The following is a 144,179-nucleotide window of genomic DNA, read 5'->3' as shown; positions in this document are numbered from 1 at the left end:
TTAGGACTAAGTGCATCATCCTGTCCTTCATCACTGTTGATCTCATAGTCCTTAGAATTAGGACTAAGAGGACACAGTGACACTCCATTCTTTTGAAATTCATCATCACGCTTTTCATAGCTATTGCTCTCATAGTCCGCAGAATTAGGACTAAGTGGACACCGTGGCACTCCAATCTTTTGAAATTCATCATCCCACTCTTCATCACTACTACTCTCATAGCCCTTAGAATTAGGACTAATTGGAGACCATGAAACTCCATACTTTTGAAAATCAACATCATGCTTTTCATCACTACTGCTCTCATAGTCCTTAGAATTAGGACTAAGTGGACACTTTGACACTCCATTCTTTTGAAATTCGTTATCACGCTCTTCATCACTGCTGCTCTCATAGTCCTCAGAATTAGGACTAAGTGGACACCGTGACACTCCATTCTTTTGAAATTTGCCATCATGCTCTTCAAAACTGCTGCTCTCATAGTCCTCAGAATTAGGACTAAGTGGACACCATGACACTCCATTCTTTTGAACTTCACCATCATGTTCTTCAAAACTGTTGCTCTCATAGTCCTCAGAATTAGGACTAAGTGGACACCGTGACACTCCATTTTTTGAACTTCACCATCATGCTCTTCAAAATTGTTGCTCTCATAGTCCTCAGAATTAGGACTAAGTGGACATTGTGGCACTCCGTTCTTTTGAACTTCACCATCATGCTCTTCATCACTGTAGCTTTCATAGTCCTTAGAAGTAGGACTAAGTGGAATCTGTGACTCTTTATTTATTTGAAATTCTCCATCCCCTCTTTCATCAATGCTGCTCTCATAGTCCTTAGAATCAAGACTAAGTGGGAGAATTGACTTTCTATTCATAGTGGAAGAATTCCCGCTATATTCATCAATATGAATAGGGTTGTTACGCGATGGTGTATAAATCAAAACTTCACTATCAGAACAATCCATCCATTTCAAATAGAAGATGTTGAATGATACAAATGGAGAGTCTCCTAAAGATCTTATGTAGCTTAAAGAATAAAATTTTCCCTCCAAAAAGTTTCGCGAAAATATTTCCCTCCAAAAAGTCTGTTAAATTTATTTACCTTCATTATTTTGTTCTACAATTTATTGAAAAATGTAAACTAATTTTTTTTATGAAATAAATCATTAGAATTAAAAGGGCGGGGGCGGGGACGGAGGGAGGGTGGGGCGAGGAGCGCCCAAGCGGGGGGAGGTGGGGAGGGGCACCCGGGGGGAGGTGGGGGGCGGGCGTCGGGGAGGGGGGCGGCCTGGGGGAGTTGGGAGGGCGCCCGGGCGGAGGTTGGGACGGCGGGTGGGGCGCAGGTAGTGGGAGGGCGCGCCCAGGCGGCTTGGGAGGGGGCGCCCGCCCGGGGGTTGGGAGGGTTTGGGCACGGGGGGTGGGTGAGGGAGCGGGGATTGAGAGGGCGCCCGCCCTGGGAGGGGGTGGTGGGTGGAGGCGCCCTGGCGGGGGCGAGGGTGGAGAGGGGGTTGGGGCGAGGGGGTTGGTTGGGGCGCTCGCCCGGGGTGAGGGGGTGGGTTTGTGGAAAGTTTGGGGCACGGGAGGTGGAAGGGCGTCCGGACGGGGGGTGCGAGGCATGGGTGCCCGTGGTGGCGGGGGGGTTGGTTTGGGGTGCTCGGGGGGGTGTTTGGTGTGGTCGGGTGCCTGGGCAAGGGGTTGAGAGGGCACGCCCGGGGGGCAGCGGGGGGGTTGGGGCGCGAGGGAGGGGGGCCGCCGGTGGGTGGCTTGGGTGGCCGGGGGAGGGCGCCCCGGAGGGGGGACGCTGGTGGGTGGGTGGAGTGGAGTGTGGCAAGTGCCCAGGGGGGTTGGGCGGAGAGGAGGAGGGCGCTCGTGGGTGTAGTGGAGTGTGGCAAGCACCCGGGGGTTGGGCGGAGAGAGGGAGGGCGCTCGTGGGTGAGGGGGAACGACGGTGGCGACGCCTGGGGCGGGCGGATGGTGTAAAGGGCCGGTGGTTGTGGTGGGGCGCCATTACATATATATTTTTTTGTACTTCTTAAAAAAAATAGATATTTCATATAATATATATATATATATATATAGATATAATTTTGGAATGTTTTATTCGTGATTTACTTATTTTACACTAAAATGTTAATGCATGCCCTTTTAGAATGTGAGGGGCGGTGGGTGGGGCGATTGTTGATCATACAAATAAAAAATTTATGATATATTTTTGTTGTTAATTTAAGTTAATATGTTTTTATTCTTTACTAATTTATGTGTTTCTATTTTTCAGGAAAATGGCATCAAAGAAAATTTCAGTGAATCTTTCTAGACCAAAGACTCTTAAAGGTGCATCTTCAAGAAACATTGGTGAATGAACTCCACCTGAGCTCATGACTACAAATCTTTCAAGTGCCTCAAGTGATAAGAAGATGATTTCAGACTGGAAGAATTCGAAAGAGGTGAAATTTCCATCAAGAATCTGGTATGTGAAAGAAAGAGAAAGCACAAATGTGAATATATATCTATATATCGATATACCGAATGATAATGGAATTTTTGAGGTGATGGGAAGAGTCGTAGATATGTGTTCGGTACCGGACACTGAAGTTGTTTACATACTTACAAAAGCTCCCAAGTCACATGAAAGGGTTAAATACCAACTATTATATTCATTGTATGACATGAGAGAGGTATTTACAAATTTGTGTAATCAAATCGTAAATGAGATGACACAAAACATCATAAGTATTGTTATTTATATTTGTATTTTGCGTTCTTGAAAGTGTCTCGCTATATTTTTTAAATTTGTTTTTTATTGACATATGATATTTTGTTTGGCAGAATTTCGTTGAAAGTTGTTCAATTAGGTTGGGAGACATCCATTTCATAGAGCATGATATCATGAAAGTTGTCAACAGTTTTTACTCAGTGTCAGAAGAAGATATGGAAAATAAGCAAAATGTAGTAATTGATAATGCTACAAAACTACATCCAAAGAATCAGAAAAAAAGGCCTCTGGTGGATAAATCTAGCAAGGGTAAACAAGTTACTTTTGAGAATGATGAAGTTGAAATTGACAATGAAGCATATGTTTCCATTACTGAAGATGACATTGGAACTGAGAAGAGCCATAAAAAACCAAAAGTAACAATGCCCAAGAATAACTCTATTGGGAATGTTATGACCAAGAAAAGTAAAGTTGAAGATTTTGAAGCAGTCATTACCAGCAGTCAAGAACCTAGAGAAACTTCAAAAGAAAGCAGAGAAATCATTGTTGATTTAGAGAATGGCATTATCAAAACAAAACAAAATGTCATTTGAGAGAATTTGACAAAGAGAAACTTAATTGATGGTGGTCGCACATTTCAGCTTAATGTCGGCAAACCTATAAAGCAAGTGAAGGACAATGTCAATATCACGTTAGAAAGCCACATCATCTGCGTGTTCACAACTTGAAGACATTGATGAGGTACAATCCATATGCTCGTGTGGTTAGTTATGTGCTTCTTATTGATCCACTTCATGTTCCCAACAAAGAAGCATTTGATAAGTCAAAATGTTTTGAATACAATTATTATGTGCTTGGGGGGAACCATTCTGTAGAAGCTCAAAGACAATTGATGGAGGAATATCCTAATAACCCACATTTTGAAACAATGAAATGTATCATTTACGCTGGTTTATCAGATACAGAAGCAAAGTTAGTGGCATGGGATCATAATTCAGATAATGAATATAGGATGTCTATGACTTTCATCCAAATGGTTACATTTATTCATAGTGAATTTGAAGAAAAATGTGGTGGGGATAGAATAAATGTTACTACAGATTTCCAAAATGAAATTTGTATGGAAATAGGATATCAAATTGAAGAGAAAATCAATTCAAAAGGTGGAAAAGGCAACAGACATAATGATTTATTCAGAGGTGTTGATAACATTTTCCAATTGGCATTTAGAACTGGAGATGTTTGGAGGTTGATTGATGAGATTTTTAGCATGTGGGAAGACATTGCCATTAAAAACGAGAAGGTCAAAAAGTCTAAGACATTGATATGTGGCAACAGTAAATTAGCTCCTGAAATGAAGCATCTTCCAAACGATATGACTATCACACCTTGGAGGACGATGCAAGGAGTGAAAGATGAAAAATTTGTCAAAACAATATTATCTCGTGTGAGGTCAGGGGAATTATCATTGGAGGAAATGTCTGAAGAATTTAAAAACTAAGTTTGTTGAAATATTTTTATTTATTTCTAGATTATAATTATATTTTAAATAAAACATGTTGTTCTTGGTAGTATTTGTTATACATATCATTATATTAACTTTTTGTTACTTTATCTATGCAGTCAGAAAGTTTATATGAAAATTCAAGAACAAATGGTTAGATTGTTGGATGAAGATAGTTGGGATGATGCTGTACGCAACTATCCAGATTCAAGTTCTACATCAACATTAAAAGATTTTTATCTTGCATTTAAAAAGGTATCTTGATTTATACATTCATGTTTATTCACCTGTGTACTATTTTTAATTTATAACTTACACATATATTTGTTTATTTTATAAAAGATGAGGAAGGATGATAATGGAGCGCCAGATAGTTTCAAAACCTTTATTGAAAAAATAAAGATCGCAACACTGAGGAAGCAACGTATTAAGAATGTTCAACTTGATCCAACTCTTAATCATTTCATTTGGAATGGGCTAGACACTATTCAATATCAAGTCATACAAGGCGACTGTGAAGACATTGCTAAACTCATACCTAAAAGGGATTATGCCCTAGTCATTGCAGATATTCCCCATGGTTTCAATATTCCAAACATTGACTATGATAGTGACCCTTATATTTATCAAGCTCTTAGTAAAGTGGTTGCAAGATTTGTAGAAGTCACGTCATCACCATTATGGAGATTTGTGACATTTCATTTAGACACACAATTGGTAATGATATTTTCAAGCTTCAAGGGGAAAACAAATTCAAGGATGCAGCTTACATGGTAAGACGTTTAAAATGTGTATTTGATTAATGTTGAAAAATTTATTTATGTACAAGTTAATTGAACTTTTACTATTTCATGTTACATGAAAAAGTCAAATCTTCTTAACAATGAAGATCAACAATTTATAAATGATTGGTAGTTCATTCATATTGATAGTTGGGCAAAAGATGATAGCGATATGTCTATGATTTTTAATCGGGTAGACGGAAAGAGTCATAGCCAAATACTAACTTATGATGTTGTTGTGAGAAAACTAACATATGAAGACAAAGAAGCAAAAGGAGAGATAGTTAACATTTATTAAAAACCACAATTATTGATTAACGATTTTATAGACATTTATTCAAATAAAGGAGATTGGGTTCTGGATTTATTTTCTGGCTCAGGTAAGTTTTATTATATGGAATTGAATTTCAATATGTTATTTTTTAATTAATATGTCATTGTACTAATTTAGTTCATTATTTCTTTTGTGCTTGATAATTAGGTACAACACTAGCATGTTGCCTTCAAAAAGGAAGAAATTGCATTGCAATTGAAAAAGATCTAGTACAGTGCAATTTCATTTAGCAAAGAATTAATGCTCTTCAATTTCTTCCAGATGCAATGCAAGAAATTGGGTTGAAGAAAGGGAACTTTAGTGAATCACGTGTGGCAAAAAAAGCAAAGGAACCCCAACCACCATTACATGGAATGTTTGGAAAGACATACATTGGGAGATTCGCAGACATCAAAGACCCATTAGAAGAGGAAAATGAGCAAAATGAAACAGAAAATATTGTGGAAGAAAACAATGATGAAACTCTAGAGGACGAAGAGTTTGGTTACGTGACATTGTTGATTAAATTTAAGTTATGCTTGTAAATCAAGCTTTGCAATGTTTGGACTTTGACATTTTATGAGAAGAATAAACACTTAATTAGGGTTGTTATATGTTCAATATTTGTAATATGTGTTTTTTGCATTGATTTTTAAGTTAATCATTATTTTTTGAAAAAAAAAAAGTGATTATTATTATTTTTTTGACATGAAATTCATAAAAAAAGCTATTATTTAACCATTTTTAGTTCAAATTATCGTATAAAAATTGTGATTTTGACATGTCAATTCTAGCAAAAAATGATCAAAACGTGTAGTTTTTTAGTTATATTTATGTTAAAAATGGTTATTTTTATGTCCATTGTTAAAAAATATTGTTTTTTAGAAACAATTATTTCATGTGGATTTAAAAATTAATTAAGGATGTATAAATATGTTGAATATCGAAAATTCTAAATATCGACCTTCTAATGTAAAAATGCAAAACAATAAAAACTTCACGAAAAAAAAAAAAAAAAATTTAAAATAAAAAACAAGAAAATATGAAGAAAACGACCACTTCAAAAATGATCAAATTTACAAAATAATTATTTACATTTTATACATTAAAAAATTTAAAGCCAAAAAACAGGGCTTTTAAAAAAAGGGTGTGATGCAGAATACTTACTTTTTTAAATCAACATGAAAATCACTACCATTCTAAAACATGATGTATATATAAAAAATTAAAGTGCCAAAAACTATGCTCTAAAAAAAACATGTGCATTCTGCATCACCCCTTTTCAAAATCAGGTCACTTTTTTGTTATCTCTATGAAACGGGTAATAGTATCAGTTCTCGTTTCAAAGTGTACATTGTTATAATGATGATCTCAAAGAAAAGTGCAGTAATAATCTAAAAGAAGATGGAGATATGGTGCAGCAGTTACGGTATCATTATTGTGATGAATATCTCAGTGAAGGTGCATGAATGATGAATTCAGTGAAGCAACAATGTTGATGATGATCTAAACAACAAGAAGAGGATTGGTGACTTGGTCTTGGAGTGGCTTAGTATATCAAGGGTTATGGTCTTGGTGTTCGTCAATTGAATCGCCATAAGAAGAATTTTGTGTGGGTTTTCTTCTCCAAGAGGGAGAGTTTTTGGCCCTCGAAGAATACCAACATCTTGTGTTCCTATCTCCTTATTTTTGTTAGCAATTTGATGAAATAAACACACTCTCTAATAATAAGAAGAAGATCAAGCTAAGATAAATTGTAACAGTGCTTCAAACATTGTTATCAAGTCTAGAAGAATCTTACTAATCCTATTTGCCCAAGATTCTTCAACAACCCAAACATGAAACCCATGCTTTAATAAGTCACAATAATAATAATAAAGTTATTTTCTTTATTTTTTTGATAAGTACATTACAAGATGACTCAAATACATTTAATGAAGACCGAACCTAGTTACATTTTCCAACACTCCCTCTTAACTAGGGAGGTATTCATCATATACAAGTACAAGGAGGATCTCAACTATATGAATCATGAATCATTTTTAGGCACCGCAATGCCATGGACTAGATTCTTTACCAGGGAAATCTATCCATTGGTCTCTCAATGGTTTAGGCACCACAATTCCACATACTAGATTCATGACTAGGGAAATCTATCCATTAGTCTCTCAACAATTTAGGCACCGCAATGCCACGGACTAGATTTTTTACTAGGGAAATTTATCTGGGTGGGAATAAGATGGACTCAAGCCTTCAACCTCTCTAGGTATCATCAGGCTTACTTCCTAACCATCAACCCAAAGATCTAGGTGTGTATAAAAAAATAGAGCTCTATAATCAACACCACATTTTCCAACTGTAGGACCTAGACATCAACACAAAGTGCCAACCAAATGTCCTCCCAGGCAATACTTCACTCACAAAGCCTCAGTACTCCTAGATCCAGCAGATCAAGCATAACCAATCTCTCCCAATCAAACTGATTGGTAACAGACATGTATCAACACCTTCAAGAGATTCACCTGTACAAACACAACCCCAATCAATAATATGATTTCATATGTACACAATTAAATACAAACCTTCGGGGTCTTGATGTTGCTTCTCAACTTTTCATAGTAGGACTATCAACTGAATCTCTGACATAATATTCCTCAATCGTACACTTTTCTTTCCTACTTCTCATGCAACAATGTATCCTCAAAAATTCATTCTTCAATCAAAACCAAGTTATGCCCTCCCTCTTAACTAGGGAGCATATCTTTATCCAGACTCCCTCTTAATATTAGGGAGATCTCTTCTAATCAAGCTTCCTAAGGGAGATCAACTAATACTTTTTGTCATCGGAGAATCTTTCGTGGCTTCCAACCATTTCATCAAATTTATTATCATCCTCATCATGCTTACCACATCAACAAACATCTTCACCATATTGAAGATTGTGTACTTGCAAAACTTAGATAGAAAGTACAACCAAATCTATAGAACCATGAAGTTAGCCATATCAGAATCACAAAATAATTTTAACTTTATACATATCAGATACCCAAACTTAATTACAAACAAGAGACATATACTCTTCAACATCTTGCTAGGGACTTTGTCATAAACCCTAGGCTACTTCATAACAACTTTGATTCCATCTAGGGTTTCAATGTTTCTTTCAAAGGTGCGACATACCCTGTTACAACATATAGCAAACCCTAGAAACAATTCAAACAAATATAGATCTACAAGGAATCTAACAACTTTTAGAATTCATATGTTAGACTTTCCAATAGGGATTCATACAAATCTTAGATTTCATACAAAAGAATCAATCAAAGTCATTCACATCTTGGTGATTAACATGACCAACTTCCACTAGGGTTAGTTTCAAACCCTAGATTTTCAATCAAACATCAATCCAAACTAAAACTCAGATTTCAACAATCTTTTTTTTTCCCAAAGAAAAAACGTGATTTTATTAATGAAAACGAAATTACATGTTGTAGATGCTTGTGAGCATTCCATCATCTAGTCCAAGACTGATGATCATAAGTTCATACAAAAAAGTCAACTAATAGATGAAGAGAAAGGGTTAACATTTTCTCCATTTCTTCTTTTCTACCTAATGCCATTCTCCTTGAGTTGGCATGGATGATACAATAGCTAGCTAATTTTCTTATTCTATTCTTATAATTTCCTTCTCTGAGTCAAAATTATCTTAGACATGGTGACATTTGTATCCTTCAGAGTCCTTTGCTTCAGGTATTCTCACTTGTTGTGTCTTAGGGACCTGTAATTTTGTCGCTTCACGAGAGGCTTCCCCTTTCCTTATTTTTCTTGTGTATTATGGTTTTCCACATTGGAAATGTCATCCTTCTATACTTCATCGTCTTCCTCTACTGACAAATTTGGGGGAAATTTCCATCCTTTAGGTTGCTTTCTTGGTTTTTTCTTCCTTCGTAGCTCTTTCTTGGCATCAGGGCACATGTTTTGTAGATGTCCTGTTTGTCAACATATTCGGCATCTCAAGGCTGTATTTTCAAAATCTAGGAACTAAGTCTAGCTCTGCTTGTTGTGTGATAAGTGGATGCGATCTGATAGGCCTTTATTGAGCTCCACCGCCACACATATTTAGGAAAATGTATAGATTCATTTTTCAATTCTTTGTGTGTTTTCCTTTATGAATCATCCTAAAAGGTTCTGAATGCCTTCTAGAGCTTGGTGTTGAAAAAAATGAAGGGGGAGGTTATGTAGCCTAACCCAAATTGTCATTATTGATACAATCATGGTGTTTGCATCAAAATTTGGGAACCATAGGGTAATGAAAAGTATCGTCGATCCCCAAAACCATGGACCTTCCTGAAGGACAAAGTTTCAATCCTCCAATGATGCAAACTTTACTATGAAGAAACCCTCGTAACAGAGGTGTATTTCAGAGTTGGTTGTCCAATTTGAGAAGATCCAGTGGAAAAGGTCCATTGGTTTTGGCCAGAAACTGTTAAATATGTAAATGATGGCTTGTGCTTCATAAGTTGTGTAGAGATCGTTTTTTTCCAAAAGATCTATAATCAGTTCAGGAACATGATTCAGTTGCTCCACTATATAGGAAATCGGGATATTGTGTGTTTGTTATGGATTTGTTGTAGTTGTTGGTTTCCATTGGAGAATGTCTTTGAAGGAGAGACTGTCATTTATATGTTCTTGATTCGGTTTTGTACCTTTTGGTAAGATAGAGCCAACAACACCTCATGCTCCCTTTGATTTAATTGATCCAGCTGCTTCGCTTCTCAATCTCAAATTTAGGATGATGGTAGTCGTGGAATGAACATTGTATTCATGTAGACTCTGATCATCCTGCATAGATCTGCCACCACAAATCAGGTTTTGTTGATGTGATGGATATCCCATATTTTGCATGATATTCTTCTTCATTTAAGAAACCTTATCAGATTCCTGCACCCTAACTAATGATGATTTACCATGAGGGGTCTTTAAAAAATATTGGAAAACATTTTGTTCTTCTTGATCCAGGGGGTCATGCATTTCGAGCTCCAGTTCAGTGTCATATGATAATTTTTTTGCCTGTGGCGAAGACTGAAACAAGGGCACAATCTTCGACTACAAGTTCCTTGATACTAATACTTTGATATCTATTATGTATGATAGTAGATCCAAAGAAAATGGATCCAAAAACCTCAGTTTCGTTCTCGATCCATCTTGACTGATCTGACATGGGAGATTCAAGATTTATTGTATACACTGCCTTAGTGATGGAGATCGATGTGCTGATTTTAGCCCATCGATTGAGTTCTTTTGGATTTTCTTTTGTGACAAGAGACGGAGGTGAAGAGGGCTTCAGATCTATACCTTCCAAACTCTTATGTGAATCCAGATTTGGCTTGTACCTACATATTATTGGACAGGTATTTCGTCCTTCCCTTAGGGTATGGGCGATTTGGGGCCCAACATCAATAATTTATGCACCCCCAACATTTTGTTCAGAACTCCCAAAGCGTTTTATCACCGATGCAGAGATCCATCCACATAAATCGTTGTAGGAAAGTTCGTGGGAGAGTAGTTGCGTTCCTACTTAAGTAGATCTGGCCCAAAACAACAAATCAAAAAAAGACAAAGACTCTCGTCTCTCTCGCAGTTGGTAAGGGATTTATAAATGGTTTTCAAATATGATCAAAGAGTGACCCCAAATAATTCTATCCCATCCGGCACAGAACAGTGAATCAGGATCTGTCCTCCAACGTTGTGGTTGAGAGATGCAGCCCTAGATTTGGTCGATGAGTCGAGAATCTCCTCAACTGTAGGGAGCATAGAAACCCTAGCGCACTCCATCATTATTTGGATGCAAGTACTATATATGAATCAGATTTCAACAATATTACACAAATCTCAAATTATCATATTGTCATCATTCATTGTAGATTTTCACTTCTACTAAGGTTTAACTCCAAAACCCTAGAATTTCACAAATATTATCATCCTAGAAAGACAAATTTTTACTAGGGCTTAGTTTCATACCCTCAGATTCATGACTATTGACAAATAGTTCAACTCATACATCTAGGAATTCATCGTCATGCATAGGCATTTCATATCATGTGTTAGTCAAACCCAACTTCACAAATATCAATGAGAGTTAGACATACAACAAACATGATTAGACTAGCGTTTGATCAGACAAACACACATTCCAAGGAAATTATTTCTAAGACATTATAAGGGTCTTGCTTACACATTCCACCAAACCCTAATGAGTTAGGGTTTCAATGTAGAAACATAGCAAACCCAACATTATCAATATTTCAAAGGTTTGGGATTTTAGAATTTATCACTCAATCCTAACAAGTTAGGTCTTCCTGATCATACTAAAATCCCAAACATGACATTATCAACAAAAAATTCAAATATAATTTCTCAATGACCCTAAGTAGTTTATGGTTTCAGGAATTCACATTGGCATACCCTTAGGTTAGGGTTTTACAGAGAACCTATCTAGGATTCTACAAAATTAGTTAAGAATATGAGTGGAGTGGGTAGATTTATCAAGTGATGAATCACCCAAAACAAGAATCAATATGATTCAATATAGCTAGAGACAACAATGTTAGTAATGGATAATAAATAAACAAAAGAAATCAATGTTTTAAAGCATTCCTTTTTTCTTTGACTAACCTTGTCTTGGGTGGCTTTCTTCCATACAACTTGAGGATATAAATGTCTTCCCAATCAAGATAATAGAGGGAGAATGGTGATTAGTATTTAATATAATCAAAACAAAATGAGTAAATGAAACCAAAAACTGAAAGGAAAAGAGATACTTATCTTTGGGAGTTGCTGGGGGATCCCTCCAAAGCTTGAGGGATACCTATAAACTTATAAAATAAAAGAATTTATTTTTTCCAAAAACATGTTAATATCAATAAATTCTAAACATCATAAATACAAAATAGAATATCTAAGACTAAAAGCAAAGGACTTAACAGTGCAATTCCCTTATATCATATTCTTGGGTTTTTCTTTCTTTGGGTCTCCTTCTTCAACAATGTTAGCATGATCTCTATCTCTCTTCTTACTCTTTGGATTGTCGGGACAATCACTACTATAGTGACCCTTCTTATGACATTGATAGCATTATACCTTGGACATGTCTACTTTTTTCCTTGGTCCTTTCGATTTCTTTCCTTTGCGTTGGGAAATGTAGGCATTTGATACTCCTTTAGGATGGAAAATTATTGAGATACTTAATTCTTCTTGACTACAGACAGTCCATAGTTCTTCAAAAGTGGGAGCTTCCTTCCAATTGTTAAGACTTGTAACAAATGCACCTTAAGTAGGTGGACATCCTAATAGAGTAGTGATTGCGAGTTCTTTGTTTGGAACAATTTCATCAATGGCCAAAAGATCATCTTTGGTTCTTGTTATCTTCATAAAGAAGGAAGCCACAATATCTTCTTTATTCCTTTTTGTGGTCCTTAGTTCATTCTTCAAGATTCCCACTTGACCAATGTTCTTAATAGTGAATAACTTTGACAAGGCTTCATACATTTCCTGAGCATGATTGATGTTGGCTATAAATGGGACATGGTTGTCCTTTATTCCTTCAACCATTAGAGTCATGGCCACCAATTATAATTCTCTAAATTTTACTTTGTCGACATCACTAGAGTCATTTGTAGGCTTTTTTACTTTTCCTTTGACCAAGTCTATAACCTTGTTCTTTTCAAGGTTGAGGTCAATCCTCTTCTTCCACAACATGTAGTTTGAGGTTCCTTCAAGTTTGTCTCTCCCTTGATTGTGTTAGATATCTCCCTTGAATTAGTATGCTTCTTCCTTGGAATAACCCTTTTGAATGGTTACTTGATCAAGTGCTTGAGACTTCCTTTTTCTTCTTTCTTCACCAAAGCTCTGATACCATGTTAGAAAATCAAAAGGCATAAATATTTTCTGATTCTTGATAATTACTTTTGATGTTCTTGATTTGTTATTGTGTTTCTTTAAATCTTCTTTCTTTTAGTTCATCAACCAATTACCAATGCAATAGCACATAAAACAATGGACACTAGATGTAGGCTCACAACTAGGGAAAAACCCCTCTCTAGGGGAAAACCCTGTTAGTAATTCTTCCTTCAATAGTTTTATGGAGATATTCCAAGACTCTTGACCTTGACACAAACTTTCCTCCACACCAAGTCAGCCTTCTTCCTTACTTGTAGATGATCCTTCTTGACCTAGCAGTAGCAACAACAATAATGCCAACACTTTCTTTGACCCAACAACTTTGATCTTTCCTTAGAGACTTTGATCTTCATTGAAAGACTTATATCTTTACTTAGAACCTTCGATCTTGACCCAATACAACTTCTTGAGATGACAGCATCACATGGGAACTGGCTACGACATCAACATGAAAATTGGTTATGGCATCAACATGGCATCATACATCAACTGAATACGACATCAATAAGAAAACTTCGATCTTTCAAACTAGGGCACGAGAGAGAGAGATAGTTTCACCAAAGATTCGATTTTCCTTTTCTCCTTATCCTCTACCAAACTCGCACTTCCTTTCTCCTTCTTCTTCTATTTCACACTTCTTTTGGCTTCAAGAGAGATCAACTTGCTTGTGAGTGTAAGTGCTTCAAATGGAATTCAAATGCCTTCATTTATAGTCCTTTGGAGAGGTCGAATAGCCTCCTTTGAGGCCGACTTGATCATATTAAGGTCGACTTAGTGTGGAGACAATAAAATTCATATTTGACTCAATAATTAACCTTTTTACAGGATTCAAAAGCCCAAGAAGGGTCTCTTTAAAAGTGAAATGACTCTATTGGCTCAGAATAAATCCTATAAGTCCTCAATGGGGAATTTGACCTAAAAAAGGGTGACCCAAGCATGAAACCCATGCTTTAATAAGTCACAGTAATAATAATAATAAAAGTTATTTTCTTTATTTTTTTGACAAGTCCATTACAAGATGACTCAAATACATTTAATGAAGACCAAACCTAGTTACATTTTCCAACACATATGTTATTATGAAGGGAAAACCTAGTTACATATTTCAACAATAGTAGCCTTACTTACCCTTTCTTAAAAGTGACTACTTCCCAAGTTATACTTCCTTAAGTTTTTTCTTCAATATATTATTCACAAGGCCTTTGATTTTATCTTTGTTATTTAAATTTCTTGAAGTTATGACAAATGATGCCTAAAAGAGTGCTTCTCGGCACCTACAATTTCTTCATCCTTCTAGCCCAGGTTTGCGGTCTAATCACAATGTTTATGACTTATAAAGATGCCCAAAAATATGTTCTTGAGTTCAGTACTACTTCTAGAAGGTTCGGTCTTCTTCAAGTTAGCTAGTAGTATACTAGGACTTTTATATGATTTTAAGATACTTCCTTCCTCCTAGTAGATGAAAAATCGTTCAATGGATCTTTAAAAGTCAAATGATGGGACTCCTATTTTCTTTATGATCTTTGAATATTCTTCTTGAATCCTTATGAGAGAAATTGACCTTCAAGTTGCCTTTTTCCTTTTTCTACTTCACCTTAGCTCTGAAACAATGTTGGAAAATCATAAAGGCCGAAAGATGTTCTTATCTTGATAATTACTTGTGATTTCTTAGCAATATTAATAACTTCTTTTATGTCTTCTTTTATCTTGTTATCATCAAGTAACTACCAAAACATAAATTCATCAAAATCAAAACAAGAAGGATATAGGATATAGGCTCTCAGCGAAGGAAAAACCCCTCTCCTAGGGGAAAACCCAAAAATTCTCTTCTCTTCCTTTATAACCAAATCAAATGAGACAATCAAGACCCTTGATCAAGACAAAGACCTCCTCTAATCCACAAAATCAACCTCCCAAGATAGTCCTTCCAATTAGCGTCTTCAATACTACATCAACCAAAAATTTCAACCCTACTACTTCAGAATTTTGGCCTTACTATAGACCTATAATTTTGACCCCTTCCTACAACTTAGAGACTTGCACATGTGGGAGAACAAGAGAGAAATTAGGCTCTTTTAGCTTGACAACTGTTTCTTCTTCATTTTCTTTAGTTTCTATCCTTTCTAGCCTCTTCACACCTTTTTTCCCATTTCAAATTGTAGATCAAACGTCTTGTTGGATGGATACTCAAATAGGTCAAGTTGCACTTCTATATATAGTCCTTGTATGTCGTCGAATTCCCTTAATGAGGTCAACTTGTCTTTTCTTGAGGTCGACTTGGTGGAGGCACAAAATACATTTTTGACTCAATTACAAATTTCTTTCTTGATATAAAAATCCCAAGAAGGGTATATTACATAATGATAAGGACTATGACATATTACATAAACCCTAGAAGCACTCAATGGGTGCTTTGACCTAGAATAAATGAAGCATGAAACCCATGCTTATAAATAACTTTTTTTTTACAATAATTTTCTTTTTTCTTTCTTTTGACAAATACATAAAAATTTTATCATGTCATGAGCTAATTAATAATTATGAAGAACGATACTAGTTACATTTATCAACATATGCAAAGTCATATTGCAAAATAGGATTATACACAAATTGTAAGAATAATTTGATGTGTGTGAGAATAAGAAATGAAATTCATTGTTGTCTCCTACATTGTCTCGTGCAAATTTTTCAGTTTCCTCACTATATGTGTTATTACTTAAATTTTGTTAATGATAGCATACAAGTGGCTATGCACTCTATGGATGGAAATTGGATTCTTGTAGTGGTTATGTACATGATTATATGGACACATACATCAATGTTCCTGGAAGAAAGAAGAATTAATCTTAGTTTCCAACATTACGGATCAAGATCTAAAGCTTGAATTTGTTAAGTGACAGTGTGGTGTGAAGGATATAAATGATCATTAAAAATTCATATAAAGAGTCAAAGTAGGAGCACCATACAAGCTTGATGTTACAAGGATCATCAAGCATTGGCATTAACAACTATGGCAATTAAAGAGGCATGGCATAAAGGTGTGGTCATATAAATCATAATGAATCTCTGATGTTGCTTCAAAAGAAAGAAATGGTGGAGAGTCTTCCAAATTTAAAAAATGTTCATGTTGAATGTGAAGGATGTGAGTTAGGAAAACAACATAGGGAAGAATTTCCTACAAGTATAGGAAAGAGGAAAAGAGGAATTCTTGAGCCAGTACATACTAATGTGTGTGGTCGTATTCAAACCAAGTCACCTGGTGGAGTTGTTTATTTTATTATTTTCATTGATGATAAAATTAGATTCACGTAGCTTTATTTTATCATAAGGAAAAGTAATATGTTTGAATATTTTAAAGAATTTAAGAATATGGTTAAAACGAAGACAATAAGGTACATTAGATCCTTAGGTTGGATCAAGGAGGAGAATACACAATAGGGACATTCATCAAATATTGCAACCACAATGAGATTCAATAATAATATACAATATCACATACCTAGCAAAATGGAGTGGCTGAGAAAAATACAGCTTTGGTTGAATTTGCTCAAACCATGATTAAAGGTAAAATATTTCTAATAATTTTTGGGCTAAAGTAATAAGTATTGCTATGTATCTAAAAAATGAAGCCCTACAAAAATTTTAGAACACAACTCCTTATGAAACATATTATGACTATAAACTAGTAGTTAGTTACTTGAAAAATTTTGGGAGCAACGCATTCTCCCACATTCCAAAAGAAAATAGAAGAAAGATTAATGCCAAGGAAATCAAATGCATCTTTATTGTTTATTTTACTAATCATAAAGCTTATAAAATGTATGATCCCATCACTTATATTTCATGAATGAACGGACAAGGTCCAGAAAGAGGGAGAACATGATGTATGGAAATTGTCGAAAGACAACAAAGCAAAAGAGGTTGAAGATCAATAGGTTGATGTTGATGATGAAAGTAGCATAGAAGCTACAAGTACCCAAAGCACACTAAGAAAGAGTGATGCAACACCAAGAATAAAAGAAACTCCACAAAGTAGGGAGACAATAAAGAGATTGACAAGGGAAGTTCAAACGTCTTTAAGGTATAAATATTATGCATTAATTACTCAAGTTATGAATTTAAAGGAACTTTTAAATTTTTAGCAAGCTAATTTCCATAAATAATGGGTGAATCGCATTAAAGAAAAAGATTATACTATCATGTGAAATGAAACAAGCAAATTGAGAATTGCATGAGAATCAAGTCCCTATAGGTTCAAAATGGTTTTTCAAAACTAAGTTTAATGTTGATGGAAGTATAGGTCAGTAGAAAGCTAGATTGGTAGCAAATGTCTATTCACAAAAAGAAGGAATAGACTATGAGGACGCTTTAGCACTTATAGCTAAAATGGCACCAATAGGTTGATGATTGCATTTGCTTCGAAGTACAATTGGAATCTACATTAAATAGATGTTAAATCAACACATTCAAATGGAGAATTAAAATAAGTTTATTTTGTTCAACCAAAAGGTTTAATTGTAGGACAAGAACATCTTGTTTACAAGTTAAAGAAAGAATCATATGGACTCAAACAAGCACCCAGTGTTGGTATGTAAAGATTGATACTCTCTTCTTTCAACAAAGTTTTATTGAAAGTAAAAGGGATTTTGATCCATATATCAAGAAGGATGGAGATTGACATATTTCTTTATATGTTGATGATCTTATCAAATAGGAAATGCTATTGATTTGATTCAAGAGATCATATCACATTTGTCACAAAAAATTTAGATGAATGATCTTGGTTAGTTGCATGATTGTTTAGGCATTGAGGTATAGAGAGATGATGGTAAAACTTTGATCACACAAATTAAATATACACAGGGGTTAATCAAGAGATTCAATATGAGTGAATGTAAATCAATGTCTACTCTATAATGGAATGTTAAGCTCAACAATGTTTATTCAACAAAAGAAACAAATGGTACTATGTTTCAATAATTGATGGGAAGTTTGAATTATTTAACTACAACCATATCATATATTGTGTTGAAAAATGTGTAAATAGGTTCGGTCTTCATTAGTATGAAATGTATTCTTGTATATAGAAAATGAAAATGAAATTATTATTATTATTGGAGCATGGGTTTCATGCTCAAGTTCTTTTATTTTATAGGTCAAGCACCCATTGAGTGCTTCTCAGGTTTGTCCTAGGTATAAGAATCGTTGTCATATAGGGAAGACCCTATGGGCACATTGTAAATTGTAAAAGAAAATTTACTTTGTCTTGAAAATGTCAAAATACCTCCAAGATCAAGTCGTCCTACATGAGTTGTTAAGTCGACCTAAGTGAAGAGACATGTCCAGCCTTGAAGGAAGCCTCTATATAAGAAGAACCCGTCCTCCATTTGGATCATTCACTCACTCATCTCTCATACGAAGAAGGAAGCAACAAAAGGACAAAGAAGGAAGTGCATAGAAGAAGTTGAAGTGTTTGGGTCTCTCTACTTTCTTTTGGGAATGCGAACTTAAGGGTTTCTACACTTGGCAAGTCTAGAAGTTCGATTTTGGAAGCAGGAAGAGCGGGAAGGCAAGTGAAGGCCTCTTAGGGTTTCTTGCTAACCCTAAGACTCAAATCAAGGCAAGCGAGGTCAAAGGAAGAGCAGCAAGAGGGAGATCAAGTCTCCTAGTGAAGCAACGACAATTGTTGGGGCAGAATTTCATATTCACTGGGGAGGTCGAAGATATCGCAACAAAAAGTTGAGGAAGACTTGATCTTGGAGGGTACTTGTCGGAGTCTAGGTCATGGTATTTTTCAATTGAAAGATCTAAAAGATAAGAAGAGATTTTACAAGTTTTCCCCTCAAGAGGAGGGGTTTTGGCCCTGGCTTGGAGCCTACATACTGTGTCATTGTTCTTATTGTTTTGGTAGTTGTTTGATGTTTTTCATATTGAACTAATAAAGATCAAAGATAATAAATTAAAAGCTAACACAAGTAGATATCAAGTTAAGAGAATTAACATATACATTTCCCTATTGAATTCTCAACGTATTGCATATTCAATTAATATACTTCGTCAGTTCACAGCTAGGCCACATGATAAGCAATTGAAAGCAACCAAGAGAGTTCTTCGATATTTGGACACTGAATATTTTGGTATTAAATATACTAATTATTTGAACATTGAGTTGATTGGTTATTCAAATTCCACTCGATAGGTGATCCAAATGATAGAAATTCCACCATTGATTATACATCCAATATAGGATCTGAAATTGTGTGATGAAGCCACAAGAACCAATCAAGTGTTTTTGTCTATGGGAAAGGCTAAGTTTGAAATATGTAGATACAAGTTAGGGGTTGTAGAGAGTTCATTTCTTGGTGAAGGGGCAGTGGCAAAGTTAATTAGAGAACTGTGTGAATGTTCCAATGCATTCTCTTATAGAATCATATTTCCAATGAGCATAGCTAAGAGTGAGTCATTTATCCAAGTTGTAATCCGTTGTAAGAGTTATATGCCTTAACTATCCCATTGTTTATAATTCGGATACTATTTTGTATTTGATGCATGAACAATTCTAATAATTTGTCTTAGACAATTTTTCATTTGTGGTGTTCTTGTTCTTGTTTTTTTCTTTTTCCTTTTTTTGGTGTGCATGTATGTGTGTGTAAGAGAGAGTGTGAGGAAAGCCTCATGGGAAACCCTTTTGAAGCTTCTTTGCATTGCAAATGGCATCCCCAATAAACTAATTAGCATAGGTTGGAATGAGTAACCTTGGGGGATTTGAATCAAATAGATACTAACACATAACTAGCCAATTATCCAACAACATTGGCAATAACTAGTTGAACTAACCCCTTAGACCATATATCAATGAAAACTTCACAAGGAAATCCAAAGGATGCTTCCATACATTTGTGGATGGAATCCCTAGTAATCTCATCAACATAGGCTAGTGCACCTCAATTAGGAGGATTTGAACCAAGCAGCCATTGGAAAAAAACAAGCCAAACAACTAGTTCAACTAACCCTTGAGCATACCAAATGGGACACACACACAGACACAAAGGATTATTTGTACAAGTGAAAAATCACCACATCAAAGAATTTAGGTTGTATGCCAAAATTATGTGTTCGATTGTCAACATTAGGCACTACCATTAAATAGATATACTTGTTTCAATCTAGTTTTAAATGCATCTTAAATCATGCCAAATGTTGTGGATTTTAATTAAGGTTAGATCAGATGAGAACAAATGAGAAATAACCATAATGAAGAAATCATGTTTTATGTTAAAGTTATGCAGTGTTGTTAAAGAAACATTATATACATTTCCATTTAGTTTTAAATGCATATTAAATAACACCAATTGAGGGTTGAGCATAAATGGTGTACATTTACTAGGAGATATAACATATGATAACAAGTGAAAATAGCCATAGTAAAGATTTCATATTGCGTGTCAAAATTAAATATTCAAATATCAAAATTATGCACTCCCATAAAGACACATACATACCCCTTTCAAACTAGTTTTAAACACATATTTAATCATCCCAAAATGAGGTTTTCAACATTACATTTACTGAGGGGTGTTTTAGATAAAAATAATTAAAAAATAATCATTTTAAAAGATTCCTTGTTGCATGTCAATGTTAGGTGTTCAAATGTCAAAATCTTGCACCATCATTAAATATACCCATATATCCCTTTCAATGTAGTTTGAAATACATCAGGAAGGATTCCAAACAAGATTTGAGCATAAAATGGTGTACATTTTCCATGAGTGGTCTAGATGAGAATAGGTGAAAAAAAGGCATTGAAGATTTTAAGTCAATGTCACAATTAGGAGTTCAAATGTTAAAATTATTCGCCCACATTAAAGACATCAATATACATTTCAATCGAGTTTGAAATACACATGAAACACATCTTGAAACACATAAAGAAGCAAACTAAATGGAGGTTTGGGCATAAAAGGGTATATGTTACTAAGGGGTGTTCCACACAAAAACAAGTGAAAAATTAGTTATTGAAGATTTCATATTTGCATGTCAAAATTAGTTATTCAAATATCAAAATTATGCACTTCCATTTAAAACACGGATATCTCTTTCAATCTAGTTTAAAACACATTAAATCATGTCAACCGAAGGTTTTTAAATAAATGTATGTTTTTTTTATTGAGGGGTGTTCTGGATGATAACAAGTGAGAAATAGAGATAATTTCAAACCTCCAATTTTAGGTGTTGAGGACATTGTTCTAGGAAGACTTCTAAACTAAAATTGCACTTTTATTCCAAAATGCATGAATTTTGAATATAATTATCTTCAAAATAAATGATAATGTGATCATATTTATTATATGGTGCTTTAATGACAACTTAGAGTTTTTTCAATAATGATGGTTTATATTCAAAACTCAGAATATCTTTCCAAAATATAGTGTTCAATCCTGAAAAAAAAAAAATTAAAAAAAAAAAAAAAAACATGTTCACACTAACTTGTACTTCTTACAATTAAAGGGAGTTTCAGCAATAAACAAACGAAAAATAAATGGTATAAGATTATTATATACTAGTTCACATAACCCTCACTATCTCAGTAGTATGTAATATGTATTTTGGGTTTTAAAAATTCTGATATATAACAACAGTGAATTGTACAAACAAAATGCAAGGCTTCTTTTAATTCTAGTTCAATACTAAGTTGTTGAAATATGATGCGGAAATATTTAGTCCCAACTTAAGCATATTGTAAACCGCACAAGATAATGTATTATTATAAATCAAGCATTACTAGTTGTTGAGGACATTATCACCATAGTAGCAAGTTTTGGTTATACTAATCTTTGTTATATGTAAATTTGGTTGTACAAAACTCAACAAAATTTTATACAACATAACAAATTTTTAATATAGTCTTAATACAGTACAATCAATTTGCTTTTTGATATCTTCAATAATATACACCATGCCTTTGATACCCCTCCACTCATAATTCACAAGTAAAAGTCATATATATATATATATATATATAACCCTTCAAAAAAAACCTATAGATATTAATTTTCTCCAAATTTTCAATGAAGATAGTTTATTTTCAAATTTAATGCTTATTTATAAAGTTGAGATTCTTCTAAATTTTGAAAAGCCATAATAAATCTTTTTTCATGTATTTTTTTCCATACCAAATTTGTGTACGTAGAGTCTTGCTATTATAATTATAACAATTAAAAAATGCAATCTAGAGTCTAGTAACTAAAGATAAAACATGTATTCTTCTACTAGAATTTACATTGTATATTTCCATTGAAACAAGGACTGTGATTGACAAGGAAACCCATTTACAATAGCCAGTTAATAAAATTCCCCATAGGCGCATCTTCCATGCTTTTAAACAACAGGTATAGTAATCTTTGTGGAACACTAGTCATATAAAACAAGCATTGAATACAGCCAGCAAAAATTAACACCATATAAAACAAAATGGTTATAAAATTTGAATAATAAATTCATTATTTTTCTATAAAATTTCGCGATCTTGAACATTAACAGCATTTGGGTCTCAAACCATTTTTTCAAAAAATCATTTTGCAAGTAAAGAAAAACATCACAAGGAAGTGTTTCCAAGATGCCTGGTGACCGTAGAAAGTACCACACTCTGAAAGAGCTTAACCCGGAAGTAGAGAATGGTCCAAGCATATATTAAACCTAATACATCAAAAATTGGTTTACAACAAAAACCCGGAAGTAGAGAATGGTCTAAGCATATATTAAACCTAATACATCAAAAATTGGTTTACAACAAAAGGGGAGCGGGATTGTGGCAAAGAAGTATAGAAATACTAATGGCAAGCGTAAGGATAAAAAGCAAATCAAATTAAAACAGAGAACAAGAAAATGCAAATGTGGAAAAGACCAGAAGGTTTCAGTATTCCAAAATTGCTAACAACTTTGTAGTGCTAATCTTTGTTTAGTGCAATAAGTGCACTGTATTCCTATTAAAAAAAATACTCGCTCAAATGATCAAAGTGAAACATGGGTGTGTTAAAGATGCAAAATATTAGCAGCACGTGTTTTATATTGGTGATAATAACATCATCTAACCAACTTCCTCATAAGATACTGTGAAAAAGACGAGTACATTTTTCTTACCTCACCGTTAACATGGACATGTCATTCTCAGGCACACTAAAATTCTGCAAATATAATGAGCATGTAAAAGCTACAAACCGAACTTCGACAGATGCACAGTTGCAATACCCCCTACATTCTAATGAATCCTGTCATGCAACAGAGGGATGGGTATTATTATCAATGGTAAGTCAAAGTTGATCACAGAAAAAGACTTTCTCTGCAATAATGGCAGGGTCCAAATAAAAGACTTCGGATTTGCAGATGTGTGCATTTCAACAAACAGTAAACAAACTACATAGTTTATCGACAAGCTACAGCATCTCAAAATGCGGCAGCCAACACTTTGTTTTGGGTTTGAGAGGGGCGAGGCTACTGTTTCATAATCTATTAAAGAAAATCACTTCCGTAAAGATTCATGCTGAATCTAAAAATTAATAATAATGAATATCTATGTTTCTCTAAGTCATCCCAAATCATCCAAAAACCAGGCACATACCAACACATATAAATGCAAGTAAATTCCCATTGACAAAAGGGCCTTAAAGTTTTCACGATTACCATGATACTATGCAGATACACTTTGATCCCGTAAAGAGAATCCAAAAATCACACTTTTTCATTTTCACTGTCCATCTCAGCCTGGCCTGAAATTTTAGTCTTACAAACTGGACAAATGAATCCAACGGAATCAGCCTGTTGATCCTGATCAATGCCATCATGACTGAATTCCGTGTTGCACCAAATGCATACACTACACTGAGAGGAATTATTTTCTCTTTCAGACAAAAATGGATCCCATCCAAATTGCTCTGGTGGTACCTCTACCTGGTGCAATTCATCTCCATCTAAGCCTAATTCGATTGGTGCATCCACAGCACAGTTTGCATCTTGACCAGTTCCAAAAGAAAACTTGGGTGATGACATGTACATCTGGATCTTTCCAAAGTCTGAGATACCATCTAATTTCTCATTTCCTGTAGTGAATTTTGCCTGATCCTAAAACCAGGAAAACATAGGTTAGAAATGAAATAAATAGTGACAAAATTTCAACTCGGAAGAGATGTGTCGGAGAGAAAATTATACCTTTTCCGAATCTGAATCTAAGCTACCAAGCAATCCTCCAATATTTGGAGCAGCCAAGCTATCTTCTCCAGAGGCTGCACCCAATAATTCGAGAAATGAATTTGAAACGCCTTCTTGCGCTACAGGGGCATTGGTCTCCAAAATCTCACTGGTATGTTCCATTTTCACATGCACTTCTGGATTGACATCAGAAGTTTCCTTATCATCAAAGTCTCCTTCCGCTTCAGTACCAGTTTGTTCCAAGGGAACTTGTGGTTTTTTTGTATTTTTCCTTGCATGTACACCAATATGACCAGTATAGCGATTCCTCTCAGAAAAGGCTTTGTGACAAATTTGACATTCATATTTCCCATTTTTCATAATCGCACTGTACTCTATTGCTTTATCAGCAACTTTTTTCTTCTTTTTAACCTGGTGAATGCTTTTCCCATTGTTCATATTTGCACCATTCTCAATTGCTTTATCATCAAGTACTTTTTCTTTTTTCACATGGTGAATGGTCAAATGAGCCATGAAAGTACTCCTATTACTAAATATTACATTGCACTTTTTACAATTCATTGGAGTATTCTGACTGTTTAGATTGTTACGTTTTTTAGTCTTGCCAACTATATCCACTGCCTCCAAAGATCTGTCCCCTTCCCATGTTTTCTGTTTCCCAGTCCCAGGCACAGCAGAACTGAACTCCATAGACTGTTGTTCTGTATCTTTTCCCATGTTTGACAAGCCCGTTAAGATTGTGTCTCCCCCATCTTGATTCATCAACTGATCCACCCCAACTGTATTCTCTTTGGGCTGAATGCATAAGTAAACACTTAGGAAATCATGTTTAGATTGGTTAACCAGGCATATTAAGTATGATGGAAGCAGTGGACAGAATATAAAATCACAAGTCTATGATCAAAGAGATAGATGACACTAGGTACTTACCGTGCCGGCTAGCACAATTTGATGACCATTATCTGAATCTGTATGACAGGGAGTTTCTGGAGCAGCTACCTCCCCAGTAGCAGAAAGATGAGAATTTGAAAGGAAATATGCAGAAACTTCTCGACATGAAGCAAATTGCAGCCCATCAGGACTAAATTCATGATAAAACCCAAGAAAAGTCACCCAGTCAAAAATAGAGAAGTGAGGAATGAAGAAGATAACTGAAAACAGTAAACATCAATGATGCTAAGATAAATGTAACGTTATTGAATGTCTAATGTAATAAAATTTATTGAATGTATAATGTAATAAAATTTATTGAATGTCTAATGTAATAAAATTTACCTGCTAAACAAGATAAAGACCAAGTTTTGTCGCTTCAATTGCAATATACAAGACCATGTACAAACTTCCTCTTTTAAACAACGTAGAATGCAATATAGGCACACTAACTCTTACCTTTTACGGAAGAGAAGTCAATAAAAGTCCTAGCTAGAAGGCTACATGACACAAACTTTTTTAAACAGCGACGTAGAATGCAATATAGCCACTCTAACTAACTCTTAGATTTTACAGAAGAGAAGTCGATAAAAGTCTTAGCTTGAAGGCTACATGACACAGACAATAATGCAGAAATTTTAGTTAGAGGCATCATGATTAAGCAAATATTTGGACCAAAGTACCAAATTCAGTGAAAATCCAAAAACATTTGAATAATTCAAACTTTCCATTTTATCTTGAAGGCTACATGACGCAGACAATAATGCAGAAATTTTAGTTGGAGGCATCATGACTAAGCAAATATTTGGACTGCGTACCAAATTCAGTGAAAATCCAAAAACATTTGAATAATTCAAACTTTCCATTTCATGCAGAAATTTTAGTTGGAGGCATCATGACTAAGCAAATATTTGGACTGAGTACCAAATTCAGTGAAAATCCAAAAACATTTGAATAATTCAAACTTTCCATTTCTTCGCATACGACCATGTTTTTTAAGGGATTCCTGAAACCTTTATACACACATATGGTCAATGACAGTGTCATACAGCCCAAGTAAAATTAACCTCAACCTATACATAAGTTGGATATCCTACAAAAAAAATTGCAATACAATCCGATTGAACACATAGTCAAGGAGGAATCCAGGCAGAGACCAATTCTTTTTCACTATTTGAAAAGGAAAGAGGCTTCTAAGAAGCTCCATATACTTAAAATCTAGGCTAGTAATATCACCGGTGAACAGGATAAAATAAAAGTCATTTTTCTCAGTGTTCCACGGGTACTTATCCGGATCCCCAAGGGTTGTGGCCTGCTCCCCACGTTTCCCATGCTCCTGGCATGGGGGGATGCCTAATGAAATGTTTCCCCGCATCTCCTTTTTAGGGAAACTCATAGAAACACAGCGGAAAATGTTTCCATGTTGTGGGGCACAGGTTTCCCCAAAAGGGATGCTAGTGGGTGTCCCCCCTGAATTTTTCCTAAAAAACAATAATTTGAGTGGGAAAGTCTAACATCCAACCCTAGGGCCCTACTAATACTATGTAATTAATGGTAATATTAGATTCTTAAAAGTAAAAGTGACATATAATATGTCACTTTTACTTCAATTTTTAACATTTCCATTAATTGTTTTAGGATGTTTGAAAGTGGTTCCAACCTCCTTGGATTGCATATAGAGAAAGTAGAATTTTAGATCCCACTCAAAATCCAGCAGACTTAACAGATTTCAGGATTAGGGAGATTTCAATGTTTCCATGGGATCCTATCATGTATGAGGGCATGGAAGCGGCATTTAATCAAAGAGCACCAAGCCCTCTATGTACCTGAATGTTGGTGGCATTGATTGTTGAACTCCTTTGTCATGACCCTAGTCAAAATCAATGTTATCAGAACAGAACTGATGATTGAACTGAAAATCCTTGCGGACCAGAAGTCGGCGGAACCAGACCAGAAAAGGGAAAAAACTGGAGAAAAAAAACCGGTTTACCAAAAACACATAAAATATTCATATTTAAAAAAAAACATATATATTCATTGCATCCATATGAATCCAAATCATTTATAAACAAATATGCAAAAGTTTTAATTTACGTAGCATGCAAGGGTACACAACCGAAATAGCACCGAGTGCAATTCATCTCTGAACTGAAAATACATCAACAAATAGGCTCTAGATGGCCTCTAGCATCCAAAAAAAACATGCTACAACACATGTCTACATATCATCAAAAGCATTGCCTATATTGTGGTGTTCATCATCAATATAATCATTTAGGCATTAAAATAAGATAGAAGAAACGTAACATGTCATGTCAAGATTTTGTTTGAGTGATGAGTACATTTTTAGTAGAGCCATGATAGAGGAGTTCAACAACCAATGTTGCTAACATCAAAGTACATAGAGGGCTTGGTGCTCTTTATTAAATACTAGTTTCATAACCTTGTACATGACAAAGTCCAATGGAAACGTTTCAATACCCCCCAATCCTGAAAAACTGTTAAGTCTGCTTGATTTTGAGTGAAATCTAAAATTCTACTTTCTCCATATGAAATCCAACGAGGTTGGAACCTCTCAAAGATCCTGAGTCATTTCATGGTAATGTTAAAAATTTAAGTAAAAGGATGAAAATGAAAGATAAAGGAGAATGTACCTTTTACTTTAAGAATTTAAAGTTACCATGAATTGCATAGAAATACTAGGGCCATAGGCTTGAATATTAGGCTAGTCTAGGGGAGACTTAAAAAATGGGTCAACCAACTGAAAAAATCAAAAAATCAAAAAAAGGCATTTTTTTTATGCTGGCATGCATAGGAACAAGCACATGAAACCAGTCCTGAACCAGCCAGTTCAGTCCCAAACCGTCCAGTTCCATTGCAAAATTGGTCGGTTTGGTATTTTGGGCCAAGAACGGCCAAACTGACTAGTTCCACTAGTTCCGGTCTGATTCTGATAACACTGGTCAAAATCTCGATTTGACATGTTAAGCCTTTTCTATCTTATTTCAATGCTTAGAGGGTGATATTGATGACGAGGATCCCAATATAGGCAATGATTTTGATGACATGTAGGCATTTGTTGTAGCATAATTTTGCTTTTACCATTGATGCCATATAACCTCTTTGTTGATGTACTTTTGTTCAAAGATGGATTGCACTCGACCCTATTTTGGTTATACGCACCATTACTTTCTCTCTCTCTCTCTCTCTCTATATATATATAAGAAACTTTGCATATTTGTGTATAATGGTTTGGACTCAAATGGATGCACATGAATTATTATGTATTATTTTCAAAACTTGAATATTTATGTGGTTTTTGATCCGACCTTTTTCCAGTTCTGATAACATTGGTTCATTGTCCATTGTTCATTTTTAGTTTTGAGTCTTGACTCTAGATACTAATGACCTTGGACCAAGTCTTTGACTCGTCACTCATTACTATTTTTCAGTTTGAGTAATTTCAATTTACTATTCCAGTCTTCAGACTTTAGTATCTACTATTTTGCTTAGTACTAATCAGATTCTATAATAATGAATGATGAATTTAAATCAATGTATACAATATTTTACTATTTCTATTTCATTGAATTATTTATGATGTATGAATCAATGTATTTCATTATTGAATTTGAATTTGAATCATGTTTAATATATATATATATATATAGCCCCGAGGGTTAGCTCAATTGGTCGAGTACCCATCACATAAGCACTTCGCTATGAGAGGTCATAGGGTCAATTCTCCTCGACACCCTTAGGGTTAGGCTCCTAAATGAGCCGACGGAACTGATCCCTTCGGGTGGATCTACTGACCGTTTTTGTGGACGTAACGGTCACCGATCTCTGGAGTCCGTGAACCACATCCAAATATATATAGACACACCCCAATGTCCCCTTGAAATTTCCCTACAATATGAGAGTGCTCCCACAAGTCCCCCCTGTGCCATCCCGGAAACTTGGTGGAACATTGCATGATTTTCTAGCACATTTCCAAAGTATGTTTTTCTTCCAACAAGTATGATGTTGACCACCTTGCAGTTAAGCATTCCATCAATTGCATTATAAAATTCCTCAAGGTCAAATATGCATTATAAAATTAGGTTATGCGTTTTAAGTGCTCATCTTCAAGGTCAAATTTGAGTGATCTTGATTCTTGATGGCGAGAAATTACTACATATGCATTTTGTTGATAACTTTCCTCACTTGAAAATTATCTCTCTGATTCCATCAAAAGTACATTTTATTGCCACAACACCTTCTCTACAGTTGTAAGGGCCCACTGGGAGCAAGGCACTTATCCTTGGGCAACAAGACTTGCCTGTCTGACTTATTGGAAATGGAATTTCATTCCAGTAGGATATGTTGTGCATTATTTTGGCTTTGATATGTCTATTAAAACCCTTGGGACTAGATTATGTGCAAGATTGTGAGCTTAAATGGGTTAAGTGCCAAGTTTGGTTCTGAAAGGGAAATATGATGAAGTCTACTTAAGTACATGAATAGGCTGAAAAAGAACTAAGCTCGTTTTAAGGCCAAGAATCCAAGAAGTAGGCCATGTCATGTGTCTTGACCCTCTAGTGATCAAAGTTGACTTGGTCTTGAAAGAGACAAATTAGTTGTCTTGGAGAGAGAAAGGACATTTAATGTAAGGCCACCTAATAATTGTAAAGACGGAAATTGATTATAATAGTCAACATTTAATGTAAAGTCATAGTCAGTTAGTGATTTATTCTTTATTCTCTCTCCAATACATAACTAATTTCACTTTCAACATAGTCAACTTTGATCACTCAATACATATCACATACTTTAGCCTCCATGGTTACTCTGAAAGAATTTCCACCACGTTTGGGGGTGCTTAACGATATTTCCAGCATATGATGTACGATGAGCCCCTGGATGGTCCACGATTGATTTGCACATTTACTTAGTGGTTACTTGACCTGAGTGACAACATTCCTTAGGGTGATTGAGATCTTCAAACAGCATGGTGACACTCTACATGTTGACCACATGGAGGAGGTTGCTTGCTTGGAGAACACTTGTCCTTGGAAAAGGAAAAGTTAGCAATTAGGAACAAGACATTGGGCCCCAAAACACCCTGGGGTAGCTTGGATGCTTACATGGATGCCTGGGTTGCAACAATGTTCATAACTTCATGCATGTGGAGTGGATCCAATGGAGTACATCATGTTATGAGGTTTTTTGGAGTAGTTGGGGGTTTGAAGGAATGTTGGACACACCTCCTGGAGCACCCTTGCATTTGGAACCCTGCTTGTGGACATCACCTTGGAGCTTGACATGTGTACCTTTGGAGCGTAGCACTTCACATATGTAAGCTTATATATGGCTTTGTAGGTTACTTGTAAGGGCATAAGCCTATGTATCTATTGTTGGCCCCCCTTACCTATCATATCTATATATATATATATATATATATATATATATATAGAGAGAGAGAGAGAGAGTCCTTGCATTATCATCATCATTGTACCAATATCTTTGTACTTGTCTTCTTGAAGTGTGATGCTTAGATTCACGAGGAAATTCTGGGAGATATGAGGGGGAAACTCTAGGAGCTTGCTCTTGTAAGATACTAGCAGTTACTCTTGTGAAGGCATTAGAGATGATGATTGCATTCATTCATTCTCGCTTTAGAGATATGATCGAGAAGGGTGAACTAGTCTTCCTCTCTTGTGTTGCGTCTTTAGTACTTTCACTCTCTTGACATGAAGTCACTAAGGTTTCTTGGAGCATTTTGAATACTATAGGGTTTCATCTTTTGGAAACTTAGAGATTAGGGTTTTGAGATGAACTCCTGGGTCGTGATTGTTGAAGAGAAGAAGAAGAGAAGATATTTTGCCTTACAGTACATGTTTGTGTGATGTTAACTAGTTGGAGGCTAAAGCTCCTTGGTGTGATGTAGGCTTTTCATTGTTTTCCCTAGCTACAGTTTTGGAGAGCTACAACATTACACTAGCCTTGGGATGAGTCTATGTACATGAATTTCACCTTGATGCATAATGATGAAGTTTTCAGCCGTTCAATATTTGTGTCATTGTAGACTTGATTTCAACCATCCATTTCTTCATGGTTTTGTATTTTCCTGCACTTATATATACGTCTTGTTGATTTGAAATAAGTTGGGGCTGGAATTGTCAAGTGATTAAACATTTATATTGAAGATAGGGCAAATTTGTCGTTGTATTTACAACTTTCATAGGTAATTTAGATCTATTATACGCATGATAAGATTTCCCTAGAGGTAGAAACTTATTGGAACACTTCGGTATCTTATCTCTTGAATTCCCTAGTAGATTGGGGTTGTTAAAAGTTGACATATTGTCCATTGTTGTTGCTATTTTGTTTGTATTTGATGACAACTCTAAGGCTGAAAATCAGTGTTCCACAGGGACTCCCCCCCCCCCAAAGGGGTCTAGTTTCCTAGCTCCCTCGCGGTCCAGGGACTTGAGGATGAGAAGGGGTTGTTTCCCCATGCTCCCAAAAAATAGGGTATGCAGGGGGACGTGCCAGGGGGTCGTTTCCTTGTGCGGAAGGGTTGTTTCCGAAAAGGGGGTCGTGGGGGGTCGGGGGGGAGGTCGTGGGGGGTCGAGGGGGCACGTGGGGAGTCGAGGGGCCCGATTTTTTTAAATAAACTTTTGTTTATAATTAAAATTTAACATTAGTTTTAATACTTTAGGGTTTAAATTTGTTTTTTATAAATTTAATTAATTATTCGCCTTGGCCCCTCACTCCATTCGCAAGACGTTCCTAGTTCCTCTGCAGCAGAGAGGAATTGGTCCACATGTAGCTTCATCCACTCTATCAACTTTCAAGAGGAACAAGCTTACCTCTAAAAGAGCGGAGAAGTTAGTTGTTGTGCACAGTACCCAACGTCTTGAGCATAGGAAGACACCTGAGTATTTGAAGGGACCAGCAACACGATGGGATGTTGATCCAGAGGATGATGCACAAGTAGATATGGAGGAGAGACTTGATGAGAGACAAATGCGGTTGGTTGGTGTGCCACTGAGCATGTTTGAGAAAGCTAGCGATTCAGATTCAGATGGTGATATGGTTGATCCTGATTTATTCATGCAGCAGCTGGATGCAGAGACTAGCAAGGCATTACCTTGAGGCTTGAGAAAAATTATGCTCGTTTATCTTTTGATATGTTGATGTTCTTATGTTATTCTGACTCTATAAAATTTTGACTCTTGATGTATCAAACTTGACTTTTATAATTTTATGTCAATATTCACTGTTCAGTATTCAATGTTCATAGTAGGAAGTGGAACGTCAATATGGTTTAAACTTTAATCATAATGTATGATGTATGATTATAAATTAGAATTTTAAATTTATATGATATTAGATAATGATATTCATGTCAATGATCATGCTTTGCAGTGTTTCAATTCAAACCCAATTGTCATAGTAGACTCAATTTATAAATTATATTTTATATTTATAAGTTTTTAAGACGCTGACGTCCCCCCACGTTTCCTAAAAATTGGTGGGGAGCTTTTGCATAGGCCGCTCCCGCGTATCCTCGCTCCCTCGCCCCCTCGTCCCAGAACCTTGGTGGAACATTGCTGAAAATTCACAAGGTTAAGATCCAAGAAACCTTTAAGAAAGAGGTGAGATTTTTGTTTTGCATTATAAGCCATATATAGCGCAAATTTCTAGAATACATAGCCAACTTCTTGGATGCTTAGCCTTTGAACAAGCAAACCTAGTCCTTTTCTCATGATCGGCTAGTGGTTTGTTCTTAATTCTTTCTCCAAGGGACAACTAATTTGTCTCTTTCCAGAGTAAACTTTCATCACGCAAGACATAACACATACTTAGCCAACTTCTCGGACTCTTGGCCTTTGAACCAGCAAACTTGTCTTTTCTGGCCCATCCATATAATTAGCCAACTTTGTCTTCATATCCTTTTCGTAACCAGACTTAGCACTTGATCCATTTCAGATCACAAATCACATACTTATCCAACTTCTTGTATTCTTGACCTTTGAACCAGCAAACTTAATTCTGATCCAGCACATCCACATACTTGGTTCTTCTTATCCTTGTTTCTTGGCACTTGATCCATTTGAGATTAGATGGAAAGCGCACTTCAATGTTAGGCCACTCAAGACATTCCTCTCATAGATAAATCAACCCTGTGAATAGAATCCCAACAACAAGTCATGTCTTTACGCCTCTTTCTTTTATTGTCATCAATTGGGTACCACCAACTCAAAATCTCCCTTTGACATTTTCTTTGGGTAAAGCATGGCAAGATCAAAGGCCTATTGTTGAAATCTTAGGATTTATGCACTTTGCCTAGAAAGGATGAATGCCTTAGCCTAATAAATACATGTTCTGAGGGACTAACTAGCTGCTAAATGGGTTGTTTGAAGAAGATTCATTTGTTTGGTAAATACCTACTAGCTAAAATCCTCTGGAGCATTCTTACAGAAGGAGGATTGCACATGCAAATTATTGAACAAAAATAAACATGTCCAATGTCTTTGTTGGATTGGTTTAGTTGTCAAGGGAAAAGCGTAAATATTGTGATTGGCAATGACTTGGCTTGGAAAGGTGGAAATTACAAGAAGGTTAGGATTGGTGCTAGCTATGTGATGGGTTGTGGAGAAGGGATAGGATTGCTAGACGAAATGATTGTTTTTCTCCAAGATAGGGGTATCTATACTCCCAATCAAGTGGTCTCCATTTGACTAGCATTAAGAAATAAAGCTTTGACATGGGAGGTTTCATAGAGGAGGAACAAACAAGGCTCTGTGATTTATTTGATTTGTAGAAAGGAAAATAAAATTATTTCACGCCTACTAATTAATTGCCCACATGCTCAACAAATCTAGAAAGAGTCTGAATAGATTACGTGCATTATAAAAGTGTGGAACAGTGAGACAGTGGAGGAATGTATGAGGAAATAATTCAACAAGAAAGAACTAAAAGAATATAAAGAGCACTTCCTTGCTTAGAAATATGGGGAATTAGGGGTTGCACGAGTGAGGGTGATCCTCATTGATCCTAGAGGAATAATGGAACTCTCTTATGCTTGGGGATTAGGACCACTCTTTGATGACTAGGCAAAAGCTCATTCATTATTCCAAGGGCTAAAGTTAGTAGCAGAAAAGAGTATTCATCACCTAATAATTGTAGAAGACTTCAGCATAATTATTAGGTATATGATCAAGAAAGGCTCAATAGACCACAAATTAGATTCAATTCTTGCTAAGAGCACACCATGAAGCCTTAAAAGTTTTTAGAAATCACATACTTTCATGTCCTCTGGAGCAATAATAAACAAGCTAATGCAATGGCCAATAGGCCAACAAATTTCAAAATGGAGGTGCTGGTGGGCAAGGAATTGCAGCAAGAATGCTAAACTCCCTCAACTGCCTATTTTAATTATCAAGCCAGGGTTCATGCAAATTTTTGAGGTGCTGTCCACTGTATATGCAAGACACACCTATTTACTTTCATGTGCACTATCTAATGCTTCATGAACTTATCTACTGTTGAGGCTTATGGTATCCTGGGTCTCACTTTAAATACTTCAATGAGGGTAAACACCATTAAGTAATGAAAGCAGTCTATGATTGAAATTTAAAGGCTGAAAAGTAAGCTAAGTACTGAATGCTGAAACCAACTGATTACAAGAAATCAAACTACCTAAAGAAAACTAGAAACAAGCATTATTGTATAGAGTATTATATAAGAGAATTAGAGTAATTAAACTTTTTGCAGAAAAGAGAGTAAATTGCTGAATTAAGTCTAAGTTAGTTTGTAGAAGGAATTAAGGCTCTTACCCTATTATGAAATACCAGAGCCCAATAACATCATTGTATTGCCAAGAAAACATCAATCGCTGAGAGAAAATGCAATGGTAAAATAAAATTGTGTTGTTCTATAGTAACTGTAGCAATCCTATGGAAAAACACCTATAAGACCACATAATTTATGGGAAAGCCCTCCCATTTAGAATATAAAGGCCATTGAGAATTTGACGCCCCTTAATTCAAAGACTTCTATTCTTGGCACGTAACATGGTAACTACTCAAAGATAGCCAATATCCCAATATTTTTAGAGAGAACAAGATTCTATAAAGGTATATTGAGATGATGTTCAAACCTTTTCTTTAGATTTGTTAATTCTATGTAATTCTATTCTTAGATCTGATGATTCAAGTTAATCCCATAGTAAACTCAAGATATGAGGGGTCATGCAAACTTCAAAGCAAGGCTATGAAAATCACATCAATTGCAATATAGAGATAAAATTGTTATGGTGAATGCACTACCAACTTTAAATAATACTATATTGGTGAACTTGGTTCATGGACATGGTGTCCAAATTGACTCTCAACCTGCAGCAATAGAAGAGAAACAAGAAGATGGAAAATTACTACCCTATTGGAAGACATATGATGACAAAGTAGAGGCTGGGGTAAAAAACTCTATTCCACGAGATCTAGGAGAAGAAACTATTCTCAGTGACAGACCTTAGAAGTGGTGAGGATAGAGAATTAAGAAATGGAAGTCCTTGGAAGCCAAGAAGGGGACATCTAAGCAATGTTGCACAGGAACCCATCCCCACCACTAGTAGACACACCACGGTGTTTCCCCATTCCCAAAATTTGTTCCAATGTAACCTCTAAAAGGATGAAGGACAGGACATCCAAAGACATAATTGACCACATTCAATGGAGCCAAAAATAAAGATCCTATCGAGCACCATAACATTTGTGAAATATTTGGATTGTCAATAAGTAGGATGATGCAGCCTTTTCGGTAAAGAATTTTCTAGCAACTATGTAGAACATTGCATAGTAATGCTACCAAGAACTAACCAACTCCCCCTCCCACCCCCCAGGGGTATATTCATTGTCAAGATTGTCAAGAATAGAACATGTCGAGAAAAAAATGCCAAAGAAGCTACTAAGACAACACCGAGCTCTTGGATGAAATTCCCAACCCCAAGCATGAATGACAATACAGTTTTCGTCAGTACAAGTTGAAACTTAAACTCTTAACTAAGAAGATGGAATTTTTTCGATGGAATTGTTACCCAAATATGCAAAAAAGATGAAGGTGGTTCCCCCAACTTCATATGAGGAGAAAATTCTGGGATGTCCCCCACAATATAGTGTTGAACCTTTTGTGATTCAAAATTTGAGACACTGTTGCAACTTTAATGTGGAACATGATAGAACCAAAAACGAGAGGTATAGTGTGTTAGATGAGAACGAGAAAGCCACATATAATGTTTATAAATGTAAATTGGCATATTTGTAATATGGATGACCACAATACCTATAAATAAAAGAGAAATGGAAAAGAAAGAAGGTAATGTTTGTTAAAGAGAGAGAGACCACGAAGATAGCAAGGTCAAGTGGTGTCATCCTAAACACAACAAGAATCCACCTTGGGGGCAGGGAATTGTATCTAATAACCAAGAGGAGGCATATGCTCTTCTCCAAGGCATATTTATTGCTCTCAGCTCTGATTTAAAATACTTTGTGATAATCAGAGAATCAAGGATAATAATCAAATCCTTGATTCATCAATCTTTTCCAAAGGATTTCCAGTTGGCCTCTACATTTCCAGAATCAACAAGGCTCCTCAAAAGTTGGCCAAAATCTCATTCTTCCACATCCAGAGAGAACATAACAGTCTGGCTGATGACCTAGCTAACAAAGCTTCAAGTTTTTCCCAAGGCACTTTGAAAAAAAATGGGATTTATTAACATGTGCCTATCCCCTTAGCTTATGCACCCCTTTGCTATGATTAGAGTTAGATGTCATTTAATGGAGCAGGTGAAGAGCATTGAACAAAGTCAAGTGTCATCTGTGCCAAAGCAAGATACAAGGAGAGTGCACATGGGGCTATGTACGAGGGTATTTATTGTAGTTTTGATTGTTATACCCTTTACATCTATTTCCAACATGAGAGGTGGGATTATTACAATCCTTCACCGGGTGAGGATGAGGGCCATCTATGGAGTCCCAGGTTCTGTAAAGTGCTGCCTTCTGTGGTATTTACTGCTGGAAGAAGATAGTTTCGCTGCTCATGAGAGTCTCAGTTTCATGCTTGTTGGGATTTAGCACAATTTTCATGTTCTCATAAGCTCTTATTTATCTTAGACTCCACCTTCATGGTTTAGCAGGAAAGATTTTATTTGCCACGACACTTTCAATTTTATTTGTTTGGTATAGGGTTGTGCGTTGGATTGTTGGCCATAGTTTCTTGCATGGGGAGGGGCTTGGAAATTTAATCTGGAATTTAATTTTCAGCCACCTGTCCAGTTCAATGGCTCTGTTATTCCACTTCCTTCTCAGGGTTTCAGTGTTCTATATTGGTGTGCCCTGTCAAGCCTTCCATGCTGACTAGCCCTAGTGAGTGGTATTTTGGTGTGCCCTTGAACTTGAATTTCTCCCTATGAAGAATTACTTGGTTTCTTAATTTCTCCCTCTGTTTTTTTGGAATTTCTGGCTCTCTTTAGCCTAAACAGCCATGCTTTGGTTCTCTGTGGATAACAGATACCTCATGGAAACTTGCAGGGTCTTGAGGAAGCATGAAGAAACACTGTGGAGCAATGGAATATCAGGTCCTTCTCAGTTATCGTTCATGATGAAGGGAAAATGGTCACAAGCTCAGAATGCCAAAATTATGGATATCTTGAAAGAGCATGGGAAAAAAGTCATAAAGCTGGTGGCTGAATGCAGCAGGTTGAACCAGCAGGTCTCCAATCACTCAGATGAGCAATCTAAAGAGGAGAAGGTTGGGCAGAAGTCCAAGGATCCAATGGAAGTCAACTAATCAGTCCATCTAGAAGAGGCAGACAGTCAAGCAACCTTTTGATTATGCTTTTAAAGTCATTTAATTTGAATATTTTCTATAGGCAGTATGCCTACACTATCTGTGTTTGTGTAGCAGCAGTAAAACTGAAAAAGACATTTTGTCTATAGTATGTTAGTTTTGTAGCATTGAACAGGTGTTCTAGTTTCGACTTTGCTCAAAAAGGCTAAGAAACACATGAACTACAAATCCCAATAAAAGTTTCAGGCGAAAACACCTAGAGATGGCTCAATTAAATTAATTAATCAATAATTAAATATTTCTAAAGTCTAACTTAGAAAAATTGATTAATTAACAACAATTAATTGAGAAAGCTGAAAATTCGCTAGAAACTCACATGGATCGAGTTAGAGATGATCTTTGTTAGTTTTTGTAGCATTTTTGTGGAGAGGTTAGATTACAGGAGATCTCCAAAGCCCAGAAATCATTTCTGGAAATTCTGCCTAGAAATGACTTAATTAGATTATTAACCAATTTTTAAATATTTTTGTCTAAACTTAGGGAATATGTTTAATTAATCAGTGTTAATTAAGGCAGGGCGTGAATGATCTAGAAACTCACACGGATCGATCCAGAGATGATCCTAGCCATTGATTAAGTTTTAATCTTGGTCGTTAGTACTCCAACAGACGATTATAAGAGGAGATCGAAGTGATGATGGAGAAGACACTTGAGAGGTTCAATTTCTAAGCAGATTGATTTCTAGAGTAGCAATAATCAGTTGTCAGAGAGAGAGCTAGAGAGCGAAGCAATGAGAGAGGGGCAGAGACAGTGAAGCCGAAGGAAGGATTCCAAATCTGGTGAGTGCATTTGCAGAGAGGTAGAAGAACCACAGAGAAGCTGACGATGGGGCAGCGTAGTAGACTCTAGAGGCAAAGTCAATTTGCTGAGAGAGATTGACGTTTTCAGTTCCAGAGGCCAAGAAGGAGTCCTAGAGTGTTGAAGAAGCATCTTTCCAGTCAGGAGAAGGCAAATCGACTTCATTAAAGTCCAGTCCAAGGCTAGATGTCTAGCTAGCTATGCAGAAGCTCAGAGGGCCGAAATTCTGAGGGCAAGTTGTGTGGGGAGATTGCCTGTGGGGTGAGGAAAATTTCCTCACTAGATTTTTGCCAATGTTTTCTCTGTAGGATTGCCAGTATTTGGCATCCAGATTGTACTCAGATTATTTCACTATTTCTTAATAATAAAACCTTCAGCTGCTGCACCGGTTTTCCCAAGTCAGGTTTTTCCGGGAACTTTTGTCCAAAAATAACTATGTTATTTTTATATGTGTGAGATAGCATTTCATCCAGCGTTTATTCTTGCGCGGTTTTATTTGTGTAGATTGCAGTGTGATTTATTCAATATTTGTTGTAGCAAACAGTAAATAAATTTCTGAATTCAGGGTTTTGTGATCCATATTACATTAAGAAGAGTCTTTTCAGTAGAAATCACATAGGAGAACATTTTGCCGATGTGTTTTGAACCAGCTAGTGTGGTTCATTATCAGGACTAGATGAAGATGCAGAACATGGAACAGGGTTAAATAGAGGGTGATGTAGATACCAAAAAATCATATAACGGCTAGTTTATGAAAATTAATATTTTAATAATGATTATTAAGATCAAATAATATTCCTATAACGGCTAGTTTAAGAATAATAATATTATAATTTATAATAATAATTAAGATAACAACAACAATAATAATAATAATAATAAGACCGAAAAACATAAACAATAATAAGAAACAAACAATCCAAGTCAACCAAATACGGAGAACGGAGTCAAAAATAAATAAATAGATAAATAAAATAAAATAAATAAATAGGAGTCGAGACGTGATTAATGAGTCAAGATCCTATAACTAAAATAATAATTAAATGAGATTAAAATTAAAACAAACAAATCAAAAGGGAGGGTAAAATTATTATTATTCTTAAACAGCTAGTATATGAAAAATAATATTTTAGTAATGATTATTAAGATCAAATAATACTCCTATAACGGCTAATTTAAGAATATTAATTTTATAATTTAAAATAATTATTAATAAAAAATTGCCCTCCCTTTTGATTGCTTTGTTTTAATTTTAGTCTCATTTAATTATTACTTTTGTAAATAAATTGTTAAATTAAATTAACAATTAGGAGAATAATTTCCAGTTGCTGCAATAGGATTTCAGTTTGGAATTTTCAAAATCTTAGTTGTTGATGGAGATGTAATCATGGTTGTTGGTGATCCAACGATTGATTATAAGAGAAACTCAATGGGTAGATGGAGAACACACTTGGAAGGTCGAGTTCCTTGGCAGATTGAGCTATCTAGCTGCAACCTGCAGCAACAGAGTAGAGAAGAAGAGTTCGAGCCAAAAGGGACACAAAGAAAAATAGGGAGTAGAGACAGTGATTCTGGAGGAGTTTCCAGTTCTGGAGAGGCAGCAACAAAGAGGCCAAGTTATTCCACTAGAGGCTACACAGGCAGCTTCAGTGTAACAGCTTAATTTGGCTGAGTTGGAGCTCGATTTAGTTGTCAGAGGCTAGGAACATTTTCCAAATGGTCGGAGGATCACTCCCTGTTGCAACAACAGGGAGAAAGACTTTATCAAAGGCAGATTTAGGATGTGCATGTGAGGGTTTGTGCAAGCATTGCACAGGGGCTTGCGTAAGGGTTCTTGAGGGCCAATTTTCTTGATGCAGTTTGTGCCGAGATTGCTCATGGAGAGAGAAAATTCTCTAATAATTTTGGCCAAATTATTTGCTGATGATTGCCAGTTTTGGGCATTCAGATTGTACTCAAATTATCATTGTTGCATAATAATAATAAAACCCTCATCTGCTACACAGTTTTTCCCATATTGGATTTTTCCAAGCACATTTATCCAAAAATAATAGTGTCATTTTTATTGTGTGTGCCGCTCTATTTTTCTCATATTCAGTATTTTATTTTCCGCAATGTTTTTTTGGTGAAAAATGCAATTGTGATTTTATTCGTTATTTTCCATAACAAATAAACTGCACTTAATATTAATTTGTTAGAAGCAGTGTTGCGGGGGAGCACCCCCCCCCCCTTCGAACCCGCTCCCGAAGCGCGCTCCGGGTGGGAGCGGCTCGAGAGCGCGCTCTCGTAAAAAAATTTACGCTCCCTGGTCTGTTAGGGAGCGACTCAGGGAGCGATCGCTCCCGCGCTCCCGGAGCGTTTTTTAATGCCCGGGAGCGATCGGGGAGCGATCGCTCCCTGATCGCTCCCGGGCATTAAAAAACACTCCGGGAGCAATTTCAGCCGGGCCGGAAGCGGTTCGGCGGAAAAAAAATCCGCCGGACCCGAAATTTCAAAAAAAATTAGAATTTTTTTTTTATTTTATAAGCCCAATGGGCCAAAAAAATTTCATTTCAACTTCATTGAGCAAGAGATTGAGAGCTGGAGCAAGAGCAAAGGAGCAAGGAGTAAGAGCTGAGGAGCAAGGAGCCAGAGCTGAGGAGCAAGGAGCAAGTGCCAAGGAGCGAGGAGCAAGCCTGCAGAGGTAAGTAACTTAATCATTTAGTTAGTTTAGCTGGTTAGGTAGTTAATTTGGTTAGTTTAATTTAGTTGTTTGAGTTTAAAGATCATGTATTTAAATTAAATTAATAAATTAAATGAATTAATCCCAATAAACTAAATTAATTTGCAGATTCAAGACTCAAACCCTACAAACATCAAACACCATGGACCTGGGGATATTTATTGGCATTTTCCTCTTCCTGGTCCCTTTTATGGTTATTATGGTGGTGGAGAGTAGGAAACGGAGGGGGCCTGAAACTGAAGAGGTGGATGAAGAAGCCGGAGGAAGTCAAATGGGTGAAAACCCCAGTGAGGAGGAGGTGGAGTAGGGTGAACATGACCCTCAAAAAACTAAACAAGACCAAACTCCATTGTGGAAATATGTTCACAGGGCTGAAACAGGGAGAGCGGGTGGAACCACTAAATTTCATTGCCCCCATTGCAACACTGATTACACAGGCTCATACACCCGTGCTAGAAGACACCTCTGCGGGAAAAGGCCATGGGATGGAGAGAAACAAATAGGAATCAAAACTTGTGCAGCGGTGTCAACAGCAGATAGAGCCAAATACATAAAGGAAGAGGAGGACGCCCAATACAGAACAAAAAGATCAAGGGGTTTCTTTGAACCAATCTCACCATCACAAAGAACTCCTTCAGCATCCTCCCAAGGCAGTGGATATGGACATGGAGGCACAGGGTCATCATCTTTAAGGCGTAGAACCATATCAGATTTCCTTGATGAGGGGTGTAGGAATGATGTGGATTCGAAAGTTTACAGGTTCCTCTATGCATGTGGGATATCATTCAATGTTCTACGCTCACCTTATTGGCACGAAATGGTTTCTGCCATAAATGATGCCCCTAAAGGATACAAGAGCCCTGGGTATGACAAGGCAAGAACTGTTGGCCTTGATCATGAAAAAGCAAAAATATCACATTCTTTGAATAAAATGACAAGTTCTTGGACTGACAATGGGGTGTCCATTGTATCTGATGGATGGACAAATGTAAAAGGCAAGCCATTGATAAGTGTTCTTGCTATGTCTGTTAGTGGTCCCATCTTTCTAGCTGCACATGATTACTCAGACAAGTTCAAGACCGCTATCAACATTGCAGAAGCATTGCTTGAAACAATTGAGCGTATTGGCCCATACAATGTCATCCAAGTCATCACTGATAATGCTCCTAATTGTAAGGCAGCGGGAGCAATTATTGAGGATAAATACCCGAACATATTTTGGTCTGGATGTTTGGTTCACACATTGAACCTTCTGTTGCATGATATTGTCAAAAACAAAAATGAACAATACCAATGGATTGGTGATTTGTACAAGAAAGGAAAAAAAATGATAAAATTTATTACAAATCATAGCAATACCCATGGCCTTTTCCGCAGTCACTCGAGATTGGAGTTGTTGAAGATTGCGAGGACTAGATTTGGTAGCTATTACCTCACCTTCAGGCGCCTTTTGAAGGTAAGAGAGGCATTAGCTAGCATGGTATCAAGTCCACATTGGCAGGTGTTAAAGGAAAGGGCTACAAATGTAGCTGACATGGCAGGTTTTGAAACGGTGGAGGAGGCCGCTCTTGATGGGCAGTTTTGGACAACTGTGAGGCAGGTATTGGATTTCACCAAGCCAATTTATAACATGATTCGGTTTGCAGATACAGACAAACCAGTGATTGGCGAGGTGTATGAGCAAATGGATACCATGTTGGGGGAAATAAAAGACATTGTTCATAATAGAGATCCCAACTTGTACAAACTGATTCATGATTGTGTGTGTGAACGGTGGAATAGGCTTAACCTTCCACTACATTGCTTGGTGTATATCCTTACGCCAAAATACTACTCAGAATCTTGGTTGGGCAAACCTGCAGCAGGGGGTGGTGTTAGGACCAAACCCCATTTAGATCAAGAGGTAACTAGAGGATATCTGGAAGCATTAGAAAAGTTGGTGCCTGACAGGGAGGAATGTGCAGCTGTGCGCCTTGAAATAGGCAGATACTTCAGTGGCAGTGGTTTGTATGGTAACTTCCATGCAATGGACGACAAAGATAAATTTGATTCTCTCACATGGTGGGAAACATATGGTGGCCACGAACTTTTGCCAAAATTGGCAAAAAAAGTTCTTTCACAGGTTGTAAATTCTTCTTCTGCAGAGAGGTGTTGGAGCACCTACAGTTATATACATAATGTGAAAAGAAACAGACTCAACGAAAACCGAGCAGAAAGCTTGGTTTATGTGCACTACAACTTGAGGTTGTTGAGCCAATACTGTGATCGGGCTAATGAAGATCCCACATATAAAATTTGGGACAATCACCCTGAGGACGACAATTTGGAGGATGGCATTGTACATATTGAAGAACTAGAAGAGGAGCTTGTACGGGATGAAAATGAAGCAGCTGCAGCAGCCATGCCACCTCCACCTCCACCATCCAGTAGCAGTGCTCGGGGCCCGAGTCTTGTTCCATTGTTGTCGCCACCTCCATCGACATCCTCGCGTGGAGGCTCTAGTTCTGGTCGTCGGTCTGTGCGGGAGACTCCTAGAAGACCACCACGACCTGCTTATACTCCTGGAGACTCTCGTGGCAAGGGCCACTTGTAGATTTACAGTTTACTTGTCTTTTTTAGTTTCTATTAGACTTTAGTTTTCATAACTGTTGAGTTTTGAGTCCTTGACTCTTGACTCTTGACTCTTTCATATCATTATGACATTATGATATTTTTTGTAAACATTATATCACTGTGACAATGAAAATTTGAAGTTTGAAGTTGGGCCTTGGCAATTATAACTCATTGGTAATGATTGTGAATTATGAATATGATGCTTTGTGAAAGACTAAAGTTGTTTCATTTCCTCTCATTATTCATGTTTCATTTTATAAATTTTTAACATTTCATATCATGTTAACAGTTAGAAGTTAGGACTTAGAAATATCTTCGATATTACTTGTAATGGTTAAACTTGGCTTACAAGTACAACTTTGGTGATCAATGATGATAAATGTTATTGAATTTTCAATTCTGAAAGCTTGAAGTTGAAACTTTAATATTGAATTTGATGAATCATGATTTATAAGACTCAATATGTTGCAGTTGTAATATGTATTTTACTAACTTGTGGACATGGTTGATGACGATTATAATTTCTAGATGATTGATGTGATATGGTTCAATGATCAATTTATGTTTTTTTATGTTTTTTATGTCTATTTCATCATTCTACATGTTTTTGTTGACATATATGTATCAAAAATTAAAAAATATAAAAAATATATATATTTTTAAAAAATCGCTCCCGGATTCACTCCCAAACCGGGAGCTTCTGAAAATGGTCGCTCCTGCTCCCGCTTCCGCTCCCGCTCCCCGCTCCCGCTCCCGCTCCCAAGTAACATTGGTTAGAAGAATAATTTCCAATTGCTGCAATAGAAATTGAAAATTTCACATGGTATCAAGGCAGTGTTGAACACATATCAAAATCTTAGAAGCGAAGAGGAATTTTGTGCAAGTTCAGAGGGAGTTTACAGCATAATTTATGGGTTTGCGTAGAGGGCCAGCTAGGCGGTTTGAATTACTGGGCAAAGAGTACGATTTCTAGTTGCAGGAGTAGGAAAGGTTCAAACAAGCTCAATAGCAGTTTCAGCGGGCAGTGGTATTGCCAGGAAGTAGTTCCAGTGAGCAGATCAGTTAGTTCGTTGAGTAGATCTAAGCGCAGTTGATTTGCAACACTGTTTGCGGTAACAGATCAACCCTGTGTGGAAGAGAAAAGTACACACAGGGGAATTTCACAGAGGGTTTCCAGATTCAGTTTTTTGGAGGAAATCTTTGATTTCTAGTTGCAAGTGGCAGTAGCAGCTAGTAGAACTGCGCATTCCAAGAGGGAGCATGAGTAGTAGAGTAAGAAACCAAGCAGGAAAGGGAGGAGATTCCTATTTATTTTCCTAGTTGTGAGTTTTAGAGAAAATGGCCTCAGCGGGACTTCAAGATTAGGATAGGCTAGATGGAGCCTCAAATTATTGTATCTAGAAAGCCAAAATGTCTTTCCTGCTAGATGAGCATGGTCTGAAGACGTACGCAGAGAGAGTTGTAGCCTTACTGACAAACCTGCAATAGCTGGAGAACTACAATAAGGAGATGGCCAAGGCAAAGTGGTTGATCCTTGATGGCGTTCGGGATCATATAGTCTCACACTTAGCGACCAAGAATACAGCCAAATAAATGTGGGATGCAATTGCTACGCTTTGCTAGAATCCTTCTAAGAACAGGAAGATGATTTTGAAAGAGAATTTGAGGCTCACCAGGATGCATAAGGTTGAAGGAGTCACTCCTTATCTTACCAGTATTCAAAATGTACGAGACGAACATGTAGCAGTTGGAGAAGGCACCTCTAGAGAGTGAGTTGGTGCGAATAGCTCTCAATCGTTTCACCCCGAAGTGGGCCACTTTTATCCAAGGCATCATTGGACGAGACAACCTACCAGGTTGGGATCGATTGTGGGCAAACTTTATGCAAGAGGAGATGAGACTTGCCCTAGTTGAGAGCAACATCAGCAGCAACATTGGCAAAGGATTGAAGGGTGTGAAGGAAGAGGAGAATGTAGCTCTTGCATCAAGGGGGAAGGCTAAGAAAGGTCTCAGTCAGGAACAAGGCTCACAGGGAGGAGAAAATAAGAAGGATTTGTCGAAGATCAAACACTTCAGGTGTGGTGAGTTTGGTCACTACAGTACCCAGTGTCTGAAGAGGAAGAAGGACAATAACGAGAAGCAGGAGCAGGCAGTAGCTTAGGCGGAGATAGATAATTTGTCTTCCATGTTGGAGGATGAATTTGCACTATATGCAGCTATACTTCCAGGAGAGAGGTGGGGAGACATTGAGCTATAGACCCTAGAGATGTAGAGATTTGGGCAGGAGCCAAGGAAGACTACATCGGACAGGTGTTTCTTCTTGGATCATTACCCTTGATACAGGGGCCCACGGTATTCAGTAGTAGATGGATCAGGGTTCAGGATGGCGCAATCAGATCTTGAGGGACAATTGCAATACTAGTTGCAATTAGATGTTGAGGGGCACAGACAATTATTCAGTGGACAGTGCAAAGGCTAGTAGTAGTCAGAGACTCAGGGGACAAATACAGAGCCAATACAAAGACACAGTTGATTCATAATATATTTCTCAAATGCAGTAGTTACATCAACAACAGCGTGAGATCAGTGGCAACACAAAGCAGTGTTGGCAGCAGTACAAGTTATATAGTGTAGTGTCAATAGTTGCACAAATGTAAGGTGATTCAGCTCACATTGGTAGATGAATCAGAATTGCACAGTGGTTGATTGGCAGTGGTAGGTTGTCACAGTTGTCAAACATCAGCAACGTGTATGGGGAGATGTTATGAGCCAAAGAGAGATAACACCTTCCCCGCTAAGAGGGAGTGTTAGTTTTGTAGCATCAGATAGTTGTTCTAGTCTTGACTTTGGTCAAAGAGGCCAAGAAACACATGAACTCCAAAACCCATTTCAGGAGAAAACACTTAGAATTGGCTCAATTAAGTTAATTAATCAATAATTACATATTTCTGAAGTCTAACTTAGGAAAAGTGATTAATTAACAACAATTAATTGAGAAAGGTGAGAATTCTCTAAAAACTCACACAGATCGAATTAGAGATGATCTTAGTCGTTGATGGGGATCTAATCATGGTCATTGGTGATCCAGCGAGAGATTATAAGAGCAACTTGATGGATAGATAGAGAACACACTTGGAAGGTCGAGTTCCTTGGCAAATCCAACCATCCAAATTGCAGCAATAGAGCAAAAAAGAAGAGTTCGAGCCAGAAGGGACACAAAGGCAGAGACGGAAGCAAAGATAGTGATTTTGGAGGAGTTTCCAATTCCTGAGAGGCAGCAACAAAGAGGCCAAGTTATCCGATTAGAAGTTGCGCAGGGAGCGCAGGCAGCTTCGTTGTAGTAGTTCGATTTGGTTGAGCAAGGGGTCGATTCAGTTGTTGGAGCCTAGGAAAAGTTTCCGAAGGGTCGAAGGATCACTTCCAATAGCAGCAGCAGGCAAAATAACTTAATCAGCGGTAGAATCAGGCTGTGCGTGTGAGGGTCTGCGCAAGGGTTCTTGAGGGTCAGTTTTGCTGAAGTACATTGTGTCGGGATTGCTCATGGAGAGAAAGAGAAAAATATCTTTAATAATTTTGGCGAGATTATTTGCAAAGGATTGTCAGTTTTGAGCATCCAGATTGTACTCAAATTTTCACTGTTGCATAATAATAATAAAACCCTCATCTGTTGCACCAGTTTTCCCACATTGGATTTTTTCGAGGACATTTGTCCAAAAATAACAGTGTCATTTTTATTGTGTGTGTGCTCTATATTTCTCAGTTCCAGTATTTTATTTTCCGCAACTTTTTTTTGGTGAAAATTGCAGTTGTGATTTTATTCATTATTTGTCATAGCAAATAAACTACACTTAATATGAATCAGTTAAAAGAATAATTTCCAATTGTTGCAATAGAGATTGAAAATTTCACATAGTAGAAGCTCGGGGAATTATGTATGTTGTGCTGACAGGAATATTTTGCTTAAACATGTCAACTCTCTATGTAAATCACTTCCATTCCTGGCCACCTTTAATATAAAATTTCTCAATCCTAGTTTGAAAAAATAAAAAGGAGGGCAAGACCCAAAAATCTAGAAATAAGGCAACAACAAAGGATGTAACAATAGGAATGGTTGCAAAGGAAACCGATAGGACCCCTTAAACTATGAGCACAAACATCCAATGGTGTAATGCTTCACATGTAATAATATGGATGCATTATGGTAGGGACTGCACCTAAGTTGCATGGTACAGAGAAATGGAAACACGTTGGAAACCTAACACCTCAAAAACTTTAGGAAACACGATATCTATCTATATATAGTGCTATTTCAAAAAATTACAATGAAACTCTGGAAGAAAGCATTTAAGTTTTAAGTTCTAACATTATGATTTAGAATACTTCCCAATGGGGTGGATATCCGATAAATAAAGCAAAGGGGGAGGTGAGGATGGTCACCCCGCAATCACCTCGAGCAGTCGATGAGGAAGGCATGGTGGCCACCCTCCCTCATTATGGTTTACGTGGGAGTCACATATCTCATTACTTAGCCATGATGCAGCTTGTTGTGAGATTAATGAAGGCCAAAGAGCCTAGAGAGAAGGTTATGGGCGATCAAAATTTGTGGGTCGTGATGATTTCAAATGGATATAGCATTTTGTTGGTTCTGGAAACAATCATCTCCATCAACCTTTACTACTCTGTCTTTGTGTTTCTAGCTCGATGACTAACTCTTCTCACCATCCTTTCATCTCTTTCACCTCGCCTCACTAAGCTTTCTGCCTTTTCACTAGTGGAAGGACCAAGCCCTCCTAGCATAGCCTCCCCCATTTAACCCTTGAATTTTTTCATGGTCCCTTAAAAATATTTGCACGAGGCTTTCATATCAAGTGAAGCTCGACGCTTGGCTAGTAAGTAGCTCAACCCCTCCTAACATCAAGCACCAAATGGAAGCTAGTCTCACTTCTTTAGAACGAAGGAAAATTCAAGAAATTGTTAATTTTCCATGAAATTTTGCAATTGATCAGATGAATAATATGAAACTAAGGCAACTACAAGCTGAAACCAAAATTTCTTTCACCAAGACAAAATTTCTTAACACTTACGAGCATCAGAATTAAACATAGAGATAAAAACACAGTCACACAATTGCACAGTTATTTTCTTGGGAAAACCCTATTCTTTGATGCGGCCTTTTATTGACTAAGCAATTGAATCAATTACAAGGCAAAATGTTCAACTAAGAAAACACTTAATCTCTGTTATACTAGCTTGAACCACCCTGCAATTATGTTGGCCCAGCTCCTACATCCTTTGGTCTCAACTGCATGGCCCGAATTCCTTACGCAACGGTCTCCACTGCCTGACATGAATTCCTTGTGTAGAGGTCTCCACTACCTGGCCTGAATTCCTTATGCACAGGTCCCCTATTTCCTAGGGCAGAGTGCCTCCTAATTCCTAGGATGCATCTCCTATTTCTTAGTGTGTAATTGCCTGGTAATTCTTAGCGCAATTCTGCCACAAAAAAGCCTCCTCAATACTGCACTAGCTCCTCCAAGTACGCACACCACAAGCCTCTCTCTCACAATCTCGTGAGCTCTTGTCTTGTCTCACAACCTTGTGCACAAAACAATTGAATAACTTGTGCCTTTCATCCTTCCTTTATAGATTTTGTCCATGCTATAATAGGCAAGTTACAAATTTGGAAGTTGAGTTGTGAATAACTAGTTAACTGAGTCAAACTAGTTCTCTTATCCAATCATCACTTGGAGTTATAACTCGTCCTCCTTCCATCAAAGACTAAAGTTCCCAACTCGTTCTTTTCTAAATTCAAACTGCCATTTACCCTGTAGTTAACTGAAGAAGACTCCTCTTTAACTAGAGCTCCAACTCTACCCATGAACTCATGATGATTATTCCCATAAACTAGAAATTAACTCACCACAACTAAAGTCTATCTCCTGAGGACAATTCGTGGTCTTTCTACCTAAGGCATGCAGCAGAGAAGACCTTCTCTCGCTACACTTTTCAACAAAACTGCAAGGCCTGAGTTGGTATCACACTGCTTTCTATGGTATAGCATTGTGGTTTTATCACATATTATATGTTATCAGAGTTCAACTTTTTTGTCAGTAGTTATAGGGTGCAAGAAGCTTCATTTACCTTTCTGTTGATCTCAATTCACTCTGCTTTTATGAGGATATATTTTTTAGGGGCTCAAAATATTCTAAGCATTTTCTCTCCCCTCTGTGAGGCAATTTCTAGCTGAGACTCTTTGTGTTTATGGTCTTAATTCTAGCCTTATTTGGAGTTCTCTAAGCCTGGGACACTCTCCGTTGTTGTATTTCTCATTTCCAGGCAACCTTAGTTGTTGGTCTTTCTGTCTTTAGTCGTCACCCTTTCGAGGGTTCCTTTCCTTTCCTTGCGTGTCATCCTACAACGTTCACACTCCAGGCTTCACCATTCCATTTCTTTTGTCCTAAGGCCTAAATAGAGAGCACACTCTCGTTAGGGAGCTGGCAATAGAGGGACACACAACAGATCTAGACCTCAAGCCAAAGCCCTACCTTCAGCCTATCTATATCACGTGCAAACCCCTCCTAAGGTGAAGGAGGAAATGAAGGAGGCAAAAGAAGTGATCATTAATGATAGGGAATGACATTTAGATATTGGGATTTTTTCTACTACTGCATGTTGAGAAATCTATGGCAGCGAGATTAGGTGATTTATCTTTCTTTTATAACTGCTTGTGATGCATTTTTACTTGACTTGATTAGCTTCTTCTTTCACTTAGTTATTATTAGTGTTTTCTATCATCAAACAACTAGCAAACAATGAAGATCAATACGACAAGGAGACACAAAATGTAGGTTGTCAGCCAAGGCCAAACATAAGAACTCTTCTCTTCTTATAGAACTTCAAATGACAAATTCCAAGACCTATGACCCTTAACCAAGACTCCTCCAAGACCAAGTCAAATTTTCTCCTTGAAGCACTTCCTTCTCACCAAGTCAACTCTAGTCAAATTTGCCTTGTGGTAGCTGCAACTTCTCCTTCAATGAACCTATCACTATGACTGCAATTTCAGCGTTCCTTACCTGTAGTTTTCGGCATGCCTATTATCCCAACAATTTCGCATGTGTGATCAATCTAGGGCACAGTTTGAGTGCATCTCTTCTTCGCTTGTCTTGGGTTTATCTTCTTAGAACTTCGGCTTGCAAGAATGATCCTTTGCATGCTAGATTTCGGTTCCTTTAAGGATTGCAATACTTGACTTCAGAAACCCTAATTGCAGTCCACACATGTGAGAGATTTTGTCCAAGAACAGTGTTCCAAAACCTTCGTTCTTCCTTCCTTTCGTTACTCCTCTTCCTTGTTGGATATTCTTTGTCTTCTTGAGCTTATGATCAAACTTCTTTCGCTGATTGGATGTCTCAAAATGAAGTCGAGGTTTGCCTTATATATAGGCTTCTTAAGTTGGTCGAACAACCCTTCCATGAGGCCGACTTGTCACTTTGTAGGCCAACTAGATCTCCTTTGAAGGTCGACTCGTTGCTTGCACGTTGACAAGGTCTTAGAGGGTCTTTGACTCTAATTTTGACTCAAATAAATTTTCTTTACAATATACAACATGCCCAAAAGGGTCTTCCATACATGACAATGACACAATAGACTTGTTGACTTAATGACAAGCCCTAGAAGCACTCAATGGGTGCTTGAACTATAAAAATAACCTTGAGCACAAAACCCATGCATCAAGAATAACAATAATAATTTTTTTTCCCTTTGTATCAAATAAAATCATGATTACATGTCATTATGAAGACCAAACCTAGTTACATATTTCAACACTCCCTCTTAATTAGGGAGGTATTCATAATCCATGCAAGGTACTTGGACATTCTCAAACTGAAGAATTCTCAGAAGAAGAATTGGAAAGATAAGCCATCTCATAAGTTATTAATTCAGCTTATCTTATTGCATCTCGTCATACCAACCAACATTGTCACATAGCAAGGCCTTCACTAACAACTCTATCTCTCCACTAGATCAGAGCACAATGCTGGCGAGACCAATGATTGATAGACACCATCATCAATTTCTCTCAAGGCACATACCTCACCCGGGTGTTCAAAGTGTATGTTCTTATAGGACAATTCTTGTCTTGGAATAATACATCCTCAAGGAATTTCCTCTTCGACTACTCTTACTGTTGATTTGTGGTAGCATCGGATGTACTCTAGCCAAGAAATTTGGTGGAGAGGTTGCGGCACATGAGATCTCCAATACCCAGAAAGGGTTTGGGTAGATTCTAAACAGTTCAGGAGATATTAAAATAATTAATATTTTTAATGGAGTCCCTAAGTCTAAACTTAAGGAAATTAAAATATTAATGTGAATTAATATAAAACTGTGTTAGAATGGTCCAAAAGACATGGATCAAGCTAGATCTAATCTTAGCTATTGATTAGGGACTTAATCTCGGCCGCTGATATGTCAATGAGAAAAGCATAAGAGGGGGCTTGAGGGTCACTTGGAGAGTACACCAGAGTGATCAGTCATTCTATTCTCTAAAGCAGGGTTTGCTAAGAGAGATAAAATCAGTGATCAAAGTTGCAGCTAAGGGGCATTGAGTATAGAGAGACAGAGAGGCAGAGATAGTGCCAGTAGAGCGGCGCAAGAGCTAGAGGGAGTGACGCAGTAGCAGCCAAGGCTAACGAAGGGCCACGCAGAGGCAGGCGGGAGCTGTGCAGTGCTTCAGAGAGGCCAGCGTTGTTGATGTAGAGGGCGAGAAGGTTGACGCAAGGCCTCCTAAGGCTAACGCAGGCCCATTCAGGGTGACGCAAGGCCAGCGCTGGGCAGAGAGAGGCTAACGCAGTCCAAAAAGGTAGACGTTGGGGTTTCTGGGGCAGATTGGAGCTGAGGGGCTGCTGGAAGGATTATCCGAGGTTTCAACCGGGACATTTGTCTTAGACTGAGAGGTTCTAGCCAAGGAAATTCTCTGTTGGGTAAGGATTTGGCACCTAGATTGTACTCTGAAATTGCTTAATAAGAAAACCCTCAGATAGCTGCACCGGTTTTCCCGCATTGGGTTTTTCCGAGGACATTGGTCCAAAAATAACAGTGTCATTTGGTGTGATTGTTTCTGTTTCTTTCAGTTGTTGATCTGTAATATGTTCAGCATGCACTAGTGTTTATTTTCAGTATTTACATTGTAAATAACTTGTTAAGTAACAGAACAAGTAGGTGGGAATAAATCAGTAAAGTGCATGGAGGGTTTCTAACTAGTAGACTTAGAAACATCAACATGGTATCAGAGGATGATTGTAGATCACAGGAGAACTGAGAACATCAGTCGAGCGGAGCAATAGCAACAGAAAAAAGTTGTCTCGAGGTGACACAAGTTGTTTCTAGCAGAGCAGCAACAAGGGAAGGGTGACGCAATACCTGCATCATCAAGGGTGAGCCAGGAAGAGGCAGCGCAGAGGCTAAGGAAGGCAAAGGGAGCCTCACGCAAAAGCTAGGCGGGCTGACGCAGTTGGCTGAGGAGGCCGGGTTGCTGGTGCCGGGATTGCACAGAGCCTAGGAGCTCTCACCTTCAGGTTGCTGGGGTTTAGAAGGCTATGGTAACATTGCATAGTGGAGTTGGTGATGTACTGTAGTCAGAACAGTCCCTGACAGGGCAAGGCCAAGAGGAGGGAGTTGCTACCAAGGGTTTCTAGCCGAAAAACCCAGATTAGTGGTGTGGTTGCACAGACGATCAGAGTAGGGGGCATCTCGACATCGATAGAAGGATTTCCAGGAGGGAAATCGAGACTTAGAGGGAGTCAGATCGAGAACTTCCACGAGGGAAGTAGAAGGCATCATGGCACTACACGGAGTAAGAGACCAGGACAGGCTGGACGGAGCATCAAACTTCACAGTTTGGAAGGCCAAAATCTTATCTGTAATTGACAGAAATTATGTCAAGCACTTCGCCTTGAAGACGATAGTTATCCCAATCAACCCAGCTGAGAATCACAGGTATGGGGAGGCAATGGAGAGGGCCATGAACATCATCCTTGACGGGGTCAAGGACCACGTAGTACCACATATTGCTGAGAAGGAAACGGCATATGAGATGTGGGAGGCCCTAAAGAAATTGTACCAACATACTTCTGTATAGAGAAGGATGTTACTTTAGAATCAGCTAAGGTCATATCAGATGAAGAAGGGAGAACCAATTGACACCTTCCTCGGAGGACTGAATGAGATCCGAGATCAGTTGACTGCTATAGAAGCCACGTTGGATCAGGTATTGATGGTGAGGACAGCGCTGAATGTTGTCTCAGAAGACTGAGAGGTATTTGTCCAGAGTATATTGGGGAGAGGGACACTTCCACCTTGGGATGAGATGTGGGCGGCTATTCACCAGGAAGAGATCAGATCGCAGTCAAAGGCAGGAAACAGTAGTAAGGGGATCAAAGTCAAGCAGGAGGAGGAAGATGTTGCCCTAGCATCTGAGGGAAAGCAAGAAAAGCGGAAGAAGAAGGATCTCTCCAAGATCAAGTGCTTCCACTGTGGGGAGCTGGGTCATTGTGCGACCCAGTGTCCAAGGAAGAAGAGTAACGGAGAGTCTTCTGAGACTAAAGCAGCACCAGCAAGGGCAGAGAAGCAAGTGTTGACAGACGATGATTGTGCCATGAGTGCACACGCACAACTTGAGCGAAAGTGGGGAGACATTGAGCTGTAGTCAGGCAGAATACAAGCGATGAGGGGTAGGATCCTTGAGGTACCCAGCCTCTTGGATTAGACCTTTCTACGAGATCCCCGAAGAGGAGTAGTAGGACTGGCTGATGTGGGTAAAGACGGATGCAGATGAAGCGGCAGTGAGAGCTACAGTGCAGGAGTCTCGAGCAGTGCAGAGCTAGCAGGCTGCAGCAGTGCGAGAGGCACGGGAGTGTTGCACTAGTGCAAGATGGTACAGAGAGGTGTGTAACGGCGCGAGATGCAGGGAGTTGTTGCAGCAGCGCAGAGGTCTGAGAGGGAGCACTTGTCAGCGGCAGAGGGAGCTTCAGCATCAAGAGGGTCTCTAGCCCAATAGAGATGTCAGAGTTGGGAGATCAGTTACTTACTTCTCAGTAACTGAGTTGCAGTGCAGCAGTAGGTAGCACGATGTAGCATGATGAGAGTAGATGCAGTGCAGATGCAACAGCGGCAGTGGTAGAGCCATGGGCAGCAACACAGATGCAGAGGACTTTGTCGTACAGATGCAGCATTGGCAGTCATAGAACCATGGCCAGCAGTACAGGATACAACAGTGCAGAAGCTGGTGGGCAGCAGGCCTAGCATCAGCACAGGAACCGATGCTGAATGATCAGAGTAATACTCAGTGAGGAGTATTGCTAGAGCACAGTCCTCGCTAAGAGGGAGTGTTGATTTGTGGTAGCATCGGATGTGCTCTAGCCACGAAATTTGGTGGAGAGGTTGGGACAGATGAGTTCTCCAATACCGAGAAAGGGTTTGGGCAGATTCTAAACATTTCAGGAGATATTAAAATAATTAATATTTTGAATGGAGTCCCTAAGTCTAAACTTAGGGAAATTAAAATATTAATGTGAATTAATATGAAACTGTGTTAGAATGGTCCAAAAAACATGGAACAAGCCACATCTAATCTTAGCCATTGATTAGGGACTTAATCTCAGTCGTTGATATGTCAACAAGAAAAGTATAAAAGAGGGCTTGAGGTCACTTGGAGAGTACACCAGAGTGATCAATCATTCTATTCACTAGAGCGAGGTTTACTAAGAGAGATAGAATCAGTGATCAGAGTTGCAGCGAAGGGGCATTTAGTACAGAGACACAGAGAGGCAAAGATAGTGTCGGGAGAGTAGCGCGGGAGCCAGAGAGAGTGATGCAGTAGCAGCCAAGGCTCATGCAGGGCCACGCAGAGGCAGCCGGGAGCTGCGCAGTGCTTTAGAAAGGCCAGCGTTGCTAACGCAGAGGGCCAGAAGGCTGATGCAGGGCCTCCTGAGGTTGACACAGGCCCATTCAGGGTGATGCAGGGCCAACGTTGGGCAGAGAGAGGCTGATGCAATCCAGAAAGGCAGACGTTGGGGTTTCTGGGGCAGATTGGAGCTGAGGAGCTGCCGGAAGGATTATCCAGGGTTTCAACTAGGACATTTGTCTCAAACTGAGAGGTACTACTGCCAATGAAATTCTCTATTGGGTAAGTCGGATTTGGCACCTAGATTGTACTCTGAAATTGCTTAATAAGAAAACCCTCAGATAGCTGCACTGGTTTTCCCGCATTGGGTTTTTTCAGGGACATTGGTCCAAAAATGTTAAATTTGGCAACTAGGGCCAAACTCCATGTGCGTCATCTTATTCATGGCTGATAATATTTTTATTAGATTCCTCTCGTCGACAAGTGTAGGATTGATCTAAAGATCATCCGATTCCGATAAATATTTATGAAGATATGAATTTATTTTGATTATGGAATAATTATCAAGCCTACCAACAACTCATGTAGGCTCAGAAGCCCAACAGTCGCATCTATTCAATTATCATCAGATGTGTATAAATACAAGAGGACTTTTCCTCATTTGGACTCACTCAACTCATCACATCTCTCTCTCTCTCCAGCGTAGTAAAGAGGCTCTTATCTCCTGCGCAGTAGGTGACTCTTCTCTCACACGTGCGGAAGGAAGGTGCAAAACCTGAAGCTGCAATTGCAGATCCAAAGTTTGACTAGCATTGATCATCAAACCTCCTTTGAACTGCATTGTAGGTGTACCTAGATCTCCTCTGAAGGCCACATTTTTTGGTGAAGGAATCAAGCCAATCCGACGATCGGTTTGCGAGATATCCATTGCCCTAGTTTTGATGATGAAGCTGTTAATGTTGATGCTGCTGATCTAGGGTTTGCTACTGCTGATATAAATCAAATTTTTGTACTATTTCTTTTCGCTGAATTATTGAAGATAAAAGAAGATTTGATCAAAGGGTTTCCCCATATTGGGGGGTTTTTCCTTGGCTAGCTGCCACATCTTGTGTCTCTTGTCTTGGCTTGTTTTATGTTTGATCGTTTAATGTTCTATTTGCACTTTACTTATGCACATGTGATTGCTAATCTGTGAATAATAATAAGAAAGAGAAGTAAATTGCTCTAAGCATAGAATAGACCATAAATTAACATGGTATCAGAGCTTAAGTGAAGACAAAGCCTGAGCAAGAGCAAGAGCAATCGCCGGAGAGAAGATTGGCAAGGCTATCCTAAAAGAACTATGGGGTCCTCAACACTCTTCCCTGCCGAAGACAGGCTCCATGAGAAAGCTAACTATCACGAATGGAAGATGTCTATCGATCTAACCTTAGAAGATCAAGGAGTGTTGCACCATGTGAGAGGCAATATTGTTGAGCCTCCATCAAATGCACCCACTGCTGCAAGGACCAAATGTAAAACCGGCGAAGTCAAAACAAAGAAGATCATCCGGGACTCTATCAACAAACGTATTAGAATAATGCTATTTTAGTGTTTATTGCTCATCTATGATTGTAATTAGCAGTTTCTTGTTAAAAACTTGTTGTTTCTATATTCTTAGTAGAAACTTATTGTTTCAGAAAATACAATTGTATTATTTATTGAGCTTCACTGCTCATTGTAAATCAATTCAATTCATTCATTGATTATGGTATCAGAGCTTAGGTATTTTTTTCGAAATTTTTTCGTTTGGAAAATTTCGTGCTATGGTTTGAACACTTGCATGTCTGCCTAGCATCACATTGTTGTTAAAATCTGCATGCGTGGCTCTGGATTTTTGCATTATCATTGACCCAACTTCAATCGTACAACAATCCTATTTGAAAGCACAGCATGTGAAGGAGCACTAGATATTTATTGTATTTGAGCAATATCGTCATCGGGAAAAGGTTCTGGACAAGATTTTCGGATTCTGCGTTTTGTCCGGTATCTGGCAGTGGCCGATTTGCCAGTATTTCGTTGCGCGAGCTGATGTTCCCACAGAGCAGGGTTTGGATATAATTCGCTATCCGAAATTTCTTAATTTTGAAGAATTTTGCTGATAACTCCGACTTTGGGTTCTTTAATCCGGAATTCCAATCATTTACAGTTAATTGAGATCCGTTGGATTGGCGATTGAAGGAGATTTATTTTGTTTTTATCAAGCGCTTCTTTTGAATTCCACAAACGTTACATCTGGGCCGGCACTATATGCAGGTCCGAGGGATACCATTTATGCTTGTGGTTCCCATCGTTTATTCGTGCTTCCAATCGAATCGAACCTTGGTGGATTGCTTGATACGTCACTGCCTTCACCGTTGAACCACACCCCCATTCGTCATTGGATTCAAAACTGCGATTTGGGGGAAGAAGCGGGCTGTTGAAAGACCAAATGGGGCCACCAGTGCAGGTCTCTTGCTCTGTGCCTTCACCGGAATCCACGATCGAGAACATTGTGTTGCCGACGCTAATTCCGGAGAGACCACGGCTCTGTTGGGTCTACGAGACAGGCACTCGACGGAAGCGACTGAGAGTGGGTACAGTCGACGCAAAAGAGCCACATTTCACGTGGATATTGCGTATTGTGTACTCCGTGGCGCATCAGTTTACAAATTCTACGATAAATTCAGGTATACCGTTTGGCAAGGTGGACTTTATAAACCTGTGCGAGAGGCTGCATTCCATTTGAACGTAATCCTCTACGGCAACGTCTTCACCTGAGGCTACAGACGACATTTTCTGCAGCTGTAGGGTATTTGGCACTATTTGGGCAGCGCAGTTATTCTCTGAGCCAGCAGCCCTATTCATACTTACCTGTGGCAGCAAAAGAACTTTGAGGCCTCTTTGTGATAACAGTTCACCTTTGTAACACTGCCTGAGGCAGTTCTGTGGCACAAACTCTAGTAGCGTTGGAGGCTCTATTGGTGGCAGTGGACCCTTCTGGAGGTCACTTTTCCTGGCTGAGGTGGTTCTTTAGTGCAGGTCTGACAGCAGGAGGCAGAGATTACTAAGGCTGGTTGCAAGGGCCAAGTTTTCATTCTGGTTCTCTTTCATATTGCACCAGCACCTGTCAGATTTTGTTCGGATCAGCCGGCATCTGCAATCCGTGCTAGATTCCTTTGTTGTTTTCTGTGTCTTGGGAAACGTGTAGATGGCCTCGCTAACAAATCTAATGTTCGAAGGCAGTCAACGCTTTAATGGCACCAATTATAACATCTGGAAATAGAGAATGTTGACCACTTTTGAATATAGGCGTCTTGACCAGCTTGTTTTGCGCAAAGAGCTCAGACCTGGTACAGCTGGTGCTGACCAAGATATGTTTGATGATCGAAATTGAGAGGTTGTTATGCTTCTCAAACTCTCTATGACTGATGATCAGTTACCACAGATTCCTTCCGGCAAGACAGCGACTGAAATCTGGCAACATTTGAAGGAATTGCACGAGACATCCGCAAGAGCAGAGCTTTTTTTTCTCAAGAATCAGTTGTTCTCCATCATGATGAAAGAACATATGTCTTTACAGGAACATCTTAACAAGATTAAAGACATTCGAGATCAGCTTGAAGCCACTGGTCGGACCATGGAGGAAGAAGATATGGTAGTCACCACTCTGAAAATTCTACCAAAACCTTATGAGCACTTCATAGAAACACTCAACATTACCTCCACTAATGTTGATCTGAAGTTTCTAGAGTTATGCACCAAACTCATGCAGCAAGATCGTTGGAAATAGGAGTTTGGTAGTAGTGCTTCATCAGCCTCAGAAAATGCTTTTGCTGCCAAATGTCAGACCTCTCAGTCCTTTCAACACAAAGGTTCTTCTCAGCCTTCTAATCCCGCTAAGAAGAAAAATGTGCAGTGTAATTATTGTCACAAGTTCGGCCACATGAAGAAAGATTGCCAACAGAGGATTGCTTTTGAACAGAAGAAGCAAGAAGGGTCTTATCAGCAAGCGAATGTTGCAAAACATTCTGAGCTGAAGAAATCTGCTTTTTACGCCTTTATGGCTAAGAGGTCCTCAGATCATGCCTCGTCTTCTGCCTGGTACATTGACTCTGGTGCATCACGTCATTTTTCTCACAAGCATGACTGGTTTATTGACTTCTCACATTTCAGTGATTCCGTGGTATTTGGCGGAGGTGAAGAGTACATAGTGGTTAGCAAAGATACAGTTCAGATCCAGTCTGGTGGGCGCACACTCATCTTCCTGAATGTGTACTATGTTCCTGGTATGGAAATTAATCTACTGTCTGTCAGCCAGATTATGAGGAACTCTCCTCAGCTTGATGTAGTGTTCAGTGCGCACAAGTGCTCCATTATTGACAGGGAGACTTGTCTTACGGTTGTTGTTGGCCTAGAGGATCATGGTCTATACAGGCTTCTTAACACTGGTGATTCTCCAGAAGTGGCTCTAGCAACGCGTGTTTCTCCCGTCAGCACTTTGTGGCATCAGCAATATGGGCATCTAAACATTTAATATCTCTCTCAGCTCTCTCGGGAGGGACTTGTGTCAGGGTTACCCGATATTCAGACTCAGCAGTTGGGAGTGTGCGGCGCGTGTCAAGCTAGCAAGCAACATCAGTCTTCATTCAAGGATGGAGAATCTTGGCGCGCATCTAAGGTACTCCAGTTAATTCATGCTGATATTTGTGGTCCTATGAATACATCTTCAGTTACTGGTTGCAAATATTTTTTGCTTATTGTAGATGATTTCAGTAGAAAGATGTGGGTGTACTTTCTAAAACATAAATCTGATGTATTTACAGAAGTTTAAGTCCTTAGTTGAAAAAGAGTCTGGCTGTAATATCATAACTCTTAGGACAGATAACGGGGGGGAATTTTGTTCTTCTGCTTTCTCCAACTTCTGTGATACACATGGCATCAAACGCCGGTTAACTACACCCTACACTCCTCAGCAGAACAGTGTTGTCGAGCGTCGCAACCGTACAGTTGTTGAAATGGCTCGTTCCATGTTACAACATAGGAGTGTTCCGAACAAATTTTGGGTTGAAGCAGTGTTTAATGTTGTCTATCTTCTTAACCGATCATCTACTCAGGCTGTTAAGGGGAAGACTCCAGAAGAGGTTTGGTCTGGCCGTAAGCCTCAGATCAGTCACCTCAAAGTGTTTGGCTTGGTTGCATATGTTTGGACTCTAGCTGCTAAGAACTCTAAGTTGGATTCCAAAAGCCAGAAACTCATGATGACAGGGTACAATGACCACCACAAGGCCTATAGCCTGATGATATAAACAATGGTCGTATTAGCTTCAGTGGGGATGTAGTGTTTGATGAAGACAGAGGATTCTTTCAGTCTCCTACTTCTAAGCAGTGTTCTGAGGATCAGCCTCACAGTATTCTTCTTTTGTTAGGTCCACCTGATGGGAGGGATGATGCAGCATCAGTATTTGATGATGCACTACCTGAGCTTCCTCCGGAAAATAATCCTCCTCTTGCCGCTCTTGTTATTCCTGAGCCTCCTCCACCCACTCCTGATATTAGTTCTTCTACTCTCCGGCCTAAATGGTGGGCTAAAACTATTGGTGATCTCTGGGATAATGAGCTCCTTGAAGGTAGAACTTCCCGAAATAAGAGCAAACACCAGCCTACAGTAAATTTTGCTCTTATGGCTAACTTACACAGTGTTTTTGAGCCTCAAACCTATTCAAAGGCTAAGGGTATACCTGAGTGGGAACAGGCTATGGAAGCAGAATTCCAGAGTCTTCAGAAGAATCACACTTGGACCCTTTCTAATCTTCCTACAGGGAAGAAGCCCATTAGCTGCAAATGGGTGTATAAAGTAAAATACAAAGCTGACGGGACCCTCGACAAGTATAAGGCTCGCCTTGTTGCTCAAGGATTCTCATAGAAGGAAGGCATAGACTATGAGGAGACCTTTGCTCCTACAGCCAAGATGAGTACCATACGGCTTGTCCTTGCCTTAGCAGCGCAGTTCAGTTGGAAAGTCCATCAGATGGATGTAAAGAGTGCTTTTTTGAATGGTGACTTACAGGAAGAAGTCTACATGACGCAGCCTCCAAGATTCAAAGTTGTCGGTCAAGAACAGAAAGTTTAGTCAAAGCACTCTATGGTTTGAAACAAGCCCCTCCGGCTTGGTACATGAAAATTGATAAGTACCTAACAAATCATGGTTTTTAGCGGATTCCATCTGATGCAAATCTGTATATCAAACGTACTGGTGATGATATTTTGTTTGTGGTTGTCTATGTGGATGATCTTATCATTACTGGCAGTTCAGCACATTTGATCCATGGGATCAAACAGGGTTTGTGCAAAACATTTGATATCACAGATTTGGGACTTCTTCATTACTGTTTAGGGGTGGAAGTCTGGCAGATTGAGAACAACATCTTTCTCTCTCAGCCCAAGTATGCCAGAAATCTTGTGGACAGGTTCAGAATGCAGGATTGCAAACCTACCACGACTCCTATGGAACCAGGGCTCAAACTTTCAACTCAGTCATCCTCACCACTTGTGGATGAAACTTTATTCAGGCAATTAGTGGACAGCCTCATCTACCTTACTGCCACTCAACCTAATATCAGTTTTGCAGTAAGCTACATTTCACGCTTCATGTCAGCTCCTAAGGCTGATCATTGGATAGCAGCAAAGCATGTGTTGCGGTATGTAAGAGGCACTCTTGATTATGGACTTCTGTACACTCGGAGTTCAGATCCTACACTCAGTGGTTACACAGATTCAGACTGGGCTGGTTCGGTTGATGACCGTAAATCTACAGTTGGGTATGTGTTTAGTCTGGGATCCGGCGCTGTCACATGGGCTAGTAAGAAGCAACAGGCAGTGGCTCTCTCCTTGATAGAAGTAGAGTATCAGGGAGCAGTTAAGGCATCTTGCGAGGCAGTTTGCCTTCGACGTATGCTTGCAGATATGCATGTTTCCCAGGCAGGTCCTACTCCCTTGTTCTATGATAATCAGGGAGTGCTCAAGCTTGCCAAGAATCCAGTCTTCCATGAACAAACAAAGCATGTGGAAACTCATTGTCACTACATTCGACAACTTGTTGAAGACGGATCCATTCAGTTGCTATGTGTTCCCACAACGGAACAACCAGTAGACATCTTCACCAAGCCTCTTGGTCCTGATAAGTTTATAAAATTCAGAGGGTCTATAGGTGTTGTAAATAGATTGAGCATTAAGGGAGGGTATTAGAATAATGCTATTTTAGTGTTTACTGCTCATCTATGATTGTAATTAGCAGTTTTTTGTTAGAAACTTGTTGTTTCTATATTCTTAGTAGAAACTTGTTGTTTCTACTTTCTTAGTAGAAACTTCTTGTTTCTGAAAATATAGTTGTATTATTTATTGAGTTTTACTGCTCATTGTAAATCAATTCAATTCATTCATTGATTGAAATGGTTGGTGGCCTACATCTCCGATTTGAACACCTCCAAGGAAATCTACGATAGACTGGTGAGTCCATTTAAAGTTAATGATGCAAATCAAGTTCTATTTCTTAGAAATAAGCTTAAGGAAATTAAGAAGGGCAAAGATGAGAGTATGCAAGCATACTTCTTAAGGATCACCGAGATCAGGAACGATATCCTATCTATTGGGGAGACTATCACTGCTAGGGAAATGGCACTCACAACTCTTGGAGGAATACCATCTGAATGGTACGTGTTCAGGACCACTCTTCTGAACAATAATGTAATTCCTGGTTTCGAGGAATTAATGGCTAGATGCATTCAAGAAGAAACAAGGGTTGAAGAGCAAGAAATGCCCATGCCTAAAGGTCCTCCTGCTGCCTTTTCTTCTCATGCTAAGAAAAGAAATAATTCCCAAACTAAATCAAAAGGAAAGGCTGGAGCGCCCTGATAAACCAGGTCACTATGCAAAGGAGTGCCCTGATAGAAAGATCTCACACCGGGACGATGATCAAAATTCCTCTCATGGCAATCAAAAGAATGGGAAATCTAATAGAAAAGGTAGAAGGAGCGTTGGTAATCAAGGAAGAGGACAACCATTCAAGAAGGCTAAAAATACTAGCTGCTCTATCTACCTTTGCTCCTTCGGACTCAATGGGAATTTGGCTTATTGATAGTGGTGCATCAAGGCACTTCACTGGTCACAAAGAAGTTCTCCATAATCTAAAAGAGAAGGAAAATAACCTGGAAATTGTCCTTGGAGATAATATGAAATATCCCATGAAAGGTGTAGGCAATGTCTCTCTTAAATTGAATCAAGGAAATACGATCCACTTACAGGATGTATTATATGTACCTGACCTCAAGAAGAACCTGGTGTCCATCTCAGCAATGGAAGACAAAGGCTACAAGGTGACCTTCAGTGACGGCAAGGTACATGTATGGAAAAATAATGTTAAAGATGCTTTCACTCTTGGGTTTCGAGTTGATTCATTATATCAGGTCGGTGGAAGTCTGTTAGGTGTCATGTCTTGTCACACATCTATTCAGTCTGAACTTTGGCATTGAAGGTTTGCCCACCTTCATTATAAAGCTCTACCTGATGTAAAACAAATGGTAACAGGGATGCCCAAATTCCGAGTAGAGAAAGAAGGTGTATGTCCAGGATGTGCCGAAGGAAAGCTCAAAAGGGGACCATTCCCCTCATGCCAAAGCAAGACCTCCAATATATTATAACTGGTTCACTCAGACATATCTGAGGCTAGCATCAAGAGGGAGACTACAACACCATATACTCCTGAGCAGAATGGTGTGGCGGAAAGGAAGAATCATACAATTGTGGAAGTTGTATGTGCCATGCTCCATGATGAAATACTTCTGAAGTTCCTATGGGACGAAGCTACAAACACCGTCATATATGTACAAAACCGATGCCCTCATCAAGCATTGGGTTCCAAGACTCCTAAAGAAATGTTCACCAGTAAGAAACCTGACGTATCTCATTTTAGAACTTTTGGAAGCCCTGTATATTTTCATGTGCCGTAAGAGAAAAGGAATAAATTGGGTGCATCTAGAAAGAAAGGAATCTTCATGGGCTACGGTGAAAATACTAAGGGCTATAGATTCTATATTGTCGGTCAAAGGGAAGTCGTAATTAGTCATGATGTCACCTTCGACGAAGATATGGCCCTTAGCAAGGTGGACAATCTTCCGACTTTGAGGAACTCTCAAGAAGCCGACACCAGAGAACCGAAAGAAAAGGATGATGAAACAATGCCTAATGTGGAAGAACCCATGGATCTTATTGATCCACCTAAGCCCTCCTCTTCCAGGAAGAGGTCCTCTTGGCTTAGGGGGCTACACGATGATGCTAAAGAACACACTGCACCCCGAGGAACCTTCCATGAAAGTAAGAAACCCAACAAGTATCAGGGATACCTGACCATCATGAGCACAATCATACAAAACGAGCCTTCATCATTCTCAGATGCTGTCAAGCATCAAGTATGGAAGGATGCTATGACTAAAGAATATGATTCTATTATGAAGAATGATGTCTGAGAAGTAGTTCCCAGACCCCAGGACAAGACAGTTGTCACTTCTAAATGGCTTTACAAGATAAAGCATGCAACAGAGGGAAGTACGAAAAAATATAAAGCTTGTTTTGTCGCTCGTGGCTTCTCCCAGAGGGAAGGAATAGACTATGATGAGATATTTGCACCTATTGCCAAATATACCACCATCCGCTCAATCATAGCCCTTGTGACTTCACAAGGACGGAATCTACATCAAATGGATGTCAAGACAACGTTTTTACATGGTTCAATCAAATAAGAGGTCTATGTGGAGCAGCCCCAAGGATTTGATATTCAAGATCAAAAATCTCATGTATGCAGGTTGAAGAAATCTCTCTATGGGATGAAGCAAGAACCCCAAGCATGGTATGAAAGGATCAACAGCTACTTGATGAAGCTGGGGTTCACTAGGAGTGAAGCCGACCCTAACCTCTACTTCAAGGTTGAAGATGACAAACCTCTCATATTGGTGCTATATGTGGATGACCTCTTCCTAACAGGTGCAGACCCTCTCATTCACAAATGTAAGAGGGAGTTGGCTTCTGAATTTGAAATGAAGGACCTAGGACTGATGCACTATTTTCTAGGACTTGAAGTCTGGCAGAAGCCAAGGGAAATTTTCCTATCTCAAGTCCTCCTGTATTTATACACAATGTTGGTGTTTGAATAGATGCGACTGTTGGGCTTCTGAGCCTACATGAGTTGTAGGTCAACTTGATAATAATTCCATAATCAAAATAAATTCATATCTCCATAAATACTTATCGGAATCGGATGATCTTTATATCTATCCTACACCTCTCGACGAGAGGAATCTAATGAACATATTATCAGCCATGAATAAGATGACCCACATGAAGTTTTGCCCTAGTTGCCAATTTTAACACTCCCTCTCAACTAGGGAGAACTTCATCTGCAATTTGTCTATCGGTCGTTACTATTCATCCATCAAATGCACTGCCCTATACAGCCTGACCCTTGCCCTACTCTGCTCTATTCTGTCTCTTTGTCTTGTTCTGCCCTGTACTGATCTGTACGGATCTACTCTGTTATGCATTGCTCTGCTTTGTTCTGTTCTGCTCTGCTTTTGTCTGAATTATGAAGAAGAAGAAATGATCGAGGATGTATCATACTGACTCAAAGTCAGTCTCAGAGTATGTACCACTGATCCCAGACCAGTCTCAACCAACCCGAAGTTAGCGTCATAGTGAGTACAACTCCACTGGTCCCAGACCAGTATCATCCTCCACTGACTCAAAGTCAGTCTCAGAGTGCATACCAATGGTACCAGACCAGTCTCAACCGACCTGAAGTTAGCTTCATAGTAGGTACCACTCCAAACACTGGTCCCAGACCAGTAGTATCATTGATCCCAGATCAATGGAGGTCATCCTAGTGTAGGGAGTACGGTAGATACAGTGATGCGTCCATCGGTATTACTATGGTCCCTAACTTCATTTCCCTGCTCATTGATCAGATGAGAGGTACTTCCCATGAGTCCCAAACTGCATGGGTAGGATGCCTCGACAAAAAAACTAATCAATCCTGTCCTCACAGGAGAACACATCAATCTTGCTACAATCGCCATGGAGAACACATCAATCCAGGCCTCACAGGAGAGCACATCAATCCTGCTACAATCACCATGGAGAACACATCAATCCAGGCCTCACAGGAGAACACATCAATCCTGCTACAATTGCCATGGAGAACACATCAATCCAGGCCTCACAGGAGAACTAATCATCCTGCTACATAGGAGAGCGAGTCATACTATTCCACAAGAGAGCGAATCATCTTGTCCCACAAGAGAGCGAATCATCTTGTTCCAGTGCGCACCACCAGGGGAGGGTGAGTCACCCTGTGATCGTATGTTGCTCCAATAAGAACCGCAAGCCCTCAGAGCTCCCAGAGCTCAATGTATGCAACATGTAGGACCCTTGTACAAGGGTTTCCTGACGACTCCAAGTCGTTTGGGAAAATCACAGATTAGATCTTTCCTCGGGGCTTTGACAAGGTGTATCGACCTATACATCATCTTAATGCGATGGAGCCTCCTTGCTCATCGACTTACCATATCCCAGATGATGTCTATCTGCGGAGAAATCGACGAATACGGGATTCCTCAATAATCGAATCCCACCTCTGGTTGTTACAGAGAATCACAGTGGTATGTGTTCAAACAGCTCACTGAAGAGCTTCCCCAACCAGGCAGCTTCATACAAGATCATATTCATAGATATGTATCTGATCTCGGCGGTGCTTATGGCAACCGACTTTTGCTTCCTGCTTATCCATTATATCGAAGCAGAATCCAAAGAGAAATAGCACTAAAAAGTGTTCTAGTGATCCTCCACACTACCTGCCTAATCAGCATTCGAATAATCATGCAATTTCATATTTCTGGCAGTGTATCTCAATCCATGAGAGATTGTGTCCTGAAGGCATCTCAGAAGATTCTTGACATCGATCTAGTGAGGCTCAACCAAATATGAGCTCACAATGCTAACTACAAAACATATGTTCGGACGGAGGTTCACCAAGAACATCAACGCGAATGAGTTTTTGAGACTCGAAGGCATTTCCCAAATCTGGTCTGACATCACTACCATATAACTTCTAAAAGTTAAGATCCTCGAGGTAGTCACAGGCTTGCAGTCCACCATACCAAATCTTTTCAGAAACTTCACCACATATTTTCCTTGAGATAGGAAAATTTCCCTTAGCTTCTACCACACTTCAAGTCCTTAGTTCTTCATTTCAAATTCAGAAGCCAACTCCCTCTTACATTTGTGAATGATAGGGTCTGCAATTGTTAGAAAGAGGTCATCCACATACAATACCAATATGAGAGGCTTGTCATCTTCAACCTTAAAGTAAAGGTTAGGATCGGTTTCACTCCTAGTGAAACCTAGCTTCATCAAGTAGTTATCGATCCTCTCATACCATGCTCGGGGCGCTTGCTTCAGCCCATAGAGAGCCTTCTTCAACCTACATACATGAGATTTTCGATCATAAATGTCAAATCCTTCGGGTTGCTCCACATAGACCTCTTCTTTGATCGAACTGTGCAAGAATGCAATCTTGACATCCATCTGATGTAGGTTCCATCCTTGTGAAGCCACAAGGGCTATGATCAAGCGGATGGTCATATATCTGGCAACAGGTGCAAATATCATAGTCTATACCTTCCTTCTGGGAGAAATCACGAGCAACAAAACGAACCTTATACTTTTCCGTACTTCCATCTGCTACATGCTTTATCTTGTAAAGCCATTTGGAAGTAACAACTATCTTGTCCTGGGGTCTAGGAACTACTTCCCAAACATCATTCTTCATAATAGACTCATATTTTTCAGTCATAACATCCTTCCATACTTGATGCTTGACGGCATCTGAGAATGATGAAGGTTTATTTTGTATGATCGTGCTCATGATGGTCGGGTATCCCTGATACCTGTTAGGTTTCTTACTTTCACGAAAGGTTCCTCGAGGTACAGCATGTCCTTCAGTATCATCAAGTATCCCCCTAAGCCATGAAGGCTTCCTCTTAGAAGAGGAAGGCTTAGGTGGATAAATAGGATCCATGGGTTCCTCCACATCAAGCATTGTTACATCATCTACCCATAGAGATAGCTTCCACAATCGTACGGTTCTTCCTTTCTGCCACACCATTCTACTCAGGAGTATGTGGTGTAGTAGTCTCCCTCTGAATGCCAGCCTCAGATATGCTTGAGTGAACCAACTGTAATATATCGGAGGTCTTGCTTTGGCTTGAGGGGAATGGTCCCCTTTTGAGCTTTCCTTTGGCACATCCTAGACATACACCTTCTTTCTCTACTCGGAATTTGGGCATCCTTGTCACCATTTGTCTTATACCGAGTAGAGCTTTATAAAGAAGGGGGGCAAACCTCCGATGCCAAAGTTCAAACTAAAGAGATGTGTCATAAGACATGACACCTAGCGGACTTCCATCGACCTGATATAATGAATCAACACGAAACCCAAGAGTAAAGGCATCTTTAACATTATTTTTCGATACACGTACCTTGCCATCACTGAAGGTTACCTTGTAGCCTTTGTCTTCCATTGCCGAGATGGACACCAAGTTCTTTCGGAGGTCAGGTGCATTTAATACATCCTGAAATTTCTAGCCTTCTTGAATGGTTGTCCTCTTCCTTGATTCCCAGCTCTCCTCTTACCTTTGCTATTGAATTTGTCATTCCTTTGATTTCCATCAGAGGGATTTTGATCATCGTCCTGGTGTGAATCCTTTCTATCATGGCACTCCCTTGCATAGTGACCTGGTTTATTGCAGATGTAACATCGTCCTTTTTTTCCACCTTTAGGTCCAGCCTTTCCTTTTGATTTAGTGCCGGAATTATTTCTTTTCTTAGCATGAGAAGAAAAGGCAACAGGAGGACCTTTAGGCATGGGCATTTCTTGCTCTTCTACCCTTGTTTCTTCTTAAATGCATCTAGCCATTAATTCCTTGAAACCAGGAATTACATGATTGTTCAGAAGAGTAGTCCTGAACACGTACCTTTCGGATGGTAATCCTCCAGGAGTCGTGAGTGCCATTTCCCTATCAGTAATAGTCTCCCCAATAGATAGGAGATCGTTCTTGATCTCAGTGATTCTTAAGAAGTATGCTTGCATACTCTCATTTTTACCCTTCTTGATTTTCCTCAGTTTATTTCTAAGAAACAAAATCGTAGGTTTCCTTGGAGGTGTCCAGTTCAGAGATGTAGAGATGTAGGCCACCAAGTGCTTGTCGATAGAGTCCCGGATGATCTTCTTTGTTTTGACTTCTCCGTTTTTTCATTTGTTCTAGGCCGCAGCAGATGCATTTGATGGAGGCTCAACAATATTGCCTCTTACATGGTCCAACACTCCTTGATCTTCTAAGGTTAGATCGATAGACATCTTCCATCCATGATAGTCAGCTTTCTCACGGAGCTTGTCTTCGACAGGAAAGAGTGTTGAGGACCCCATAGTTCTTTTAGGATAGCTTCGCCAATCTTCTCTTCGGTGATTTCTCTTGCTCTTGCTCAGGCTTTGTCTTCACCTCAGCTCTGATTCCATGTTAAGTTATGGTATGTTCTATGCTTATAACAGTTTACTTCTTTTTCTTATTATATTCCACAGATTAGCAATCACATGTACATAAAGTAAAGTGCAGATAGAACATTAAACGATCGACAGAAAACAAGCCAAGACAAGAGACACAAGATGTGGCGGCTAGCCAGGGACAAACCCCACAATGTGTGGGGAAACCCTTTGATGAAATCTTCTTTTATCTTCAATAATTCAACAGAGAGAAATAGTACAATAAATCTGATTTATATCAACAGTAGCAAACCCTAGATCAGTAGCATCAGCATTAGCGGCTTCATCGTCAAACTAGGGCAAACGATATCTCACAAACTGACTGTCAAATCCGCTTGATTCCACCACCCAAATTTGTGGCTTTCAGAGGAGGTTCAGATGAACCTACAGCGCAGTTCAGATGAGGAGATCTTCTAGTCCACGCAAGTCAAACTTCACTTCTGCAGTTGCAGCTTCAGTTTCAGTAGCTTCCTTCAAACTAGGGCAATCGATATCTTGCAAACCGTCCGTCGGATTGACTTGATTCCACCACCAAAAGTTGCGGCTTTCAGAGGAGTTTCAAATGAAACTATAGTGCAGTTCAGATGAGAGATCTTCTAGTCCATGCAGTTGCAGCTTCAGTTTCAGCAGCTTCCGGCTTCACATGTGTGAGAGAGAGACCCTTTTTTGCGCAGTAGAGAAGAGACTCTTTTCTGCGCGATAGAGAGAGAGATGTGATGAGATGAGTGAGTGAAAATGAGGAAAAGTCCTATATTTATACACAATGTTGGTGTTTGAATAGATGTGACTGTTGGGCTTCTGAGCCTACATGAATTGTAGGTCAGCTCGATAATAATTCCATAATCAAAATAAATTCATATCTCCATAAATACTTATCGGAATCGGATGATCTTTATACCAATCCTACACCTCTCGACGAGAGGAATCTAATGAACATATTATCAGCCATGAATAAGATGACCCACATGAAGTTTTGCCCTAGTTTCCAATTTTAACATGCATCAACCTCAGGGGCAACATTTCCAGGCCCGAGACATATATGTGGACAAAGGGGAGGGAGTGTGCAGTGCCTTGTGGACCCAATGTTCATGTGGAACTAGAAAAGGAAAATGATGAAATAGGGCTTATAATGTGCGAAGGAGAGTGAAAAATGTGGAACGTGAAAATGGGACCACGCTACAAAAATCGAGGTTTCCCAAGTAGTGCCCTTCCTAAAGCCATAAGCCAATAGGAGAGATCCAACGGGACAAGGATTGAAGATTAACTCGCCATAAGCCTTTCCTTCTTCCAGGTTTCCCAATAATCCATACCCAAAATGCCCAATGAAAAACAAGCATAAGCACCCAACTGCACAATGAAAAACATACCTTTTGGGTCAGATTTCCCACCTTCTAACATAAGCTCTCGATAGATGAGTGAGGAAACATACAACTGATGCAAGGGAAGAAGATAAAGTGGAACATCACAGCGGGTATGAGGTGGCTCTCAAGGGTTGTTGGTTGTCGGCTGAAGAAAGATTATTAGGAGAAAAGCTCTCTTAAGGGTCCCCAATTTTGGTGGGTAACATCTAGCTCCAACTGGGACATGAGTTCACCATAGAGTGCATAATCCATGTACTCAAACGGGGAGGTCATGAGAACTCTAGCAATCTCCTAAGACGTAGACCTATGTTCTGCACACCACAAAACAACTATTGGAAGCATGTGCATTGGGCGTACTTGTATTGTCCATGTATTTCATCAAATAATATATCCATACAAAAAAAGTAAATATATTCTATGATTAATGTCTAATCTAAATGTAATCTAATCTAACATGAGAACATGATATGATGATGTTAGCTATGCAAACACAATATGCAATGCATCTACACTACCATGAATGCTAACATACTATTCAAGAGCTAAGTATGTCGTACAGCGAATGTAACCAACATATCATTACAACAATATAAAAAACACTTGCCCTTATGGTCAGTCGTGAGATAAATCCAAGAGCAAGCATAACAATAATCATATGCAGGATCACAATGGTGGGAGGTGGGAAAATAAGAAAACCATTGATTGTGGAAGGGAGTCATGGATGAAGGGAGTGAATCCAACCTACACCATCAAATTCTTTCTTGTAAACAAAGAATGGAGGATCCAACAATCAAGGTCATGAACTCCCTTTCAAGAGCCATATCATTCTCATCATTGTCCTTAGAAACATTCTGGGAGTGATATGATGAAGAAGATGAGGGAAGGATAATGTCATCATTAGTGTCATATATTGGATCGTTGTCAAAACGATGACCAATATCCCATTTGCCTTCTTCTATATACACTAATTTATAAATGTCAACATCATGCAGATCTCGAGGAGCCATTTCCTCGAGTTTCGCATAACAACCAAAAGGGGAGTTGCTAAGGTGAATTTAAAATGCCTTATGAGATGCTTGCTTTACCCTACAAGCATTGACTTTGAGGTTCAATGAAGTACAAGGGATTCGTTCTTCCAATGGAGTCACCAAAAAGGATATATCTTGTCATTAGGGGAGAAGGTAAATACTTCATAAAAGTAGACTCGCTTCCTCCACAGCAACGACACCAAAATGTTACCACAAAATCTAGCAGGCCCTAGAGAGGGAAAGCCTATAGGACAAAAAGCTAGACTAAGTGCTAACAATGGGACCATGGCCCACTGTCGCCACAGCCAAAGTCCCCTACTCTTAACAAACTTTCACCAATAGAAGTGTTAAAATTGGGCAGCATCGAGACAAATTTCCCCTAAGGGAAACCCTAAGCCCCATACGAAGCCCATCTCACCAATGGAAGAATAATAAAATACAATTAGTTGAGGCAAATATTTTGGAGATATAAAATCAAATTTAAATTTAAAATATGTGTTTCCCTCTGAAAAACACAAGTCAACCTAATTCAAATTAGACCTATTTGATTGGTACATTTCTATATAAACCATTGAGTTGATCTCTTCTACAATCATGACTCTTGATCTCTTCTACAATAATGATTCTAAAAAGGGGTTTTGGATGGTTCTTATACTTCTGCATTTCAGATGTTCTTTTGTTCTGTAGTTCTCGTATGACATATAAGATCTATCCCCCTTGAATGACATAGTCTAGACCTCGGACAACAAATTAGTTTTGTCACCTTCAAATGCCCAGACATATCTCAGAATTCTTTCAGATGGCACTTAAGTTTTGTCACTTCAGATGGCTACGAGTTTTCAAATGACTACATAAATTATGGTCCAAATCTCCCCCCGCAATCTAACTGCAGGTTTTTCACTACACTATGGTATATCCTCTTATAAGGATCTTCGCTCTTGGCATATGGCCTCCAGACTTACGCTCGAATCACTCTCGTTACACGTACTTTACTCTAGCTAGTCTCACGTATATGTTCTCATGTCAATAGATATTCAAGCCATTGTCAAGAAGACGAGTCTTGGCATTGTTACGATAAAGAGTCTCAGCATAGTTATGAAGATAAGTCTTGGCACAGTTGTATAGTTGAGCTTCGGCACCATTATATGAACTGATCCAAGTACTAGTGTACTGTGGTTGTTGTATTGTTTCTATACCTCTGCGCTATCTCAATATATGATAGATACCACAGTTTCATGTATGGCACCACTATGACATGTTCTGGTAAGACTTCAACACATAATATGTATGATAGGTATCATTTATTTGCACAATATGTTTCGTGTTTATACAGGTTGGTACATTGATATGGCAGCATTATATTGGCATAGCATCATTCATCTATGCAAACGGTTATATTGACATGGCATTATATATATATATATATATATTGGTATGGCGTGGTATAAATATTGCAGTATAGTATTGATAGGGTACCGCATATGCTTGCAAAGCAGTGTGTTAATTTTAGTTAACATGTTCTTCGCTTAGGACAATTACTTTAATGTTCCATATTAGCCCAATTTCAATTCAAATTCTTTTATTAGAAATCACATAAACCATTATCACATTGACAGTAACTGAAGAAAGAACATAAACAATAGATGTAGAAGACAAGCCAAGATAAGAGAACACAAGAATTGGCTCAAGCCATGGAAAAACCCCAAGATGGGGAAAACCCTTGATCAATCCTTCTTATTATTAATATCAAATGTTTAGCAGAGAGAGGGAGAGAGAGTAGAATCAAAGTCAAACTTGACTTGCAAATATGATAATCAATACCACTGTCCAAATGCCAAAGAAATAGCCCAGTCAAGTCCACAATTCTGCCTTCAAACAACAACAGACAAACTCTACCCTAACCAGTGGTCAAAGGTAGTCAAAGCAGCTACAAAATAGTCTCCAAAAGGAGCTCAATCCTGGATCAATTAATGAAGCCTCCTTTGTTGATTATAATGAACCAAAAACAGTCCAATACTAAGCAGATGACAGGCATGGTTAGAGCACACATCAGCCCTAACCTACTACAGCAAACCCATGAGATTCACCCCAAAACAACTTCAAGCAGCTCACTCTTCCTTGTTGTGAATGCGGCCTAGGCTAAGCTGTTATCTAGGCCTCTCAACCTCCACCAAACAGAGGTCTAAACCCTGCAATCTCCACAGAAGGTCTGTGGCTTGCAAGAGAAGATAAACATTGCCCAGAATAGTTCTTAAATACCCACCAAATTAGCGTAGACTTGCTCCCAACATCGCCGGCCTCATGCCTAGGGAACTCGACCAGTCAAACAGTCTAAAAATGATGTCAACCTTGCCCTTATCTCCTTCACTGGAGTCCTTCTTCTGCGGCTATTTCAGATAGAAGAAATATGTGTTGTGGATGTGCCAAACGAGATTGGAGGTCACTGGAACACACGAATTAGCAATTGACAGCCATGATAAATATATATTTTATTAATGAATAGATGATGTTTACATTTTGTGGGAGGCCTTGGCTATATACTGCCTTGGGTGCCTCTTGGTGAACAGGCATGATCTTTGATCATGCCCTTTGCCTAATAACTTATAAACTAACTAATTTTTATATAACATTGCCTTCCTCTCAAAAGAATGCTTTGTCCTCAAAGCATACGTAATGACAGATGTTGTTGACGAAACGCTTCAGTCTCCCAAGAAGCTTCTTCTTCTGGTAAGTCCTTCCACTTGATCAAGTATTCCTTGATTGCATGAGATCAAAGCTTCCTTTCTCTGGTAGATAAGATACCTTCTAGTTCTAAAATGACCCTTCCTTCATCATCTAGGGATGGAAGCGTTGTTTGCGCTGATTGATGGTCGCCCAGTGCCCTTTTAAGGCAGGAGACATGGAAGACGTTGTGAACACAACTTTTCTCTGGAAGGCTTAAACTATATGCAACTTGGCTGATCTTTTTATTGATCTGATATGGTCCATAGAGCTTTGGTGCCAATTTATTTTTTCCTTTTTGTTTCAAGAACAATTGTTTGTATGGTTGGAGCTTGACGAATACCCATTCTCCGACTTCAAATTCTCTTCAATTCTGTTTTGGTCCGCTTGTTGGTTCATACAGATCCTTGCATTATTCAAGTTTTCCTTTAGGGTTTGGACGATTTTTTGGGTTTCTTCAAGTTGGTTTTTAATAGCAAGTAGATTTGTCTAGATGGTAGTTAGATCCTTCTATTTCGGAGGTTCATACCGATACAAAGCTTGGAATGGAGTCATTTTTGCTGACGTATGATAAGTAGAATTATACCACCATTCAGCGAGATGCAACCACTGAGCCCACTTATTTTGTTTTTCTGTAGCTTAACAACGTAGGTATGCTTCCAAACATTTATTGACAACCTCTGTTTGTCCATCTGTTTGAGGGTAATAAGCAGAACTCATATTTAGGTAGGTTCCTATGTGGTTGAACAATTCCTTCCAGAAATTACCCTTGAATTTGGCATCTCTATCACTCACAATGACTTTCGGAAAACCGTGTAATTTATATATATTTTTGCAAAATATTTCAGTGATTCGTTTAGCTAAGTTTGATTTCTTTATTGCCATAAAGTGAGCTATTTGGTGAGTTTGTCGACCACTGCGAAAATCTTGTCCTTGCCTTCAGATACAGGTAATCCCTCAATAAAGTTCATTGATATTTCTTACCATTTCTAATTCGGAATGTTTCAGGGATGAAGTAATCCAGGTGTCATAATATTTTCACTTTTATTTCTTTGACATGTGTCACATTCTGCTACATACTTCTAAATATCGCAACTCATCCCCTTCCAAAAGAATGATTGATGTGCATTGTAGTAAGTTTTAAAGAATCCTACATGTCTGGCTGACAGTGAATCATGTGACTCCTTGAGTATCTTGGATTTAAACTTGGAGTTTGCATTCAGATAGATTCTTCCTTTGTACCATAGAATATCATTCTTCCATTCAAATTTTGAGTTGTGTGGAAGGTTATTAATTATCCCAGTTATTTCTGGATCCGTGGCATACTCAATTTGAATCTCATTAAGCCATTTAGGAACAACAACCGAGACTGCAAGTAATGTTGGTTCTTTGTCCTTCCTAGATAGGGCATCTGCTACTACATTGTCTTTTCCCCTTTTATGTAGTATCTCCATGTCAAAGGCGGCAATTTTTTCAATCCATTTTTGTTGTTCTTCAGAAAGTGTTTTTTGTTGAAGGAGGTGTTGGAGACTGTTATGGTCCGTTCGAATGGAGAACTTACTTCCCAAAAGATATTGTCTCCACTTAGCCAGTGCGTGCATAATAGCGAGCATTTCCTTGTTGTATGTGGACTTGAGACGTTCTCTTTTATTGAGCTTCCTGCTTTCAAAAGCTATTGGATGCCCTTCTTGCATTAACATTGCGCCTATACTAAATCCGGAAGCATCACACTCGATGATAAATGGTTTAGAGAAATCTGGAGTTGCCAATACTGGGGCATTAGACATAACTTCCTTCAGTTCTTCAAAACACCTTCCTGCTTCCTCATCCCATTGAAATGAATTCTTCTTTAAAAGGTTTGTCAAAGGTGCAGTTATATGTGCATAGTTTTTAATAAATCTTTGATAATATCCAGTCAATCCTAAGAACCCTCTTAGCTTGGATATATTAACCAGTTTGGTCCATTCCTTTATAGCTTTGATTTTATTAGGGTCCACTTTTACGCCTTCATGGGATATAATGTGTCCGAGGTATTCTACTTCTTCCTTTCCAAAGGTGCATTTGGATTTTTTTGCGTAGAACTGATGCTCTTTCAGTAGTGTAAGAACTTTATCCAGATGTTGTAAGTGCTCCTTCCAAGTTTTACTGTAAATTAAAATATCATCAAAGAATGCCAATACAAACTTCCTAAGATATGGATGAAATAATTCGTTCATAATGGCTTGGAACATTGTTGGTGCATTGGTTAACCCAAATGGCATTACTTTATATTCATAGTGACCTTCGTGTGTTCGGAATGTCGTTTTTGGTATATCTTCCAACCTAATTCTGATTTGGTAATAGCCTGACCTTAAGTCCAATTTTGAGAAGTATTTTGCGCCATGTATTTCATCCAACATTTCATCGATAAAGGGGATTGGGAATTTGTTTTTAATCGTTATTTTCTTTAATCCTCTACAGTCAATGCATAGCCTGAACGAACCATCCTTCTTCCTTAGCAATACCACTGGAGCAGCATACAGACTTTTACTTTTCGAGATGATCCCACACTTTAAAAGGTCTTGGATTAATCTCTCAATTTCCGTCTTTTGGTGATGTGGATATCAATTGCTTGATGTTGACGGGGCCTGACCCTGCTTTGACTTCTATTGTATGCTCAATTTCCCTATTAGGAGGCATTTTCATAGGCAGGTCTTGGAATACCTTTCATGCTTCTGAATTAGATCTTGTATCTCTGGTGACTCTTTGTTGACCATGTTTGCAGATAACATTTCTAATTGGTGACATTGTACTACATAAGTTGGTGCTCCTTTTCGAATCATCTTCATCATCTGAGATGACGATACGAATTGATTATCTGGTGCTTGGGATCCATATAACTTGTACCTTTGCCCTTCCCAGTTAAATCTTATGAACTGTACTTGATGGTTGGTAGAATAAGTGCCTATAGTTCATAGCCATTAGATACCTAAGTGCCTAGAGTTCTAAATTAAAGTCTTGAATCTGCAATTTGACCTTATGTCATTTCCCTACCTTTTCGATCTTCTTATCATCGCTACCATCACCTTCATGTTGGGTAAGGGAAATGAGAAAATATTGAGTCTCTTTGCCTCGGTTGCATCTAGAAAATTGTGGGTGTTACCGAAGTCGATGAGAACCACTACGTTGTCCTTCTTTATATGTCCTTTCAATTTAGCTAATAGTGACACTTGCGGAATACTTCTGTCATCTAATTCTGGAGAGAATTTTGGGGCATCTTCTATTTCTTCTATGTCTGAATCATCACTGTTTGAATCATTAGTTGCTTCACAGTTATATAAGTTCTTTGATTCTTTTCCTTTTGCACACCTATGTTTAGGGTCCCACTTCTCGCCACAGCATTTGCATTTGCCTTCTTTTAACCTTTGCATTTCTACGTTAGATTTTTCACCTTCACGATGATGTGGTGGAACATATCTTGTATTATCTGTATCCACAGACTCGTGCATTCTTTGTCTTGAATATGCTTTTTTCGGTTTTGACCACAGTATCTGTTCAAATTTCTTTTCAACAGTTTTTGCTTTTCGTCTTGCTACTTCTATTGACGTAATGTCATGAAGCTCAAGTTCTACTTGTAGATGAGTTTTAAGTCCAGAGATGAACAATCGAATTAGACAAGATTTTGATAACCCAGGTACTCGTGTTGCTAAGGTCTCCCATTCTCGAGTGTACTCATCCACATTTCCTTTTCGTCGTAATCTGATGAGTGTTGAAAAGAACTCTTCTTCCTTTACACCTTGGAATCTTTTAAAGAATGCATCCTTAAATTTTCTCCAACTAATGGCGATTGTCGTCTTCTTCCACCACATATACCAATTATATGCTTTTCCTTCCATTTTCAAGGAAGCGTGCCTAATATTTTCGTCATCATTGTCGATGTCGTAAATCTCGAAGTATTCTTCTTCTTTATTCAACCACGCAACACTGCATTTTTCGTTCCCATCGAATTTGGGCAACTCGATTTTTTACTTCCGCTAATACGTTTCTAACGGTGGAGCGAAAAGAGGGTGTTGATTGGTGAATGTATCCTAGAGTTGCTTATTTGAAAAAGTCGCATTACTATTTCCTTGATGGTGCGTAGATGATTTTTTTGGAGACTCCGTTTTTTCATGAGAATCTGCTGAATTTGTTGAATCTGATGAATTATGTTGTTGATTACCTCCATCATCTTGGAGTAGTTGTTTGGGTGTAGCCTTCCTCCTTCCACACAAAGTGTTCAACAACGTCATTGTCTGATTATGATTCATTTCGGATTGGATATGGTTCTGCCCGAGCTGTAGTTCTATCTGATTTGTCGTATCCTTAAGCTTCTTGATATTGTCGAAATGTCCGATAACCCTACTCTCGAGATCGACTAATTTTTGGTTGAAATCATCGGAGTGGCTATTAATCCTATTCTCCAAATCAATCAATTTTTGGTTGAAATTGGCCATTGACATCGATGACATTGAATGAGTTTGTGGGGGTGTATATTTGTCAGCCAACTTAACTTTCTTCCTTAAGTTGACTAAATTTTTTTTTAATAATTAAATTAATGAATTTAATTATATAACATATCCTTTTTTTTAACTAATTAATATCATGTAACTATATGATTTAAGTTATAAACCTTTATAGTTATATATCCAACGTGACCTTATACGATGCATAACTCACGATGTCAAGAACTATGGCCAGTGTTGACCGTGACTCGGAACACTTGGCACTGTGCAAGGGTGTAGAAGACTGCGGACGGAGGGTGGATGGAACTGGACGGACGAAGCCGGGACAGAGTGATGGGGGTGACCAATGCTAGATTGTGGACACAGGAACAGGGTGGAAAGAGTCGCGGTGGTTGAGACAATGGAACAACGATGACAACCAGTGTGGGCGGGAAGATGATTGGCGGAAAACAGCGAAACGTGATAGGAGCAGCGTCGAACAGGTGTAGGGATGGTACCCGATGGCCCAACAGCAGCAACGTCTTGGAGCGAACCGCTCTGATAGCAGATGGAACACACGAATTAGATGATGTTTACATTTTGTGGGAGGCCTTGGATATATACTGCCTTGGGTGCCTCTTGGTGAATGGGCATGATCTTTGATCATGCCCTTTGCCTAATAACTTATAAACTAACTAATTTTTTATATAACAGTCACTTTTATTTATAGGTGATGGAGAGGGGTTCAACTTGTCTAATTTACCACACATTGGCCTTAACAAGTTGCACATATGTGGCCTTGATTCCAAAAACACATTTCTCCTTGTCCAAATTTAGCGGTCTTTACGTCAATTTTGGTCCTCTCGAAAAGAGGAATTCAATGCCACAATTATCTTCTTCAAAAGAGCTACCCAAAGTGGTTTTTGGCCCTAGTTGCATATTTTAACACTCCCTCTCAACTAGGGAGAATTCCACTTTCCAATATCCATCCATCATCATGCCATCCTGTCATCATGTACCATCTTTGTGTCTCGTTTCAACTCTACTGAACACTGATATAGATAATGAAGAAGAATCAATCAAGAATGAGTCACAAGACCTTGCCACTCTCCATTGACAAAAGTCAGTCCAGATAACCAAGTGTAGAACCCCAATCGTACTTGATCCCAATTCAAGTTGTTGAAAACCATGCATCCTAGACATAGGGAGTAGAGCGGTACACAATGTGTCAATCTGTACTGTTGTGGTCCTTGTCCTCTTTTCCCAACTCATTGGCCAGATGAGAGGTACTTCCCATGAGTCCCGGACTACATGGGTAGGATGTATGCTTGGACATCCACAGGAGAAGGTGAACTACTCATCCTGCTCATATGCCATAGGAGAAGGTGAACCACTCATCTTATGCATATATCATCAGCTATAGGGGAAGGTGAACCACTCACCCTATGCTCTCATATATCATCATGGGGTATCACAGGGGAAGGTAAACCACTCACCCTGTACGCAACGTACCTATAAGGAATGTGAACCACTCACACTATGGTCGCTCTTAGCTCCAAGAAGTACTCCAGGCACCCAGGAGCTCCCAGAGCTCAATGTTCAATCGAGACCCTCAAAGTATGGTATTTCCACGACTTCCAGCCTCTGTCTGAAGGAAGATAAACTTGACCATACCAAGAGGCTTTGTGAGGATGTCGATAACCTGCACATCTATCCTGAATGATAAAGCTTGATTACTCCTAGGCTCCAGCTGTACCTTATCCCAAATAAATTGGTATATGATGCCAATATGCTTGGAGCGGTCGTGGAACATGGATTCTCTGAAAAGTGAATCCCACACTGATTATTGCAATATACAATGGTGGTTTCCAGCACGAGCACAAAAGGCTCAGGGAAGAGCTTCTTTGACCAAATGGCTTCATAATAAGCCATGCTTGTTGCTTTATACATTCAGCCTCAGTAGTGCTCCCAAAGCAACAGACTTCAATCTTTGATTCATCCATGAAATAAAAGTGAATCCAAGAGATACAACACCTAGATGTGTTCTTCCCATTCATCACACTGCCAGCTTAGACAACATCGAAAAATCCATGGAATCTTAGATTCTCAGTTGTGTGCATCATACCATAGTTAAATAAGCAGTTATCCAATATGTGAGGCTTAACCATAAATTGTCAGAGTTTTGTAGCAAGGTATATATCCGATTGGGTGTTGATTACGAACACCAAGGTCCCCACAAGTTGTCTATATTTGGATCAGCAGCTTCTCCATTTTATCAAACCTTTAGAGTTAGGAAGTAGTGTATCAAGGCTAGGTCTTCCATCTTATTTTTAAAGTCAACTCCCTCTAACATTGATAAGTGAGAGAATCGTCATCTTGATAGACAGGTATCATCAATAGTTGCATCTTCACAAACCAATCATCATAGCTCGACCATAGCTCCCTCTAAATGTCGGGAAAGTGACCCTGCCCATAACCATCGAGCTAACTACAACCTGTTGCCTTTCCTATCATTAATCCTTTGGTCCATGTGCCAAAGTCATCCAATCATAATCATATAGTTTCCATGCATCTTCTCAGGTAGCAGAGACATAACAAATCATCAGAGTCATTAAGTTATTAAGCTAGGGATTCTATAGCTCACTCTGAAGTCTTACGTCAGTTAGTCATCTAGCCTTCATCAATCTGCTCCTCATGTTTATGATGAGACATTTTCGTGTTGCAACTGTATCAGTAGACTTCCAAGTACCAAATCCCAGCAATACGCATGCCCGGGCAATCTCTCTCACATGCTCTGCCCATTCAACAACTTTGAACAACAATATATTCAACTGACAGACCTCAACAGCAGTATCATACCTACATCAATAGTACCTCGATATTATCGATATCACAAGTACTTCTAACTATATGAAGATACCAAGAGACTTGCTCCGAATTTTGCGTTGGAATGATTTGCTTTGTTCCTTTTGAACTTTTTGCTTCAAGTCTAATTATGCCAAGGTGTCTTATGCAACACTGATTCAGAGTCCTAGCCCTTATTAGCATTGTTCCTAACATCTTCTGCCACACTCTAGATAGTCCAAAGAGAACCCAAACAATAGATCAAATCAAGTTATGCCAAGTTACTTCTCAGCCACAAATTTAAACTTCATAACATGTTATCATAGGCTAGTTTCATGAGGTCATCAATATGCTTGGAATATATATAACTGTTGATGTACTAGATTTCTTCAAAGATTCAGTGTTGTTGCAAAAGAATGTGGCAAATAGACAATGCACTTTAAACTGTTGATGAAAAATTGACTTCTGCCCTCAAGGTTCTGATACTTGCCATTGGTTGTTGAAGATGAAAAATTGTGAACACTTGTTGTAGCCTAGAATCAGTGAAACAGTGTTCATCACACAGTGCAATACAACTTTGACTTATTTCTCAAGCCAATGGAGGATCCAAACTAACTTCTTTAGGTTATCTGCTATATAAAGTACAGTGATCAAGAGAAGCGATTTCTGTCATAAAGGAGGTCTGATCATAAAACAATCTTCAGATGTCCACAAATTTATACACCTTTAGGACTGCTTCTTTCAATGATGCTACTACAGGGCTTCGAGGTAAATTACTGTATAGAAGATTTCAAGTAGACTATTTCTTCTCAAAACTGAAAGAGGATTAACACTGTTGCAAATTGTCAAATGCTTCCACTGCTCGATGCCTGTAGCTTTCCTTCTTTCCAATGTGACCAAATATTTACTGATGTCTATACCGTGGGGTTTCAGTATATTACTAACTCTTATTCAATAACAATATTGCCACTGTAAATAATAATAAAAAATCCACAGGTCAGCTCAACTGATATAAGTAGTTCAAGTTGTATATATATACATATGTGCTGGCCATGTCAATGTAGAAAGTACAAATCATGAATCTCATACAGAGACTTATACTATCAGCATATATTTTTATCATTGTAGGATGTACAGATGCTTTAATCCTTTTATACTACTGTCAAAGACTGAAAGCAAGGTGGTGACTCTTAAAAACACTTATAAGACAATAAGCCTAATGATTCATCATCCTTCATGCATAGGAGTCTTGGCTACTCTTCCTTTATGACAGAGCTTTGAATTAAGATCTTGTGAAATGTAAATGTGCTAGGCTTCTTTGATTCTAGCCTTTACTTGTATGTTCAGAATTTTGAAGAGTAGCTCGGACCTCGTGCTCAGGTATATATAGAAGATCATGTACAGTTTCATGCTCAAAATATCCTTCCAACAAAGTCAATACATGTGGAGACTGTCCTTTACGGGCTATCAATGTGATACTTATGTATAAAACAATGCCATAGAATTTTGGACCATGTACAGAAGATTTGCCTTCCTTCTAGGGTTGATATGGTTGCCAATAGGAAGGCCTTGAATGCCTTGCAACACTAGAACAGTCCCTTCACAAAACTTTGATAAATTCATTGATCAATAATGATTATAATGTAGATACCAGAGTTGTGAAGTTGCTCAGAAATGCTGTGATTTGGATGAAAGATGTGGACCTGGTGGTCTCCCTTTTAACCTTTGCTTCAAAGTCAAGAGGTGTGGCCTCTCTTATGTTGCTAGATAAGTCCTTTAATCCTTCACAACTATGCTCCTTATGCCTTCGCTTAGCTAAACAAGGTTTGCAGCCTTTGATACAGAGATGATGTCCAAAAAGCTTCAGTCTGCTTGCCAATGAGTGCAGTCAGGAGAGGGTTGTTAAATTAGCCTTTGGGTTTCCTGGAATAGGGCTAAAATGTCCTCAGAGTGCTCTTGCTAGCCTTTCCATTCTAGGAACTTGGTTCTCGGTATGCTACTGTGAAAGTGACCTTCTTTCCAGCCCTCTATGAAACTCTGAAAAACCATAGGTCCGCATCCTCAACTATGGCTACTCCAATATGTCTAACAAACCTTGTTTCCTTCCATGCCTTACCTCGTTCTGTCCATTGCTGAACTCGACCTGCCAACCCACATATTCTCCAAGTGTAGGAGCCCTAAAACAGTCCTTGTTGTGACTCGGCCTTGCACAAGGTTACCTACAGGTCTCGACTTCTGATCCACATCAGATCTGAGGTAAGACAGATAGAAATCTCGGCCTTGTAGGATACTTCTCTACCTTAGAACAGAGATCCTAAACTCGGCATCATTACAGCTGAAGACTACACAAGAACTTAGCAACCTTTCCTCTAAACCTGTGCCAAAATCAATACCCAAAACAAAGATAGAAATCCATTCTTCCTTCTGCTCCTAATCAATTCGACAATCTGAGGTGTGCGAGGTCTTTCTTGAGGAAGATTTTGCACTTATTGGATATGCCGAATGATCACTAATAGTCTACTTCATGTTGACTTACCTTCAGACTTCCAGAGGGAGAAGATCATGGAGACTTGTCAAAAAACTTCTTAGTGATTGCTTTTACTCTTGCTTGGGCTTGTCCTCACCTGAGCTCTGATACCATGTTAATCTTAGTTAACATGTTCTTTGCTTAGGACAATTAATTCAATGTTCGATATTATCCCAATTTCAATTCAATTTCTTTTAATAGCAATCACATAGACCATTATCAAATGGACAGTAACTGAAAAAAGAACATTAACAACAGATGCAGAAGACAAGCCAAGAAGAGAGAACACAAGAATTGGCTCAAGCCATGGAAAAAACCACAAGATGTGGAAAACCCTTGATCAATCCTTCTTATTATTAATATCAAATATTCAGCAGAGGGAGAGAGTACAATCAAAGTCAAAAATGACTTGCCAATATGATGATCAATACCATTGTCTAAATCCCAAAGAAGCAGCCTAGTCAAGTCTGCAATTCTGCCTTCAACAACAGCAAACAATCTTTGCCCTAACCAGTGGTCAACGGTAGTCAAAGCAGCTACAAAATAGTCTCCAAAAGGAGCTCGGTCCTGGATCAATTAATGCAGCCTCCTTTGTTGATTGTAATGAACCCAAAACAGTCCAATACAGAGCAGATGACAGACCTGGTTAGGGAACACCTCAGCCCTAACCTACTGCAGCAAAACCATGTAATTCACCCCAAAACAACTTCAAACAGCTCGTTCTTCCTTGTTGTGAATGCAGCCTATGCTAAGCTGCTATCTAGGCCTCTCAACCTCCACAAAACAGAGGTCTGAACCTTGCAATCTCCACAGAAGGTCTGCAACCTGCAAGAGAAGATAAACGTTACCCAGAACAGTCCTCAAATACCCATCAAATTAGCCCAAATTTGCTCCCAACAACGTCGACCTCCTGACCAGGGAAATCGGTGTTGTAAATTGTAACTAGGTTCGGTCTTCATAATGACATGTAATTATGATCTTTGTAAATGATGAAAAGAAGAGAATAAAATTATTATTGTAAGACTTGCTTCATGGGTTTCATGAGCAAGGGATTTTATTTTAGATGGCTCCCATTGAGAGCCTTAGGATTTGTCATTAAAGTCAAAGAGTCAATGTCATGTATGAAGATCTCTTCTTGAGCATGTGTAAATTGTATATAAGTCTATATCAGCGTTTTTAAACCCGGCCGGCTCGGAACCGACTCGGCCGAGTTGGTCCGAGTCGGTCAAAAAAAATTTGACCCGGCCATTGAACCGGTTTGGCAGGCCGGGTTAATACAAAGTCGGCTGAGTCCGTATCAACTCGGCCAGCTCAGCCGAGTCCGTATCAACCCGGCTGGGTTACGGACTCAAGATGTTTGAGAGTGGTTCCGGCCTCATTGGATTTCATATGGAGAAAGTAGAATTTTAGATTTCATTCAAAATCCAACAGACTTGTCAATTTTTCAGGATTTCGGGATTGGGGGATTGCAATGTTTCCATTGAATTTTGTCATGTATTACAGTATGGAACTCGTCTTTAATCAAGAGCACCAATCCCTCTATGTACCTTGATGTTAGTGACATTGGTTGTCAAACTCCTCCGGGATTCGCTCCCAAACTGGGAGCTTCTGAAAATGTCGCTCCCGCTCCCAACTAACACTGAGCCAGATGATGTTGGCAACTCTAGCAGTAGCCAGTGGTATTTACTATCGGTCACAGACTTTTGTTGTAGAGGCCATTTCTAGCCTCCTTGGTATGTGTTTTTGTTTTGATCTCTATATCATCATCATGTATGTATTGGACAGTGCACTGGGTGCCATTTTGATATAATGGATATATTCATGAGCCTACTTTGATCATATGTTGTCTTCTATCTGTATTCTAATGCTGTGTGTTTAGAAACATGAATGAAAATCTCTAAAATTATGTGTTTTTATAAAAAAATAAATATTTAATGTATTTTTTACAACGAGTCGGCCGAGACGATACCGAGTCGGAGTCCGAGTCGACCCTCGGCCGAGTCGGAGTCGAAGTCGGAGTCAATCCTCGGCCGAGTCAGAGTCGGAGTCGGAGTTTTAAAACATTGGTCTATATAGCCCTCCAACGACAAGCACACAGTCCTCTCTTCATGTCGGCTTCAAGATAAGGTGGCAAACTCATGTCGGCTCACCCTATGGAGAAACACCTATTCGAAATGATATGTCGGCTTATTTATATGGACCAACAACTATAAATAGGCGTGAAGGGTCCTCACATTAGGACAATGTGAATTTTGCATATCTCTCTATAGTCTCAAATGGGTAACAATAGAAAGAAGTTTGGATGTCTAAGATTTTCGGAGGCAGTCACAGGAAAGGAACTCGGATGAAGAAGGGACAGTGGGGTTCCCTCTATAGCTGACTACTGTCAAGGGTATTCGGATCCCTCTTGAGTGCAGATCACAATGACAGCGAGGGAGAGAATGGTCTCTGTATAGACCACAGTTTGATGTCTTTGAGATAGTTACAGTTCCATATAATGAAGGACCTACAGTTCAGTAGTATACCACAGTGATTCAATATACATTACAACAAAGGAGCATTCAGTGCCTCTCAGGAAGAAGATAACTAGTATGTGACTAGCCCTTAGTGATATTGTAATGAGAGAAGGTCTCGGTATTATCTCAGACATAAGGATTCGGTTCTACTGTTGAAGGAAGAGGAGTATTACAGTGACCTCAGTTTGATGTAACTACATGACAACAGTGATCTCATATGATGCAAGATTGAAAATAGAGGAAACCGAGAGAGAGAGAACGAGAAAATGGAAGAGGAGTTGTGTCTTGGTCTTGGAGAGGCTACTAGGTCAAGGGTCTTGGCATTGGTATTCGTCAATTGGAATCTCTATAAAAAGAATTTGTGTGGGTTTTCCTCTCAAAGAGTGGGAGATTTTGACCCTGGCTGATAGCCTACATTTTGTCTCTTGTCTATTTATGTTCATGCATTGGTTACTGTTTGATGAAAAAGAACACTAATAAACTAAGTAGAAGAAGATCATAATCTAAAGAAGTAAAAAGCATTCACAAGCAGTCACTAATTGAAGAGAAATCACCTAATACTAAAGCCCTAGATTTCTCAACACTCGGACCATCAAACAGTCCAAAAATGATGTCAACCTTGCCCTTATCTCCTTCACCGAAGTCGTCTTCCTTCTGCGGCTATTTCAAAGAGAAGAAATGTGTTGTGGATGGTGCCAAATGAGATTGGAGGTCACTTCTATTTATAAGTGATGGTGTTAATTTTAGGTATGTTCAATGCTTAGAGCAATTTATTTCAATTTTCACAGTTAGCTCAATATCTTTTCCAAATTAGCAATCACATTAGCAATAAAGTAAATTTCAAATAGAACATAAACATAAATCGCAGAAGACAAGCCAAGACAAGAGGACACAAGATGTGGCGCTAGCCAGGGACAAACCCCAATGTGGTGAAACCCTTGATCAATTCTTCTTATATGTTGTTCAATAGTTCAGAACAGAGAGAGAGAGATAGTACATTTACAGCGGAAGTCAACACTTTGACTTATCTAGATAAGAGCATAGATTGTCTCTAAGAAGATGATACATGAGATCAGTTGAAGACATGCTGATTCAACTGATTCTCCAAGGTGACTCCTTCACCTATCGTTGTGTTGCATTTCGTCATCATACTACACCTCACCGTGCTGCGCCATGCTGCACCCATCATCACTATGCTACATCTCATCATGCTTCATTAATCATGACTGTACCCATCACTGTACTGCATTATATGCCATTACTGCACCATGTTGCCATATTGACCTATGCGTTCGCTGAATCTTGCTTGCTTGTTGTCCCTTGCTTGCTTGTTGTCACTTGTCCCTAGCATGCTTGTTGTCCTTAGCATGCTTGCTGTTACATGCTAGCTGTCCCTTGCATGCTAGTTGTAACATTGCATGCTTGGTGTATTTGCTACTAAGTACCATACAACTCTCCCAATGTTAGTTATTTGTCCCTTGCATGCTGCTCTCCTTTGGAGACAGATGCTCTGGCTGTTTCGGCTGTTCTCAGCAGTTCCGACAATTCCGGCAGTTCCAGTTGTTCCCAGCAATTCCGGCTGTTCCCAACAGTTCCGGCTTCTGCCCTCTGCATCAGCTTTCTGCCTGTTCCGACAGTTCCCGGCAGTTCCGGCAATTCCGACAGTTCCAGCAATTTTGACTATTCCCGACAGTTCTCGGCAGTTCTAGCTTTTCTTGGCAGTTCCCAACAATTCTGGCTTTTGCCCTCTAGATTAGGGCAATGTTATCCCTTAGGATCTCTCCTCCTACTAAAACCCAAAGACAAGTAGAGAGGAAGAGATCCCAAGTGTGTTAAAATGACTTGAAGGCCACCTTTATTTATAATAAAATGTTGAGCACAAGTGAGGTTTATTTGGTTGTTGGCCGACCTTGACGAATTGTCCCATAACACAAATAAATTCATATCTCCATGAATACTTATCAGAATCGGATGATCTTTAGATCTATCCTACACCTCTCGATGAGAGGGATCCAAGAAAAATATTAGATTCCATTAATAAGATGACCCACATGGAGTTTGGCCCTAGTTGCCAATTTTAACACTCCCTCTCAACTAGGGATAACTCCATCCGTTGATCCGTATGTCCGACTGTCCTATCTCTGCCATCAGTGCCCTGCATTGCTCTGCTATGCTTTGCTCTGCTGAACCATGAAGAAGAAAAATTGATCGAGAATGTCTCATACCATTCTCTACTGACCCAAAGTCAATTTCATCTAAAGAGTGTGTCACATCACTCTTACTGGCCCGAAGTCAGTTTTATTGATCCCAAATCAATATCACAAGAGAGTGTCTCAAACCACTCATACTGATCCCAGATCAATGGAGGTCATCCTAGCATAGGGAGTACGGTAGATACATAGATGCGTCCATCAATAGTACTACTATGGTCGCTAACCCCAATTCCCTGGTCATTGATCAGATGAGAGGTACTTCCCATGAGTCCCAGACTACATGGGTATGATGCCTCGATAGGAGAACTAATCATCCTGTCCACAAGAGAACGAATCATCCTGCCCCACAGTCGCCACAGGAGAACTAATCATCCTGTTTCACAGTTGCCACGGGAAAACTAATCATCCCGGCGCATAGGACAACTAATCATCCTATTCCACAGTTGCCACGGGAGAACTAATCATCCCGGCCCACAGGAGAACTAATCATCATGTTCCACAGTTTCCACGAGAGAACTAATCATCCCGGCCCATAGGAGAACTAATCATCCTGTTCCACAGTTGCCACGGGGTATCACAAGGGAAGGTTGAACCTGTCATCTTGTACAAAGCGCACCACCAGGGGAGGGTGAGTTGCCCTGTGGTCGTATGTTGCTCCAGTAAGTACCCCAAGCCCCCCAGAGCTCCTAGAGCTCAATGCATGCAACATGCAAGACCCTTGTAAGAAGGTCTCTCAATGACTCCAAGTAGTTCGGGAAAGCCACAAATTTGACCTTTCCCCGGGGCTTTGACAAAATGTCTGCGACCTGTACATCAGTCTCAATGTGATGGAGCCTCCTTGCTCATCGACTTACCATATCCCAGATAAGGCAGTGTTTGATGTCTATTTGCTGGAGCAATCATCGAATACCGGATTCCTCAATAATCGAATTCCCCCCTTTGGTTGTCACAGAGAATCACAGTGGTATTCATCATGCGTACAAAGTTCAAACAGCTCACTTAAGTGCTTCTGCAACCATGCAGCTTCACACAAGATCATACTCGTAACTATGTATTCGGTCTCAGCAGTGCTTATAGCAACCGACTTCTGCTTCCAGCTCATCCATGATAGCGAAGCAAAATCCAAAGAGAACCAGCACTGAGAAGTTCTCTAGTGATCCTCCACACTGCCTGCCCAGTCAGCATTCGAATAATCATGCAATTTCATATTTCCGGCAGTGTATCTCAATCCATGAGAGATTGTGCCCCGAAGATATCTCAGAATATTCTTGGCACCAATCCAGTGAGACTCAACCAAAAATGAGCTCATCATGCTAACCACAAAACATATATCCGGACGAATGTTCACCAAGAAAATCAATGCGAATGAGTTTATGAAACTCAGAGGCATTTCTCAAATCTGGTCCAACATCACTACCATATAACTTCTGAAAGTTAAGATCCTCAAGGTAGTCACAGGCTTGCAGTTTATCATTCCACATCCGGAATCCAACTCCCTCTTACTTCTGCAAATGAGAGGGTCTGCACCTGTCAGAAATAGGTCGTCCTCATAAGGTGCTAGTATGAGAGGTCTATCATCCACAACCTTCAAACAATGGTTTGGATCGGCTTCACTCTTAGTGAATCTCAGCCTCATCTAACAGCTATCAATCCTCTCATACTACGCCCAGGGAGTTTTGTTTCAAGCCATAGAGGGCTTTCTTCCACCTGCATACATGAGATTCTTGATCATCAATCTCAAACCCCTCGGGTTGTTCCAAACCTGTGGACCTGCTACATGAGGGGAATGGTCCCCTTGTAAGATTTTCCTTCGGTACATCTCAGACATGTACTTTCATGCTCTTTTTGAATTCAGGCATCCCTGTCACCATCTGACTCACAGACCTCCGGTGCTATGTGTCAATGGACATGGTCCCCAGTGGACTTCCTACAACTTGATACAACCCTGAACTCAAAAACATCTTTGAAAATTCTATTTTCAAACACATACTTTTCCATCGATGAGTGCCACCTCGTAACCTTTGACTTCCATTGTTGAAATGGACACCAGGTTCTTCTTGCGATCAGGTACATAAAAGAGATTCTGTAAATGAATCGAGTTACCCTCATTCAATTGAGGGGTAACATTCCCTACACCCTTTCCGAGATAAGTGGCATCGGCTCCAAGTATAATCCCACGATTGTTTCCATGTCTACCAAATTAGAGAGTGCACCCTACTATCCGATGAAGTGCCTTGAAGCACTACAATCAATAAGCCAGATTCCCAAAGAATCTGAAGGAGAGGGCCAATACAAGACAACGCTTATTTATCTTATCAGAAACAACATTTGATTCTTCATACCTGGGGTTCCTTGCTTCTTTTTTTTTTGAAGAGTCGGCCATTTCCTTGATGACTTGCACTACCTGTCATTCCTTTGATCATTGTAGATGTCCCTAGAATGATTGTTATCATCATCAAGTGATGTGTCCCTACCTTAGACACTCCTTCGCATAATGGTCGAACTTATTACAACCAAGGCATCTGCCTTTCCTTCCACCCTTAGATCTGGGCTTCCCATTGAAGTGATCTTTAGGTAAGCCATCAGAAACTTTTGTTGTGCCATTCTAATAATATTCTCTGCTTCGACTTCACCCTCGGTGAATTGAAGAGGGATGAGGAATCCACTGATCCTTTTGTCCTTTCCCAACTGTCTTCGGTGATTGCTCTTTCACTCTTGCTTGGGCATTTTCTTCACCTCAACTCTGATACCATGTTAATTTTAGGTATGTTCTATGCTTAGAGCAATTTATTTCAATTTTCACAGTTAGCTCAATATCTTTTCCAGATTAGCAATCACATCAGCATTAAAGTAAACTGCAAATAGAACATAAACATAAATCATAGAAGACAAGCCAAGACAGGAGGACACACGATGTGGCGCTAGCCAGGGACAAACCCCAATGTGGGGAAACCCTTGATCAATTCTTCTTATATGTTGTTCAATAGTTCAGCACAAAGAGAGAGAGAGATCGTATGTTTACAACGGAAGTCAACACTTTGACTTATATAGATAAGAGCACAGATCGTCTCTAAGAAGATGATACATGAGATCAGTTGAAGACATGTTGCTTCAACTGATTCTCCAAGGTGACTCCTTCACCTATCGTTGTGCTGCATTTCGTCATCATGCTGCACCTCACCGTGCTGCACCATGTTGCACCCATCATCACTATGTTGCATCTCATCACGCTTCATTAATCATGACTATACCCATCACTGTATTGCATTATGTGCCATTGCTGCACCATGTTGCCATACTAACCTATGCGTTCATTGAATCTTGCTTGCTTGTTGTCCCTGCTTGCTTGTTGTCCCTAGCATGCTTCTTGTTGTATGCTAGTTGTCCCTTGCATGCTAGCTATAACATTGCATGCTTGGTGTATTTGTTGCTAAGTACCATACAACTCTCCCAATGTTAGTTATTTGTCCCTTGCATGCTGCTCTCCTTTGGAGACAGATGCTCTAGTTGTTCTAGCAGTTCCCGGCAGTTCCGACTATTCTCGGCAGTTCCTGGCAGTGCCGACAGTTCCAGTTGTTCCCAGCAGTTCCAGCTGTTCCCGACAGTTCCGGCTTCTGCCCTCTGCGTCAGCGTTCCTGTCTATTCCAGCAGTTCCAGCAATTCCCGACAGTTCTGGCTTTTCCCAGCAATTCCCAACAGTTCTGGCTTTTCCCAGCAATTCCCAACAATTCTGGCTTCTACCCTCTAGATTAAGGCAACATTATCCCTTAGGATCTCTCCTCCTACTAAAACCCAAAGACAAGTAGAGAGGAAGAGATCCCAAGTGTGTTAAAATGACTTGAAGGCCACCTCTATTTATACTAAAACGTTGAGCACAAGTGGGGTTTATTTGGTTGCTGGCCGACCTTGACGAATTGTCCCATAACACAAATAAATTCATATCTCCATGAATACTTATCGGAATCGAATGATCTTTAGATTAATCCTACACCTCTCGATGAGAGGGATCCAAAAAAAATATTAGCTTCCATTAATAAGATGACCCACATGGAGTTTGGCCCTAGTTGCCAATTTTAACATATGGAGAGGGGTTCAACTTGTCTAATTTATCCCAAGCCGACCTTGACAAGTTGCACATATGTGGGCTTGATTCCAAAAACATATTTCTCCTTGTCCAAATTTAGCGATCTTTAAGTCAATCTTGGTCCTATCGAAAAGAGGAATTCAAAGCAACAATTATCTTCTTCACAAGAGTTGCCCAAAGTGGAATTTGGCCCTAGTTTCATATTTTAACACTGTGTTATGGCATCGCATGACATCATGTATAAATTGCAGTCCTATAGTGTTTCTGAGATACATGCAGAAACCTCAAATGAAACCCTAATGACCATAACCTGACAATAATCTTAACCTATCTCCATGATGACAGTGTTGCTATGTCCATGGTAATAGTACTACGCTGACGTGATGACAGTACCTTTATGATTGCAGCATTCTTGGTTTATCAAATGTCAATTCACAAACAAAGTTGTGAATTGACATAAGTAGGCCCTAGTTGGCCTGTTGTAAAGATGTGTTTGTCCATAATTCTACTTTCTATCTCAGTTGAACAATTAATGAAATCTAATAAAAGAAGAAGAATTGAATTTTGGTTTTTCCCCCTTGTGGGGTTTTGCCCTGGTCTCCGACCAATCCCGACGTCGCTATGTGTGAATGATTTTCTTCTTATGTTCTTTTTATTTCCGTTGCATTGTTGTCGATATTGTTCTTTCTACATAATTGCATATGTAGTAATAATGCTATGATGTTGTGGGGTGAATTCTATGTGTAAATGATGTAATGCAATTATCAAAGCAAAGAACAATATAGATATACGAGAAAATTAATGGGGAGGACTCTCGATAGGAGAACATTCACCTTTGATAGATATTCTAGGGTTTGATGTGAATGCTCAATCACTGCAATATAAGGCTTTAAAGGCACTTCGCAATCTATGAGAGACCTAATAATGGATTGTACAAGACCGAGGGTTATGTGAATAATCGTGGATGATGGCACTCCCGAGATCAAGGCAACAAGGAGAAAGGGCTTCTTATGATGTACTTCACCAAGTACTAAGTGCATACAACCCTCAAAGAAGTCCCCAAGTTGAGGAAAAGCTAGCTAGGGTTTCCCTCTTAGGGCTATAGCTAGGGCTTGAAATTTTATGGATGAAAACTAAGTGGATGCCCACCAAACATGGAGGTCTTGTAGCAGAGACACGAGACTTGATGTTTAGAATCTTAATTTCCCACAAAAACTCTCCCTAAGCAATTCGCTCTAAGCCCTAGTTAGTCATTTTACCTTGAGAGGACCAAATTTTTGTGAGAGAACTTATGGAGAAGAAAAAGGTTTGACCACCAAAGACTTGGACTAGTCCCTTGTCCTTTGGGCATATGGAGTCTAAGGATGTTCAAGATTAACTAAATCGTCCCATAAATTGTATAACATATGCAATAGTCTAAAAGAAAGCCTTTCAAAATTAATTTTCAATAATTAGGGCACAATTAGCACATTCTAGAGATAGCAATTCCATACATTAAACAAATTCAAGAGAAAAATTCCATCAACAATCAAGCACTTACAAGATGGCAAGCAATACATCCATCCAAACCTCAAGAAGTACCTCCAAAGAAGAAGCGTGAATTAGTTCCATACATCGAAATGCATCCACAAGAGTCTCCAATAGCCAAAGAAACAAGTGTAAAAATATCTCAAGAGATCGAATACAAGAGTGATGATGATGAGAGCTCTCATTTATTTATACATGATCTATCAAGTCTAATTTAGCCTACAAGCCCCTATTAGTTGTCAAATGGAGGGCAAAACTAATTGTGGTTACAGGCCAACCACATAACCAATGAAAAATCATAAAGATAAACCCACAAGAGGGTCAAAATGTTGACATCACCAGTGTGTGGGCCTCTTGGAGGCTTGCGTTGAGCTCTCTCCATACCAAGATGAGTCAAGAGGGCTTCATAAATGATCTACTAGTGGATGGCCCCTAGACATGCATGCAAATCATCAAGTGGACCCCAGTTTGTGTTTGGGGCACAAAATGGGTCTCATGGTTCTCCTAGTGCTAGAATAGCCTGAATCTGCTCAATCATTGAGGGCTCAGAGAATGGTGCTAGCCCTCCCATGTCTTGAAAGGTGAGACAAACCTCATATGGGATTAAGATTCGCTGCCAAACCACGTGTACAGTGCTAAGCTGACTAGGGCATGCTAGTCTGAGTGCATCATCTCGTGAATAATATGGGGAAAAGTGCAAACTATTGTGGTGTTGTAGGTGGCCATGGAGTGAACTAATGATAATCTGCATACATGAGCTACCCAAGCCTTTGTTTTTCCACCTCTCTTTATTTTCCTTTGTCTTTTCTTGATTTTTCTTTGTATCACTGCTCAGGGCTCCAAGAAATGAGAGCATGCTATGAATGATGTATAGCAATTATTACCACCTTAAGGTGGAGCAGTTCGTCGCCCACTAGGGGTTGGGACATGAATGGGTTCTTTAATGATGTGGAGGCATTAATGTGCCCTAGGAACCAATGTGAAGGCCATGATAAGGAATAGAGCTCATGTTTGACTTTTGCCCACATGCTATATTAAATGTCTCAACCATATTTTGCATTTTATAATATTCTTTTTCTTTTGTTTTGCTTGTTGCCATGATATGTTTTTAACTTTCTTTTAGTTGTATCAACCTCTGAGGCAACATTTCCAAGCGCAAGCCAAAAATAGGGCTTGTAATGTACGGAGGAGAGTGAAAAATGCAAAATGGGAGAACAGGACCACACTACCAAACCTGAGGTTTCCCAAGTAGTACCCTTCCTAAAGCCATAAGCCAATAGGAGAGATCCCACAAGACTAGGATTGAGGATTAACCCCCCATTTAAGGTGAGGAAACAAAACCATGGTCAAAGCCTTTCCTTCTTCTAGGTTACTCAATAATCCATACACAAAATGCCCAAGGAAAAACAAGCATAAGCACCAGACTGAACAATGAAAAACATACATTTTGGGTCGAATTGCCCACCTTCCAACATATGCTCTCAACAAATGGGCGAGGAAACATACAACTGATGCAGGGAGCGGAGATAAAGTGGCACATCACATCGGCGATGAGGTGGCTCTAAGGGATTGTTCATTGCCCGCTGAAGAAGATGATTAGGAGAAAAGCTCTCCGAGGGGTCCCCACTTTTGGTAGGTAACAAGCACCATACCACATCAATTTATTTCTAAACAGAAATATTGAGATGATAATAATGAGAGCCACTTTTCAAAGTTTAACAGATCTTTATTATAACATTTGCCAATAGCTTTTGTAAATAGAATAGCCAAAATATCATCAATGTGGTGGTTTCAAAGATTTCAACCATAGTTTTAGCATAAATGGCACATTTAAGATACAAATGTAAGAATGTTGAATTTCTAATAAAGTTATGCATCCTTAGGGTAATGTGCATTACGTCTCCAACACAACACATTATTCAAGAAAACAATTACTTCAAAAACTAATATATATAGATCGCAAGCATTGTTTACTAGTACTCTCTAGCTCACATTCCCAAAGGTGTGGTGGAAAAAATTAAAAGAACTTGCCTTAATATTATATGGAAAGGAAGAAATGACAAGATTGGTAATTTGGTGCTAGGTGCTTAAAAATATTCATGTCTTTGGCATATCACTTGCAGGAAAAACACTCTGGAACCTGATTACTAAAGAAAGTCTTTGGAAGAGAACATTAACGCAATAATATATAGCTCCAAGAACCATAATGGACGGGATTAAAAATGAAAGGAAAAGAACCACTAATTGTCGATTGGAGTAGAGAAGCAAGGGTATTGCTTCCCTAGGTGCCAAGGCTAGCAGAGGGGCCCACACGATAGCCACTTAGCAGATTATTAATTTGATTAACTATTTCCTAATGTTGGACTTAGGAAAAATTAAAAAGGCTAAAGTCAACATATAATTAGATCTCAGCCCTTCATCAAGATTTAATCTCAGCCATTGAGAGTGATGGTGGGGCCCAGGTTGAATTATAAGAGGGAATAGGGCGCAAAAGTGTTCAGCTCGATGGCCATAGAGTGTGTTAGCTTAGCAAGAGGAACTTAAGGTTTCAACAGTCAACAAGGAGGATCAATTACCAAGATGGACAAAAGGACAAGGCCAAATAGTGTTATCTTAGCCCAAAATTAGCATAATCATACAACAAGCTAGTGTGCACAGAGAAATGTCGTACTCTGCAGTCATACAACATGTATCAACACACAAAGAGGTTATACTGCAGGGTCGTATAGTAGTAGAAGTGCGAAGGGGATGTTTCGATTTTGCTTGGTTCAGTTGTTTAGAGGGTTTTGTGTGAAAATTCATGAATCTAACACATCAGAAACCCCTACTGCAATTACTGGTTTACAATCTTCTACTTGTTCTTTCATTAACAAGTTATTTAATTGCATAAACATCAAAATAAACACTATTGCAACCTTCACAAATAGATCATGCACTGAAATAAACTAAGACAATAACACAGGTCGTATAGTAGTAAAAGTGCGAAGGGGGTGTTTCGATTTTGCTTGGTTCAGTTGTTCAGAGCGTTTTGTGTGAAAATTCATGAATCTAACACATCAGAAACCCCTACTGCAATTACTGGTTTACAATCTTCTACTTGTTCTTTTCATTAACAAGTTATTTAATTGCATAAACATCGAAGTAAACACTACTGCAACCTTCACAAATATACAGATCATGCACTGAAATAAACTGAGACAATAACACAAGGGACACCGTTATTTTTGGACAATTGTCCCCGGAAAAACCCAATTCGGGAAAACCAGTGCAGCATATAGAGGGTTTGTATTATTAAGCGGATTTCATGAATACAACTAGGGTGCCAGAAATGGCTCACCCAACAGAGAATATCCTCGGCAGTAGTACCTCTATCCGGAGATAGATATTCCGGCAAATCAGCAACCGGATGATCAAACCCCACAGCAACTCCGACTATTTCCTATGCTGGACAACGAAAGCTGCTCCAAACACTGCTCCAGGATCTGCGTCACCCTCTCCCGGCTGAGAATCTGCTGATCTGCTCCCAGTCTACCCCACAGAATCTCCCCATTGCTGCCTCTGAGGCCCAGTGTCAGCCTCTGCGACTTCTACGTCTCACTGCCTCAGCCCTCTACGTCCTCTGCGTCAGCTTTACGGCCTCTGCATCAGCCCTTCTAGGGAATGTGTTGTCTCTCCCGACACTGCGTTGCCTCTCTACTATGTATTCTTCAGCCTCAAATGAAAATCCCTTGTTGAATTGCCCCTCACTGCAACTCTGATCACTAACTCGATTTCCTCAGCAAACCTCGCCCCAAAAAATCGAATTCTTTGATCACTTGGTGTGTCTCCAACTGACCCTCAAGCCTCCTCTTATACTTTTCCTGTTGACAAATCAACGGTCGAGATTAAGTCCCTAATCAACGGCTAAGATTAGAACTAGCTTGATCCTCATCACTTAGAACTTTCTCACCCATATTTTATTAATACACATTAATATTTTTATTTTCCTAAGTTTAGACTTAGGAACTCATTAAAAATATTAATTATTTTAATAACTCCTCATCCGAGTGGAATTTCTCCAAATGATTTCTGAGTCTTGGGGATCTCATGTGCCTTAGCCTCTCCACCAATTTTCAAGGCTAGAGCACCTCCGATGCTACCCAAAATCAACATTTTGTTGTAGAAGGGAAGTGTTCCCTTGCTTTATTAATTTTTGAAGATTATTATTTTGCTAAGCCAACAGAAAAACACACAGTTTGCAAGTTTTCCCCGAAGTTGGGGTTTCCTGGTATATCTGATGTCTTATGTGTTGAATGTGTATTTATCTACATTGTGCATGCAATAGTTGGAAAAATCAGTGTATTTGTAATTTAAGTTTCAAAACAACAGTTTAAATTATATTTCTAATCGCATGCTTAGAGAATTACAAATCAATTATTGGGTTTTAAGGGAAACTAACATGGTATCAGAGCTTAGCCTCTGATTGAAGACCAAGCACGTTTTTATCCTCAGGGCAGGTTCTTCATTCAGACGGAGCGAGCTCACCAGTTTGACTTGGCCACTAGGGTTTCTGGGCAATGCAATTGGCAGTATGGCATATCAGGGTCTCAGATTTGAGGATAGGTTGGACGATGCGTCCAACTTCTGCTCATGGCGTGAGAGGATTAGCGTGGTGCTAGAGGAACAAGGGATGTGGGAGTTTGTGGATAATGTCGCAGCCACCCCCAATGACCCTCAGCAGTTGGCTCAACATAACTAAAGAGATGCCAAGGCAAAGAGAATGATCTTGGAAGGAGTCAAAGACCACATCATCCCTCACTTGACTAAGGACAAGTTAGCCAAAGCTATGTGGTTGGCCATTATTGGCCTTTATTAGGGTTCGAGCGAGGCCGAAAAGTTAGTGTTGAAGGATAAAATGAGAACCATCAAAATGACCAAGTTAGATTATGTTGTGTCTTACCTCACAGAGTTCACCCAAGTTAGGCACGAGTTGCCTGGTGTAGGCGAGACAATTTCAGATATAGACCTAATGAGTTTTGCCTTGATGGGTTTCACCAAGTCTTGGGAAACTTTTACTGACGGAATATGTGCCAAGGAGAAGCTTCCAGACTGAGAGCGATTATGGGGTGATTGAGTCCAAGAACAACTTTGCAGACATGCTCAATCAGGGTTTCGCACCAAGACTGAAGATGAAGTGAACTTTGCCCTAGCCTGTAAAGGGGGAAGGTCAAAGGGCAAGAAGAACAATGATGGTGGTGAGCCAAGCTCCAAGGGCGAAAAAAAAAAGAAAGATTTAAGCAAGATCAAGTGTTTTTCTTGCCACCAATTTAAGCACTGTGCTACTAAAGTGCCCTAACAGGAAGAAAGGGTCCAAGAAAGACCAAGTAGTAACCTCTGCAAAGATCGACGAGTTCTCTTTTCATTTTGAGAATGAGTTCTCACTTACCGTTTGCATGGCAAGCTCAATAGCTACCAGCTTATGGTACGTAGATAGTGGTGCGTCCTGTCATATGACAAGGAATAAGAACTACTTCAACAAACTGACAGAGAAGGACATGCAGTTCCATATTGAGATGGAAGATGATGAGAAGTGTTGAACTGAAAGCACTGGCACAGTCATATTTGAGAGGGAGTTGAGAAACCCTCTATTTATCAGAGATGTCCTGTTAAAATTGGACAAACTCCATGTTCTGATGCTCAGATTAAGAGGCTAAATTTTTGTTGGATTCCTCTTTCTGAGAGGTGTAAAATCCATATAAAAATAGTCTTAATCCGATGAGCAGAACTTTTTGAATTTATTATTCAATAAATTATATGTGCAAGAGCCAGTTTTGTAATGTAGGCTCACATGCCCAACAGATGTGTCCACACCCTCATTGATGTATATATATACAGGAGAGAATTTGATCACAACACAACTCACATCTTCCTCTCTCATCCTAAAAGTACGAGCTACCTGGAGGACGAATTTCAGACACGTAGGAAGGACGAAGAGGATCTTTCTGCTGCTAGGGTTTCTGCTGCTAGGGTTTCGCACTTTGGTTGACATCTACTGGTTGGAGGGTTGTTGTGAGACCAAAGGGAGTGGTTGAAGCATCCTGAGAAACGAACACATCTATTTGTCTTCTGTATCAGCATTTTGCTTAGTATGATTGCTGTGAGAAAAGTGAAATTGCTGCATCCTTTATGTTCGAAGGCTCAAGAAGAACCTTATTTAAGTTTCAGCGTTGGAGGATAAGGGATACGAGGTGACCTACAAATAGAATAGGGTTTTTATAAAACCCTCAGGCTCCAAAGTGGCCAAGCAAATTTGGGTCAGACATAAGAGCCTGTACATATTGCAATTTGACCTAGTCGCAACATTGACCAGCAAAGGCAATTGTGACTCAGGCAAGGAGCTTGGGGAGTTATGGAATCAACACATGGGGCATCTGCACCATAACGCACTGAAAATTCTCAAGGAGATAGCGATAAGGCTACCACAATGCAGCGTGGACCAACATGAGGTGTGCAAGGGCTGCACACTTGACAAGTATGCCAAAACCTTTTTTCCTAGCAGAGACAACTAGGCCAAGGATATCTTGAACCTTGTTCATTCAGATGTTTGTGGTCCCTTCTCTTTAGTATCCCTCATGGGGTACAAGTATTATGTCACCTTCATAGATGATCACTCGAGAAAGACTTGGATATTCTTCATGAAGAAGAAGGACGAAGTCTTCTCAAAGTTTCAGGAGTTTAAGGCCTTGGTTGAGAACCAAACCAGCAAGAAAATCAAGGTGTTGGGGTCTGATAACAGTGGGGAGTACACCACAAATGCAATAAAGGAGTTTTGTGCCAAGGAGGGCATCAAGAGAGAGTTGACCACACCTTATAACCCTCAGCAAAAAGGGGTGGTAAAGCGCAAAAATAGGGCCATAGTTGGAGCAGAAAAAGCCATGTCACATGATCGAGGGCAGCCCAAGTTTCTTTGGGCTGAGGCATGCAATACAACAATTTTCTTGCAAAATCGAAGCCCACACAATGTGTTGGAGCAAGTTACACCATAGGAAGTCTTTACAGCCAAGAGACCAGATGTTCCACATTTCTATATATTTGGTAGCCTAGTGTACTGCAATGTACTAGTAGAGAAAAGGTCGAAGTGGAACCCACAGCAGAGAAGGGCATCTTTGTGGGCTACAACAAGACAACCAAGGCATATAGGATCTATGTACCAGCACTCAAAAAGACACTCATCAGGAAAGATGTGAAGTTTGAGGAAGAAAGAGCTTCGAGGAAGTTCTTAGAGCATGACCAAGAGGAGGAGGAGCAAGCTCGCAAGCAGGAGGCTCAGCGAGCACCTCAGACTACAATTGTACACATTGATAGGCAGGCTAAGCAGCATGAGGACGAGGGGGACATGGAGGTGGAAGAGAGAGTGGAGCCCACTCAGGCCGTGACTCCCAGCACAGGGAGAACGAGAGCGAGTTGGGTAGAACAATTGATCCAGGAGGCGCAAGAGCGAGTTGGTGCTCCTAGTACATCAGTTCGACGGAGCAAACAACCACAAAGGTACATAGCACTCATGACTGAGTTATTGGATGTCGAGCCTTCCAGCTACCAAGAGGCAACCACTCAGCAGGTGTGGAGAGATGCCATGGTGGAGGAGTATGCCTCCATCATGAAAAATGATGTCTAGGAGGTGTAACTGAGACCTGAGGGCAAATTCGTGGTGGACTCTCGTTGGGTCTACAAGATCAAGCATGGGGCTAATGGGAGCATCAAGAAATACAAGGAAAGATTTGTGGCCAAGGGGTTCTTGCAGGTTGACTATGACGAGACATTTGCCCCTATGGCCAGGTATTCACCTGTCAGGACCATTATAGCCATTGTAGCTCAGATGGGGTGGAAGATCCACCAGATGGACATTAAAACAGTGTTCCTCAATGAGGTTGTTGAGGAGGAGATTTATATTGAGCAATCTTAGGGTTTTGAGACATGTGACAGGGAGACTCACGTATGAAAACTTAAGAGAGCCTTCTATGGGCTCAAATATGCTCCACGGGCATGGTATGTTCATATTCACAATTACCTTTAGGGATTGAGCTTCACTAATAGTGAAGCAAACTCCAACCTCTACTACATTGTTTTTTAAGGTGAGACACTTATTCTAATGTTGTACGTGGATGATCTGACCTTAACAGGCGCAGATAAGCTCATTCAGGAATGCAAGAGAGATTTTGCAAGCAAGTTTGAGATGAAGGATATGGGGTTAATGCACTATTTCATTGGATTGAAGGTTTGGCAGGGAGATGGGGAAATCTTCTTGGCGCAAGGCTAGTACGCCATAAAGATTCTGAGAAAATTCCACATGCAGGATTTCAAGCCCATGTCCATATTGAGAAACCAAGTGTAATGAAGTCTAACACCTAATTTCTCTTCTTGATAATTACTTGTGAATATTAGATGTTTTCTTCTTACTTCTTATGTCTTATTCATCAAGCAATTATACAAATGTTCAAACTTTCAAGACAATATAGAGATCACAATGAGACAAGAGACACCAAATTAGGCTGGTAGCCAGGGAAAAACCCAACAATCCTTCTCTTATAAATTCAGATCAAAATGAGAGATATCCAAGACCAAGACCAAGACCAAGACCAAACTGCCACCAAGATACCAAGTCCAACCTTCCTCAAAGTCACCTCCAAGAGTCAAAGTCAATGTTGGTCAAATCTGCTCCATTCTGATCAAAAACAGAAAATTTCACTCTTGCAACAACAAGGTCGAAATTTGGCCTGTAATCACTTCATAAAATATCGGCCTCTTCACACGTGCGAGTTGTAATAGGTCTAAAATCCGATCTACAAGGAATATTCTTCTATGTTTTAACTTGCATTCTCTCTCCTTTAACTTGTCTTCTTCTAAGAGGGAATGTTGATTGGAGTAGAGAAGCAAGGGTTCTACTTGCCTAGGTGCCAAGGCTAGCAGAGGGACCCACAAGATAGCCACTTCGCAAATTATTAATTTAATTAATTGTTTCCTAATGTTGAAGTTAGGAAAATAAAAAATGCCAAAGTCAACATATAATTAGATCTCAACCCTTTCATCAAGATTTAATCTCTGCCATTGAGAGTGATGGTGGGACCCAAGTCAAATTATAAGAGGAAATACAACGCAGAAGTTGTAAGTTCAATGGGCATAGTGTGTGTTGTTGAAAATAGTACCAAGGAGAGGTGTTACTAGGATTTTATCCCTTTTAGTCTAGTGAGCACAATAATGACTTTTGTCTCAATGATATTTATGAGTTATATTAATGTCATGGGTGGAAAAGGTACTTAAAAGTGTTTTACCATGTACTTTTATAATATTAAATTAACTTGTACTTTATAAAGTGACTTTAGGTGAAAAGTAATAGGTGTACTTTTCTAATATTAAAGTGAGGTGGAAAATCACTTTATGAGAGAAATTAAAAATGTGCACAACTTGAAAATGGTACTAGGAGACTTTTAAGTGATGGGGCCAATGTATGGAGAGGGTCATTTGAGAGAAATGATCTCAATCACACATCTTCATATTTGAGGATGAAATCTCAGCCATTGGATCCTAGGTTTAGGGATTCAATCTTTTCCAAGGAGACAAACTAGGAAAAGGGAAACTCATTCTTCACTTCACACTTGAGAGAGCATGAGGAAAAGAGAAGAGGAGAAAACTTCAAGGAGAAGAAGAGAGATTGCAGCTGTGGGAGAAGGGGCTCGAATCCCAAAAAAAGCCTTGTACTAGCAGCATGAGATTCAAGGAGATAGGCTACACAATTTTCGAGGAGAACAACAACACAAAAATTGAAGACATTAGCACGAAATTTGAGGCATCTGAACATAAGTTTCGAGGAGGTTCAGTGTTGTTTTGGCCCGAAATTTGAGGCACAAATTTCAGGATTGTCTACTACAGGCATCACGAAAATCGAGGGGTTTTTAGCAGCTTCCAAGCATGAAATTCAAGGCATTAACAGTCAGCCTTCAGCATAAAATTCGAGGTAGAGTTCAGCATTGTTTTCGAGGAAGATTTTGGGCACAGATATCGAGAAGCTGAGCAAAGGAAAATTGCTAGAATTATGGGCACAGTTTTCAATGTAAATCTGAGTTTTTCAGTGGGCACAAATTTCCAGAATGTGTGCATTTAATGCTATAGCAAAAGGGGGATAAGTATTGTGAATTTTATATATTTATTTACAGTTTCTTAAGCAATAATATCCTCCTTTGAAGATTGGTTTTTCCCAAGAGACTGTGGGGTTTTTCCAAGGTCAAATTGACCAAAAATAAGTGTCTCATATGTGTGAATGCTTGCATTTAATTTTGCATTAATTATCAGTTGTTAGGAAAGAGAAAAAGTGTAGAAGCACTCTTTATGTTTGCAATTAATGCATTCTGAAATTTATATCAGCATGTCAAAACATGTGGGTTGGGCCTACATAAACACATGCAAAATTGTAAATGGGTTTAAGGGTGGCAATCATTTATTTTCTACATGGTATCAGAGCTAAGTCGAGGCTCATATCTAAATTTTCACTGAACTGATAAAAAGGGTTGCAAGCATCTAAATTTTGCTAACAGTGAACCAAAACCTTTGAAACTTTGTCAGAAAGCCAAAGACTTCACCAGTTCAGAGGGAGGAAGGTTCTAGCTCACAGATTTGCTCCAAATTGTTGGTTGTGGGATCATGGCAACAGAGTTGAGAGTAGAGGACAGATTGGCAGGGTCTGCAAATTTTGGGCCATGGAAGGAGAGAATCATGCTTTTACTAGAGGAATTTGAAGCGTGGGATGTTGTTGAAGCAATTGTACAAGCACCCACTAATCCAGCTCAGTTGGTGGAGTTCGACAAGAAGAATGTGAAGGCAAAGAGGATCCTTCTAGATGCCATCAAGGACCATTTATTCCCTCATGTGTCAGGGATGAGGTATGCATATCAGATGTGGGATTCCTTGGTCTCTTTACACCAGAGTTCTAATGAGAACAGGAAGATGGTGTTGAGACAAAAGCTACACAACACCAAGATGACCAAGACCGACAGTGTCACCTCTTTCCTCACCAGAGTCTCACAGGGGAAAGATGAGTTAATTTCCATTTGAGAGGTTGTTCCAGAAAAGCAGTTAGTTAGGATTGCTTTAGATGGGTTCACCGAGAAGTGGGATGGCTTTATCCACAGCTTGGTGGCTAGAGAGCACTTACCTAGTTGGAGGAGGATGTGGGACGATTTCATTGAAGAGGAGATCAAGAGGAGTGCAAGGGGTGGCAACAAGAGTGGTGGGGGAGGTGAAGAGGAGAATGTTGCTCTTGCGGCAAAGGGAAAGAAGGGTAAGAAGGTCAAGAAGGGGTCTTTTAGTGGAGCAAAGCAGGATAACGGGAAGCAGAAAGTTAAGGAGAAGGGCATGAGCAAAGTGAAATACTTTGCTTGTCGGAAGATGGGTCACTATGTTGTTCAGTGCCCCAACAAGAAGGGTAAGAAGAAACAGGGAGTTGCAATTTCAGCAGATGTGGATATTTTGAGGCTATGTTTGATTCAGAGTGTCTTTTGGTGATGAGTTTAGCCACTCGTCTCACATCTTCCTGTGCATGGTTCATAGACAACAGATCATCTTGCCATATGACCGGAGTTAGAGAGCACTTCACGAGCCTTTTAGAGGTTGATATTGACTTGGACGTTGTGCTTGGCGACAACTCCAAAGTCAAAGTGACAAGTATGGGGACAATTTCATTTCAAAGGGAGTCATCACCTCCTCTGAAGGTGACAGATGTTCTTTATGTTCTGAGGTTGAAGAAGAATTTGATATCAATCTCTAGCTTGGAGGACATGGAGTATGCGGTATTGTTACAGAAGGGACAAGCGTTGATATATCCCAAGGAATCCAGTATCGAGTCTGCTCGTGTGATTGGAGCTCGTAGTAGGAGACTATACAGATTTATGTTTCAGCTTCTTTGAGCTATGGTAGCTCAAACCAATAGCAGCGAGTTATGTCAGCTATGGCACAGGAGAATGGCCCACTTGCACCATGGAGCTTTTAGGTTGTTGAGGGAGATGGTTACAGGGTTACCTGACTTCAGCATAGAGCATCATGATGTGTGCAAGGGGTGTGCTTTGGGAAAGTACACCAAGACACCTTTCTAGAGTAGTGACAGCAGAGTTGTAGGTATCCTTGACTTGATTCATTCTGACATATGTGGTCCTATGTCCCATGTTTCATTGAGTGGATATGAGTACTATGTGACATTCATTGATGACCACTCCAGGAGGACCTGGATTTACTTCCTGAAGACCAAGGATGAGGTCTTCCGGAGATTCCAAGAGTTTAAGGCTCTTGTGGAGAACCAGATAGGGAGGAAAATCAGGGTGTTGAGATCAGACAATGGGTGCAAGTATACTTCTGCGGAGATGAGGGACTTTTGCAGGAGTGTTGGTATCAAGAGGGAGCTAATTGTGCCTTATAACCATCAGCAGAATGGGGTGGCTGAGTGGAAGAACAAGACCATTGTGGGTGTAGATAGAGCGATGTTGCATGATCAGAGTTTACCTTTCTTCTTATGGACTGAGGCATGTAACATTGTTGTTTATTTGCAGAACAGGAGCCCACACAGAGTCTTGGGGAGCAAGACTCTTGAGGAGGTGTATATAAGCAAGAAGCCAGAAGTTGGACACATCAGGATATTTGGGTGCCTTACATATTCACACGTCCCTGAGGAGAAGAGGATGAAGTTGGAGCCCACTGCAGAGAGGGGTATCCTAGTGGGTTACAGTGAGACTAGCAGAGCCTACCGTATCTATCTTCTTGTACAAAGGAAGATTGTCCTGAAGCGTGATGTGACATTTGAGGAGATGGCTTTGAGAAGGTCTCGAGAGGTTGATCAGGTAGAGCAGCAGGCTCCTCAGCAAGGGGCTACACCACAGGTTCCAAGTACATCAAGATCAAGAGGTTCACCTTCTTCAGGGGTGACAGGTTCACAGAGTACAACTTCGCCAGTACAGTATCACCTAGTGCAAGTTCATTAGACACATTATCTCAAAGTTCAGGACCTCCATTGGTTATTTCAAAGCCTTCCTCGCTAGGAGGAGAGGCACCAATTGAGGATTTTTCGATACCACCACAAGAGATTTATACAGGGAAGGGGAGACCCTGAAGGAGGCTCAGGAGGTAGTGGGGAGACCCAAGTGGTCAGTGAGGAAGAGCAAAACACCAGAGAGGTTGGGTGGCTTTGTGGCAGACCTTGTGGAGACAGAGCCAACTAGTTCTGAGGAGGCCGCTAGTCAGCAGATCCAGAGGGATCCCATGGTGGAGGAGTATGCCTCTATCATGAAGAATGATGTTTGGGAGGTAGTGCCACATCCTAATGAGAAGTCAGTGGTGACTTCCAGGTGACTCTACAAGATCAAACATGCTGCAGATGGCAGCGTGGAGAAGTTCAAAGCTCGGTTTGTGGCGCGAGGGTTCTCACAGGTAGAGGGAGTTGATTATGAGGAGACCTTTGCACCAGTTGCTCGTTATACTTCCATTAGAACAGTGATATCTATAGCAGTTGAGATGAGATGGAGGATTCACTAGATGGATGTGAAAACCGCCTTTCTCAATGGTGTTATACAGGAGGAGGTGTACATTGAGCAGCATGAGGGCTTTGAGTTGCATGGGAGGGGGTCTCATGTATGTAGGATGAAGAAAGCCTTGTATGGTTTAAAGCAGGCACCGAGGGCATGGTACGAGAGGATAGATGCCTACTTGCAATAGATGGGTTTCCAAAAGAATGATGGAGATCCGAACCTATACTTTATCTTGGTAGGTGACGATCCACTCATTCTAGTTCTATATGTGGATGACTTGTTTATTACAGGGGAGGACGGACTCATCCAGCACTGCAAGAGAGATCTTGTTTCTCAGTTTGATATGAGTGATATGGGGTTGATGCATTACTTTCTGGGGTTTGAGGTTTGACAAGAGGATAGGCATATCTTCATGGGTCAAGGTGATATGCAGATGATATCTTGAGGAGATTCTATATGGATGGTTGTAGGCCTATGGCTACTCCTATGATCACCAACTGGAAGAAGTTGCATGCTTCTGATTCCGAGTTGGTGAACCCCACTTTGTATCGTCAGTTGATTGGTTCATTGATGTATCTGGTCAACACTAGACCGGATATTTGTTTTGCAGTCAACACAATGAGTCAGTTTATGATGGAACCCAAGAGTGTACACTAGGTGGCTGCAAAACATGTGTTGAGGTACTTACGGGGAAAAATGGATTATGGTTTAGACTATGTCAAATGTGATGGAGTCAGATTGATTGGTTGCACAGACTCAGATTAGGTTGGCAGTGTCAGCAAGCGAAAGAGTACTTCCGGATGTTGTTTCTCGTCGGGCTCGACAGTTGTGTCATGGTTCAGCAGGTAACAGAGATCAGTGGCATTAAGCAGTGCAGAGCAGAGTATATGGCCTTGTGGCTTCGCAAGATCCTTCATGGTTTATTTGGTCAAATGTTGAGACCAACTACAATTTACTGTGATAATCAAAGTTGTATTAAACTCTCTGAAAATCCAATATTTCATAACCAGTCAAAGCAAATAGAGATCAGATACCACTTTATCAGAGACTAGGTTCAGCGAGGAACAATGAAGCTTGAGTATATATCCACTAATGAACAGGTAGCAAACATTCTCACCAAGTCTTTGCCAAGATGCAAGCATGTTTTCTTCAAAGATGGAATGGGAGTGGTGAGCAACACCTTCCTCAGTAAGGAGTGTTGAAAATAGTACCAAGGAGATGCATTACTAGATTTTTATCCCTTTTAGCCTAGTGAGCACATTAATGAATTTTGTCTCAATGATATTTATGAGTTATATTAATGTCGTGGGTGTAAAAGGTACTTAGAAGTGTTGTACCATGTATTTTTTCTAATATTAAAGTCACTTGTACTTTATAAAGTGATTTTATGTGAAAAGTACCAAGTGTACTTTTTTAAATTTAAATTGAAATGATTCACTTTATGAGAGAAATTAAAAAGGTACACAACTTGAAAAAAAGTACTATGAGACTTTTGAGTGATGGAGCCAATGTATGAAGGGGGTCACTTGGGAGAAATGATCTCAACCACACATCTTGAGATTTGAGGATGAAATCTCAAACATTGGATCCTACGTTTAAGGATTCAATCTTTTCCAAGGAGACAAAAGAGGAAAAGGGAAACTCATTTTTCACTTCACACTTGAGAGAGCATGAGGAAAAGAGAAGAGGAGAAAACTTCAAGGAGAGGAGGAGAGATTGCAGCTGTGAGAGAAGGGGTTCAAATCCCAAGGAGAGGACTGTACTAGCAGCATGAGTTCCAAAGAGAAAGGCTGCAGAATATTTGAGGCATTTGGTCACGAGTTTTGAGGAGGTTCAGCATTGTTCTGGCCCGAAATTCATGCATGAATTTTGGAACTGCCTACTACAGCCAGCACGAAAATCAAGGGGTTTTCAGCAGTTTCCAGGCACAAAATTCGAGGAGTTTACAGTCAGCCTTCAGCGCAGAATTCGAGGAGCTCAGCACTGTTTTTGAGACAGATTCTGGGCACAGATTTTGAGGAGCTGAGCAGAGGAAAAGTGTTAAAATTCTGGGCTCAAATTTCAGTGTAAATCTGAGTTTTTCAGTGGACACAAATTTCCAGAATGTGTGCATTTAATGCTACAGCAAAAAGTAGATAAGTACTGTAAAATTTATGTACTTATTTACAATTTCTTAAGCAATAAAATCCTCATTTGAAGACTGGTTTTCCCCAAGAGGATGTGGGGTTTTTCCAAGGTCAAATTGACCAAAAATAAGTGTCTCATGTGTGTGAATGCTTGCATTTAATTTTGCATTAATTATCAGCTGTTAGGAACGAGAAAAAGAGTAAAAGCACTATTTCTGTTTGCAATTAATGCATTCTGAAATTTATATCAGCATGTCAAAACATGTGGGTTGGGCTTAAATAAACACTTGCAAAATTGTAAATGGGGTTAAGGGTGCAGATCATTAAATTTCTACGTGTGTGTTAGATCAGCGAGAGGAAGTTAGCGTTTCAGCAGACAGCAAAGAGGATCAGCGACCAAGAGGGAGAGAAGGACAGGGCCGAACAGTCTTATCTCAGCCCAAAATTAACACAGCCGTACAGCGAGTTAGTGTGCACAGAGAAAGGCCATACTGTGCAGCCGTACAGAGCGTACCAGTGCGCAGAGAAGCAATACTATGCAGCCGTACAGTAGCAGAAGTGTGCAGGGGGTGTTAGAGGGTTTTTCTGTAGAAGGGAAGTGTTCCCTTGCTATATTAATTTTTGAAGATTATTATTTTGCTGAGCTAATAGAAAAACACACACAGTTTGCAGGTTTTACTCAGAGTTGGGGTTTCCTGGGTATATATGGTGTCTTATGTGTTGAATGTGTTTGTCTTCAGCTTTATTTATTTCCACTGAGCATGCTATAGTTAGAAAACTCAGGGTATTTGTAATTTAAGTTTCAGAACAGCAGTTTAAATTATATTTCTGATCACATGCTTAGAGAATTACAAATCAGTTACTGGGTTTTAAGGGAAACTAACACTAACATCCCCAATCAATGGAAAGCTCAGACACTTGTTTTTCCAGTAATTGGGACGTACTTGGCTTGGAATGCAATTGAGGGTTCACAGCTCAGAATTGGAGCTTATGCAATTATGGGAAATGGTAATGAGGTGCTCTTACTTGGTAAGTGGATCCAACATTTACAAAATGTTGGTAGATATACACTTAGTCTGATTGGGAAACCTTTCACTACTAATCTCTGGCATCAGTGGTGGTTCTGTGCACAAGACCCGGGGCTTGAAAGAAATAAGACACAAACATGGATCATTTTCTAGATTGAATTGAACAGAGCCCACATAAGATTAAAATATGCCCCCACTGAATTGGTGTGGACACAAATCAAGGTAGATACTATACAAAAAAAAATTGGGTTCCATGACATTACAGGTAAATGCACTTTAGGATAAAAGATGGTGGTGGGCGAAGATATGAAAAAGTAAAGTTTGTATGAAGACAAAATTATTTATGTGGTTAGTGTTAACTAACAACATCCTCACTTGGGAAATGCTTCAGAAAAGTATCAAGGACAGACCACGCATCTGTTATTATGTATGCAGGGATCTGAAACTGTAATCGATCTATTCATTGATTGTATGAGCAACATGTATGGAGGGACATCGATAGTTGGATTGGCTGCAACAATATCTGGAATGAGGGCAGTGTGGAGGAATGCCTTAAAAATTGGTATGAAAGACCTGAAATGAAAAAATACCAACCTCTTCCATATCTTGTGCTATTGAGCATATGGATCGATCATTGCACCTAATGTGACTTACACTTCCTGTGGGACAAGTCTTTTTGGCTGAGACTCATGATGGTATTACTTCTGATTTGGTCAGACTATATAGATATTACAGACTGTATTACTTACGATATGGCTAAATTATTGCATATGTCTTTATGGACAACAGCACTTCAGTAATGAAATATTTTGATAACATCATATTTTAGGACAAGCTTTTACCTGTTCATCTTAAGATCTGTGATCTATCATTATGACAGAAATCCTCTTTTTTTGTACTGTGCCTGAAGCACATGAAGAAAGTGTTTTCTGTTTTCTGCTGTTTAAAAGAAAAAAAACATTTTCCCTTGGGGAAAAAATATAGATAGCAAGCAATAGATCTAACCTAGTACACTTCTTTACATACACAAATGTTGGAAAAACTGAAACAGAGAGATAGCAGACCTTATGTATTTGCGACATTCGATGATGAACCGCCCATATTTCTTTCGAACACCCAATAAAAGCTTCCAGCCTTTAGGGAATCCTTCGCCAAAGTCTTCAGCATCTACAATCTTTCGCTTCTTCATTTTAGATGCCCACTCCCCACCTATATTATTGAAAAATTCCTGCAACTCAGCTTCTGTAGCTAGTGGTGTGAATTTCCTTTTCAATTGAGGGACAAATGGCTCTTTAGCAACAGAAGGCAAAGCAGTGCTATTCGTTACATTGTCCACGTGAACCCCACAATCTTCTGCTTTATCATCATTACAAGTGACATTTTCTTCCATATTTCCAGGTGCTTTATCGTCTTTGTCAGCAAGGCAGGCAGTGTTCTCTGCATTACTTCCAGCTACTTTGAGAAACATTTGCTCATCAGCTGCCTCAACAGCATTCATAAACGGCTTACGCCTAGCACCTTCTTTTGTTCTAATCTTCTTCTTAGCTCTGTCTATCCCACCATTGTCTGTGCCAATGTTATTTATAGCCATTGTGCCCTCAATATCTGGTGTACTTGCTGTTAAATTGGCGTCATCTTCATTCTGCAATGTGCAATCTTTAACAACCAACTGCAAACAATTACTTCCTATTGGACTTGTCTTTTTGTGATCAGTATACAAGTCTTCTACATTGCAAGTTCTATTAAGAGGAGGAACATTTAGCACTGAAGAACTCTTACAGACATTATCTCCATTGTTTAAAAGCTCCTGAATTAACTCCAAAATCCGCCGGGCCTCTTGTTGTTCACTCTCATTAAATATATTCCGACGCCTTGAGACTGCATGAAGACCAGCTCTACGCCGAGAAAGACTTTCAGCTTCATCCCTCTTCTGAGATAACTGTAATCTTGAATATGTTTGCTTACGACTTCCACCACTCTCCTGAAAGATGGATGGATCAATCTTCGGCACAACCACATCATCAGCCTTGAGCTCATCTGAATTTTGGGCTGCTAAATTGATTTCATCTTGAGAGAAATCATGCATATCTATCAATGGAATTCTACAGAACTCCAAAAACATTTCCGATTTGTCCACTGCCACAGACATTTCTGCAAAAACACTCAACTATGAAAATGAGAGGGGGAGGAAATCCTTTTAAATGACTTTAAGTAAACAAACACAGAAAGCATTAATTTTGAGCCCAAACACCGCTCCAGATAGCTTCAAAGATTTGATTTTGATTTTCAGCTGGGAAGCTTGGGGCTCAGAAGTTAACACATGCTTTTAAGGCACCCACGTGCTCACCATTGCTTGGGAGACCTAACGGCCACAAATGAAAACTTAAAGCCAGATATCACAACAACTCAACAATAAAATCAATTACGATTAGCCAAAAAAAAAAGAGCATTTAAACAGGCATCTGAATGAAATGCAGCCAAAGCCAACCAAAGCCAACACAAAATCAGACATACACTTAAGGAAACTCTCAACTATTTCTTGATCTGCAAAACTCATTTTTTGCCCAAAACATAAATGCAATATAAAGACCTTGGTATATCTCCTGCATTGTCATCTTCGATCATAACTCATTTTGTGCCCTACACATTCATGCAAGATATAAAGACCTGGATATATCTCCTACATTGTCATCGATCTCCTACATTGTCATCTTCGATGATACAAGCGAAAAGCTACAAATATAATTTCCCCAATTAACCCTAAAATCCTTCTAGTTTAGACATGGAAAGCAAACTTTACACTAAACAAGGCTGAATTCGGCCAAATGTAAGTTCTTTATCCTGACTTCCATTTAATTATCACCATTTCAAAGGAAGAAAGAAACTAAATTATAAGAAACAAAACTTCGAACTAAAAACTAAAGCAAATTTACCCAAAACCAATCCAAATTTAGCCAAAACCTAACTACTTGACTTTCTAACCTACCTAATTGTGACGAATATTCAGAAGAAATCGCACGTTATACCCATCAAAACCCTGAATATTTAGTTTAAAAATCAAAACTTATTTAGATGAGCTAGAGCACTCCCCATTTGAGTATTTTCTAAACTTGAAATAAGTGCAATCAAACAAGCACGAACAAAACGAAGTTCACATTTTATCAGTTTACAACAACAACAACAACAACTGAAAAAACAGCATGAACAAAATACCTGTTACTATCTTTTCCCAAATTCTATCGAAAGCTTCCAAATTTTCCCAAAAACTGAAATCTACAGATTCTCGGAAGCAAACTAGAAGACGAGTTGCTCCACTCCTGTTAAACTCGATCGCCGCTACACAAATTCTAGCAAAACTAACCACATAAAAATGGCAATTCGCTTATGATGTGACTTCCTCATACAAAGATTTTGCATTGCTCCATTGTTTTTGATGTGATTTTCTCATAAAAAGATTTTGCATTGCTCCATTGTTTTGGGTCCGACCTTAGTATGGTAACCAGACATCGGAAAAAATTTATTTATACTGAATTTATTTATTTACGGCAGTTTTCCATGAATCTGAGTTTATGCAACAATTTTTCTCCATGCAGGGTTTCCTCGTACCTTCCAAGGCCCCACTAGCTTAATTACATCGATAGGTGTCATCACTATTAGTGGCCCTGAGATTTCTCCCTTTACATAGAATGGTTTTTTTCCCAAACCACTAAAATTTATTTATGAGGATTTTTATTTGAATAGCATAGTTTTATGTTTTATTTTAACAAAAATCAATATTTAATATTTCGATAAGATGATTTCAATGATATTTATTTTCTCTTAAATGACTTTTTGCTAAGTATTTTTCTCCGGGTTAATTTTGTTACTAAAAATAGTATTTTGTTTTTGTTAATTTTGTCTATATCTAAGATAACATTTTTTTATTTGTCTAATAAAGATTTTTGAAAAATATATATAAAATATTGAATCTATATTTTAAATAACAAGAAATCACGTTCAAAATATTTTCTAATTTAATTAGACATTGTTATTATTTTCAGCATAGTAAAAGACGTTTCAAATTTGCTTAAAAATAATAAATAAAAAAAATCTTTGTCTAATAAAGATTTTTGAAAAATATATATAAAATATTGAATCTATATTTTAAATAACAAGAAATCACGTTCAAAATATTTTCTAATTTAATTAGACATTGTTATTATTTTCAGCATAGTAGAAAGACGTTTCAAATTTGCTTAGAAAATAATAATAATAAATTTCTTTGTCTAATAAAGATTTTTGAAAAATATATATAAAATATTGAATCTATATTTTAAATAACAAGAAATCACGTTCAAAATATTTTCTAATTTAATTAGACATTGTTATTATTTTCAGCATAGTAGAAAGACGTTTCAAATTTGCTTAGAAAATAATAAAAATTTGGCGAGATTTTCATGAAATTTGGTAAAAATTTTGAGAAATTTGGGGTAACGTTATAAAATTTCAAGATTTTTTGTGTTCTAAGGGTTTTTGATGAAAAAACCCTAGTATCAGATTTTTGGATGAAAAAAATGGTAGAAGCTAGTTTTTGTCTATTTTTTTATTTATTATTTTAATCTTAGTAATATAATGAAGTTCAAAGGTTTTTTCATCTCAATAATATTTTTTTTGTTTGTCAAGTTATTTGAGTTTGAGTACTGAGAAAGCTTAACCTCTGGCTTGAGAAACCACTACCTAAAAGCATCTCAATTGATCTCAATGAAATTTTAAAATAAATTAAAAAATAAATTTAATATTTTCTATTCAAAAAAAATTCATACATTAATTTTATATTTAAAGTAGTTATAATTTTGAAAATAAATCATTATTATTTTAATAAAAGTGAAATTTTTATTTCTCATTAGAGTACAAAATAATAATAAAAAATTGAAATAAATATATATTAATTATTATTAGTATTTATGATTAAGAATAATGATATTGTTAGATAATCTTCGGCAAAATCACATAACCAATCTTTTGTCGACGCCTTTCGAACCAACCAGTCAGGACAAGTTGAAGAACCAATCCAGCTTAGCGTGATTAAATAGAGCGTGCAGAGACTCCAACAGCTATAATGCTAACGGCTAATTCTGACCTAATGATCTTGGTCAAACTACTAAAATAGTCAATTAATATTTCTCGAAAAAGCTAAAATTAGGTAAATAAAGGAATCCATTTGGTAAATTTAAAGTAATTAGGTATATTATTATTATTATCCCAAATATTAAGAGAATAAATATTTTAATTATGATGGTCATTATATCCCATAATATATATTAATTAATCTATATTTAATTATTATTCCAACGTAAAGGTAATCAAACCCTATTATTTTAAGAATTTAGTTATACTAGATAGTTGTGTGATAATTATTTAATGGTCTTTGGTAAGTTAGATCTATATCATATTTATTATTTAAATAGATTGGTCCATTAAATTAATAAGTTATATAAATTAATATAAGTTTATTAAATAATCTAAATCTTCTTAATAATTAATAGATCTAAACAAATTGTTAAACAATTATTATTCCTAGAATTTAGTTATATCAGGTAAATATTATAACTAATATTATGGTAAATCATAATTAACCTTTAAACCTAACGGTCAATAATCCATATTATTTATTCCATAGGTAAATATATTATTACTCATAATCTAGGGTTGATATGTTTATTACTATAACTAATATAATTGGTATATCATAATTTATCCTTTAAACCTAAAGGTTAAATCAAAAAAAAAAAATTATTCCAAATTTATTAAGGTTAACTATGTCATTATTATTTATTATTATTATTTATAAGGTTTAAAACGTGTTTTTTAGAAATTAGTTAAAGGGAAACTCAATTCTAAGGTTAATATAGAAATAATTAAATTGTATAAATACTGAAATTATGTCCAATAGTATCATAAACAGGTAAGGTTAATAAAATAATAGCCCGAAACTAATTCCTAACTAAAACACTCCAAAATAATAGGACAAAACTGCCAAAAGAAAAATTAAGGAGGGGGAAGACAGAAACCCTAAGACCTAACAAAAAGGGAATGAGGAGGCTAGGAAGACAAGGCTGGGACCCAGCAACTGCTAATCTTCCAGCCATCATCCCTATTAAGGTTGTTCGACCTTTTCTCAATAAGTGCTTTAACAATAAGACTTAGAACTAATTAACAATAATTATTATAAATAGTAAACATAATTATTTTCAATATTAAAATACAAAAAATAATTTATACATAGGTGAATGAGATTAACTAAACCTATAAATGTCATTATTATCTATTGTTATAATACATATAACCATTATGTCCCGAAATAGTGGTTACAATATATTATAACCACCACATGTCACTGTATTATTAATGGTTAATGGCACTTAATGGTTATAAGATATTATAACTATTAGGTGTCATTATTATTAATGGTTATAATATAATATTATATTATATGTGATGTGTTATTGTAATTTTGTTATTAAAATATAAAATTGAAATTGATATTTGTTAGTTTATTAATGTTATTTTTTATTGTTAAAGGTAATAATTGCAAGTTATAGTATTTATTTTTTATTTTCATGGGTGGCAAGAGTGGGAGGGGTTATCTTATGCTCCAATGAGCAAATAGAAATACAATATGCTTGAGGATTGTGAATGGCATCCAACAATCAAGTTGAATATTTTGCGCTTTAGTAGGGACTAAAGTAGTTTTGGCAAAAAAAATCACCAAAATAATAGTATACGGAGATTCAATGATTGTTATATGTCAGATGTGAAAAGCCAAAGGATTGCAACATGCGCCTTCTCATTCCATCTTACAAAGGATCCTTTTACAAATAAGGAGCTTTGGGCAAATTGAATTCTATCATGTGTATAGACAGATGTTTACAATGGCAGGCCCTCTAGCCAATAAGGGTGTAACATTAGAACAAAAGAAACTAGAAGTGAATAATGGGATGGTATACAATTCATCCATTCCATGACCATTGAAACTATTTACTATGGTTTACATAAAGAAATTAATGGCCTTCAAAGTCGAATAATTGATCAAAGTTTTAAGGCGGACCTTGTTTGCACACCTCTCTCTTCAAGCATGTGGGCTATAGCTCGAAAGTCAGTGTGGATTAATAAGGATAGGGGGCTCTCATTAATGTTCCAGCCACAGAGTTCGAAAGGAACAAACCCCTATCTAAATCACTCAACCATATAGCGTGATGACGCAGCAAAATAGGAGAACAAGTGGCATCGAGATTCAATGCAACAAGGATTGAAATCATTAATACAAGCAAGGGATATCTCGACCTTGCTTATGCCTTCATTGCTCTGCAAGTTGGTGTTAATTCTCTTATTCTTCGTGTCATGCGACTTACATTTTGTGGTGTTTCTCAAGACTCAAGCATGGATATGGTAATTTCTCTCCACAATAACTCTAGGAGGCATCTTAAGAGAAGGTATTGTTATATATTGTGTTGTGGTACACTAGTCCTGCACCACATTCATGTTGAATGTTCAAAGCCTTGAACAGAGGTAGCCAGCACTTAGAAGCTTGATTCATGGAGCAACACAGTCCAACAATGGTGAATTTGGGAGACCAACCTCAAGATGATGAACATGTTAAAATTAATAGATTGTTGGCACGGTTGCTTGAATCAGTGGAAGGATTGCTACACACCCACCAACACAAGAACATCATGGAAGATCAGAAGCACAAAACTTATCAACTTCTCATGAATATTAATGGGGGGAAACTAGAACAGTTTATGTCAAAAATTCGAATCGAGCTTATGGCTCTGGACATCAGGTTGGTCGAGCTTGAGGAGAATGCCAATGGTAGTGATATGTCCAGTGTGGGAGAGGTTGGTACCAGTGGAGAACCTGAGAAGAAGAAGCCTAGGCACACTAGCAAGACTAGAACAATCAGATGAGAATAGGGATACAATTGCTTGGCGAGGCTACGATACCAAGAGTCTTCTCTAACGGATAACCATTTTACTTTTTTTAATTATGATGCTATGTAGATTTAGAATGTTTCTAGGAGTTTTTTGTCGAGTATCTAACCAACATCTATTTAGAATAGTAGGTCAAATTTGCCATAAAAACATATTTTCTATTCTCTAGACTTTTGAAAGTAGTACATTTTTTGAACATGAAGAAATATGTAAGGGTCCTCGCATAGTTTCCAGTTATTTCTTTTAATATAAAAATCAATATATGTTACTTTGAAAAAATTATTTTATTTTCTAATTACATTTGCCTTGTGAGGCACTCTCCACCCGTTATGATAGAGATGTTGTAATGTAATATTATGTCCAAGTCAAAAAATAATAATAATAATAATGATTAATAATCGTAATTATCAATCAAACATTTTGACTCGGCCAAATTAATATAATATAATATACCATGCCTGCGATCGGGTTGAGAGGTGGCTAACAACCCATTAAGAGGGTCATCATGACAAGGACGTCTGAAGGAAGTGTCACCGCCTCCCACACACTCGAATGGTAGGGTGCGGTGGTTGTACGCATGATTAAGACAAGATGGCGGAAGGAAGGTGGCATTAGCATGCACCAGAGTTGGTTGACAACAAAGAGAGTTAGTAAAGAGGAGGTAGATCGTGCAGTGGGGACAACAGAGAAGGTGGCACAAAAGTTTCGAGAAGTCAAAGAGATACAATGATCCCAAGCGTTAGTTAACGGGTATGTTCTCTGCTTGCACTCCATTATGCGTCCCTACATCTGGTTTATTGAATTAGGATTGCATGGGGGCAAGGGGTTGGGGAGAGAGAGCATTTGGGGTGGCAAGAATAGCTGGGAGGTGGAGGATGGTGGGATTCATCGCAACTGCATAAGCTATGCAGGGATATTACTCCGCCTTGGTATTGCACTCTCATGCATGGGGTCTACTGGGGTATCGCTCCACTTTGGTATTCTCCTCTCACGCATGGGGATTATAGGGATGGGGAGGGAAGGCTTCTAGCTGAGCGAACCTTGTCTGCTCGTTTGCTTAGCAAACCTAAGGGGAAAGGGTAAGGTAGTGGCAATTTCATTAGTGTTAAGTCTAGTCTGGGTCCCGGAACGAGTCGCGAAGGCTAGGGCATTGAGGAAGACGAGGGCCATGAGGGTGGATGCCAAGCCCCATGAGGGAGTTAGTAGGGGGAAGGATATCGAGGGTAGGGGTCCTCCAGAATTAGGGAATCGACATGTTGGGAAAGTCGGCCAGGCATGCCTTGACTGGCGGCTGGAGTGGGGGATGGTTCGTAAGGTATGGGAGGGATACTTGGTGGAGGAAGGGGCTCAGAAGTCGGGAGGCCGAGATGAGCAGTGTCAAGAATTGTTGAGACGAAGTCGGGGGATAGGGGATGAGGTCAGCCAACAAGGGGCACAAGAGAGAAGGAGTGTGGCTCCTATAGGCTGGGCTTCTAGGTTATTGGGCTTGTAGGTGGCCATGAAATTTGAGACCAAAATCACAGCCATTTTAGGCAAAGGGAAGGGGGCATACAGGGGTGTCCAGGGCGTCTCGGGTGGGGGTTCCTCGCACTTGGGGGCTTTGAACAGGATGCATGGGGGGAAGAAATGTTGAATGAGCAGAACCATTGGCTGACAAAGATTATGAAAATAATGGCTTGGAATTCTTGGTTGCTTGTTCCCGTAACAGGTAACTCCCCTTGGAAGAAGAGAGCACTAAAGCTTGATCCTGGCCAATGATAGCAATAAGCTAGAAGGCCCCAGGACATTACAGCAATGGCTCGAGAAATGAAAGGCAAGGGCAGAGGCAAGAGACAGTGGGAGAGCAAGGTCGAGGTCGAGTCGAGCACTGCTGGAAAATGCCATGGGAGGAAACCAGTGGCTAGCCTGATCCAAGAAGCGACAACTGCATATGCGAGTGGCACTAAAGAGGAGATTCAACAACTCATCGCTGAGTGGGAGGAGGATATCAATAGACATGTGAGCGTGGGGGTAGTGGACGTGGAAGATTGGAATGTCCTAGTTCCTGATCTTGGACACACTTGCGACAAAGAGATGCAATACAAACAGACTCTATACCTATATTGGTTGTTGAAATGCCTCCTAGGAAAGGCGATGGAACAAATCTGGATGGCTGCCATGAAGGATTTTCCATACTATAAGCAGGACTTTCAAAAGTTGCAATTTTAATCGCAGAAACAGGATGGTTGCCAGGGTCGTATCAAGGAACACTTCCCATGCTTATTCTTATATGCGGATAGTTTTTATTTTCCAATTTGCAATTGTATGTATATATATATATATATATATATATATATATATATACAGACAACATATGGTTGTGGACATGATAATCAAGTTTATATAGCTTGGATAGATAGACTAAGTATTTTTTGCTACTAGATGGCTTATAATGCGATTAGGTGGTCAATAGACTTGGTTTCCCACCGGGCAGGTTGAGACCACCTAACCAGTCTAAGTGGTTGTAACCTGCTTGCATATTTTATAATGAGAAAGAAGGATCTACCAAGCTTAACAAATCTCTCTCTCTCTCTCTCTCTCTCTCTCTCTCTCTCTCTCTCTCTCTCTCTCTCTATATATATATATATATATATATATATATATATATATATGTATGTATGTATGTATGTATGTATGTATGTATGTATGTATGTATGTATAAAATTATTAATTATGTTTATATAGATCCATCATAGGAAATTGATCTCAAAAAGCGGGACAGGAGGTCTGGCGATTTTTCGAAAATGGTTGCGGGTTTTGAAGTTGGGTCTAGGGTTTCATAATGGTTTTCTTTACAGGTTAGCATCAGGAATGGAGGTCTCCATGGGGAGTAGTTCTTCGCTTCCTTGTGCTCACATGGGTTTCTTATGAGGGAGCTATGGTGAGTTTTGGTTTAACCTGACAAGTAGTCTGGCGGTTTTCTATTCTTTCTCGGTCTCATTTTGGGTGCGGTTTGTTCGACCCTCTTCTTTCATGGGGTCTCTGAGGTTTCTGTGGCAGTTTTGGTCTGTTTACTAGAGGTGGCTTCAGTGTTTTTACAAGTTTCAACAAGGGTCAGTTATCGGTGGGGTTTTGACTCGGTTTCTTTGGAACTACCCATGACAACATAACGTCATTTCCTGTGTTAGTTTGTTTTATGTATGGAGGAGGAATTAATTGATTATTCCTCAGACATCTTGAACCCTTCGGACATCTGGGTGGAAGATAGACCCATGTCAAGTTCTGGGCACAAACCAGAAACACCTCCTTTACCAGAAGCGTAGGTTATTGTTCTCTCGTCAGTAATGGATGACATGGAGGTGACATTGCAGGGTTTAGGTCTTTCTCAACCGGTTGCAACGGTGACAGAGGGGCTGTTAAACCTAGGTGAAGGCTCAAGCTCGCCTTTCCTTTCTATTTCGTCGCCTTCTGACCTTCAGACATGGACAAACCACCATTAGAGCGCAGAGGAGATTCTGGGAAGTACGGGGGTCTCGATTGAGGGGACAAGTGGAATGGTTCTGGGCCTTAAGGACTCCTCAAACATTCCCTTTAGAGATTCGTAGGCTTACCCAGAAGGTTTCCCAAACTCGGTTTCAGCAGGAATTCCTTACCCCTCGGGGTTTTTCGATGGCATTGTGCGAAGGGATTCAGAGCCGGAAGAGATAAGGGTTTCTGACTCGGATGAGAACCCATTGGTGGAAGGTCCTCAACAAAGTGCAGCTTCGCACTCGAGCCCTAGGGTGGGCAAGAAGTCAAAGACATCAAAGACAAGGGAACGTGGTAGGCTGTTGGTTTTTGGGGCAAGCAGCCCTAACGGAAAGCATGGTGCTGGTGGGTAGGGTTCGCGGTAGGAACTACTCCCCGAGGCAGTTGAAAAAATGGACAGTGGAGGTTTGGGGTAATGTTATGGAGCAACTTCCGGCAGTTATAACCCTATCTCGAGGCTGATTTGCCCTTATATTTCCCTTGCCGGAGTCGGTGGACTGGGTGTTGACGAGATATTGGCACATAGAGATGACTATGGTTCTATGAAAGCGTTGGTATGCACAAAGAGTTTGTAGTATGCACAAATTTTTGCAAGAAAGGACTTGGTGGAGTTCTTATGCAGGATGGAAAAGTGGTATGCTACGAGTCGCAAAAATTGAATGAGCATGAGATCTGTTAATGAGTTCCTATAACCCTTTCGCCGCCTTACTATCGCGCAATAGCTTCATACATGTTTCCCTCTTTTTGATTTGGAAAAGGAAAATCTAGGGGTCGGATCGATATGAGTTTGCCTCCCTAGATTACCAATTTTTTTCTAGGTGGAGGACATTTTCAAGTGTATTGGGGATGACTTGGGAGTTTACCTGGATCATGATAGATCGTACCAGGACACTGGTTGCCTAGCAATGGCCAAAATCCTTATGCATCTGGATACCTGAGAAGGATTAGTGGAGAGCTACCACTTTCAAATGGGTGAGATCATCAGATGGCAAGAGTTGGACTATGAAGGTATCTCGTTCAGGTGCAGGCGTTGTCATGAGGTTGGCCATCTGTTCAAAACTTGCCCCCTTATAATTGGTCAGCAGCCGAGTCCCACGAAATCCTTTGCTTCGACGAGCACCCAAACAGTGGAAATGGAGGTATCCTCACAGTCTGCCCTTCTGAATGCGGCAGTTCAGGACCAAGGTGTGGCTGGGGGGACCCTTCCTAGGATGGACTCCAGGACCTCTACGGTGCCAATCATCAAAGCTCGCTCCGAAGACTTTGTTGTGTTCTCGGGTACAATTCCTCCCTCTCCTCTGTTTTCAAATGATTGTCAGTTTTTTGTTGCATCTACTTCTATGTGTTTTTCGGGTCTGGGTTATGGGGTTGGCAAGTTGTGTCCCTTAATCTGTCATGTGGCTTCTACTCCTTCTCCCTCCCTCTACGCCCCTCAAGCCTTTGATCAAGATGTCCATTCCCTGGACTCCAGGGAGATTCCTGCCTCCGGTGCAGCTCACCGGTACAACTTTCATTCTCTGCCCCCTTCCTTGCACTCTTCCTTCGGCCTAGATGAGGACCCTCTCCCATCCTTACACCTGAAGCCCCCCAGGGGTAGACAATCTCACCTGTCAAAAGCCATAAAGAGGGCTAACATTGAAGTGGCTTCGGGCATCCAGACTCCCATCGATCAGGTCCTTAGAGCAAAGGGGAACCCTGCAAAGGTTGCCCCATGAAGTGCATGTCCTTTAACTACAGGGGTCTGGCCAGCCCAGATAAAAAATTGGCGCTTCAAAGATTGTGCAAGTCGGAGAGATTGGATGTTATATTTCTGCAAGAAACTCTAGGAGATGGGAACCTTATCAATCAAGTCCTTAAGAAGTTTCTTCCGGATTGGGATTTCATTTTTCTGGATGTGAGAGGGAGGTTGGGTGGTTGTGCAATGGGATTTAACAATAGATCGATAAGATTGGAAAATGCATGGGGTGGCGAGGGTTTCTTTGGGGCAGATATTACCTCTTCAGACATCGACATCCCCTTGAGGATCATAAACATCTATGGGCCCTACCATAACAAAGAGATTTATTGGGAAAACCTCATGCAAGCCAATTTTATGCAATCTAAGAATTTGATTATTGGAGGAGATCTTAACTTCTCTCTTGGGCTAGCGGAATCTTGGGGTCACAGAGCCCAGACGGATAGTTTAATAGGTTTCTTTGAAGGTTTGTTGGACGATCATAACCTGCTTAACATTGACTCTGAAAGAATCATGCCAACATGGAGGAATCGTAGGACTTGGGTGGATGCATTGGCTAGAAGGCTGGATCGCTTCCTCATTAGAGCTCCCCTGCTAGCCCGAATTCGACAATGGGTGGGATCGGGGGGTTACTCTGATCATTCCCCGATTTTCTTGGAGATTGAGGATTCCAACCACAAACCCCACTCACCCTTCAAGTTCAATGCGACATGGCTTGCAGAAGTTGAATTCCATGAAATGGTCGGGGAAAATTGCAATCACTTTAGCTTGGACTTTCACCCCACGTCGACGGTTGTTATAGAAAATAACCTGGCCCGTTTAAAGTCGAAAACCATCAGCTAGGCTAGGATAAAACAAAAACAAAAAAAGAAGGAAAAAAAGATGGGGAGGAGTTAAAAAGGATTGAAAGGGTTCTCAAATAGTTGGAAGATTCAGGGTTGTCCAGCTATGCATCTTCAGATGCAAAGGACCAATTAATTCAATTGGAAAGAGAGAAGATCAGGCTTTTGCGACAAAAAGAGGAGACATGGTGCTTGAAAAGTAGAGCGACTTGGCTAAAGGCAGGTGATGAGAACACAAAATAATTTCAGCATTATGCCAAGGGAAGGAAATCTATTAATACCATCTGGGAGCTAAGAGACCATTTGGGCAGGGAGGCCAGTTCTTTCAATCAACTAGCTGACATGGGAATGCAACACTTCTCAAACATTTACAAGGCTCCGAGGGGGACCTCCATCACTGAGATTCTCCGTATTGCTGAGGTCCTTCCTAGATTTGTTGAGGAGGAAGAAGTGGAGGTTCTAAACATGCCAGTTTCAATGGGGGAATTGGAAGCAGCTCTGAAATGTTTCAACAAGGACAAGAGCCCGAGGCCGGATGGTTGGCCCATGGAATTCTACATCTTCTTTTTTTACCTCATTGGGCCAGATCTTCTTTTGGCCATTGAAGAGTGCAGAACTTTTGGCAGGATGTTTCAACTTTCCTGGCCCTCATCCCAAAGGTTGACAAGCCCCTCTCCTTTGATGATTTTCAGCCCATCTCCCTCTGCAATTGTATTTACAAGCTCATTTCAAAAATCATAGCCTTATGTATTAAGCCTATCCTATCCAGGATGATTTCCAAGGAGCAGTTTGCCTTCCTCCATCACCGTCAGATCCATGAAGCCATTGGAACCGCTCAAGAAGGCCTTCACTCGATCAAATCTCTTTCCAAAAAGGCTATTATCCTCAAGATTGACCTATCCAAAGCATATGACCGTGCGAGTTGGTCCTACCTTCAGCTCATTCTCACTCATATTGGTTTCCCCCATCTCTTCATAAATTGGATCATGTGTTGTTTCACCTCTGCCTCCTTTAGTATTCTCATAAATGGGGTTGCATCTGGTTTCTTCCATGCAGAACATGGGTTGAGACAGGGATGCCCTCTATCCCCATTGCTTTTTCTTTTGATCATGGAAGGTTTAAGTAGGTTGTTAAAAAATGCTCGCTCATCTGGAGCCCTAGGAGGGGTCTCGATTTCAGACAGGATTGCCCTCTCACATCTATTGTTTGTAGATGATGTACTTATTTTTTTAAATGGCTCATACCGTGATTCCTCTTGTTTCAAGATCATTCTATCATTGTTTTGTAAAGCAACAGGTATGGAGCCAAACTATGACAAATCTACCATCATATTCAATTCATGTCTGCAAAATGAGCAAAGATTTGATTCTCAACATTTCGCTTTCGTCAGGCAAGAGCTGGATTCTAGACTCAAATATTTAGGATTCAGGCTGAAGCTGAATGGTTACCATATTGCAGACTGGTCATGGCTATTAGAAAAAATTGAAAGTCACATTAACATCTGGCAGCAAATATGGCTCTCTAGAGCTGGTAGGCTCACTCTGATAAAATCGATGCTGGAGGCCATCCCGGTATATTGGATGTCCCTTGCCTGGATCCCAAAGGGTATTCTTAGCAGGATTCAACAGATTTGTTGTCATTTCCTTTGGCGGGGTCAAAACATGGGGCATACCTTTGCTTGGGTTCATTGGGACAAGATTGCAAAACCAAAAAAGTGGGGTGGATGGGGGCTAAAGGAACCCCAAGTTTTTGCTAAAGCCCTAGGGGCTAAGATGGGTTGGCAAATTATCATCTCTGAGAGTCTCTGGAAGGAGGTGATTTATAATAAGTACATCTACCCCTTATCTGTTATAGATTGGATCTGAAGTCCCTGTCAAAATATACTGGGTGCATTGATCATCTGGAAAGCCATCTCCCAATCCCTTAGCATTATCAAGGATGGTTTAGCCTGGCGGATTGGCAATGGCGAGCAGGTTAGAATTGGCATGAATGCTTGGGCTGGAAGCAAGAATGCGCATATTCTCCCACAGGAAATGCGTCTTTGTTTGTCGGAGGCTGGCTTCACCCAGATAGCACACATTTCGGCTATTGGGTGCCCTGACTGGCCGAGGCTGCAATGGTTGGATTTTAGGACTCTGGGTTTAGAGGAAAGATGGTACAGGGTCTGGCATAGGTTTTTTGGGGCCTTGGAGGAAGCCAACATCAAAATCTCAGATCGGGAGGACGAGCTCATCTGGGCCAAGGCACCTAAAGGTAGGTACACCCCAAAAGAAGGTTTTGCTACCATCATGGAGGCTCGGGCATTGGGGGTGGGATGTTGGTGGTGGTGTCATTTATGGAAATTAAAAGCCCCACACAAGACTCGACTCTTCATGTGGTGCATCCTCTCAAATAAAGTCCCTACAGAAGCAAATCTAAGCAAGCGTACTGTTCACGGTCCCTCCAGATGTTGTCTCTGTAAATCTGAAGCAGAGGATACATACCACTTATTTCTCCAATGCCCAGTTTTGGCAGAAGTTTGGTCTTTCATTACAGCAGCTCTCAACATAGATAAAAAATGGGAGGGCCAAAATATAGGTGAAGCCTGGCAATGTTGGTGGACGGTGGCAGCCTCCCAAAAAGTTAGGATCTGCGTTTGATCATTTGCTGGGGAATCTGGCTGAACAGGAACCACCTGATTTTTCATGAGACACTGATTCACTGGTCTGTCACTTGTAACCACATTCTGGCCATTTACAACTTGATTCCTGAGGATTCGGTTCGACACAATATCAAGGTCATCATTCCTGAAGTTATTGACAAAAGCATTCCTTGGGCTTACTTTGATGGCTCGACGCAAGCAGAGGGATGTGGGGGAAGGGGGGGTGTGGTTCTCCATGTTAATGAATCCCTTTGTTTCAAAATCAAAGTGGGTCTTGGGAGGGGCACTAACAATTTTGCAGAGTTAAACAACTTAAGACACCTTCTCCTTTTTTCTCTGGAACAAAACTGCCACAGGATTCAGATTTTTGGGGACTCACAACTTGTCATAAATTGGATCAATGTTGTTTATCACTGTCACTTGCACACACTCAGGGACTTACTGGAGGATGCCCTCTCTTTAAAATCACAATTTGATTTTATTATATGCTCTCATATATACAAGGAAAGGAATGAAGTCATTGATCTTCTATCCAAAGAGGTTGCGCAGCTGAACAAAGGTCAATGGTTGATTCAGGAATTCAGGGATGGGGTTTTCTTCCAGTTCTTTCATCGTCCTTTCATCGATTGGGAGGAAAACCTCTCGAAATGATCTTTATGATCATTCTTTTTTTTGCTTTTTGCAATTTTTAGTTATTATCTGGACTCATAATGGACTATATGGTTTATTACAATTTAATTTTTGTATATCAAGCTGATATTTGTAAATAGTGTATCTGAACATGGTCTGTTATGACTACTTGTGAACGCATCTCATACATGCTGGAGATTCAACATGTAATTTTCTTAATTTATTTAATGAAAATTACGCTTTTTTCCTCGGGAAAAAAAGCAAAAAAAAAAAAACTCTGGACTACCAAGTCTCTTGAGATACATGCCTCTTTGTAGATCCAAAGTTAATATGGATCTAGGTTGGTTTATATTTTCATCTCGATGAGATATTGAAATTACACTCTCTCTTTTTTGTAACTAAATTTGAAATAAAAACTTTTTTTTAACTAAAATTTTATATTTACCACTTTTCAAAAATAAGGAGATTTTTTATATTTTCATCTCAATAAGATATTGAAATTACACTATCTTTATTTTTTAATGAAATTTTGAGGAGAGACTTTTTTTTAAAGTAAGATTTATATTTACCACATTTCAAAAAAAGCAAATTTTATACATCAATTTGATGTTAGCTTGATTTTAAAAATAAATTGTTATTGTTATTGTTATTGTTATTATTATTAGTATTCTTATTTATTATTATTATAATCAAATGTAGAATAAAATTTTATGTTTTCATTAAAATGCAAAATATAAAATTAAAATAACTATACATTATTTTTTATTATTATTAGTTAAGAGTGAGCATTATAAATTATAAATAGGATCATTTTCAATTTAAAAAATAATTAGTCTATATCCATCTTAGTTCTAGATCTATAAAGAGAGGGAACAAATATTTCAAAGTGTAAACATCTTTTTTGAGTACAAAAATTGAGGAAAGTTTTGCACCCCGAGAGATTTGATCCCTCTTGGAGCTTAATAGATTGTTAAGATAGGTCCTTTTCTTTTAGTTTGATCAAGTCAAAATGTTTTAATTAATAATTATAATTATAAATTTTACTTTTGATTACGCTGTAAGGCGTTTCCCTCTGGGATGAACTTCCCCAATTGCCACTGTGTACAAATCTGTACCGTTAGATAAAATGTTAGACGATTGAAAATTTTTACACCATCAGATCAAATAACTAAAACTCATAACTAAAACAACTATTTCGGGCTAAACAATTTTGTTGAACCATTTCTAGATACCTCACATTGATTACATCTCCACAGTTCTCTTGCGGATTGATTTTGTGACATCTCCACAGTTATTCGACAAACCTCAACTGGAACAGCGACAACAATAGGAGTTGTGACAACTGCGCGGCGGGGTGGCGGGGATGAGTGACCCTGGGTCGTCGAGCAATCCCTCACAAGGCTACAATGATTCTAGCTGGGAACGAAGGCTTAGAGCCGAAGGGCCTCTCAGCCTCTCGAATTTTAGGATGATCCATAAGCTAGGCAACAGAGACATTGGCAACGTTTATTTGACAGAGCTCAAGGGAACAAACTGCTATTTTGTGATGAAGGGAATGGACAAGAAGGCACTGTCGGGCTGGAATAAGATGATCAGGGTTGAAACGGAGAGGGAGATTTTCGAAAAGCTGGATCATACATTCCTGCAAACTCTGTACGCGCATTTGGACAATGTTCACTTGTAGTGTCTGGTCATGGAGTTTTGCCCAAGCGGGGACCTCCATGTTCTCAGGCGGCAACTTAAGAGGTTTGCACTAGCAACTCATGGATTTTATTGTGAATAACAAAAGCAAATGAAAAGTGAGCTAAGAGGTAACCTTAAAAAAACCACAGAGTGGTGACTTTGATGGTGGTTTGGACCCAACTTTTGCATCAAAAGCCTTTCAAACGCTGGTTGATACAATATAGCGAGAAGCTGAAGGTGAGTTCCTTGTGTTGACACTAGATCTTTGAGTTCTCAGACTTCCATGGGCCCCTTAAGTTCAAGGGCCTTATTGTACACTAGCTGAGCCCCTCTAGGCTTCTAAAAATGTAAGAGAGCCGCAACAAGAAGAATGCACCCTGCGTCTTCCAGAACATCCTTGAGAGAACCTCCAGCGGAATGCCAGATACCCATTTCATCTCCCAACTCCTTGGCGGCCCCTCTGGTAAGAGAGAGAATGCATCCCACTGGGGTAGCCCATTTGTAGGGCAGCCTGGACGGGGAGAGAAAAAGCCTTATTGTGTAGGCAGACAAAATCACTATGAAGAAGCACATGGCCAAGTGTTGGAGCTTATCCACTGCAATCCAATCATCTGCCATGTTTCTGCCTTTGCCTTCATGCACACTTACTTCTTACCACCATGGGAGGTCTCAGGGTGTTGATTATAATAAGGTTGTAGCTTCCATGGATTTCAACTAATTCTTGGTAAAAATGGAGTGCTACCTACCAATATTGACATAAAAATTTAAACCACATCATGTTTATGGAATCTGGATGCAAATGTCAGAGCCAGCTGAAGCTTTCCCATTCATGGTCATAGGAGGCTTTGGTTGGGCGCAAATCAATCCCTTTAAAGCTTGCAGTTGTGAGGCAATGTCCAAAGTATTAACTATTGCAATCCAGTGTTTTTGAGTCAATTATTCTATCGACAATGAATATCAAAGTATTGACTACTACAATTCAATGTTTGTCAGCCAATTACTTCGTACGACATTGTAAGTCAAAATTTGAAAGTATTGGCATTGTGTTTGAATGTCAGGTTTATATATTATTGTCGAAGCACATTTTGAAATGATTCAAAGCAATCCATGTTCATCACACGATGTATGGCAAAGTTGACCAATTTGATTAGCTGCAGTGAACATCACCCTTCACAATCCTCGTCAACCTAAATAATCAATTAAATAAAGATAAGAGTACAAAAAGTCGAGTTGGTAGTGAATTTAATTAAATCAAGTGACCAGGCTATGAATATAAGGAATTGTCTAAGTTAATTTCAACAATTTAAGGAATTGTCTAACTATACTTGGGAAGAAAGCTTCTACGCCTTTGCGTGGTTCTATCTCTTAGTAGCTGTTGGTCTGGGTAGCCATTTAACCTGAATATGCTTATTCCACTCCTTAGTGAACTTATGGAATCAGACTAAGTGACTAAGTGATGAACTTAAGGAATTGGTCAATTCTAACGAAACTTGACAAGAAAGTTTACGGGCTTTTGCGTGGTTTGATTTCTCAGTCGCTGTTTCTATATTACATATGCCTCCTTATTTCATTTAACATTAACTGATAATGGCCAGGATTGTTTCTGATCAACAGTAGTCAGTTATAAGAAGGTTGTATTATTAATCCTATCTCGAGCCTTCTTGTTTTGTCTTCAATACATTACATTACTAACGCTATCTGGAGCATACTAGACTTTTCATTACATTACAGTTTGTTTGATTGACGTGAGAAAGCCTACAGTGAAATTATCAGATGTACCTGGAGTACTATTATCGAAGACGAGCCATGAAGACTGGAAGTTTGTTTCTGTTCTTCTTCTGCGTTTCAGTAGCGGCAATAGTAATGAAGGAAGGTGCAGTCAATGCAGCTAGAGTCCTAAAAATGAGGAATATTGCAACAGCCCAAGCTGATAAAAACCCATGTGATAATCATAATCTTCTTGATGGAGATCATAGAGTGGGATATATAGTGAGGAATAAACTTCCTTCTGGTCCATGTGGAGGATTATGTCACAAATACATCCATTACTTCCTTGCAGATTGCTAAAGGCATTATCAGCATGGTCATTTTACATCAATTTGTCAGGAAGTTAAGAAAGATGGCCTTTCCAGGATGTGCAGGTTGTTAAAGGCATTGTCCATATGGTCATTTTACATCAATTTGGTATTCCATACTTCATACTATAGGGTTAGAATTTCAAAATTTGAAAATTTATACCAACTTACTCAATTTTTAACTCAATCAATTTTTTTAAAGGTATAAACAACCATTTAATCAAATTATTGTATATACAATATTTAAAAATATATATATGTTTCTATTTAAATCATTGTTAATCATTATCATTTATTTTATTTAAAAGATTTAGGCTTAATAATGACATAAAAACATTTATAATGAAATATCTCATATACATTAAGTTAAGTATATATTATATTATGCTATTAGAATTAGATTATGAAACTTTGAAGAAAAAAGATATCATAAGAAGGATGGATGAGATTGTGAAATATTAAAAAATAAACACATCAATAATAGATAGAAGAAGAAAATTACATTATAAATCAACATCAAAGTGTCCGTATCTAAATGGAAGTAAGAAATAAACTCTAATAAATCATTACATCAATTACATCATATATATGGTATTGGTCCTAGGTTACATATTTTAGTAGGCAGGAATTGTCTTTGTCGTGTTCCAAATACTCCCTAGTGTTCCAAATACTCCCTAGTTATCAATTCGTCAATTCTTTTTTTGATAGCCTTAATTTCTGGAGTGAATATCTTTTGAAATTCTTCCACACAACCCTTTATTAATGGCAGTTGTCTATAACGCGACTTTTTGACGGCGGATTTTTCCGGTCGAAATCCGGCAGGAATTATTGTAATCGCAAGTTTGATAGCTAGTTTCTGCACAATGAAAGCGTCACAGGGTTTTTCAGGGTGCTGAATCCAAATATGCAGTTAAAAAACCATTTTAACTGCAAGAAATCAAGATTTGACCTCAATTCTTCCGCCGGATTCCGTCACCGGAATCTTCAAAAAGTCGCATTATAGACAACTCCCTTATTAATTGGAGATGATGTAAGATTTTCTGAGTTTCATTATGCGAACAATGACGCAATCTATTGTGTGGCATCTTTCCTGGTTAACAGCTTCGATGGCTTTCTTCTTCTCATCCACTTGTGGAAGCATAATCTTAATCTTTGTGGATTTATGTGTAAAGTTGGGGTTGAACTCAAAATGGTCAGTTAATGATATTGATTTATTCACTGGATTCTTCAGCAGAATATTATACTTTCCACATGCAACCGAGTGTAATAGTCTAGTAACATCTTCTTCTTCCGAATTTAATTGTAATTGGGATACGATTTCTTGATAACTCAGGCTTCCAGCGTCATTGAATAACAATAACAGAGCTGCCAGAGATGTTGGAACTGTTATTTCTATTGTCTTAATATCGAATCTAGATATGATGTCGCAGGTCCCCAAAGAATATATCCACGTAAGTTTGTGATGCTTATGGATTTGATAATAAAATTCGTTGAAGGCCTGGACACATCTAGCCATCTCAGACGGTATATTAAGTTTGGAGAGCTTGTAAGTTGGCCAAGCTGCGCTATTCAATACTGTAACATCCAAAGATATTGTAAGGTCATTATTTTAAAAGAATTAAATTCTAAATTTCCTAATATAAAATTTTACTAATAAAATTTTGTATTTGTATCTTTTAATATTTAATTTTTAGAAACTAATTTATTTGTATTTTATTTAAATTTAAATTAATATTAATATTAAGTTTATTAGTAATTATAATTACATTAATAATATTAATAATGATATCAACACATATCAAAATTTGATAATTAATAACAAAGGCCAAGGAAAAACTTTTGGCCAAGGAAGCAATTCTTAAGAATATATTTTTTCCATGTTGAAATTTTTATTGGATTGCCTTATGTAGTTTGTTGCAATTTGATTTATAGGTATATTAACATAATAAAGTTTGTACTAAGGAATTCTCTAAAGTCAATTTTAGCTTAAGGCTTAGAAAACATGTCAATTTTGCAACTGGATAAATTGTTGAGTAAATAATATTTCATACACATTCACTGGCCTTATGCATTCTCTACAACTTTTTGTATGTTGTGATGATGATATCTTCATTTTGTCTTTTGTTATGTTAGTGTTGTTGATATTTATTGCTATATACTTTCTACAACTTTTTATATGTTGTGATGATGATATCTTCATTTTGTCTTTTGTTATGTCACTATTATTGATATTTATTGCTATATACTTTTAAGCATGTACAATGTTTAAATATGCATGTAGCTATCTATTTTTGTTTTGTGTGCCTTATTTTGACATGCTAAATATATTCAATCTTCTTGTTTCTTGAGTTGGTCTTAGTTTTATTAAATTATATCTTTTTATTGTTGAAGGTGTTTTGTCTCCATTTGGAATAATAATTAATCTAATAATGTTTGCAAGTCTTCTACACCTACTTCCAATATGTTGAATGAGACTCTAGACTGACATTGAGCTATACTTAGTTAATTTAGCTATATTTCCACTTATTTCTCCATTGTGAGATGTCAACTATACTTAGTTAATTTAGCTATCTTTCCACTCATTTCTCCATTGTGAGATGTCGGATATACTTAGTTACATTAGCTATTTTTCCACTCATTTCTCCATTGTGAGATGTCGTTATTGCAACAACCTTATTCCAGTTCGTTGCCCCTTCCTTTGACTTCTTCAAATCTGCTTCTAGGGCTAGTTTGGCTATTCAGACAACTCAGAAGATTCATTTGTAATTTTCCTACTCTTCTAGAGATCTAAATTCACTGCATTTAACTTTTACAGGGCTTCATTTTCCTTGATATTAGCATGCTCCACCTGGGCAAGGACCTTTTCTATTCTTTTACTTTCATGTTCTTCAAACTCTTGTTCTTTATTGTATAGCAAATCATACTCTTCTTTTGTAATTGACAAATAATTGTCATCTGATTTCTTAGATGAAGGTCATTTTCTTTGTCCAGAAGAGGATCTTTGACAATAGAAATTTCCATATTAGCACCTTTTACATCTTTTGCTGCAACGATCTCAGCGTCAGCTTCTTCAAGGGAATCTAATAATTTAGTTGCATTTTATTTGGCTATGTTAACAAGAGGATATTTGACAATAGAAATTCCATATTAGAACTTTTTGCATCTTCTTTTGCTGCAACGATCTGAGTTTCGGCTTCTTCAAGGGAATCTATTAATTTAGTCGCATTTTCTTTGGCTATGTTAACCTCAACTTTGGTGCATCAGACAACTTCAACTCAATATCCTTGACATTGGTCAATTCTTTCTTCAACAATTGAACCTCTTCATTAGTCTTACTTGCCATTATAGATGCTTATTTGGCTTTAGATTCACATTTTGCATCAATAGCAGCCTTTTCATCCTCAACAATTGAACGTAATGGATATGCCGAATCGAAAGCCTCTTTCAAAGAACATATCTTTGCAGACAATTCCTCTGATTTTTTTGCATTGACCTTTGAAGCATTGATTGCATCCATGCCATGTTTAACCGCAGTGTCCTTAGAATCCATCACAATGGAGAGGTTTTTTTGACCCTTTGAAGCTCTTGATATGTAGATTACAAGGAAACCGGATCAAAAGCATGTTGTCTCTACACAACTTTAAGTTCAGACTGTCTGCCTTGATCCCTCTTCTGAGTAGCCTCAATGGTGTCCTGCTCAAGCTCATCAGTTGACAACTTCTCACTCTTGAAGATTGATATGTAATTTCCTTACTCTTCTAGAGATCTGAATTCAACGCATTTAACTTCTGCAGGGCTTCCTTTTCCTTGATATTAGCATGCTCCACCTGGGAAAGGAACTTTTCTATTCTTTTACTTGGATGTTCTTCAACCTCTTTTTCTTTCTTATATAGAAAATCATACTCTTCTTTTGCAATTGACACATAATTGTCATCTGATTTCTTAGATGAAGCATTGAGTGCTCCATGCCCTGTTTAGCCAAGATGTCCTTAGAATCCATCGCAATGGAGAGGTTTTTCTTGACCCGTTGAAGCTCTTGATGTGTAAATTTCAAGGAAACCACATCAAAAGCATGTTGTCTCTACACAATTTCAAGTTCAGACTGTCGGCCTTGATCCCTCTTGTGAGAAACCTCAATGGTGTCCTCCTCAAGCTCATCGGTGAACAACTTCTCACTCTTAGATTTCTCCAGTGCTCTCTTCTGAACCACACGAGACTCACCCAATCTCACATTGGCTTCATCTAATGCTCTCTTATAAAGAAGTTGATCAAAATTATTGCCTGGTTGAATTTTATGAGATTTATATGCAATATTAATTCAATAATTAATAATAAAAAAATATAGTCTTAGGCACCCTAAATCAAATTTAGTTTATACAATGTTAGAAGTTCATTTTTGCTACATCTCTCCATCTTATTTAGATTGTTCCTCAATTTATGCCTTACGTCGTTTCCTTTGCAACATTTGGTGCAAATGCTAATTTTATGTAATTTGATCTAGTGAAAATGTTTAGATAACATAACATAAAAGGGCATTATAACATCTCTTCCATACTAGGCTAGAGAGCCCCTATAGACACAATAATAATAATTTTTTTTTAGAGAAGACAAAATAATAATAATTAATTTATACACTAACATAGATCCGTCTTAAATTCGATCTACCAAGCACTGAGAGAGATCAAATTTCTTGAGGTACAAAGCTTTCCTCAAGTTTTGCACTCAAAAAGAGGTTTGCATCTTAAGAGATTTCATCCCTCTCGATTATTGTAGATCCAAAGTTAAGATGGACCTATGTTGGTTTATATACCGCAAATACCTGTTGTTTTTTTCTTAGAAACTAAAACTCACACACAAATTTTTTTAACTATGATATAAATTTACTTAATTTATTATGCGAGAAGTGCTCTCTAGCCCTGTATGGTAGAGATGTTGTAATGTAATGTCCTATTTAATATTTGACTCATTCAAATTACATTAAAAAAAATTATATATATAATTCAACTAGCCTAGATCCATTTAACTCTAAATCTACCAAGCACCGAGAGGGATCAAATCTCTTGACATGCAAATGTCTTTTAGTGTGAAAAGAGATTTGATCCTTCTCGACGCTTGGTAAATCCGGAGTTAATATGGATCTAGGCTAGTATATCTTAAATACTAATTATTTTGTGCTTTGATAAAATTTACCTCACATTTACACCAATGTAAGTTTTCAGGCAACATTTTAGTTTTTTAAGCATTCTAATTTCATGCAACATTTTACACGTAATAAGAGTTGGCATTTTAGTTTTGTATGTATTCCAATTTCATGTAACATTTTACACATAATAAGAGTTGACTTGTGCTTAATCAATTTCATGTTTTGGCAAATAATCTTACATCATTTTTTACATTACAAACAAAACCTAATCTAGTATTTTCTATGTAATGTCCAATGAAGGATCAAAGCAATATGAAATGAGAATGGGGTGTTGATAAACTTTATAGCCAAGTGAGTTTGTTGTCCCAATGTTAATTGAACAAACATATTCAATATTACTCTTTATTTTTCATTCCTTAATTAGTCGACATACATTTTTTTTTTCCTCTGGAAAAATCATTATATATTTCAATAATAAGCAGTTTTACATAAGAGTCTGTTATATACAACGTATCTTCAAATTTTGTTTGTTGCATTACCACGCAGGGTATGCTATCAGTTCATTGTATTATGCTGTTCATCCTAACAAAAAACCAAAATAACAGTATATTTCTGTGGAGAGCTGTCAACAATAAATATATTTAGTGTGCTATTTGCTGATCCAGGGTTGGGTATCCTGGATCTATATATGGCCGGTGGTAAAATTTTTGCTCCTGTTGATCAGTGATCTCTGTAATCTCCCATAGTCCTCTGTCCATCAGCGCTGCCTCCTTGGAAAGTTTGTCGGCACCCTTATTGTGTTCCCTGTATATATGAGAGATAGAAATATGGTTAAATGCTGCTTTGAGATCGAGTGCTTCTTGTAGTATAGTGCTGAGAGAGTGCATGTGACAAGTAGCTGTGCCATTAATCCAATTAATAATGATCTGTGAATCTCCAAAAATATTGATGCTAATGCAATGGTGCCTCAATGCAAAGTGTAGAAGGTGACGAAGTGTAATCAGTTCAGCAAAGTTGTTTGTTCCGACCCCCAGGCCAGCCTTAATTTTGTAATGGTGATTTTCTGTAACATGGAGGATGAAGCCTCCTCCACAGCTCTGTTGGTTTGCAGCGCCGTCGAAAAATGCCCAAGGCATGCTTGGGTCGATGGGAGGAGGCGGAACGGGTTGTCGAGATGGCGGAGGGGTAGGGTCGGGTAGTTCCCTCAGGGCAGCTACAATACTAGCCTCGAGCAAGGGCCAGTGAATAGGCTTGTCATAAAAAATGGCGCGATTCCTTGATTTCCAAATAGCCCAGTTAACAATGATGGGAAGGTTTATCGATTTCGTCCCTCTATTTTTCTTTTCCCATTCATTCCATGCGCTTATGATATCCTGTCCCCCCCAATCTCCTGCGTAATTTGTATGCGCCTTGAGATTTCGCCACAGGTCTATGGTTGCACGACATCTCATGAATGTGTGTTCTATCGATTCCGAGGCTTCCTTGCAGAGCACGCACCAAGTGGGTCCGTGAATAGCTCTTTTCATGAGCTGATCACCAGTGGGAACTTTGTTCCTTAGTATGCACCAACTGAATAACTTTGATCGAGGGGAGGCGGAATATTTCCATATGTTCTGCCACCAGTTTGCAATTTCTTCAGGCTTCCGTTGCTCGATGAGATGTATATAGCCATCCTTGGGTGTATATACACCGTGATCTGCTCGATGCCAAACAAGTTCATCCGGGCCCTCCGAGATGCGAATATGAGCTTCCACTAATGCATCTCTGTATTCATCCCATACAGTGTGCCATCTTCTCGGGATATTTAATTGGATTGCCGATTTCCATGCTTGATGGAATATGTCTGATTGAGCTGGGTCTGCAATCTGCGAAATAACCTTTATGTTTCGAGCTGAGAGAAATGCAATTAGATCTTGAGGGAGTGTATGTCTGCCTCCACTTCCGGACCAGGGGTCAAGTCCAATTCTTGCACTGTTACCGTCTCTGATGCGCCATACTAGGTTGTCCCTGATGAGGGGTAAGGAGTGCAGAAGGGCCTTCCAAATCGAGGATATACCTGCTTTGTTCCATGTAGGCAATCTTACCCAATCGCTGATGCTGAGAGGCCAGATATATTTGTGGAAAGCAATATTTGTCCACAGACTGTGGGTTGTCAGAAGGGCCCATCCCATTTTTCCAGCCAGAGCTTTTGCAAATATCGGGAGTTCCTTCAGCCCCCATCCTCCCCATTTCTTAGGCAAGGCAATCTTGTTCCATCCGATCCATGCGAAGATTCGTTTGTCTTGGTTCCCAGCCCATAGGTATCGATTGCACAATTGTTGTAGTTTAGCCAATATGTTCCGGGGTATCCATGCCAGAGCCATCCAGAATACAGGGGTGGCTTCTAGAACAACTTTTATCAAGATTAGTCTCCCAGCCCTGGAGAGATATCTGTGACTCCAGCATGTTAACCTTTTTTCTATCTTCGACACAAGCCATACCCAATCAGCAATCTTCTGACTTGTCGGTTTGAGCCAGTATCCCAGGTATTTGAGCCCTCTATCCAGAGGCTGAGGGTTATAGGGAAAAGCCGTTCTAGCAACATGTGATTCATTTACAGTGGTGCCAACCATAGTGATGGAAGATTTTGATCTGTTCACTTCCATACCCGTCGCTCTTGAGAACAGGTCAAGGATGCGAGAGAATGAGGTTGTGTCCTGAATGCTTCCATCCAATAAAATTAAGACATCATCCACAAATAAGAGATGAGTGAGGAAACAGATGTCTGATATTTTAAGGCCTCGGATAGATCCCTCCCTGTTAGCGGAAATCAGGAGCCTACTGAGCGCTTCTATTACCAAGAGAAAGAGCAATGGCGAGAGTGGGCAGCCCTGACGAAGCCCTCTTTCAGAGTGAAAGAAGTGAGAGGCAGATCCATTGATCAGAATACTGAAGGTGGGGGAGGTGATGCATGCCATAATCCAATTGATTAAGGAGAGAGGGAAGCCAATATGGATGAGGATCATTTTGATGTACAACCAGCTTGCTCGATCAAATGCCTTGGAAAGATCTATTTTCAGCAGGATACATTTGAGGTGTTTGGTCCAGATGGAGTGGATTGCTTCTTGAGCTGATCCTATGGCTTCATGAATCTGTCTATTCTCCAGAAAAGCAAATTGTTGAGGTGAGATATGTCTGGAAAGAATGGGCTTAATCCTGTTAGCAATGATCTTAGAGATGATCTTATAAAGCACATTGCAGAGGGATATGGGGCGAAAATCATCGAAAGAGGATGGATTGTCAGATTTTGGGATGAGGGCAATAAATGTAGAGTTAATGGCATGATAGATACTTCCCGAGATCCTACTCTCCTCAACAACTTTGAGAATATCTCCTCCTAGAAGTTCAAAGAATGCAGAGTAGAACTCTATAGTCCATCCATCCGGTCCAGGGCTCTTTTCCTTCTTGAACCATTTTATGGTGCTTTCCAATTCTGCCATGGTGTCAGGTGCTTCCAGGTCCTCTAAATCATCTTCCTCTATAAATCTAGGAAATTTGCTGGCCACATTGATGATTTCCGCCAGATTTGTGCCCACAGGGCTCTTGTATAGGTTTCTGAAGTGTGAGGTACCCAGATTAGATAACTTGTTGAATGTATCTGCCTGGCCTCCCTCAGGGAGGGGGAGGTTCCAAATGGTATTTGCCACTTTCCTTCCTTTGGCGAAATTATGGAAGAATCTGGAGTTCTCATCTCCAACTTTCAGCCATGTAGCTCTACTGCGTAGCCTGATAGATTCCTCCCTTCCCTTTAGGATAACATTCTTCTGATTTTCCAGATCCACCAGTCGTGCCTTGTCATCCTGTGATAAGAACCCTAGATTTCTCTCGTCCAGAAGGCCCTTCAAGTCGTCCTCCACCTTGATAAGATGTTCATCTTCGATCTTCTTTTTCTCCTTAGCCCAATTGACCACTAAATGTTTTAGCTCAGTTAGGTTTTTCACGAATCCCCTTGCCAACGAAGATTCTCGATCAATGGGGTGAGCTCTCCAGTATGTTGTGATCAAGTTTATGAAGCTAGGGTCTTGTAGCCACAGATGGTTGAATTTATAAGGAGCCTTTGGTTTCTGATCCGGACCCCGAATTTCCAAGGCTATAGGGGTGTGATCTGAGATGCCTCCATTGCTTACCCACTGTTTGTATGAATGCAGCCGGTGAACCAGGGGTCCTTTCATTAGGAACCTATCCAATCTTCTGGCCAAGGCAGCCTCTCCTGTTCTTCTATTTCTCCAAGTAGGCTGAAGCTTCTGAATGGGGATATCAATGAAATCGTGCTGCTCCATTAATCTTCTCATGTAATTTGTGATAGGGTCAATCTGGGCCGCCTCTCCCCATGACTCACTGAATCCCAGGGAGAAATTCAGGTCTCCCCCGATGATGATGTTCTCGAGAGATAGGAGGTTGCAGCTGAGGATTTTTCTCCAGAAATCTTCCCTCTGATGACAAGGTCCATAAATATTGATTATCCGGAGGGGGAGACCGAGTTCGATGGAGATGATGTCTGCTCCTAGGAACCCCTGTCCGCCCCAGGATGATACCAGTTTGATTGAGCTGGGGTTAAATCCGAACGCCAGACCCCCCGATCTTCCCATGGCATCCATGGCAATGAAATTCCATCGAGCCCCTACAGAGGCTAGTATGCGAGTACAAGATTCTGCCGATCCAAGGGTTTCTTGTAACAAAATGATATCCGGAGACTCGACCTCAAAAAGTCGTTTTAGGGCTAGCTTTTTAGGGGCGCTGGCCAGTCCCCTACAATTGAAGGAGATGTACTTCATGGGGGACCAATCTTAGGGGGGTTTGTAGCTCTAAGGACCCCTATGATGGTAGCTTGGCGCCCAGCTGCAACTTCTGCGCCCGCATGTCTAATAGCTTTGTTGAGGTTTGATTTTCGACCCCGGGTAGAATGGTACCCAGTGTCAAGAGGGAC

The 144,179-nt window shown here is 39.1% G+C and overlaps 1 protein-coding gene across 2 annotated transcripts; it reads right to left on the bottom strand.

Moving 5' to 3' along the window:
- Positions 1-23,302: 23,302 nt before the first annotated feature.
- Positions 23,303-116,649, bottom strand: LOC149236248 (uncharacterized). 2 transcript variants are annotated; one of them, XM_089372354.1, is made up of 6 exons: positions 116,201-116,649; positions 114,052-115,138; positions 25,406-25,556; positions 24,476-25,270; positions 23,951-24,388; positions 23,303-23,538 (listed from the first exon to the last, which is right to left on the bottom strand). In XM_089372354.1, exons 2-5 carry the CDS (start codon positions 115,134-115,136, stop codon positions 23,999-24,001), a joined length of 2,421 nt encoding a protein of 806 aa, XP_089228480.1. In that variant the 5' UTR covers positions 115,137-115,138; positions 116,201-116,649; the 3' UTR covers positions 23,303-23,538; positions 23,951-23,998. The 2 variants fall into 2 exon arrangements, with proteins under 2 accessions (XP_089228480.1, XP_089228479.1); XM_089372353.1 differs by lacking the exon at positions 23,303-23,538 and having other exon boundaries at positions 23,545-24,388.
- Between the last annotated feature and the right edge of the window lie 27,530 nt (positions 116,650-144,179).

The sequence above is a fragment of the Pinus tabuliformis genome, chromosome 8, assembly GCF_031772625.1.
Source record: "Pinus tabuliformis cultivar Carrire ecotype Pingquan chromosome 8, CPIR1, whole genome shotgun sequence".
Taxonomy (NCBI): Eukaryota; Viridiplantae; Streptophyta; class Pinopsida; order Pinales; family Pinaceae; genus Pinus; species Pinus tabuliformis.
Note: the sequence above shows the minus strand (reverse complement) of the source record. Positions and strands in the feature narration are given on the sequence as shown.

Excerpts from the sequence above, each read along its gene's own strand:
- LOC149236248 (XM_089372354.1), bottom strand. The coding sequence starts at position 115,136 with ATGTCTGTGGCAGTGGACAAATCGGAAATGTTTTTGGAGTTCTGTAGA. Across the intron at positions 25,271-25,405 it reads AAATTGTGCTAGCCGGCACG|CCCAAAGAGAATACAGTTGG; the intron begins GTAAGTACCTAG and ends TTATGCATTCAG. Across the intron at positions 24,389-24,475 it reads TAGATTCAGATTCGGAAAAG|GATCAGGCAAAATTCACTAC; the intron begins GTATAATTTTCT and ends TCCTGGTTTTAG.